At 36.6% G+C, this 144,179-nt stretch overlaps 5 protein-coding genes across 5 annotated transcripts in view; 2 read left to right on the top strand and 3 right to left on the bottom strand.

Annotated features, from left to right (window-relative positions):
* LOC140152043 (uncharacterized) overlaps positions 1 to 16,096 on the top strand; it is a 31,767-nt gene extending 15,671 nt beyond the window's left edge. Inside the window, exons 2-5 of the mRNA XM_072174347.1 lie at positions 2,665 to 2,762; positions 7,313 to 7,427; positions 9,662 to 9,771; positions 12,711 to 16,096. Of these exons, the coding sequence (XP_072030448.1) occupies positions 2,693 to 2,762; positions 7,313 to 7,427; positions 9,662 to 9,771; positions 12,711 to 12,859 (444 nt within the window). The 5' untranslated portion in view covers positions 2,665 to 2,692 and the 3' untranslated portion in view covers positions 12,860 to 16,096. The remainder of the gene's footprint in view (positions 1 to 2,664; positions 2,763 to 7,312; positions 7,428 to 9,661; positions 9,772 to 12,710) is intronic.
* A 14,226-nt stretch (positions 16,097 to 30,322) lies between these two features.
* On the bottom strand, positions 30,323 to 34,714 carry LOC140166801 (uncharacterized). Its single transcript, XM_072190294.1, has 6 exons — positions 34,625 to 34,714; positions 34,021 to 34,086; positions 33,472 to 33,552; positions 32,268 to 32,430; positions 31,739 to 31,852; positions 30,323 to 31,258 (listed from the first exon to the last, which is right to left on the bottom strand). The coding sequence occupies exons 4-6, from the start codon at positions 32,374 to 32,376 to the stop codon at positions 30,687 to 30,689; spliced, it is 795 nt and encodes a 264-aa protein (XP_072046395.1). The 5' UTR covers positions 32,377 to 32,430; positions 33,472 to 33,552; positions 34,021 to 34,086; positions 34,625 to 34,714; the 3' UTR covers positions 30,323 to 30,686.
* LOC140162637 (uncharacterized) lies at positions 33,448 to 96,217 on the bottom strand. Its single transcript, XM_072185915.1, has 25 exons — positions 95,768 to 96,217; positions 86,905 to 86,952; positions 77,912 to 78,095; positions 69,113 to 69,439; positions 68,598 to 68,678; positions 62,457 to 62,626; positions 52,867 to 52,957; positions 50,623 to 50,672; positions 47,977 to 48,085; positions 47,451 to 47,547; positions 47,118 to 47,218; positions 45,513 to 45,605; positions 44,811 to 44,884; positions 43,572 to 43,671; positions 43,065 to 43,153; positions 42,406 to 42,511; positions 41,792 to 41,968; positions 39,347 to 41,389; positions 38,517 to 38,615; positions 37,659 to 37,799; positions 37,256 to 37,328; positions 35,818 to 35,936; positions 35,352 to 35,537; positions 34,021 to 34,086; positions 33,448 to 33,552 (listed from the first exon to the last, which is right to left on the bottom strand). Exons 1-25 carry the CDS (start codon positions 95,896 to 95,898, stop codon positions 33,448 to 33,450), a joined length of 4,860 nt encoding a protein of 1,619 aa, XP_072042016.1. The 5' UTR covers positions 95,899 to 96,217.
* Positions 96,218 to 103,828: 7,611 nt separating this feature from the next.
* On the bottom strand, positions 103,829 to 130,564 carry LOC140152036 (uncharacterized). Its single transcript, XM_072174338.1, has 11 exons — positions 130,324 to 130,564; positions 116,217 to 116,348; positions 112,531 to 112,781; positions 111,827 to 112,016; positions 110,236 to 110,449; positions 108,556 to 109,216; positions 108,210 to 108,314; positions 107,807 to 107,948; positions 105,520 to 105,618; positions 104,683 to 104,826; positions 103,829 to 104,223 (listed from the first exon to the last, which is right to left on the bottom strand). Exons 2-11 carry the CDS (start codon positions 116,325 to 116,327, stop codon positions 104,104 to 104,106), a joined length of 2,037 nt encoding a protein of 678 aa, XP_072030439.1. The 5' UTR covers positions 116,328 to 116,348; positions 130,324 to 130,564; the 3' UTR covers positions 103,829 to 104,103.
* Positions 130,565 to 134,749: 4,185 nt separating this feature from the next.
* Positions 134,750 to 144,179, top strand: part of LOC140152026 (ornithine aminotransferase, mitochondrial-like) — a 57,407-nt gene continuing 47,977 nt past the window's right edge. Inside the window, exons 1-3 of the mRNA XM_072174330.1 lie at positions 134,750 to 134,846; positions 139,577 to 139,793; positions 141,568 to 141,792. Coding sequence (XP_072030431.1) covers positions 139,607 to 139,793; positions 141,568 to 141,792 — 412 coding nt within the window. The 5' untranslated portion in view covers positions 134,750 to 134,846; positions 139,577 to 139,606. The remainder of the gene's footprint in view (positions 134,847 to 139,576; positions 139,794 to 141,567; positions 141,793 to 144,179) is intronic.

Below are 144,179 nucleotides of genomic sequence, written 5' to 3'. Positions count from 1 at the left end.
TAATTAGCTATAATTAACAGTTGCCAATTACAAAGAGTTTAACTATTCAACATTCACATCAATATCCTGATCTTCAAAGTCAACATTATTTAGATATGCTATATGTTTTGTTGAAGTATTCTATTTGTAATCAGTCATGTATATTTCTATCCTTAGTCCCAGGGCTAAGGCTTGCATATAATTGGCCAGTGTTTAGTGCCTCTAAGACTAATAATTGACCACAATCACTTGACGGCTCATTGCATCATGTCTGGACCATGAGGTCCCAACAAAATGTTTGAAATAATGGTCATGATGGTGAGGCCTACTCAAGCCAACCACAACGCCACATGTAACCAACTGACTATTGATTATTTAACCACCAAGCTTACATTTTGATGATAAGTGAGAAAAATTACTTCGAAATGAAAAAAAAGATAGATATAAAATCATGACACCATTTTAGATATTTTGAAATGCCTTCAAGCAAGTACAAACATGCACATTATACACTAGGATCCACAACATGCTCATATATCAAGGCAAAGTTCTCCAACCCCAATACATTTGTACATTCATTGAATAACCTTTGCAATTTTGGGTACAAAACTCATACTCTGCAACTTGAGGTCAATTTTACACTATGATTGTTTAATTGCGGTTATTGAACTATGCCATTGGTATGAGGCCATTGTGGTCCATAGTGGTTCTTGAGATGGAGGGTGATACTAGGATGTAACTTTACTTCAAGAGACTAAGAGAGGGCAATAAAAACATGCAGTGAGTACACACTCGGCAGTCCACGCTTTATAATGCGTGCCGGTTCGAAATTCTGAAAATTGGTGAAAGCGTGGGGGCTTAAACTTTTTGGGTAAAAAGCGTGGACTGATATAAAGCGTGGGATTAAAATAAAAAGCGTGGGGCTTCTTCCAACTTACAGTATATTTTTATTGAATGATAAAATAATCATAGTTCCAAGAAAAATCACCAAAACTTGCACACTATGTCGCAAGATAAAATTCCATTTGATGCAGGCTCGCGCTTGTTTACGTGAATCCAGTGCAATGTACACAATATCCTCCCCCCGGAAGCGCTGCCAAAACACCTACGTCATATGCAAATGTCCGATTTTCCATGACGTGTTATTTTTCTTTACATTGATCGTATATGAGTGACGCATTAACATGCATAATTGATTGAGCGAAGCAACACGGAAGAAGTAGGATATAGTCGCTGAACACAGCGTACATCAAGTTTCATGACAAGAACAACATTTGAACACCATAAAAGTACAGTTATTCATTAAAATGCTTATTTTACAGTGCAGTAGTAGTTTTTCACATATAATTTGCATTGTTCACGTAATGTATCAATTAACTTATTGGAGAGAAAAACATCGGACTCGCACATGTGAAATAGGTGCAGAATTCGGCGTACTTGATACTTCGAACCAAATTGCGTGCAACTTTGTCAGTTTACAAATAGCGGAAAAAGCAAAAAGTGGTGGGGGTCAAGAATTTTCAGTATAAAGGGTGCCTCAGTAAAAAGCGTGGGGGTCAGGAATTTTCAGTATAAAGGGTGCCTCAATAAAAAGGGTGGGGGTAAAATAAAAAGGGTGGGAGTCAAACCCCTCTGCCGAGTATGGAGTAAATGAAAAGCAGACTTTGTTAAATTAATGTACTTCAAATATAATATTATCAAGCAATGTCAGAAATAACCTAAACTTTGTAAATATTAAATAACTACTGAGCATGTTGAGTTACTTAGATGGAAAAATGCAAGGTGTTTAAATGTCAAAACACACTTTGCATTATAGAGCGTTCACTCAACACAGTTGAGTAATTTTGAGATCTTGATCAAATTTCAAATCTCTACTGATTGACGAGAAGTTGATAACACGTCGTAAAATTGCGCCACTCATCTTTCTCTCTGCTGTTTTAATTTTTTAAAGAAGAAATATTTCATATAAAGAAGGTGCAAGTAGTCCTGCATATTACAATAAATTGCAAGCAATAAATGATTTTGAAATAAAGTTGTATAATTTGCCAATACATTGTAAAAATGACTAACAACCCAGAAGCTTGATGACATCTTAGAAATGCAAATGGTTTTGTTAGGGGGCTCACCTCTCCCTCCTTGTAACATAAGTGTGAAATATTGAAAATTACAACCTCAAAAGAATAACTTCGACCAAAATTTGAATTAGTTTTTTGCAATCGTAAACTGACTCCTTTATAAGACAATTGAACTTTTAGTTTGTTCCCTAATAAACTACAACATGCATCAAACTCTCCAAACATTTACTCATCTTTGAACAAAAAATATGTACCGATAAAATAAAGAAGTGTCTGGATTCACTTTTAATAAGTACTCCGTTAGACATACTCTTGAGAGATGGTCCAGATCCATCATGTCCCATCAAGATGTTTTTGGCCCAAATTTCCCACAATTATAGCAACATGTCCCATTATTTTGTGTATATTTCTTTTTAATATTGGAAAGGAAAATGTCCCTACAAATACCCCACTTTAATGGGTACGCCTAAGTTACCCAATGTGTCCAGCCGTGTCTGCAAGTAAGCATTATCACTGAAAGTGCAATAATATTGATAGTTGCCATTATAAACAGTCTTACAATGATACTAATTATTTCTTCATGTTTTTGTCTGTTCCTTTGCTACCACAGATTTGTATCAGAGCCCAGCATATAATACATGAATATGGCAGCTCAGGGAGTTCATAAATATCCTGATGGAGAAGAATACAAAGGAGAATGGATGGAAGGTAGCATCTCAGGAGGGGTCCCTCCTTGTTTTTCTTCATTCTTTTTTTTTTTTTTCCTTTTTTTTTTTTTGGCCAGTTTGGTTTCATTTTGATGTCCTACCTAGACATCAGTTACAGAAATTACAGTGTACTACCCAACAATACTCAAACCTGCGAAAAAATTGACATTTCAGATGTTTGATGTTTTTGTTGACTAGAATCTCTGACATTTTGTTGTTCCTACCAACAGTAGACAGCATTGTATCAGATCTTTATATGATTGCTATCTACAGTAGACAGCATTATGTGAAATTTTCATATGGTTGGTATCTACTGTAGACAGCATTATGTCAAATCTTCATATGATTACTATCTACTGTAGACAGCATAATAGCAAAGCTGCATGTATGCTATCTACAGTAGACAGCATTATGTCAAATCTTCATATGGTTGCTATCTACAGTATAGTAGACAGCATTATATCAAAACTGCATGAATGCTATCTACAGTAAACTTGTCTATATCAAAACTTCCTATGGTTGCTATCTACAGTAGATAGCATTAGATCAAAGGTTCATGTAGGCCTATGCTATCTACATAGACAGCATTATATCATATCTTCACATGAATGCTATCTTCAGTAGACAGCATTATATCAAAGCTTCATATTGTTGATACCTAAAGTAGACAGCATTATAGCATATAATCCTATATGCATAAAATGTCTTATCTAAATTTGGTAATATATGAACAACCTGTTTATGGTATGATTATTAAAAAAATAATAACCACAAAATCTGCATGTCTGCAAGTCAAATTAAAAACTGAATTAAAATCCAACGAGTGTATAATTGTGTCACAATGTGTATCAATAAAGCGATAATCCCATCTCATTCTCTCACATCACTTTTCCCATCCAATCATTCACTGTTATAAACCTCATGCTGTAAAATGAACACCATTAGTAACAATTAAGGTGGGATTGCTTGCGTGTGAGCAGGCTCAGCCACCATTTTTATGCCTGAAGGCATCCTTTTTGTGTAAACCATAATATGCCTCTGAGCTAAATGCAATTTTCTCTGACTGTTATTGTTGATGAGTGCTGGCACATTGACCATGGAGGCTTTTTGTAATGGGATGTTCAGGTGGAGGGAAAACTTGCATTATTCAAATTCCAAGTCATTGTGAAAAAAATAACATAATTTTAATATTTGGTTGCGACTTGGCAACTAACTAGTCAGATAGGCTCACTAAACGGCTAATTATTTTACAACTAAATGACTATTTGTGTATCAAAACCTTTTGATACACAAGTAGTCATTTAGTTGTGACTAAATAACTTATGGTTTATCACATGATTTTGAGTGAACAATTTGTTAATTGTTTGTGACTAAACATCTATAGCCAAATAGATCTGAACCAGCTAATAACAAGTTGGATCACTCTCAAAGAAGATATCTTACACTTCCCACAATGCATTTCTTTCCTGTACTGATTTGCCATTCAGTGTAACATGGGGCGATAGTGACAAGAAATACCTCAATAATTTGCAAGATCTGGATGAGCTCTGTTAATTGAGGTACTTTTTCATCACTATTGACCCATGTTGTGCTGAATAGCAAATCAGTACAGGGAAGAAATGCATTGTGGGGGAAGTTTATGGTATTTTCTCTGGATCACTCTAGCTTTAGCGAAAAAAAATCATATTATTATAACCAATGCCCAACCCTGCCCCCCCCCCATCCCAAAGAAAATCTTAGGTTTTAGAAGAAAAAAAATCCTTTTATTCACAGCCAACACCATGCCTAAAAACTCCCAAGGGTTTCAAAATCCAGAAATCCAGAAGTTGAGGTATTCATATGAACATAACTGTGGTTGGTTTTGTTTGTGATCAATCAACTGTAAACTATTCCCTATTGAAATGCGCATTTGTAACTCTTAATTTAGACTGACAAATGGGGTTGCTCTTTAAATTTGGGGAGATAAAATAAAATAACAGCTGCATGTTTCTGCCACCATGTACAAAAGTCAGGGTTGTTGTATATATGCAAATACTAATTCTAGGAATAAAAGTGACTACAGCTAGGGAAAATGGCAAGCAAAAATCACACTGCTTCGTGTACATACTACGTACTTTTAGCCAAATAGGGCTATTCTATTTAAAATCCACACTAACCCTGTGGAAGATTGTGGAAATATCTTCCACAGGGGGAACATGAATTTCAAATGGAATGACCCATTAGGCAGCTCCATTTGAATTTCATACACCCTTTACGAAAGATTCAACCTGAATCTTCCACTGAGAGAGGGTGAGTTACAAATGGAGCTGCTAATGTATTAATTGAAATTCATGTTCCCCCTGTGGAAGATATTTCCATAATCTTCCACTGAAGTAGTGTGGATATAAAATGGAATAGCCCATTGGTAATAAAAATGATTTAATGTTTGTTGTGAGACATTTTGCTGCTGTAAATAAACTTGTTATCGTTCTGCTCCATTTGAATCCGAAGAAATCAAATATTTATTGTCAACATCTATCTATACAACATAGTGTGATTGAAATGCATTTTGCAAAATGCCCAGGGACCTACTTATGTGTATAATGCATGGGTGAGTGGGGATATGTTTTCACAACCAAGCTGTAAATGGGGGAAGAGCAGCCAGTGTGCAGACGGAATGGGAGATTCAATTGTTAAATCACTGTCATGCATCTGTGGTGTCCTCCAGTGGACATGCCAAGGAAGCATTCCCCACCCCATCTCAAATCAATCTTTAACCTACCTTGCAAAAAAGAACCCCACTTTTGTGTGTTGGGGTGTGTGTGGGGGAGGGGGGAGGTGGGTTTGGTACTTTAAAAAATGAGCAGGGCACCCTAGACGGAAGCTTTTTCCAAGACTTGACCATACTAGACTAAATGTGCCCAGGGATGAGGACCCAGTTTTGTTTAATTTTTGAGTGAGATGAGTGGGTTAGCATTTTTTTAAGGATCAACTGGGTTACCGCAAACAAGCAACTATTTTTGACACGGACGGGTGGTGACATGAAGCTAGAATTTATAAGCTCCACGATAGTGGGATTTTAATACTTTGGTTGTAAGTGGTTTCTTTATTTGATAATAATTCAAGAGGGTAAAAAGCAATTAAGTTGCAATACTAGACTTGAGATGAGTCGCCATCATATTGTAATTAGATATATTGATGAATCTGTCAAAGATGATGAGCTGTATCTTTTGAGGTATGCTTTTAATTAGTGTGGCATAAAGTGTGTGAAATTTTAGTAGAAATGTAGCACATAGTGACTGCATAAAAACCCATATTTAAAGAGAACGTTGCTTTGAAATTTGGAGCATTTTGCTTTGGGATGCAAGTTACGAGGGGGTATCAAAAAGTTTTAGAAATCGCCCAGAAGTGAAAGAGCTATATCAATGAAATTTTGTCAGTGCAATCACTGGTCCTTATGTACACTATGATGCAAAAATGGTCTCATAAGAATGTTTACTTTTTTTACAGGCGCTAGATGTCAGTACCTGCCTATGTAACCGCATAACCAGCAAAATGGAGAAAATTGAGGCATGTAGCATGATTACGTTTCCATTTTAAGGGTTACAGTGCCCAAAAAATCTGTGATGAAATAAAATTCATTTTCCAAAAGCAACAGTGACAATATCACAATCACCACCAAGATAACTTTCATTTCATCATCGATTTTCTAGGCACTGCAACCCTTCAAATGCAGGATCTTAATAACGCTGCTTGCCTCAATTTTCTCAATCTTGCAGTTTATGCGCAGTAGTAACTGGGGCAGCAGGTTATTAGCATCTAGCGTTGCCAGTAAAAAAAGTAAACATACATATGAGACCATTTTTGCACCATAGTGTACATAAGGACCAGTGATTGCACTGACAAAATTTCATTGATATAGCTCTTTCACTTCTGGGCGATTTCTAAAACTTTTTGATATATGTGACACGATCAGGTCCATGGAGACCAAAAGGTATCAAATTTGAAATTGAGATAAAGGCAAAAATATGGAGTAAACAAAAAAAAATACATGAGAAAATAGACATCACAAAACTTTAGAACTTAAGAACCAAGTATGCTTAGCCTTTCAACAAGGCTTTGCCTAGAGCACCGTAGTGAGAGCACCACTATCTTATTCTACACCTGCGGCGTTTGCTGTCGCGGCTTCGTCACTCTGTTGTGCCTTCGGCGCTCCGCTCGCCTCTCCTAGGATCGCGAGGTCAAAATAAATTAAGCAAATATGAAGGAAAATATCCTTTCTCCTGGGACTAAATTCCAGGTCTAGCTTTAAACTCTTTTGTGCATACGGACCTTGGTGTTTTCAGTATTATATGATAGCCTAATGTTTGTATAAGTTGATAAATATAGTAACTCAATGTTCAAAAATGCCTCTTTTTTTCCCCCCATGCAGCAGATCGCATCACATATTATGCACTGGTTCTGAGTTATTCTTAAATTTTAAAAACAAAATGTGTTTATTTCTGTTGTCCCCTCCTCTATATTCAAATAAAATATCAATGTTTGATTCCAAATGTGTTCTTTATTAAACAGGAAAGAGACAAGGCAAGGGTCAACTGTCCCTAGCAGATGGATCTCGCTACACAGGACATTTCGAGCAGGGTTTATGTCAAGGCCCAGGTGTAATTGAGTTTGCTGATGGATCTAAGTAAGTATTAACTGATTGGAAGGATTTGTCAGACTTTTTTCTTTGGTGGAGCAATAGAACCTGATGCTTACACCTAGCGTAGAATTTGGATGCAAAGGGGGAAGGGATGATAAGGAGCTGAGACTCCTGACAGGGGTTTGAAGGAATGGATAGTGAAACTTGGAAGCATTTGTTGATCAAATATAGGGTCTTTGCACTTGGCACTTTTGCACAGATGAGAAATTTTAAAATGTTCCTTTATGTTCAATAGGGTCATAAGAACTAATAAAAATAGATATATTAAAGATAGCGGTACTAATAGATTAATAAGATAAAGATAACCCATACACAAATTAGCAAAGTCCTGTCTCATGAGAGCAACTCATTCCATAAAATATGACAGACAAAGTTGTGATCTTTGTAACAACATAACTTTAGCACAATCGCAATATCTTTCCCTTAAATACAGGGACATGGGATAGAATAATCAGCACTCCTGAATATATTAAAAAAGAAACTGCAAGTACAAGTGATGTAGTGTCATAGGGGCATTGGGGAGCACATGCCTCCCCCTATCATTTTGAAACTTTAGAAAATCCCATAGGAAAATTGCCAAAAAATGGCTTGTGCCCCCCCATCAGCGCTCATCAGGCCCGTGACCCCGATAGGGTGACTTACACTAAGCCACTGGCAAGTACAGTGGTTATGAAAGTGAAATGTCTACTTTATTGATATATGCAGGTACAATTTCCACATCAAGCAAAATGTTTGTTGAACCTGGTTCTGATTTTATTTTGATCTATTCATTTTGATCTATTCCTTGAAAAACTAGTTTGACAGATCATGTTATTATAAGAATGGTCGTCCGTCCGTCCATACCCATGGGCTCCATTTTGAGCCTGGTATAAACCAGAAGCAATCAATGTCATTCCATAATAACTCCCAGGATACAAACTCCTCTTTTGTAATAATGCAGCAGTCCAAAGGCAGTACTCGGACAGCAAACCACACTTTAGATTCCCAAGTGGTTTTCCAAGGGTAGTTAGCAAGATATGATTATTTAGAAGAATAATTATGTTTGAAGATGAATCTTTTGTTTGATATCTGTTTGATTGTTTTTCTACTTGAAATAACATGGCATGCTTAGTTGCCATGTGTTACAAGTGTGTGAAATAATAATTGAAAAGCGAATTTAAATTGTATTAAAAAGGTTGTGTGACTCTCTCTATATCTTGGTTGAATTTTTAAAAACTTGTTTGAGATTGAAAAGAGGGATGATAAGGCTAAACAAACATGCAGACATTCAAAAACAAAAAAGTTTGTTCCTATTATTTAGGGTGTGTGATATTCTTTTTGGAGGGATGTCGCATATCATTGTTTTATTTACGAAATCCAGAAGAAAAAAAAGATTTTCATGCATAAAATGCATGAGCAAATATGTATCCAAACAGCTTGCTCCTGGATATTATTTACAAACAAGATAAAATCAATGACGCATATCACCAGCCTGCTACGATAATTGTTTAAGTCATTTTTTTGTAATTTTGAGAACAAAGTACAAAACATGCTTCAAGCATGCATTTAAACATATTTATTCACCAATCTTACCACATGAATAAATGATAATGAGATCAATTAAAGGGAATAATCAGAAATAATTAGGGTGATTATGTAACTGTTGCATGCTTGAACAATATTATATACTTTGTTCTCAAAATTACAAAAAAATGATGTAGACAATTATCGTAGCATGCTGATGATATTGAGAATCGCTTGAATTGCTTCAGGTCTATATTTGCACCTCTAACTTACTTAACAATTTGAATAATTGGTATTTGCAGCATGTCTTACTACACAGAAAAACAAAGTTACATGCACCTTGTATATTGGTTTTGGACCACCTACAGGAAACATGTACACAAGGCAATAAGAATAAATGCTTATGATGTAGTAGTTGCCAGGTACATGTTTATCATTGGATGAACTGTAGTAATTGGAAAATGAAAAATACTGAACCACCTTTTTGCTTGCATTTCCCCCCTAAGCTTAAGAACTGACTTTATGAGACCTGACCTTTACAAAAGTTAGTTGAAAGCTTTAACATGGCACATTTTGTACCTTTTATATTTGAAATCAGTTTTCTGTAGATCTTGTCAGGTGATGTTGATCTGAAAATTGTTCAACACATAATCAAATAAAGTTGTATATAAGCCCTCCCAACCTTTTGAATTTACATGTGTGTTTATTTCCAACAGATATGCAGGTGAATTTGCACAGGGTAAATTTAATGGCTATGGAATCTTTACTAGATCAGATGGTATGATGTATGAAGGCGAGTTTAGAGATGGCAAAGTCAGTGGCTTAGGTGAGTAGTAGTTATAGGGGTGGAATCTGTACTAGATCTGATGGTATGATGTATGAAGGTGAGTTTAGAGATGGCAAAGTCAGTGGCTTAGGTGAGTAGTAGTTATAGGGTGGAATCTTTACTAGATCTGATGGTATGATGTATGAAGGTGAGTTTAGAGATGGCAAAGTCAGTGGCTTAGGTGAGTAGTAGTTATAGGGGTGGAATCTGTACTAGATCTGATGGTATGATGTATGAAGGCGAGTTTAGAGATGGCAAAGTCAGTGGCTTGGGTGAGTAGTAGTTATAGGGGTGGAATCTGTACTAGATCTGATGGTATGATGTATGAAGGCGAGTTTAGAGATGGCAAAGTCAGTGGCTTAGGTGAGTAGTAGTTATAGGGGTGGAATCTGTACTAGATCTGATGGTATGATGTATGAAGCTGAGTTTGGTGATGGCAAAGTCAGTGGCTTAGGTGAGTTGTAGTTATAGGGGTGGAATCTTTACTAGATCTGACGGTATGATGTATGAAGGCGAGTTTAGAGATGGCAAAGTCAGTGGCTTAGGCGAGTTGTAGTTATAGGGGTGGAATCTTTACTAGATCTGATGGTATGATGTATGAAGGTGAGTTTAGAGATGGCAAAGTCAGTGGCTTAGGTGAGTAGTAGTTATAGGGTGGAATCTTTACTAGATCTGATGGTATGATGTATGAAGGTGAGTTTGGAGATGGCAAAGTCAGTGGCTTAGGTGAGTTGTAGTTATAGGGTGGAATCTTTACTAGATCTGATGGTATGATGTATGAAGGTGAGTTTAGAGATGGCAAAGTCAGTGGCTTAGGTGAGTAGTAGTTATAGGGTGGAATCTTTACTAGATCTGACGGTATGATGTGTGAAGGTTAGTTTCGAGATGGCAAAGTCAGTGGCTTAGGTGAGTAGTAGTTATAGGGTGGAATCTTTACTAGATCTGATGGTATGATGTATGAAGGCGAGTTTAGAGATGGCAAAGTCAGTGGCTTAGGTGAGTAGTAGTTATAGGGTGTAATCTTTACTAGATCTGATGGTATGATGTATGAAGGTGAGTTTAGAGATGGCAAAGTCAGTGGCTTAGGTGAGTAGTAGTTATAGGGGTGAAATCTTTACTAGATCTGATGGTATGATGTATGAAGGCGAGTTTAGAGATGGCAAAGTCAGTGGCTTAGGTGAGTAGTAGTTATAGGGGTGGAATCTTTACTAGATCTGATGGTATGATGTATGAAGGCGAGTTTAGAGATGGCAAAGTCAGTGGCTTGGGTGAGTAGTAGTTATAGGGGTGAAATCTTTACTAGATCTGACGGTATGATGTATGAAGGGGAGTTTAGAGATGGCAAAGTCAGTGGCTTAGGTAAGTAGTAGTTATAGGGGTGGAATCTTTACTAGATCTGATGGTATGATGTATGAAGGTGAGTTTAGAGATGGCAAAGTCAGTGGCTTAGGTGAGTAGTAGTTATAGGGGTGAAATCTTTACTAGATCTGACGGTATGATGTATGAATGTGAGTTTAGAGATGGCAAAGTCAGTGGCTTGAGTGAGTAGTAGTTATAGGGGTGGAATCTATACTAGATCTGATGGTATGATGTATGAAGGTGAGTTTAGAGATGGCAAAGTCAGTGGCTTGAGTGAGTAGTAGTTATAGGGGTGGAATCTGTACTAGATCTGATGGTATGATGTATGAAGGCGAGTTTAGAGATGGCAAAGTCAGTGGCTTAGGTGAGTAGTAGTTATAGGGGTGGAATCTTTACTAGATCTGATGGTATGATGTATGAAGGCGAGTTTAGAGATGGCAAAGTCAGTGGCTTAGGTGAGTAGTAGTTATAGGGGTGGAATCTGTACTAGATCTGATGGTATGATGTATGAAGGTGAGTTTAGAGATGGCAAAGTCAGTGGCTTAGGTGAGTTGTAGTTATAGAGGTGAAATCTTTACTAGATCTGACGGTATGATGTATGAAGACGAGTTTAGAGATGGCAAAGTCAGTGGCTTGAGTGAGTAGTAGTTATAGGGGTGGAATCTATAATAGATCTGATGGTATGATGTATGAAGGCGAGTTTAGAGATGGCAAAGTCAGTGGCTTGGGTGAGTAGTAGTTATAGGGGTGGAATCTTTACTAGATCAGATGGTATGATGTATGAAGGCGAGTTTAGAGATGGCAAAGTCAGTGGCTTAGGTGAGTAGTAGTTATAGGGGTGGAATCTGTACTAGATCTGATGGTATGATGTATGAAGGCGAGTTTAGAGATGGCAAAGTCAGTGGCTTAGGTGAGTTGTAGTTATAGGGGTGAAATCTTTACTAGATCTGACGGTATGATGTATGAATGTGAGTTTAGAGATGGCAAAGTCAGTGGCTTGAGTGAGTAGTAGTTATAGGGGTGGAATCTATACTAGATCTGATGGTATGATGTATGAATGTGAGTTTAGAGATGGCAAAGTCAGTGGCTTAGGTGAGTAGTAGTTATAGGGGTGGAATCTGTACTAGATCTGATGGTATGATGTATGAAGCTGAGTTTAGAGATGGCAAAGTCAGTGGCTTAGGTGAGTAGTAGTAATAGGGGTGGAATCTTTACAAGATCTGATGGCTTAATGTATGAAGGAAACCGGAGATCCCGGAGAAAACCTGCGAGAGCGAGCATGGATCGGGATACACCAAGTGCACATACAGTCCTTGGGCATGGTCGGGCTTGAACCCGGGACCTCAGTGGTGCAAGGTGTCAACCCGCTCTCCCCAACTACTCCCCAGAAATGACTACTAAAATGTATTTCTATAACCTTTACAGACAGGCTAGTCTTTTGAAACAACCATCAGAATCCAAAAAATTTAAACAAACCAAAAGAATATACCTATTTATATATATAAATGTCTCTTTTTAATGCATCAGTACGAAGCTATAAACCTTTTACCTATTTCTGACTTTTTTTCTCCTTCACACAGGTTTGTTAACATTTACAGATGGCACCAGTGGCCTGCCACGGAATGAAGGTAGATTTGAAGGCTCTAGACTATTAGAAAGAAAGAGAGCAACAGAGGCTGTAAGACAAGCTAAACAAGCAGCACAACAAGCAAGATCTGTCCACCTTTGAATCTATATGTATTATTTTATACTGTGAATGATGAATTAGCTTTGTATTGTGTTTTTTCTAATACATAAGCCATGGTAATGTTATTGTAACCTCAATATCATTCAATGTGGTTGACATGTAGTAGATATAGTTTTATCAAAGGATATAGGCAAGACTATTGGTACCATTTAGTCAAATGAAATAAATGATCTGGCTGAACTATTATAAAAATATTGGGGTGCATTCAGTGCAGCATTAACACAACATGTGCTGGATATATAGTGTGCATATTTCTACTTTAACCTTTTGTGGATAGAAAGTCAGATAAAGTATTAACAAAGTGCTTTATTTTAAGGTTGCTTATAAACTTTGATGAAATTGTAGCTATGTATTTGTGTACCTGCACACCCTATACCCTCACACACACCCCAACCCATGTGTAAACACCGGCAAATGAGGATGTCCACCCACCCTATTTTTACTATCCAATTGGGGACAAACATTTGGGATTTTCTTTTGGCCTAACTGTGGATTTGGTTAAGTTTTCACTGTCCAAGTGCAGACTGACACTGCACCTGCAAATTAACCATGGCCAATGCTATAACATATTCTTATGCTGTATTAGATCTAAACACACAATCCAAGAATCGCAGTTACACAGAGGTTTTTCATGTGTGTGTCCTTATTTGCCGATATTTATAAATGCATGCATACCCCCATACACCCCCCACATCACTATAGGTATAATGTATGAATCACAGACACACAGTTCAAACAATACATGATCACATATTTTAATCATCAAGCCATGGATCCAGTTCCATGTTCCAAAAGTGGACACATCCTATACATACATGTATCTATGGAGAACTAACTTTTAAATGCATTCGGAGTCACCTTAGGCAGTTACAAGACTGTGGACATCTATAGTTTAGTTTGTTAAATGGAGGAGGAATGGCCACCCTGTGATTGCAAGTAGTGTATCGGAAGGCAATGTTTGATGCATCTTACCTGCAATATAACGTCATAAAATATTTTTGCAATGCACAAGTCGAAACATATTACAAGGTCATCAATGTTCCAAGGGAATCTTGAATCCCAGTGCAGACTTAGTTTTAGACTCATCTCATTTTGGGTTTAGGCACTTTGCCACAGGGTTTATAGGTTACAGGTGAATTTGACTAGGATACTAATGCCAATATGGTGGTACATTATGGGAATTAATTTAACAGTAATGTACATAGATATAGAAGTAGCTTAATATTGATATTTTGTTAATTAATATTGTACATAAAATGTCAGCTGACAAGGTATTCATCATTGGTATCATATTTCTGAAAAATACAAAATTATGTCAAAATTATTTTCTATCATCACTGTTTCGCTGTGATTTTTGAATTTTTCTGTTGTTTGGCTGGACCAAATATATTTGATTTCTGTAACACACAACATACAATGAAACAAAAGATATTCACATAAAATGACCAATATTAATTTCATTGTCTAAACCCTGCAAGCAAACAAATATATGAATTATAGATATGATGTGTATATTATTTAAGATTAATAATGTATGCAAATATAGAAACTAAGTGCTGAATATATTCTTTCTGAAAAATGCAATGTATGCCTTTAAGATGTAACAAGACGAGAACTCATCAAACTATAGTAAACAGAATTACACATGTAAAGTTGGGTAAGAATTCTTTTTCAAAGTCTCTATTACAAAAGTAATGCAACTTGTATTTGTGTTACATTTTAAGATAATCTGCATTATGTGCACAAGGCAATTGGTGGTAGAGGTTGTACAGCAAGTCATGTACTTGGTTATACATTACACCCCATCTTACTTGTCCAGTCAATTAAAAGGGCATTTTATGATCCACAGCATCATCCTCCCACTTTTCTCAAAAAAAGTTGAGATTTTATTTCCACTGGAAACCACTGGCTACATAATGTTCATGTACAACAAATTTCTTGCAGATTAATTAGTTTAGCAAAAATATCGTCAAATTTGAATTACGTTCTGGTATAAAATTACAACACATTGTGTATGGAGCAGCGCAATACACATAATCATGCATAACTCGCAAACACAAAATCGGAATCAACCAAAAATTTGGGAAAAAGCTGTTTTCGTGGATATCTACTGAAAAAAGTCATAAAAAGAGGATGATAGGATCACGAAATACTCCTTTAACTGACTATTCCAGTTGAAATCCATACACCCTATGGAAGACATGACAGGGGTGTAGATTGCAAATGGAGTCATCTATTCTGGTAACCCCATTTGAAATTCACACTCCCTGTGTTGAAGATTAAGGTCATGTTTTCCATAATCGATGTATGGATTTTAATTGGAATAGCTCAAATCCTGAACAGACAGATATACCGTATTTGGCCTTATTTGATCCCATTTGTAATTAACCACACAATTTCTGCAGTTCTGAACCATTTTGTGGTTTGGTTTATATGAGGTTTCAAATGCAACATTTTCAACCATATGGGTCACAAATATTTTTGCAAATTTAACTGCATAAAGAGCAAAAAATAAAAACCTTATTGAAATTTCTTGCTTTACAGAAAAATGGTAGAGACTGTTGAATTTGTGCATTCACATCTGTAAAAGTGGACTTGGATATTGAAAGTTATTTGGATATGTTAGACAAGAAGGACTAGCATCCATTGTGCAGTTAAGCCATATGTTGATAGTGTATATTTGATTTGACTCATGATAAAAGATAAAATATGAATTATAGAATCTTGTCTGAATAAAAGCAGATTATTATTCGCACATTTATGCTAGGTTTAATCATCATACTAACCATCTTTTATGTAGCTATACATTTTATGTTGCTCATTTGCATGCATCATTGACATTATTGAATATGTTGTTAAAGTGCTTACAAATGAGTAATTTTGATGCTTCAGTGGTATAAAACATTGAGGTAGACCTTGACTCTTGAAAAATAATTTTATGTTAGTATCGGAATACAGTTAAGTGCACATAGGAGATAACTCGATAAGTATCAACAAAATTGCACAATATTATACAAAAAAACAGGAAAAATTGTGCTTATTTTCAGATCTTGTCTTTCTTTTGTTTTCAATTGATCATTAATCATGTTCTATTTAGTAGCTATATCAGTTGGTGTAAATATTGTCATTGAAATGATTTACATTTCATTTCCAGTTATATTTTTGTTACCTAGTGTAGAAGTGAACAATTTGTCAAATAAGTTTATTTTGTTTAAAAGTATATCTAAATTGCATGAATGATTTCAAATGATGTTACAATATGTACCACAAAGGCTCATCAGAAAATGGCTTAAGTGACTATAATGACTGTCTTTTGATTCAATGTGATAATTCTGTTCAACTGAACTCGCTGTTTAGATGCCTACAGTATCACGTCATCAGGCCTACTGATCTTGAATTGGCCTGATGATGCATCTTGGATATGACATGATACTGTAGCCATCTAAAACAGTAAGTCCAGTTGAACAGAATTATAAATTTAGTCCAACTATTTATCTACCTGGATGATTCATAATATTCATAAATATGCAGTATCTTATGAAAAGAAAGGTTTTATAAATCAAAAATCAAGCCATGAATAGGTTTTTCTGTCATCTTTTTTGCCATCATCATTGTTACCAATTATTTGAAATTCAGGAAAATGATTCGGGTTCCAATTTTTTTCCACATGGGTAATCATGCAGTGAACAAACACTTCATAACAAATACATCTATATGAAGATTTTATATATATCAGCAGATTTTTTTTTTCAGGACATATCATTAATAATATGTATTTGATATGAATTTTGTTGTAACTCAAGCATATGTTGTACCTTTTGTTGTGATTCACTACTTGCATATTACTCATGTTTAAAATTGGGGAAACTGTTGCGTTCTTTGAAACCTGTATAAGGTATACCAACATCATCCAGGTATGGGGTAATAATTCATTAATTATTAGTAAGCCCATAAAATAAGTGTACCAGCAAATATTACTATCAGATATATACAATCTGGTGGAATCACCTACTCATCATATCTTTTAGGAAATAAAATTATAAAAATTGTGGGAAATGGGCTAATCATCATATTATGCATGAAGCTATAGCTGTAAAATTGAAGGGAAAAATAAGTACTACTAAGGCTAATGAAATGAAATTATTAGTTTCCCGTCACCCGCCCTCATAACTTTTTCAATTTGACCAAAACTTTCATTATCTTCATAATTATCTGAAATTGAGATGGAAATAATCAAAATTGAAACTCTCAAAAACAACATCAGTGTTGATAAAGGAATCTGACAGATTCCGAAACGTCCACAGTAAGTGCTGTTTTATTGGACTAGAACTATGAAATTCGTCTTTATTTTCAATAACAGTCCTGAAGAACATGTTCAGTAATCTCAAAATGTCTGACATCCCCTGCTGATCATAATCAGCAGTTTTTCTTAGTTGTAGGGGTAGAGGATGTGGTAAATAATGAAAAATTAAGGATTACCTCATCATGTTTCTACTGGTGATTACAAAAATTGCAAAAAAAAATTAAATTTTAAAACAAATTCAAATCATTTCTCAATCTGTTGCAAAATGTCTGTAATGATGATCTAAGCATTAATACCTGTTTTGAGATGGTCTTTTATCAACAATATAGGTAATAGCCATATAAATGAAACTTTTGACAATAATGAAATTGTCCAAAATAATGAATAATGAAATCATGACCTCATATTTCACTTTAAAAAATGTGACGAGAAACTAATCATTTCATTTCATTAGCCAAATGCCTGAAGGAGGATGGTCCAATGTTGTTTTAAAATAAATAAAACAAAAGCTATTAAGCAGGGATCTATTGCATCTCCCATCATTCAGAAAGTGGTGAGTGTAGCCAACTTCACCCTGCTGTGGAATATCATGATTTAGATTTGTAGGCCTTTTTTGACAATTTTCATCTAAATTTCCCCCTGAAAGTCCCATTGACCCCCTTGCCAAAATTCTGGCTACCCACACTGGATTTAGATCATGCATAGATATTTTGAACCCCATGACCATGATTTAAAATAGTGCCTTTGCATTGTCAATGACCGGATTGTCACATTTTCGTAGCACCGATTATCCGGCCATAGTCTGGGGTAGCTGCTAATCAAGCTGCCCCATTATGTTAGCATTGTTATAATAAATGTTGGAAATAAAAAAACTAGTTTGTGTCTGATGATTCTGTCAATCCAACTCCAGCACAGCCTGTGATTGGTTAGTGATGAATAATTAGAGCGGTGCCTTTGTTAGCTACGCAATACTAGGGCAGTGCCTGCATTAGTTACGCGATACTAACCAATCATAGGCAGTGGGGAATTTGATAGACAGGATTATCAGACATGAATTAGTTTTTTTATTGCTGGCCTTATAGTTTGAAAATGGCTTTCTTTCCAAATTCAAAACTGAAATCTGGGTTTAAGATCACAAAATGGGTTTCAATGTGACCCGCATTCCGGGCCTGCATTTGAGTGTCATCTTGAGATAATCTTGATATGAATGATTTTACTGATCTCAACAGGATACAGGAGCAGGAATGAAGAGTTTTTCTTTAATATTGACTTGTAATAAGAAAAACTTATCAGCTCCATCTGAAAACAATCGACCTGACATTTGTATTTGTCGAGCTTTTGTAAAATTGTTCCTCAATAGATACTTGAGAATTTGACCCAACTGTCAGTGCAGTTACATACAATACAACTGGTACAACTTTCGGTACCAGATTCATTACTCATTATTAAGTGTACTTCTTTAAAAAAGTATTTTAATGTTGTATGCATGCACAATAATATATAAGTGCACTTTTTAGTTTATGTACGTTTTAATACAGGTTAACTTGTGTATCAATTAATGTTATTGCACCTTGAATAATAGAATTATGTATCAAATTTATATAATATCAATAAAATGTGTCTTTCATATTACTTGTTTTGTGCAGTATGATTGGAAACATACATGTAGCATATAACCAGTACTGTAGACTTTGATATAATCATGAATAAAATATTGTTGTATACAGTTTACATGACCCAAATTTGTGATTTATCTGGGTTTGTTAGTGACATTTGATTCTGTGATTATTGATTTAATTAGCTTGTTTTTCAGGCTGAGTGCTTGTCCACCAAATCTTTATTCAAAAATGTCCAAGGCTAAGTGCTTTTCAATTTTGTTATTTTAATTGAAAAACAACTTTAAAATGTCTCCGATGCTCTTCTAGATGCAAATACGATCTAAAGACTGCACAAAAAGTAACGCTGTCGTTATAAATACACCTATATAGCTTCATAGCCCAGTTTCATAACTAATAATCGTTTTCGCAATATTTTAACATAGAAAGAAAGACGATTTATTTACGTGCATTTTGATAATATAATTTTGTTCATTCTTATGTTAATCCAAGTGTGTGAAAATATTGGATCCAACACATAATAATGATAAATTTGGATGCTTTACACCCAATATTAATTGGTCTCACTACGAGTTTTAAAATATTGAATTAGACTACGTCTCGTCCAATATTTTAAAACTCATAGCTTGACCAATAAATATGGGCTCAAGTAATCCAATTTTATATCAATATTAACTACACAGCAGTGTTTTGAAAGAAACATACCTGAATTTAAAAATTGCAGCTATTAGTATTGATTTGAAGTCAGCGCAAGTGGAAAAACTTTACATGCTACAATACTTCAATAAAAGCCACTGATCCATGTAAACTGCAACTTTTTAATTTGGGTATTTTCCTTAAAGCACTAACTGGTAATTGGTACCCATCAGTTTTGTTGTCTAATGAAACGCCCACGTCTTCCACATTCAACATTAGATCCTCTTGAAATGGCTACAATTTTATAGTTTTATGACATTTTATTACATAAATCTAAAAATAAGGTGGATATTTGACTGCATTTTGATGTGGCAGTCTTGGCCATACTCACTGGATATTAATCAGTACCAATCATTTTGATACACCCTGTAGCCTACAAGGATTCCTGACCAAGAAAATCTGCTGCAGTTTGTCCACTGATGTACGAAGTAAAGTAAGCAGTAAATACCGCAGTTTCTGCGCGCTGTAATGTCAAAAGGAATTAACACACTGCTAGGTGCACACAAATGCATGAGTGACGCACAATATGCTTACGCAAGATGTGCGTACCTTTACTTCGTACTTCAAGGTGGACAAACTGTAGGGCCAGTGATATAAAAAGTGCAGTCATTGAATTAGCTATGCCCTCAATATGAACTATGACCGGTCATGGAAACGAATATTGACCTGTCACATGCGTCCCGATCAGATTGCGCAATCGCAACATCCACGTACATCCATTTGGTATATAAAACAAATATTGACTGGTTTATATTCGGGACATGGTTAAAATTATAGGCCCGCAGTGATCTCAAAACCATGCAATGATGATCTGATTGTATAATAGCATATACTACGGCATAATACCCGGTAACTACTACATGAAAGATATAAAGCACTGGAAAGTAGAAATTAAATGGAAACACAAATCAAACAAAATCTCACCATAAATATAGTTTTGAGTGATCAATTTATTTATCACTTAAATTCAATATTATATGTGCTATTACAAAATATATAAAAATATATTTAATTCAATTGTACTTTGAATGATATCAGCAATAATTATTTGAACATGTATAGCAATTGAATGTACAGATTTGTTCACTATAAATTTGCAGCCATAGAGATACAAAATATTACTTGTTGATAGTCACCATACTCAACTTGATAAACATTATAGTCTGAAATGTGCTTTTAAAACTTCAGGAAAGCCTAAAACTTCAAAATAGTCTATCCTAAATCTACCAGCAGCTGTTTGCCTATGCAAACTATTTAATTCTCGACCATGAGAGCCAACTTGGGTACGCACAAGTATTGGCGTCGAGCATACTACGCAAGACCAGTGCTCACGGCGCAAAACACAGCTTTTGAGAATTGACCAATCACACGGTCATTGCTAGGCAAGGTCAAGGTTCGATCATGTAGGTCGCGCAATTGTGTTATTCTATGAAAAATATGCCGATACAGAAGGTACATCCTCTCATGATCGAGAATTGGTTATTTTGCCTATAACACTTATATGGGCTATACACTTTAACCAATTCAGAATCAGGGCAAAATTCAATTTTTTCATCCAAATAGCTTACTGTAAGGGACCGCTCATTATTTACAGGGGAGGGGGGGCCGGGAAAAATGTAGGGGGGCTATGTGATTTTCACTTTAACAAACAGGGGGGGTTATGTGATTTTATATTTCCTGACAGGGGGGGTCAGGTGAAATTTAATATTAAATTATTTACTATGATTATGATTCACTACAATTTTTACCTCATATTTGGCCATTTTAGCCACAAAAATGTCTACACCATATTTTGAGTTTAGCTTCAATTCGGCAACATTTTTGTGCGCTTCGCACGCATTTGTGTCATAAACTTATTCTCTCACCAAAAGGTGCTGGATTCACATAATACTTCAAGAAATCTTTCCAACCACCTCATGTCAAAAAGAAATCTACGCCACTGTTCATCAGCACATTAGCCATATGGCAGAGTGGCAAGTCAGTTCCCTCCCCTGCTCAGACGACAGATGTATTGTGACAAAACTTATGATTGCATCTTCCTTTTGGTCTAATTTAGACGCTAAATTAACCCCATTTTTTTAGTATCAAAATGCCAAATTGCCGCGTGCTTTGCGCGCATTTATCTCAGAAAAACCATTCTGTGAGTAGATCTGCGAGACACGAATCTCAAAAATGAGAGTTATAATTCCATCCATTCTTTAATGTAAATCATAAATATGAGTGCTAGGGCAGCTCCTCTGATGCTTGGAAAGTGCATAAAACTTGTATACTGTGAAAGCCCTATATGCATCATCCTTTGGAATGATTTCAGGGCACATTTTGTCCTCAATTTTGTTCATTTTAGCATTTTTGTTTTCGCGTGCTTTGGGCATATTTGTCCAGGTAATGTTCTTTTAGTATCAGATCAGTGGGACGATTAGGAAATTCATTGCCCCGGAAATTTTGGCTCGGTGACTCCGATACATCTCTCTTTGAATTTTAGCATTGAAATAGCATATTTTCTGGGGACAGCTTGGAAAAAACTTGGATTACAATTGTGGGGAGAGGGGTGTCTCTATACGAAGAGCCAGAGGTGGCAATCATGTTGCCATGCCCAGGGGCCATCAAAAGGTGAACCGGCCATGGTATACCAGTACCAGCAAAATGTATTTCTTGATGTGTGGGGGGGGGGGGGGGTTACGTTTTATTTTTGGTGGCAATAGGGGGGGTTATGTAATTTTAGATGCTGCTAATAGGGGGGGTTGTGTAACTTTATGAACTCAATTTTGAAATCCTCCCGGCCCCCCCTCCCCTATAAATAATGAACGGTCCCTAATGCACATATCATACTACTATAGAAAACTATTTAATTTGTGTTCATCGTAGAACTTTCCCACTGTGTACATGTGGCGTATACAGCGTAGGGCGCAGACACGAACAAACGCGATTGGTCAGTACTGAGAATGTTGCAGCTGCGCCATATGCTCTCCTGTTGCTACCAGCGAAGTTGCTGGCGTACCCAGAGTTCCATGATGAACACAAAATTAGTGAATTCCTATAGCAGTCTCAGTTGTAATCAAGTGTTGCACATTTACTTCTAGTATTCAGTCATGGCTACGGATGTAGCGAAAAAGCTGCCTAAAATTCATCGAAGAATGCAATGACAGTGGTTCATTCTTTGATCTGAATAATAACATAATCATGGTACTGTCCCCTTCACCAATTTACCCCATTATGCCATTTTTAATAATTACAGTCTCATCACGCTTGCACAAGACAGTTTTTGCCTATTCAGATGACATGCATCAGCCTTTACAAACATACATCAGCTGCTTTAATAGTCAATAAGAATATGCCTAGATCTATATGCAGCAAGTTGAATATACATTTTCAGATTCTGCAAGTTGGACATACTGTTTCAATATTCGATTGTCAATACATATTAATTACACTGACCGTTGTACCCATTCTTTCCATACAAGGGACAAATGTCAAAATTTGAAGGCAAACAATTGAATACCTGAGTGGAAGAAGGGCCCGACTCCAATTTATTACAAAAGTGAGTTAGACCCAGCATATTATTGCCAGCAGACTGTTCTTCCTTGTGTGTGAAAGATGAGCCAAAATCCACTCTCTAAATAGTCTTCCACATACACTTTTAAAATCATGGTTTTCATGGAAGAAAGGCTAACTCCATGGAGTTGGGCCCTTCTTCCAAAAATATTGGGTTCAAGAGGAATTTTGTTCATCCATGAAATCTGCTTTTCATTACAATAAACTTTCTTGCTAACATATTACATGTTTCTACTTGTGCAATTAATGGATAATTATCAAATTTCTGTAGCTATTTATAACACATCTGCTTACGGAACTGGCACTTGCAGTATATTAGTAGAAGAAGGGCCCAACTCAAGCTTGTATTAAGACCTGTACCATTGCCATGGAGAAATCATATATAATTTCGAATGTACGTAATATTGTATGTTAATGTATTAAAGGTCCCCCGAAGACGAAAACATTCTGTCTATAAAACTTTTCCAAATATTAAGTTTTTTCTTAATATCTCAAAAACAGTTTTGATGGAGTTGGGCCCTTCTTCCTCTCAGGTATTCAATTCATTTTCTAAATCAATTTTCTATGCACAAAGAGGATTTTATTTTGAAAGTTACATATAATTTTCTCTCTTTCTAATAAATCTATATCTAATCATTTATTGTTTCCTCACCCCAGCCCCTCAGAATAAGTTACTCTATCAATATTAATATATACTGGACAAATAAATTAACTAGCCCTGATCAAACTCACCACCTTGTTTTTATTGCATCCTCTTTGAAAATCAAAACTGCAAGGGCTTACATATCTCATTTGCACCAAGATATTTCTATGCAACTTGTACCTTTTAAATCTGCAAATTGACAATGGTTCATCAATGATGTGAAAAAACCACATGCACTAGTCCTCAAGTGACTCTGCAGTTTTTTGACCAGGAATATATATATATATATATTTAATAAATACCCTTTCTCTTGATTGTTAGTACACTTTAATACAGACAGTATTATTCCACATGTTATATTCAATTTGAATTCATAAAATCAAGGTCAGTAAATTTAATTTCATCATTTTTTCTAAACTAATATCAAAATATATGTGTTAAGGCAAAAAAAAAACCATGTTTGTTTCCAGTAGCAAGTGCAATGCGCAATACTATTTTTTTTATATTTTCATTTGTTTAAAAACAAAAACTGCAACAAACAATGCTGTATTTATTTTATTTAAAAAATACAAAAAGAAAAACACACAAACAACACACCCTTTTAACATTAATTAAAAATTAAAACAGAAAAAATTCAAAAGTTTGATTTACAAATTGTAACAGAATCATTCCTGTTTAAACTTTTAATTGTAAATTTAAAAAAAAAGAAGTAATAATTAGTTCTAGCTTCTTTTTTTCCTTTTTTCTGATTTTAATGATTTATGAACACAAATTTTATAACAAAAAAAAGCAACATGCAAAAAACAGTCACCAGAAAGCAATGCACGATACAGGAAACAAACTTGTTTCTTTTTTTGGCCTAATGTTAATACAATTTCAATCAGATGTTGTCACCATAAAACTTCAAACTCAACATCATTACCTTTAAGATGGCACAGCTTGAGTTAGTGCTGAAGAATGTTGAACAAAGGTAGATAATCAAATCAAACAATAACGTGACACATGGTAGCCAGATTACTCTACTAAATCTTACTTTGTGAAGTACTGTCAGCCTTTTAACATTATTTTATTGTAATGTCAGCCCTTTTCATATCGTCCATCGTAAATTAAAAACTTTGCTTACCTATTAGTAGGGTGGTCACATGAAAATTTCAAACCCACCCCTGGAATTACAAAATTGGCCATTTTTACCCCATTTTTAGGAAAATCCTGATTTAGTCATAAATTTGCATATTCATGAAGCGATAATTGTGGGAATGAAGGCATGAGATGTATTGTTTTTGTTTATTTAATGTTCATTTATGCAAATATTAAAAATCCAGGGTCATAATTGCTATATTTGCTTCTTTACAACATTTTTAAAATGGCTGAAATCACCCAAATAACTCTTTTGCCAGGACTTTTAAGGTAAATATGTGTGATTTTCACCATTGAGGGCGCTATTATGTGCCAATTATGACCTTCAAAGGCCTGTATTTCCTAAACTACACAACCAAATTGTCTGATTTTTGCACAGGATTTTGCTCTGAGGGTCTAGATTGTAAAACTGAATATAGCATAATTGTACATCTTTGGGAAAATAGTTTTATTTGATGACAAAAATTTATTTTGTGCGTAACTTTTTATGCGTGACCGCATACAAAATGCTATATTCACCTTCATTACGAGCAGAAAATTTTCTTTCTAATTTAGTAGTCGGGTTTGCACAGAAGTTACTAGGAGACAAATTATATGGAATTCAAAATGCCCAAAAGTTTTCCAACTGCTGCAGAATCTGTTACAATTTCCACCATACATTTGTGTATGTGGGCAGGGGTACACACAATAGCTAGCATTGTGGCCACCCTACTATTAGTACTATTATGGAAGTAAATGCATACAATTGCATTCTATTCTATTTGCATTCTTTTTAATCATATATGCATAGGCAAGTATACAACTTATATCTTTACAGCATATTAACAAATACATAACTGTTTCAGCACACGCAAGAAGCGTAAAGAAGCTATGGTGACCCCACTTGCAGCCAATGGAGGATAATAAAGATGATGATGATAATAATAACAATGATGGTAACAATGACTAGTGTTCATCCTGAGAATGGGGTTTCAGCACAGTGAAAATGACATTTGGCACATGAATTGCCATTCTCAATGAAAAATTGTTTCCCAAATTTGATCGTTGACAAATACTTCATTTCATGCAGCAAAATTCTCAAAAGACAGTGAACACAAATACTGATAGTGTCCGCTTTTAAGTCACTAACATTTTTATTCAAAATCCTTCAGCCAATTTCAACTCATGCTAAATAGATATAAATGGATATAAGGCAGCTGCTCATTGGCTGATTTCAATAGGGTCACCATCAAATAATTAGCAGCAAATAAATGACATGTATCATCTAAGGTTTGCTTTTTGTACCTACTTTACCTGCGTGTCTCTGCCCAACATCTGTATTTAAGACAAACCTACATTTCTCTGAACCAGTATGACAAAATATATAATTTTCACACACATGTAAATCTGCCATACTGGATTCAAAATTATATGCATTAATATGGAATAGTAATGATAATATAAAGATTAATTATTCAGCAAATATTGCACATCTTAAAATCATATACACAGGAAGTATGTTTATAAAAATGTAATGCATCATACTGTTGATTGATTACAGCCAAATCCAATAAAAGCAATATAGAAATCAAATTCATCCCAGGTTACTGCCACAACCATATCCTTTAAGCCTCTGTAGTAAAATTAGACCTATTGATTAACTAATATTACCAAAACTTCAAAATGATGTCTTCAGCCTTGGCTGATCGAGTCCCAATACAATAAGTTCATATAGGGATACTTCTATATGTCACACATTAGGGATTACCTATATGTATTTTACAAAGGTTTCAGATAAGACATAACAAGGCTTCTTAATAACATATAGGCTATGAAAATTATTTGTTTGGTTATCAAAAAAAACTTCACCCAATGGAATTTGGGGAGTTGCACAAATAATAGGTTGATGTTACAATCTAAGTGCGGATAGGTTTGCGCCGGGTTCGGCTGCGGCCTAGTTGATGCAATCAGATTATGATGATTCACCATGGCAGTGAAATTACAGCGCTTTGAATCCTCTGGAATGATGTTATATAAATCAAAATGTATATTATTTATCAGTTCAGCATGTGTAGGTCCAAGCTAAAGGTGGTCAAGGCTTATTGTTGACAACAAAGATGATTGGGATGATTATGCAGTATCAATATAAACTCAAAACATTAGGCCATATAACTTTTTATTGACATTTTCATATCACAATTTTCTATGAATCATAGTAAGAAATCACTCACTGCACTAAAATGTGAATGTTGCTAAAATAATGGAATGATGAAATAAAAGTAACAAAATTACCAGATATATCTCTACAATAATATAATATTAATATAAATAATCTTTACAACTTCAATAAGATATTACTAATAGTTAAAATACATATTATAGTGCAATACAAATTAGCACATTTTTATTTGACATAAAATGGTCATCAATATAACATTTAATAGAAATATCTGCTTCAAAAACAAGTAAAAGCAGCCAACTGGAAAATCTACACCATAATAATAATAATACAGTAAATAATATAAATGGCAAAATTCATGTAAACATAAACAAATAAAAACACTAAAAATACCAACATGATAGCAGGTTTCAGCTATTATACGCTGGCAAAGTGATGTAATAATCGGATTCACTACCATAACAATTGGTGAAAACAATTTTTGATTATATCGCCCTGCACTAGTACGTTCATGCGGTACCTCTGCATTGAACCATATCATGCTAATCATTCGCACCTGTCAGATTAGTATCTTTGAAAAGACCAGTATTGTATTCAATCTATGATTGCAGACATACACAGGTGATGAGTACAACCTGCTTGTAGTGAAGCACGATATAATCACAAATTGTTTTCACCTATTGCTATGGTAGTTAATCCGATTATTACATCATTTCGCCAGCGAATAGCATGAGAGTGTGTTAACCCCAACAAGTTTGGCCGATTGATACAGGTCATCATCAGTATTACATTGTGTACTCTGACTGTTTTTATACACTAATGCCAGACACCTTGACTTCAGTGGTCTGTCCTGATTTTGATGCAACACACTTCATGCATGATGTAGAGAAATTGAGCTCACAATTAAATGTGTTAGTGATGAGACAAAAAAATCTCACTATTTTACATAGTGTAGCTCAATAATGTTCACCTAAAAGTAATAACTACTTGCCAATGTAGAATAATCAGAAGGGATAACATTGTGTTTTTTCTACTACTTCTGATATTGTGGAAAGAGCTCATATAACCCATATTCAACAATAACATGTAACTAAGATGCATGGTTGAAGAGGAATACAGCATGGAACACTGCGATAAGATATATTTTTCATATTATGCCTATTTTGTTCAGCCCAAGATGTTAATAAAAATAACAGAAGGTATAAAAGTATCAACTATAGAAATTATAAGAAGGGTACAAAACAGTATAAAGTAAAATCAAATGCACATTTTTCCCTGCCAAATGGCAAACTTACAAGGAAGAGAATCACATGTTCTCAACACTTGATATCAGAGAAAATGAAAGTTCAACATAATGACATGTTGAAAATGTCACGGGGGTTTTTGATTTGATTTGTTCAGGTTTTGACAACCCTGATAACCCAAGAAAGCCTCTATTGAAGCTTATTTCCATTGGGGTCCATTTGAACACCGGGACGGGTTGGGAACAGTCAGGGGTTAACACCCTACTCTTTTCGAAACTGGCTGCGAGATACATGTACAGGTATGGCTCTCTGTACACGGGACCGACGGCTTAACGTCCCCTCCTAAGGACGGAGTACTTTTATGATTCATTTACCCAATTCTAAATGAACCATGGGGAGAGCGGAAGTCTGAATTTAATCTACTGAAGTTGCTAATTAATTTCAGACTTTTTTTTTCCAAGTCAATATCCCAGCAAATCACCACCGCCGGGAATCGAACCCGGGACCTCATGCACTAAAGGCAAGTACCCTAAGTTACCATTGCGCCACGCTCTCCCTTGTATTAGGAACAATTAGTACATTGTGCTTAGGCCAAACAAAAAAAAAGGTTAGTCTCAAAGCTCACGAGTGGTATTTTGAGAAAAAAAGTCTGATTTTCGCCGAATTTGTCCGGCAAAAACTATTTAAAATTTTTTTTTTTTTTTTTAAATAAAAAAAATGTCTGCATTTCTTTTTTTTTTCAAATCTCGCGATTTTACAAATGCACGCACAAGCTTTGAGACGAACCTTTTTTTTTGTTTGGCCGTATTCCTGGAACAATTAGTACATTGTGCTTAATCCTGCAGGACTTTAACAATCTGTGCAGGACTTTGGCAATCTGTGGTTTGAAGATTTCACCAAACTTCAAGATTCCCAAGACAAAACACACAAGTACTGAAATTCACATTATTATATTAAACGGGTGATTCCTCATGTATCATTACAGGCTGAGAGACAAAACCAAAATGCTGGCAATGCCTTCTCCACAACACTGGCAGGTAGACCGTGCACATATTATACCAAATGAGTGAATCATGTATCATTACAGGCTGAGAGACAAAACCAAAATGATGGCAATGACTTCTCCACAACACTGGCAGGTAGACCGTGCACATATTATACCAAATGAGTGAATCATGTATCATTACAGGCTGAGAGACAAAACCAAAATGCTGGCAATGCCTTCTCCACACCTGACACAACACTGGCAGGTAGACCGTGCACATATTATACCAAATGAGTGAATCATGTATCATTACAGGCCGCAGGGCTATGAAATCACCGGTATCGTGGTACCGGCGTTCCCAGAAAAAAATTCAGAGTCGCAGAAAAAAATCAAGACGGGAAAAATAATCTTTAATATCATTTTCTGAAGCTCTGAAAATATTCCTGTGAACACGATCACTCGTGAAATATTTTCTGCGAACTTTCTGCGACGATAACTGATAAATAAAACTAAACGCCAGTGACAGGAATGAATATAGCATAAGTAGGATTCGTTCCCCAGAAAAGCAGGTTTTTCATTAATTTGCCAAGGGAAATTATTTTTTTTGTTGCATATTGTTTTGGAAAAACTTCAACTGTTCACATCTTTGGAACTAAATTAATGTTCAACAACTAGGATTTTGGGTCCTAAAAAGGGGGGATCAAAAAAAATTCAGTCCTTAATAGAGGGGATCAAAAAATTCGAGGGTAAAATTCGGAGTAAAATGTACAAGAAGGCATGTACATTCCAAAATTTTGCACGCTCATGCACTTACGAATGTTAAGTATTCAATTTTGTAATCTCAAGCTACAAATCAACAAAATGTGCGCACTTTACAATTTGGGTGTAACACTATGACTCCAATGAGTAATAACTCCAAACAGTCATTTTCAGCTAATGACATAGGGGTAGATCCGGGGTGGGAGGGGGCATAAATCCCCCCAATATATTGTTAGGGGATGGTCCATACAATCATCCCCACAAAATTGACGCCTGTATATGGGTTTCTAACCAAAATTAACCCCATATTTGGTCATTTTAAAACAAAAAGTGCCAGTTTTTGTGCGCTTCGCGCAAATNAATTCTAAGACGGCGCTGGGGCTTTGCCCCTGGACCCCACCTGTTTAATAATTGTGTTCATACTCGCGCTCCGGCTCCACGCTCGCAGAAAATATTTCAAACAACAGTTCACGTTCCCAGAAAGGAAATTATTTTTCGCTGCCCTGACAGGCCGAGAGACAAAACCAAAATGCTGGCAATGCCTTCTCCACACCTGACACAACACTGGCAGGTAGACCGTGCACATATTATACCAAATGAGTGAATCATGTATCATTACAGGCTGAGAGACAAAACCAAAATGATGGCAATGACTTCTCCACACCTGACACAACACTGGCAGGTAGACCGTGCACATATTATACCAAATGAGTGAATCATGTATCATTACAGGCTGAGAGACAAAACCAAAATGATGGCAATGACTTCTCCACACCTGACACAACACTGGCAGGTAGACCGTGCACATATTTTGCAGCCTCTTGGTTCTTCTTTCTTCTTGCATAGATGATTCCCAAAACAAACTCTGGTGCTACTGACATCATTTTCAGATGCTTGTCATCATAGAAACTACGCAAATGCGAACTTTCTGTATCCACAGATGTAGATGGAGTTGGTGATATGACTCGTGTATCAATCCCATAAAATACCTCATCATCAATGTCAGTGAAACAATAAAAGTGTCTGCTGTCCGGACGGAAGATGCACACACTGGATACCGAGCTACTTCTTGAAATGGTTTCCACAGGTGAGGAATATGGAGTGGCTCTATTCACATGAGATGCTGCATGATGGGAACTGGTCCTGTATGCTTCTGTGTCAGAGGTGTCGGAACCAAGCCAGTAGCCACTGTTGGTAACACTATGCAGTGTTACAGGTGGGAATTCCACATCTGTGCCACCCTCAGACTGACTGTTTGAGTGGGATCGACTGCTGGGGTAATAGTCACCTACAGAAAAATAAAATGCATACAAAATGGTAAAATATCATTGTAACATAAGTTTCTAAGATAATTAAAAATTTTGCAAAAATGCAAAAAAAAAATTCTCTTACTAAATTTCCTGTCATTTAACATGCTTTACAACTTGCCTCATCCTACAGTCCACACCACAGAGCTCATCCGATCTATTATCAAAAGAACTGGGTTATACCAAATGCCATAATTTCCACCTCTGATCCTAAGACAAGTCTGTACATAACAGTTTGACATGAGCCAGTCTGATCGGTAATTTTAAATTGACATTTTCCACTACAAAACTATTGGCCCAACTTTCACATTACTCCAACCAATCAAAACTGTTAATCACCCATGGGTGGGCACATTTGATACTTTACAAGCGTGAAAATAAACTTACCCATGACTGTACCTGTTTTTGATTTCCACCCTGATTTGACTACTGAATATCATTACTCCATATGTGTTCTTTACCTGGCTTAATAAGTGGTGTGTCTCCTGTTCTTGTAACAGGGCTTATCACTCCAATATCAAGAAGTTTCTCTGCAATGTCTGCTGCCTGCTCATGACTGTTCACAACAACTTCATCTGTAGTATCAAAATAATATTAGGATTGTTAACAAAATTAAAGGAGAATTTCACTAACACTTCCGACACATCATAAACACATCATAACTTATGATGGGTTGGATTCACAAGGAAACTTAAATTGATAACAAGAACTCATAGAAAAGTAATGTTAGGTTCAGACTGCTAGTAGCTTTATGATGAGTTACTTATGATGATTATGATGGATTATCCACCTAACACTAATCATTGCATGGACATAGCTTAAATTCTGGCATAAATGGCATTATCATATGTTGCAAATATTTTTGGTCTCATCAGATCACTGTGTGTGCATGGAAGACACTTTGAAACTCAATTTCTCATGGTCAAGATGCAAGAAGAAAAACAAGCATACCATATAAAATATTGTGCGACTAAATGAGTGTAATCTGACCTTGATCAATGCAGTTGTCCTGAATCCATTCTATTAGACACAAGCCAGTGAAACACTTGCGTTTCTTGTGCAATTCATGGAACATCTTATACAGCTTTTCCCTTGACATCACTTTAGTAAGACCACCTGCCAATGGGTCTGTTTTACTTTCAACATCAGCTCTCTGTTAATGGGGAAAAAAGAAAGACAAATTGCATTAAGATTGATTCAAGTCATGACAATACCCACTGGCAACAAAAATACTACTATTGACAAGTTCGCACACATTTAATGGAGTGTAAGTAACAGTGAATTGATCAATTAGGTTTGTTCTTCAAATCAAATAACAATTTATGCTTGACAAAACCAGTTGGAGTGTTTTGTAAACAGAGAAACCACTTTGAGCGACTTAAATATTTTGTTTTCCTCCATACAAATTCCACTGAGGTCCTCTGTAAGCTAGAAGGCGACAAAGACCATAAAAAGAGAAGAAGGCACTTATTTCCCAAGTCACATATATGACCCATTTTTGAAATCTGGAAAAGAGACTACAAACAACCGGAAGTCAGTTTCCTGGGAAAGTGGATCAGATGTTCAGATCTGATGGGAGTCCTCCAATCAAATGGATGAAATATTAGTAAATTAAACTGGTTTAGTCAAATAACACATTACACAAATATTAAATAGCTAAAATTAATTGTTTATTTCTTCTGTGGTCCAGCTACGCTGGGGATCGGCGTTTGAGTAGAAGTGGCAAGGTCTGTTCCCTTGTTGTCAAGCGCCTTGTTGTCAAGACCGTTGATCAGCCAATCAGAGTGATTGCTTATTGCCTGTGTGTTTAACTTGCTATCAAACCATCCGCAGATATATTTGTAAACAGAGAATGTTATAGTCCATTTTGACTTCCTTGAAGCTGTGATGTCAGTACTTTGTCATAGTTACTTTTGTATACAGATGCAACACCTTTACACACCTACATGTAAACTCTGCAGTTCTATGAGTCAACACACAAGATCTAATACTGCACCCACTGGAACACACACTGATGTCATGCCTTAAGGAATCCAATTGGACTATAGATAGTCTTTCATACAAAGTACATGATATTACTTTATGAAAAGAAATATTTTGAATAAACCCAGATACCTGATATCTGCTTATTATCTTGGACCCACTTTGACATATTAAACAATGCATTACATCAGTAGTGTAATAAATGACATACCTCTTTAAAAAGCTTTTTGTGGAGTTGTATCAATCTCTTTGTTTGCAGTGTAAACAGTTGCAACAATTGCAGTACTGCTTCCTGTAAATTATTAACAATAATAATAATATTAAGGTGACACAATGCTTTGAGCTATGTTAACATAATGAAGTTATTGGTTGTGAGCAAATAAATTCCCAATCCATTCAGAAAATTGATAAAACATGTAATTGCTGTTGTTCTTTTGTTTCTCTTTTATAAAAAATAATTTTGCTGACAGTGGTCAGAAAGAATAGCAGTATTTACTTCCTTGGTGCAATAGGCCTAACCAGGGATATGAAATAATGGTGCAAAAAATAATAAATAATATAAATAATGGTTGGAATCAAATTAAAATCATCAAATATTGGATAGTTTTTGTCATTGCCAGCATGCCTACCTATTTAATTAGTTTAAATGGTCATTCTGTAATAAAACACATGGCTAGGATTCATTACTACCTTTGTTGCACTTCAATCAAGCTTTTGTATGCATGTATTTATGTGTTTGGTCTTCATATTTCATACTTACCGCAGGCTCTACCAAGTCATCTATACCAAGTCCTTGGCCAGCATTGTGAAGATACTCTATCAAGTGCTGAAAAATAACGATACAAACAAATGTAAGAAATATTTACCAGATTGATTCCAAATTGGGTGCTCATTATAAGATACAAAATGTTTAAATTTACAATACTATTTATCAGCATTCTTTTGTACTCCATGACGTATTTGCATGTGTACATCGTAAACACAGAAATACAGTTCTGATAGGCTAATTGAATAATGTCATGAAATATTGGTACCTCATTGGCTGAATAAGAGCGTTGAGTGACCCAGGAATGACCTAGTCCCTCAGGATGAGCACGTCAGCAAGTCCTGATCAGTTCATATTATTTAGAGCCTATAGGTAATCCAAAGTCTAAAAGTACAACATACACCAAAGTATTTTGCTAATATCAATGTTGCACTTATCACATATCTTCTTTATACTTGAAAAAATGATTAATTTTTAGTTTTTGCTGAGAAATTTGGTGCAACTGCTCTAAGAATGCTATAACTGAATGAACATTATACATTACAACAGCCAATGCGCATGCTCAGTTATTTATTATGACTGATTAATGTATACATACTGTGAGTCCTTGCAGAAGTAATAGTGCTTGTTGGTCAGCTGCCTCATTGTACCTACCTCACCAGACGCTGCACTTGACTTTCAAAGTTCTATTCAGAAAGAAATATATGGAATGTGTCAATCAAGGTGTAAGTCTTTTATACATCTCTTTACTTATAAAAATCAATCTAGAATAAACAGGCATTCCTGACATTGAGATGTTTTGATATAATTATATTCACTTCAATATGGTACACTTTGGCTCAAGTAACTTCAATCGACCTGAATAATGATCATCACCTCATAACTTAACTCTTTCAGATGTGTTACACCATTTTCCATCTTTAAGCGCATGCATGTGTACGCCAGTGCTTTGAGCAAACACCTGTAATTTGAAGCTTCCCCCAATGAAATGCGCACTGATATCACTGCCACATCAGTATGAAATATGGTATAGTCAGATTTTGTTCAAACGTTAAAGCACATGATGTGATCAAACAAAACTTAGTCAGTTAAATTGATATTCAAGATAAAGTCCATTTTTTGCATTTTATTGCCTTGCAACAATAAAATTATCTCATAGACTGTAAGTAAAAGTTTAATGGAATTTTGAAAGAACTTAACATGTACAAAGGGAAATATGTGACACACTCTGATGCACCCAGACCAAAGGAGGCAAATTTGAAAATTGAACTTTATCATCATCAACTGCTAATTCTGAAATCCTTCTAGATTCCAGCAAAACCTACCTGGATCATGAAATGCCACAAAGAATTAGTGAAGAGCTGGTAACATGTTGGGTAGAGCCACTTTTTGAGTGCACCAAGATGATTTGTAAGACATTCTGTAATAGGCTTGAGTCTTACAGCCATACAGCATCCTGGCATCTCATTACTCATGAGTACCTCCAGACCTTGTGCAAGGAATAGGTTTAACTGAAAGAAATTATGACGAAAAACTGTCATGTATGCAATGTGACTGCTGCAATAACATCGTACGTACATCATTATCAATATTGACCAATATACTTAGCTGTGCTTTGGTCACAATTATTGTGCCAATAGCTCCTGGGGAGTGTTTTGGTGCACATACCATTTATATTATACATAAAGTATTAAAGTGAACTCTAATGAGGGTACAATGACAAAGTAAAATTGGTTTACAGACTTGTAATCATAGTGACATAGTGTCAACATATAACATTTATTTTCTCACCTTGTGAGCAAGTAGCTTGATTTGAGTTTCCATGACAGTAGCAATGTACTCAGGATCACTGTGTGGGGTCAGGTCAAAGGGTAAATCACCAAGTATTTCTGAACCCTCTTCAAGTAGATCTATCAAACAAAAATAAAATAAACATTGTTTTAAAAATGTGAATGGCACTTGAGTACACAAAATCTTACATAACATGACACAATGTTTAAGTGTAATTTTTTTAATTTTGTATAAAATTCAATTAAAGGGTAACCTGATTGACAATCTCATTCCCCACTTTACCTCATCAAAATGCTGATTTTGGTATCAGATGAAAGCTCATATTTTTCTCATAAACATATTGAAATTTGGCTTTCCAAATCGGTATATTTCTGAAGAAATCATCAAAAAACTGTCGAATTAGTCTCAAATATAGTATACCACATTTGAGACTAATTAGGCAGTTTTTTGATGATATCTTCGGAAATACACTGAGTTGGAACTTCTAATTTCAATATGTTTATGAGAAAAATATAGCCTTTCACTTGAAATCAATATATTACATGATCATGATGATTATCATTAATTAAAACACTGTAGACCAATATCACGCTGTATAAATGTCGGTAATTCCATTTACAAAAAACATTTACATGTTCTTTTTGCATGAGTGCTTGAAAGGGATGACATTTTATGTTATACATAAGTTTTAAAGAATTTGATTTTCCAAATATATCAGGTCACCTTCCTTTAAGCACATAACAATGCATTTTTGTCTGGCTATATCCTCCTTCAGGCTGGTCAAATTGTTCCCAATTCTTAAATGCATTCCTCATATAACCATTGTTTGTATTATACATAACTTATATGACCCGCTCTGACAAAACCAGGAACAAGTTGCATTTTTGACATTTCTTGGTTTGAATAAAAATGTAAGCACTAGACAATACCAAAATTATATAAATAGCATCAATACTTTCAAGATATGGATAATTTTGTAAATTATACCATGATATTTTTACAAATTGCTATTCGAGTAATGGGCCAATAAGTTCTCTGCCTTACACAGGATTAAATAGAGATTATCATAGTTCCACTGTTATTTATTGATTAAATAACCCTCTTTTTAATAAGTACTTTCAAGGATTTGAAAGTCTACTTAGTCCCACAGTCAAATACCAGGAAAGTTATTGGTAGAAAAAATGTTTAAATTCTTTGTTTCTTATTTTCAAGTTATTGGTAGAAAAGTGCTCAAATTCTTTTGTTTCTTATTGTTTACAGACTAGTAACTGATATGAAAAAAACAAACCTGAAATCGAATACTGTTGACATTCAACTCATTTCTATTCTCAATATAGATGACATTATTGAAAGTCATATATCCATACCCTGTATGTTAGGTCAGAGTTGGTATATAACCACTAACTGATTGAAACAAGTCATTACTATTACTGCTTACCTTTGGGGAGGAGCCCTTGAAAATGAGGCACCAGGCAAGAAAGACACCATGTATTGTTGATTCTCACACACATCTGTAGACAAGCATTATATATATATGGTCATATTAAATGAAAATGGAGGAAGGAAGAGAGAGGAAAGAGAACAAGGTAAAGAGATGAGGAAGGGAGAGAATGCGATCTTTTTTAAAAGATCTCATTATATCGATATAAAGGAGACTTTAAAAAGTCTCCTTTATATAAAACATAGCTTGTTTATTTAAAGGTGACAACTTTTTTTTGTCAATTGATACATACATCATAATTATGTTATATATAAACCATGGTAAGAGATATTTTTCATAACAATTAAAAACTGTGTATTTCTAGCCTCTTAGATGGTCAAATTGACTGCATAAATCATACCTCTTGGGTGATTGGCTCAAAGCGATCACAAAGAAAAACAGCATCTTTAAATAAATACAAATTGCAGTTTGTGCCTGCTCTGTCATGACGACACCTTCCAAGCTGAGTTAGACGTTTTCTTTCTTCCAAATCTTCATTAATCTAAATGAAATATAAGATTTCGTGTTACATCATAGGTCAGACAGTAAAACTAGAGTCATTCAAAAGCTAGTACCTTCAAAACGCTTCAGTCTAGCAACCATCCTCTAATTGGCTAATCCAGTATGGATCAAACAACTTAAGTAAACTAAAACTTTAACACTTTTTCAGGAATGGGCTCTTGCTGTTGTCACACCAAGGCGCTATATTAGCCATCTGAACCTAAGTCACTCTATGATTCGAGTTCTATAGATGAACATAAAACATATGATATGTGACATAATCTGATCCAATCAGACCAAAGATAACAAAAATGGAATTAAGATATATGCAAATGCATGGAGCCAAAAAAAAATTTAAAAACTCAAGAAAATGAATAAAACATGTTCATAACTTTGTAACTAGCCATGCCAGGGATGTGCAGATTTCAACATCAATATGTACTGAGCAAGGCAGAACTGGTAATAACTCAATTTTTACGAAATTTACAACTTGGGCCTCAGTAGATCAAATCATGATACATATCATTTGGGTGCTCAATGGGTTCTATAGCATGCCATACACAAGTGATGCATGATTTGCACATAAGGCCCTGACAAACTGACAATTTCCCACATTTCTCCAGACGTCTACTCGCACTCAAAACAAAATTTCTTATGTGTAAAAGATTAATGTTTTGATACCACTAGTTGACTCAAGCAATCATGTCCTTTATCTCACCTGTCTTGACAGAAGTCTAGTAGCATCTTCATGTGGAGTGGCACATGCATCTATTGCCAGGATATTCTGTACATATAATCCCATTGTATTTGCCATAGTCTGAAATACAAACATCAACAGATGATAAATACACTTGTAAAATGACTAAAACTACATACACTGTCAACACTTCCAATGGTTATATGAGGGTTTGGTTATAGGAGGGTTCATGTCATATAACACTGAGGTAGGACATTTATTTAACTGTGGTAAGGATAAACTTCCAGAGTTTTCATAAAGGTAAATTGGAACAAACAGTACAAAAGCATTTGTCCACTAGAATGTCATGTGTTATTTTCACAAGAGCAAATTGATTAGACTAGTACTCAAGCACACATTGCTCTATATTTTGATTTGCCTCAAGTTTGGTAGTGAAGTATGCAGTATCATTGCAAATAAAGTTAATCACGCAGAGCGTATATGGGCTGTTTGTCAGTGCAACTGCTAAAAAACATTGATGTCACTACCGAACTTAAAGCGAACCAATGTAGACAACAAAGCAAAAGAGTGGAGCACTGTACTGACAACCCTGATTCAATTGAATACCTAAGTGGAAGAAGGGTCCAACTCTCCCATTTTACAAAAATGAGTTAGACCCAGCATTTTATTGCTAGCAGACAGTCCTTCCTTGTGTGTGAAAGAAGAGCTCAAATCCACTCTCTAAATAGTCTTCCAAGAACACTTAATCATGGTTTCCATGAAAAAAAGGCTGAACTCCATGGAGTTGAACCTTGAGTTGGACCCTTCTTCCTCTTAGGTATTTTTAAATTACTTTAATACTACCACCTTACCTGTGTGATACTGTTCAGCAATTCTCCTCTCATTCTCCTAGCTCTATCTCGACACACCACCACACTATATGCCTCTCCCAGTGGTCCTGGCACATCCATATCCTGTGTATCCTGTGACATCCCTGGTAGTGGGCAAAGAATAAGACAAAGCTCCGAGACGAATGACACCATCTGCTGTACCATGACAAGGACATCAACTATACTACAGGACACTGCAAGATACGGATGCTCTTCCTCTTCAGACTGGTCTGACATCACCAGACTGGCTGTGATACTGTCTTCAAGACTTTGAGTTGTTGAGTGAAAGCGTTGGTGTTGAATAGGTGTGGAATGTGAGGACGGGGTGATGCACAGTGAGGTAGTAGGCTGCTGAGGTTGGGCAGTGCCATCAATTCTAGGCATGTGATGTTGAGGGCCTGGTATTGAATGTCTTTGTGGGTAATATTTAGGTCTGACAGCGGGACTCTGCAAAACTTGGTCACTTAAAAATGCCCCAGTACTTGGAATGTGCGATGATAAATCTGAAGCTGCATGGCGAAGTGAATTTGAAAATGCTGGAGGGGATGTGCTTTTAAGTTCAGTTCTTGTTTCAGTCTCTTGATCACTTGGCATTGTACTCCCTTCTTCTACAATTGTTTTCAATGGTGAATCAGCTGCATTTACTGTTGATGAATGGACATGAGGCGTAACTTCTTTTACACCCAATAGTTTACAAGTATCAGTAGATACTTCATCAGTTTGACACTCTACAGAGTTGCTGGTATTAGCTGCATCAGGACATGACAGATATTCTCCTGTAATTTGGCTTGCAGATTTATCATCTAAGACTTTATCTTGACATATCTCAGGTACCACCGATTCCGTCTTGGATTCATGAACTGGGGTAATATCCTCTTCTATTTTACTAATAGCAATGTCATCGTCATTAATAGGAGATATTCCAGTGCGTAACAGTTCTCTGTCTAACCAACTCACAGGTTCTTCACTTGCTGGAATGGATTTGAAATGGTCAGTAGTACTTTGTTTTTTGTCAATTTCAGAATTGATTTGTAAGCCCTCGGTTTGCGTGACATCAATGTTCTGTTTTGTTTTTCCATAATCCATAGTATGTTTTGTTTCATTAGACTCCTGTTGATCACAAATTTCATTTTCCACAACAGGTGCTACAGTTGATACAATTTCTGGATGACTGTTTGAAATGTCCATCTGTTTGTTTTCCTTTAAATCTGAAAGAACATCAGGTGACACATCATGTGTCAAATCACATGATATACTTTGGTTTTTGCCACTGGATGAATCTAGTCCTATACATTGCTCATCATCTATGGTTGTGTTCTCAAGAGATGCATCTTTACTCTCAAGAGATGTATCTTTACTGTTATTATTCATCTCATATTTGGCCCCGATTTCATCTTCATTATCTACTTGCTCACAAATGCCTACATTATCAGCAATATCACAATGCTCCTTTTGTTCAGTGTCTCTTAATGTTCTCCTGCCATGCAAGCTTCTTTGTGCTAAAGTTTTATCTCCTGATTCTGTCAGCATAGTATCTTGATCAAAATCTTCCTGTGAGCTGTATCTGTCCCTTCCAAAACCTGAATCTCCACTGCTGGTGAATGTATGTACATTGGGTCTACTCGGACGAGCAATTACTTGTAAGCTCTCATCTGCAGATGTTGTTACTTGTAAGCTTTCATCTGTGGATGTTGTTTGTGCACTATCTGACCGAGTCAACTTTGTATTTGATGAAGCCTGGCAACTTTTATCTATACTGCTTTCTTGTCCAATCCATGTCAGATCTGGAGCAGATGAAGTCCGATTTAATTTGGTTTTCCTTCCATGGAGAAGTTCTTCCTTCAGCATAGCTTTCTGTTGTTCTTCATCTTGTGCCAGTAATTCACTTGGATTGGTTTCCAAAACTGGTGCTTGACTTTGCATGTTAGTACTAGGTGAAGGCAGTGGCTGTCTGTGAATCTCTGCTTCAATTTCCACTTCTTGTTGTCTGTGTGGAGCATCGCCAGCTTCATCAGGGGATGCCATCTGTGACAAGTTAATAAAAGTATCATATTATAATAGGGTATTCATTTGGGCATGTCTACTTTCTAAATAGAGATCAATATTTTTCTCGATAAACATGTTGACTGCCTGAACCCTTCTAAGGATACTACTGTCTCTCTCTAGGCCCTTCCACTCTCCTGTGGAATGTACTGCAAACACAAAATCAGGATTTATTCTCACCCTTTCATTTAAAATCCCAATCTGTTTTGTTACAGATAATATTAATATTCTCAACTTCATTTGGAATGTTGATTTCATTTCAGAGCCTGTTTTACAAGGACTTACGATCGATCAGATGCTTGATTTAATAGGGGATTACTTGTGGTAAATCAATTGTAAGATCGATTGTAAGGCTTTGTGAAAGTAAACAAACCTGCTACTTACTTGCTGTGGTGAATTGGATGTCACTGGCACATCAGCTTGCTGCTGAGGCTCTTTGGTTTGGAAACTACTGAATGCAGACCATGGAGATTGGCAGATTCTCTGAGATGAATGTGGGGCCATGGATGATGGGTTGGACAGCAAACGAGCCGATTCCATGGGTAAAGCTATCGTTGTGAACTGCAGATGACAAATAAAAAAACTATTTTTACAAGAGAGATCACATTTTTCAATGCATGTTACATTTCATCCCAAATAGGTGTGATAAGTATGCACTTTTCTACTAATATAAGCTCTTGTAGGTTCACTATTGAGATGATTGAGTTTTGTTACAGGTTGCTTGACACAATATGCACCTTGCTCAAGTCTTTTATGGGCCAAAGCCCTTTCATGAAATGAAATACATTTGATTAAAAAGTGTTTCTTATACTACACTGACTAACTTCTTATGAAGTTAAATCCTTCAATTTTGTTCACAAACTATTCTTCACTTCCAAACATCAAGCCTTGCAACTAATTTTCAAAGTTGTTCTCAACAGTCACTTAATATACTTTTGTGATACAACTATCTATATCATTTACTCTTATTTATGACTGACACAATATAGTTGTATTACCTTATCACTGTTAGTACTGTTTAGAACCATGGTTGTTAAATCTCTTGTTAGATGGTGTAACCATAACCTTGTCTGTTCCATCAGGGGCTGACGCCACTGTTGAGCACTGGAATAAACAAAACATCAACACATATCAGATACTATGATAAGAAGTGCGGGCAGGGAATAATCAAAATTAAAAGGTATAGGATACATCAGGGATGTGATTCAAAGCATGAGAAATATCCTGAAAAAAAGTAGAAAATCCTGAAAAACAGTGTGAAATTGGGCTAAAATATCTCAAAACAGGCTGAAAATAATTACAAATGCATAAATTTGGCCACAAAAAATCCTGAAAGGGTTACTTGTGTCAGATTTCTTTGAAGTACGTAATATTTGTCAAAGCACCATTCAACTAACAGCATAGCAGTAATAAGAGCCGATTCATGGCACTAGCTGATGTTTGGCAATTACTTGATGGGAATTGTCTATTTTTAGCATCAATTTCAAGAACTGATCTACCTATTATAAGCCAGAATCATTATCATATTTATTTCTAAGAGCTACTTCATTACTGTTTGCAAACCCTGCAGTGATCTTTCAGGGGAAAATCAGGAAATCAAAGAGGCTGAAAATTGAATATTTCAAGTAATCAAACTACTGTATTCTTTCATACTTACTGTGGTAGAATGTATGAATTCCATTCTTGATCAAGTTGGCTAAGTCTATATGCTAGAGCTAGTAAGTCTTGGTCTATATGACCCAAATCCTGAAAGAAATCCAACAAATGAGATCTTATCGAGAAAGTACAAATTTAACAAAGTTCTCACGACTTACATTGTGGAGGTTGGTGGATTGGGAGATTGAACAGAAAAAAATGACGAGAACGTAAGTTATGGAAGGAAATTGGGAGACTGGAATAATTATTTGGCATAACTCCATACTAGCATCCATAACCTTGTGTTTTAGAGTTAGGATTAAGGTTTGAGATATGCTCTCAATATAAAGGTGGATTTGTAATGTAGGTACAGTTTATATTAGGATTCAAGGTTATGATTGGGTTAGTGTTAAGATGTGCAAGGTGTTCTGGCGTTATTTTGATTCTGAATATAGAGAAGGGGAAGAAGTTTAGGCAGGCAGACAGACAGACAGACAGACAGACACCCAACAGACAAACCTATACCTACCTGTTCTTGTTCGGCAGCAAGTTGGCACACCATAAGGACATCTACCATCAAGAGATCATACAATGTAACTATAGCTAGTTCACCTACATCTAAATTAAACCTAGAACAACAAAAATAAGGAATATACAAATTAATTCTGTGTTTGTACCACTGATAATGAACTTCAGCACTATGTAACATTGTTGTACTGCATTAATCTTCATTTGGCTACACACAACATCAAGATTTCTTTTGTACAATAATACAAGCAAGCATTTGGATTTAGTACAAGCAATATTCCACTTCAATGGTATTTTAACTAAAAATCAATATCAGAACAGAAAATATAGTCTAAAAAGCTATGTATGCACTTAGCTATGTGAAATAAAATTTGCCACTTAGCACTACATGTAAGTGCTCTGTCAATTTTGGACCTTTTGCAGTTGTTAAAAAATTGAGCAAAAAATGATATGCCAGTTTTTTTTCCAACTCAATATTGATTCTAAAACAACTTCTTTTTTCCTTCCTAATTATCTAATACATAAGAAAACGGACTTGAGTAGAGCAAACATAACAGTAGTTTTATTTTCACAAGAGCTAACAGGCTATATCAAAATGATTGTTCTCCATCCGCTGTTTTTTTTTTGTTGTTAAATGCCTGCCTTTTGAATTGGATGCACTTGAAATGACTTATACTTTATATTTAAACATCTTGTCATTTCAAGTGGATCCAATGGTGCATTTGGAAGAGGCAGGTTTTTTCATGAACACCAACAATGATTCAACAACTCTTCCTATTCCTTTATACAGGAGCCAAGCATTGTTTATCCGTCATTAATCCACACTTTTCCAGTAGCCTATACGCGAACACAGGGTTACGCATACGTGTTACCCGTAAGGGCGTAAAATTCGTCATGACTGGAACTTATGCGTAAACACTTTCTTAATGTTATTAAAGTAGCAGCTAAACCGCTTCATTGTTTTGTTTTATTGCAGATAGGCTATCAACATAGGAATCACCGATGTTAAAGTCGAGTGGCAATAACAAACGGATATTCCAAATGAAGGCATCATGAGAATTAGACGATATTTAGCTTGGTTTCGTTGTTTGCGTCCGCGTCGTCTGCGTGGTTTACTGAAGTAAACCATGCAGACACGCCGAACGCGAGTTGTTAATCGGTGATGAACAACGGTGAAACGTGATTGAATCCCTAAATGAATAACAATAATTTTGATATAGCATACAATACTCTTACTAACCTGCTAAAAACTTCATTGTAGCACTGTGTACATCTTGTTACTTCATCTCGGATACTAATGATCAGTTTATTTACCTGCACAAGAAACAAAATACATTATTGGTCTAGTTGCCTCACTACTAACCTAGTTGGGTTCTGATATAACCTTCATGCAAGTGATCTGATTCGCATATCCCATGTATACAACAGAACTACTTTTCTTAAGCACTATAGATATTTTCAAATCAAAGTTTTCCAAAGACAGCTGCCATTTGTTTATGATGACCCAGTATATAATAACATTCCAGATCATCACACAGATAATGGGCACAGCTCTTACGCTACAGGTAAATTAAGTAATTCTTGGCCAATCTCGAACATTATGAACGCTAGTAGCTCTGCAATAAACACACGTGCAGATATCGCGGTACAGAAGAAAGCATACATGCACCTTAAGTACATTACGTACACGCTTAGTACGCTACATGGACGCAACATGCTTGTTCCCGCTTGGACAAGAATGTCTTAATTTACCTGTAGTTGCGCTTTTGCGCATTGCATAATGTGTGTCACTGGCTATTACTTTGATGTGAATTTACACCTTATGATCGCATATGCTTTATTACGCTGTGTATGCACCTGGTGCACATAACCTGATTTTCCAAATGTTTCCAATGTTGATTTGAAAAGGTACTGTACAGATAATAATAAAAGATGATCTTACCATCTCTGCAGATACTGGAGAAGTGTAAGCATTCAAATTCAGCTCAGTGGTCAATCTCAACTTCTGGCTATGATAGGCATGCTTTAAACTCTCCTATAAAAAGGGAAAACAATAAAGGCTTCTAATAAGTCATAAATACAAGACGTGGTGAGAACTATCAAAATACCACCTCATTATTCCATGATCATAATTTTGAATAAATGTGACGTGTCATGTCAAAAGCAGACACTTTTGGGCAGGATCGTAAATGGAGAAATAGCCAAAAATCTGTCCGGGGTGATTTTTTCACAATTTGGGTTTGTTGCGAATTGGTGATGTTATTGTTTAAAATATTGTCTGATAGTTTCAGACTGGAATATAACTGGCATCTGGTATTTTTTGAGACATTTTTCAAGATAATTCCTACTCTCATGCTCTTAACATTGTCAATAATATTTTTAAAGGCCGATATCTCAATTTCCAATTTTATAATACCATAACTTACGAATTCAATATCTTCGCTTAGGAATGGCCTATTTCATTGGGGAAAACGGCGTTGTGGAGCAAAATATCTCTATATTTAAGATATGTAAAAACCTCAAAATTGATAACCTGCCCAAAAGTGTCTGCTTTTGACATGACACGTCACAAATATACAGTTAATTCTAAATGTTAACATACAATACAACATAAGCCAAAATGAAAATCTACTTTTCAACTGAATCCTGTTATGAAAGATACTCTCACACTAATCTTCATAATTTAAATTTTCAAACTAACTTAAATTTGCAACATGAAAAATGAAAAACTGCAAGTGGATCATGTATAAATTAGCCAAGTAAGTATTGTAATGTTTTTTTCCGAAATCTATTCTTCATTATCATAAAATTAAAAATTCATAAAAATGTTTATTCATTCTGCAAAATCATGCATCAAAACTTGGAATAAGCAATATAAAAAAACAGTAAATATTTTTAATTACTGCAGTGTGAAAACAGATTTTGTGAAAATCATACAACTTTTACGGTAAATTCACAAACGATAATATAGTACATGTGTACTTTTGACCTTGGACCTAAGCAAGTTTGTCTAGACACACTGAGTACACACATGCTACACAATACTGTTACATCAGATTGTTTGATCAGAGTTTCTTAAAATATTGGTAAAAACCTATTTGTATTTGTACAACACTAAACTAAAGTAATTGTACATATTTTCAAATTGAGGAACATGTATGCCCAAATGATAAGTTCCTCACATGTGAGCACATGAGTAGGGGAGTGTAGACTTTGATTGATACATGCATGCTTCATATATCATGGTCAGGGAATGGTTTCAAACACTATTAGAATTAGTGAATAACACAATTTCAACCTAGAAAGTGGGCAAATCAGGGGCTCCTTCTTGGGAAATTAGGCATTTGAAAACAAATTTTACTTTTCTAAATGAGGATATACATAAGAGAAATTGTGGGAAATTTGTGCTATCTTAAGTGAGAAATTTGGCTTATCGTCTCATAATTGGCGCATTTTAGACAGAGCTTGGCGCATTTTAGACAGAGTTGTAAATTCTAACGAATAGCTAATTCACTCACATCATAGGGTACATAAAATAACATTTTACCTGAATGTATTGCTGCATGTAATCTTCTACTGGTGTTTCCTTTTTGCCAGTCAAGTTGACCCTTAATTCTAATACGTTGCATAACAGTTTGGCCAAAGATCCTGAATAAAATATCAAAGACAAAGTGTCAAAATATAAATCACTGAAGTGCTGCTGAAACATGTAACAAACTAAATAACATTTAGTGTTTTTTTTTATATTTTTAAAAAAAAGTATCAAATAAAAAGTATCAAATTTCTCAAAGCAGTCGACAGTAGTAGATGGAAGTAAAGTTTAAAAATCTACACTTGGATATCTTGTTTTCTCTTTCAACATGAGTATGTATGCTCTTACCAACTCGGTCTGGGCTGTGTGTATCTTGAAGTAGTCTCTGCAACCAGTCTCCACAGAGAGTGTGTAGCTTGGTCAAAGTCTCACACAGAATGTCAAACTATAACAAAAATAATACAGTACAATATTGCATAAATAAAACAATAACAATCAAGTTAAACAACTGGGGAATGGGGAAGCTGAGAGCTACAATGCATACACTGGATACACAGGATATTATGACTCAGCATTTTTTAGTGTGGACTAATGCTTTGGAGGCAGAGATGGGCATCATCCCCCTGAGTTTTGTTATTATTATATTATATCATTGTTACATAAATGCTGGACAGTTCAGCAGTTGATTGATATTAAATGTTTTTATTACTATTAGCCATGCTGTTGAAAAAAATAAATACTATACAGTGTTTGATATTTTTATCATCCCAATGATGCTTACACAATCAATATGTTTTGATCCATCACAGAAAAAAGTATACACAAAAACAAGATGACGAGATCAGTGAATGAGTTAGATAGCATGATATCCTACCTCCATTCTGACCATGGTGAATCTTGCATGTTGAGTCATCAGCAGGTCCCTTAGTCCAGCCAACTGTTTGCAGACATGCTCCACATATAATCCCTCACTTTCAAAATTGCTGTAAAGAAATCAATTGATATGTAAAAGTATAAGATAATTTAGTGTTTTTAACATGACCATACAAAAAAACTATCTGGCCCAAACTCTGAGAAAGAGAGATAAATACCTCAGGTAATAAGTCTTGAAATGACAATATCATAATACATGGATTATGTGACAAACTTATCCTTGCACGGAGATCTCCATAAATATAATGAAGCATATGTGGTGTGAAGTTGCCAACTTCACACATAAATTTTTTTATATTAAGCGTGCTATTGTGCATCTCATCTTAAGATGAGAGTAACACCATGTTGGATTTCACTGTGGCAGACTCAAATCAATGTGTTTAAGTGGTTGCATCGCCAACCTATGGACAAAGTGCCCTTCTACATGTGTGTATACCCCGGGTGTATTCGCCTCGCATGACTAGCTTAGCACATGTGATTTGAATCTGCCCCTGCAAAATCCAACATGGCGTTACTCTCAACGGAGATGAGACAGACTATGGATGGAAACAATATGCTGAGGTTTTTTCATCAATTGGCATTGTTTTTCATACATGTTAATCTAGAGAAGATAACATCTGAATCTGGCCAGATACACTATATTTTTTGGGGGAGGGGAGGGTGGGGTTCAACATTTATGTGTGCTGGCTGCTCTGGGTAAAGATGAAAATTTGTTCAAGATAACAACTGCTCCTTTTCTTTCATTTTTTTATCATATTTTTTCTTGTAAATTTGAAGACTGAATCCACAAGCATGTTGTCCTCACAATCACATTTATTTCCATGTTTCACAAAACACACTACACAAGATAACATTACACAATCTTAAGTCCTAATCTCATTATAAGATCAATCACTAGACACACTAAACTTTGAATGATTTCCCATCAACCATGGCATAATCATTCGGCCATATGCTACATGTTGTAGACTCACACACAAGCCAAGGCCACAGATGATTTGAACAATACTCATCAACCATAGAGAAATCAGTCAGCCATATGTTAGTCTCACACACAGGCCATGGTCAATGTTAAGATTTTTAATGGTTGAAATATGAGTTTGATTCACTTTTTATGCTATTTAGCTATTTCAGCTTTTGAGTAATAATAAACCACCGGGTAATATAAAACAATAATTCATACACAGGACATAATTAATTGATTTACACATTTTGCAATGTAAGTAAAAACTACCTGGTTATTTCCCATACAATATTATAAGTTGTTAAAGTCGTGCTTGAATCAATTTTGCAGAGGATTATGGGTAGCTATTTTGTCCAGCCTTTATCTTGCCTCTACGTGTATACACACATAAAAGACAAATCAAGTCACAAGTAAACAGACTAACCTAGATAGTAGATATGTTTAAGATATAAACATTGTCCTTTTAATGTTTACAAAAAAGTACATTGCTTCAAAGTGTAAAGCAATTTAATTGTATGTGGCATTTCTCTGAGTATATAGCATGATTCTTTTATTCTTTTATAATTTCTTTTTTCAAATTTAAATTATCCTCCATCTTTTACATGTCTACTTATTTGGCTGAAATTCCAAGCTCAGAAATAATGCTGTAAATATTTCAAAAGTTGTAAGAAATTAACATAAAAATACAAGCACAGACTTTTGCCTACATAAAACCATTTTGAATCCCAGCAATTCTAGAATGTTTTTAAAACATTTAAAATGGGATACATTTTGGGTTTTGGTAAAAATGTTTTAATAACGAAAATGTTGTGTTTGTTGGGATACATCTCTTATTTCAGATCCATAAGGTATGATGAACTTTATCATACAAATTAATGCAACATTTAGTTGTTTCATCTCATTGCATAATAAATGGGTAATCATACATGGCTATGTCTATTGGTATAGTCCATAGCCAAACACCAGATTTCCAGGTTGCATTTATCAATAAGACAAACACTCATGTGCGGACCTTATGCATCTATCTATCCACTCATTATCCCAAGCAAGTACTCTGAAGGTCTCAGCTTCCATTTATCAATAGGACAAACACACGTGTGCGGACCTTATGCGTCTATCCACTCATTCTCCCAAGCAAGTACTCTGAAGGTCTCAGCTTCCATTTATCACTAGGACAAACACATGTGTGCGGACCTTATTAAGGTCTTTTTCTACTGATTTGACATACTACTTTAGAACTCTGAACCCAATAATAGGTGTATTCCAGTTTTCATCTCCTTGGTGATTTTTGGTGACAGTAAAATCCTTATATTGCATTCATTATTAAAGGAAAACCTATTAGTATACTATGATCAGCTTGTAATAAGGAGAATTATTTGTTTTTGTTACTGCATTATAAAGTCCCAACTTACGCCCACATAGGTGTTGGCCTGAGCTGTGTGTACGTCATTCTATATCAATCCACAATGTTATGAGTCCCGTCTATTAGTTTTCTGAGCTGATCATAGAATAAGTGAATCTGATCTCATCACATTTGATCTGTCACCTTGAACATGTAAATTCACATGAGGAAGTGTCATCAAATCAGCCTGCATTTAATCATTATTAACCTCATACACTTACTCTTTTTCAGCAAGGTAGACCAAGTACGCAATTCTTCGATATAACTCGCCCTGTATTGAAAGATGGACAAAAAGTCTATTGTACTATACAGACGGTGTGCCTTCCTTGAGACAGTAATTTAGATATTGATTTTTATTGTATATCTAAACATAACGATAATAGTATAATAATATATAAAAGTATATGGTCATTTTCACGGTAAAGGGTGTAACTTTGGATTTTTAACATTTTGATCCGTAGTGTTCTAATAAAGCCACAGAATTCCATGATTTTTGGCCACATAAGTCATCTAGTTAGCAGCTATCTTGGGTAGCATAATCATCTTTGGGAGTTACTGCATTCAGTTTTAGCAGGCTTAAATGTACTTAATATTGCCATTTTGAAAAACTATAAAAAACAGTAACATTTTTGTAAAACCCTGTGTTTTCTTCAGCTAGTTCATGGATAATTGTTTTTATCCTGAAAGTATGGTCATATGTTCAGTAAACACAGCCACATTAGATTTAATTGTGAACAGCCCTGTATTTTTGAGAACCGGACTTCGATATTTGTCGTTTCGGAGGCTTCATTTTCCGTTAACAATTGTTAACAAACTTTGTGGGTATAGCTTTGGTTCATAATTCTTGGTTATTTCTTCACTTCTTCTTGATTCATAACAGTTGATATCTTAACTTGAAATGGGTAACAAAACTTAGTCGATTTGCAAGCTTTTAAAATTTTTATAAAATCTTGACTTCAAAGAGCCGATTTTCCGTTAACTTTTTTGAAGCCTCCGAAACAAACTGTTCAGCAAGCTTGGGCAAATATAAATAAAAGAGCTCATCCAATCTATTTTTCAAAATGTAGCAAAGTAGATCCTCAAGTCACTTGTTTTTAAATCGTGGAGATATATATCACCGTTTGAAAATGGGACCCAATACAAACTTTCCGTTAACAATTGAAGCCTCCGAAACAAATGAAGCCTCCGAAACAACAATAAGATTAATTATCATCTATGCATATCTAAATTGGTGTTTCATACTGATATCTGCATTGTAATTGTTACTTGATATGTGCAGAATGTCATAAATTTAAAAAAATGTTGATGTTATGGTTAATGTTTGAAAAATATACTGATACCCAAAAAGCCTGTTTCGGAGGCTTCACATGCAAAAAACACCATACTAAACAAATGGGTGAAAAAGTTAACATGCTATAAATCTACAATATCTGCCACATAGAATCATTGATTCAATACACACAAGAAAATAACAGCTTAGATGATCCCAACAGTGTTGTTTTCAAAAAAACTACTTCTGCAGTGTTTAGCCATTGTTAACATGAAGCCTCCGAAACAAAAAAATGACTTGCTGTGATAATTTAATTTTTGTCACAACTAAAATTCAATACTTAGAAGCAAAGCATGAAAATTGGTAATTGTGATATTTTTTACCTATTTTTTCATGTCATCTTGCAGTAGTTAGCCAAATATTTTACTTTTATGATCACCTGTGTTGTTAACTGAAGCCTCCGAAACACAAATCGCTTTAATTGCCAATTCTAAAATATAACTCCAATTTCTGTGAAACTTGGCTGGGAGGTTCCTTTTATCAAGTAGTATTTGTACATGAAGTTAGACATTCAAATTATTTTAGGAACCCAATTAAAACTTAAAAAATATGTTTAAGGTTGGGAAATTTTCATTGTAAATGACACTTTATGTTAAAATTTTCAAAACTGCAATTACAAACATAGCAAAACATGGTATAAAATGTAACTTATATCTGTTGACTTACTTTGGAATGGGATTTCACATGTATTCCAGCTTTCATGTCATAATTTTCTGAGCTTATGTAAAATACATTTTTTCTTAGATTTTAACCAAAATGTTATGGAAATGTCAAATTTTTTATTAGAAATCAAAAGGTTTAAGCCTTGAAACATTATTTTACTGGAATTTAAGTTGCTCCTATGCATGATTTCAGTAAACAGAAACATATTTAAGTGGTTTGAAATTTTGACCCTAAAAATCAAAAGTTACACCCTTTACTGTGAAAATGACCATATATTTTCAGAAAGGCAATGACACAATGAATCCAAAGAAAGGCACTTTAGGTACTGGATATCTGATGAATTGTGTCTGGAGAAACAGTAAGTTTGTCAGTAGATTTCCCTTATGAACTCAATCTTTCCACTAACAATGAAATCCTGATGAAAAAGTTTAATATTTCAACATAAACCCTGAACACATATGGAATCACTTACCACTCCAAAACGAAGCCCAAATTCCTTGAGAAGTCTGCGGGATGCTGAAGACAACAAGGAACCTGTACTCATGGCTTGGCTCTTGTCGTATCTGTATTGAATTCACAATCACAAGTAATGATCAATACTACATTGGTCTTTTCATTTTCAATAACCTTATTATAAAACTCCAGACCAACAGATGTAAAAATAATGTGCCTATTGCAGAACCAACTCTGCTGTAGTTATCCAATTTGGGGGAAACCATTTCTTTCAATTTATAACAAATGTTACTTTTACATTTTGGTTTTAAACTACTTGACACAATAACATTCAGAACAGAGAAAGCAAGCAATTGACGCGATTCCAAATACAGCGCGCCACCAACGACAGCAGTGAAAATTGGCATTTCCCGTGTCTGGGGTCGACATCCTTTTTCATCAACCATATGCATAGCTGACCATGTTTGTGATTATTACTCTAAAAACACAATGTTTTATAGTACTTTTTGAAAAATATTTCTGTGTTGAAGTGAAATATTGCAGTTTGATATTCACAGATGTCCTTTTCTAAAACCCGCAAACTTGATGTTGATACTAGGTGTTTCCTTTTTGTTATACATTTTCTAAAACCGCCTTTTTTTTGTTTTTAAACTTTACAATGCTTTTCAGCCCGATACGCGCGAGCCTAGTCAATGCGAAGTAGGCCTAGGCCTGTCCTTTTTTAATGGAAAACGCATAGGTTTTATTTTGGTTATTATTAGAATAAATTGTTTTAATTCTTTCTGAATTTATTGTTTGTTTAATACGATAATAATATAACACCAGCATACTTAAGAACATCCATAGGTGTTGCGTTTTTGTAATCGGCCTACATTTTCTAGAAATGGGGTTTTTTTGCACGAAGGGAAAGTAAATTTGAAAAAGATTCTTAATGTCTCATTACTTATAAACATGTGTAAAAGAATAAGGTTCCGAAAAATGAGGAGGCGTGGGCCGGGATTTTTAAGTCCCTCTGGATATTAATAAAAATAAATAAACAGTGCAAATATTCGCACTCTATAAATTGGCTAGTTTTAGCGTGGTTTTACACCAAAACATTTTCGTGCACATAGACAAATAAACAAAGATAAATCCAAAATGTAAACAGGGTCATATCTGAAGTAAAATTTTGGATCACTTCAAAGCTGCAAAACTATTTTGAACAGACATTAAGATAAACAAACAAAACAAACCTTTTCTTTCCACAAACAAGACAAAAGTATATATCACAAGTTCATATCACAAATAAAAGCAATTTATAGTCCGATTTTTCAGTCAAAAGTCAGTATAAAAATGAATTCTGTATATTTTATAGTTCAGCATGTTATTAACTGGTCTCTGGCATATATTTATAGTGGCGAAGATGGAAATCGTGAAACAAATGTCCTCCAGACCGGAATAGAGTTTTTAGATTCTGATGATACACGTTGTGGTTCAGGTTCACGATGATAGTCATTTGCCTTAGAAGAAATATAATTGCACGGAGTACGAGAGGAGATGGGCATCCCAGATGGCGGAGTTGATATGTCCAAATTCAGTTGTTGTGATGAATCCATGGGCCTACCTGTACACTTGTCTACAGCTGGGGTGGGTGAAGTGCTTACATGTAGAACTTCAACTGGTGAACTTGATATTGAGAGTTGTATATTTTTGCACACTGATGATCCATTTGGAGGAATTGTTTTGGCATGTTTAGTGGGTAATTTACTACCAGTGACACAATTGCCATCACGTCCAGTTATATTTACTGCTTCTGAAGTCCTTCCTGAAACACTGATAATGTCAAAGACAATAATTTCACCTTGTCCAACACTGGCACGCTTGTGTCTAGGGTTCGGTTTAGCAATTCCTGATTTATGAATAAAAATGTCTTCTGCATTGTCTGTTCTGGTAACAAATCCGTACCCTTTAGTCACGTTAAACCATTTCACAGTTCCCTCAACATTTGTTGCAATTATTGGTACAGGTGTATTATCAGGTGAGGCAGAAACACTTGAAGTCGAAGAAACATTCACTGTCTTTGGATTCTTGCATTTGCAAGGCTGCTGATGCACAAGTTTATTTTCCAGTTCTTTAACTTTGCTTTCCAGTTGCTGTAATCTCTTTAATAAACTCTCCATTGTAAAAACTGATGTTGATATAAAACGATACTACTTGGTGATAAAATGAAGAATAATACAGATGACACAGAGCTATTTGTTGACAACAATATATTTATTTTACAAAGTGGTGGAGGTGGTCTAGCAAGGAGCTGGCATGTTGGAGACCAGAGCTAGACTGACAAACATACCAGGTCAAAAACAAAGGGAGCATTATGCTAATTATAATGATCTCTACTACGAATTTAATTATCACCAAAACGTATAATAACCATAGGCACTGAGCGGCATTGACCTTGTTAAAGAGATGGGTGACCTATGCAAATAAGAGCAAACATGAAACTGGAAAGTGGAAAGGTCAACTTACATTACATAATCAGTTTCCAGGCAGAGAACATTATTATGGGATAGCACATGTCTTAAAGCATGACTGGGGTATTGATGTAAACAAACCTTGACTGAACTTGGAACAACTCATGCATTTTTGAGGAAAGAAACACAAATAATTTGCAATACAAGTAAACTTCCAAAATGAAAACAACATTTGTCACTTCCAACACATTTATGAGGAAGTAAAAAACACAAAATAATAGATAAACTAAGATCAGGTGATGACCTTAATAAAATGTTTCTAAATTTAGCAATGTTGTCACTTTGTAGAACATTTTTAAGTCCTACCATAATCATGTCCTTATAAATGACATATCCAAACAACAAAACTTATCCAAACAACAAAACTACTAAACTTTCAAAATATCAAAACAAAACAATGCATAATCAAATTCTACTGATTGCTATTAATTAAATAAATTGGTTGTATACACAATTAGATCAATATTTTAATGATCCTCAACCAAAAACAATCATAAAACTTTCAGCCAAACAAAATAATATTAATTAGTGACCAAAGTTGATGACCTTACGAATTTACACTAAGGGCGCACACTACCAAAAACTTTTCAGGGCACATAACACTATAATAACATAAAAATAATACACATCAAGAAACAGCTGATCGTTAACAATGCAGGGTTTTACATGATTGCAGAAATGATGGATTTGACACCATACGAAAAGATAAATAAACAAGAAAATTTGGAAAGCTCAAGACATGTCCTTTAGCAGCCCTATATTTTTGCGGGATGAGATCATTAAGGTTTTTCAGGCAAACCACACAGAAAATGACCAAGTTTAATGATTGGCGGAGCATACGTCTCCCTAAACACAGGCTAGTCCTCTTTAAAAATCATACTGCAGTCACACTCATACAGTTCCTTTAATTTGTTATCTAAATTAACCGTCAAAATTCCGTGCGAAAAATACCCTAATTTTGTCTTAATTACTCGCCCAAATTTTGTTACAGAGCCCCCACAAAGGCGATGCCGCCCGGCATAAAAAACGCTGACACCAACCAAAAAGGGACAAAATTTGGGCTGCTACACATCATGTAACTTTAAAAAAAATGGGTTAAACAAAACAAGAGTTAACGATCAGTGTTATGACATAATATAAATGATAACAGCACCAACCAGTACACAATAATAAATGAGCATATAAATTTCTACATATTTCCAAAGGTATAAAAACGATGAAAACAATGTCACTTTACACATTTTGCCAACCCATCCCACACAACAAAACAATACTATCCAAAAAAAAACTTCATCCCACTTCTGACACCATTTTGTAAAAGAATAAGGTTCCGAAAAATGAGGAGGCGTGGGCCGGGATTTTTAAGTCCCTCTGGATATTAATAAAAATAAATAAACAGTGCAAATATTCGCACTCTATAAATTGGCTAGTTTTAGCGTGGTTTTACACCAAAACATTTTCGTGCACATAGACAAATAAACAAAGATAAATCCAAAATGTAAACAGGGTCATATCTGAAGTAAAATTTTGGATCACTTCAAAGCTGCAAAACTATTTTGAACAGACATTAAGATAAACAAACAAAACAAACCTTTTCTTTCCACAAACAAGACAAAAGTATATATCACAAGTTCATATCACAAATAAAAGCAATTTATAGTCCGATTTTTCAGTCAAAAGTCAGTATAAAAATGAATTCTGTATATTTTATAGTTCAGCATGTTATTAACTGGTCTCTGGCATATATTTATAGTGGCGAAGATGGAAATCGTGAAACAAATGTCCTCCAGACCGAATAGAGTTTTAGATTCTGATGATACACGTTGTGGTTCAGGTTCACGATGATAGTCATTTGCCTTAGAAGAAATATAATTGCACGGAGTACGAGAGGAGATGGGCATCCCAGATGGCGGAGTTGATATGTCCAAATTCAGTTGTTGTGATGAATCCATGGGCCTACCTGTACACTTGTCTACAGCTGGGGTGGGTGAAGTGCTTACATGTAGAACTTCAACTGGTGAACTTGATATTGAGAGTTGTATATTTTTGCACACTGATGATCCATTTGGAGGAATTGTTTTGGCATGTTTAGTGGGTAATTTACTACCAGTGACACAATTGCCATCACGTCCAGTTATATTTACTGCTTCTGAAGTCCTTCCTGAAACACTGATAATGTCAAAGACAATAATTTCACCTTGTCCAACACTGGCACGCTTGTGTCTAGGGTTCGGTTTAGCAATTCCTGATTTATGAATAAAAATGTCTTCTGCATTGTCTGTTCTGGTAACAAATCTATACCCTTTAGTCACGTTAAACCATTTCACAGTTCCCTCAACATTTGTTGCAATTATTGGTACAGGTGTATTATCAGGTGAGGCAGAAACACTTGAAGTCGAAGAAACATTCACTGTCTTTGGATTCTTGCATTTGCAAGGCTGCTGATGCACAAGTTTATTTTCCAGTTCTTTAACTTTGCTTTCCAGTTGCTGTAATCTCTTTAATAAACTCTCCATTGTAAAAACTGATGTTGATATAAAACGATACTACTTGGTGATAAAATGAAGAATAATACAGATGACACAGAGCTATTTGTTGACAACAATATATTTATTTTACAAAGTGGTGGAGGTGGTCTAGCAAGGAGCTGGCATGTTGGAGACCAGAGCTAGACTGACAAACATACCAGGTCAAAAACAAAGGGAGCATTATGCTAATTATAATGATCTCTACTACGAATTTAATTATCACCAAAACGTATAATAACCATAGGCACTGAGCGGCATTGACCTTGTTAAAGAGATGGGTGACCTATGCAAATAAGAGCAAACATGAAACTGGAAAGTGGAAAGGTCAACTTACATTACATAATCAGTTTCCAGGCAGAGAACATTATTATGGGATAGCACATGTCTTAAAGCATGACTGGGGTATTGATGTAAACAAACCTTGACTGAACTTGGAACAACTCATGCATTTTTGAGGAAAGAAACACAAATAATTTGCAATACAAGTAAACTTCCAAAATGAAAACAACATTTGTCACTTCCAACACATTTATGAGGAAGTAAAAACACAAAATAATAGATAAACTAAGATCAGGTGATGACCTTAATAAAATGTTTCTAAATTTAGCAATGTTGTCACTTTGTAGAACATTTTTAAGTCCTACCATAATCATGTCCTTATAAATGACATATCCAAACAACAAAACTTATCCAAACAACAAAACTACTAAACTTTCAAAATATCAAAACAAAACAATGCATAATCAAATTCTACTGATTGCTATTAATTAAATAAATTGGTTGTATACACAATTAGATCAATATTTTTAATGATCCTCAACCAAAAACAATCATAAAACTTTCAGCCAAACAAAATAATATTAATTAGTGACCAAAGTTGATGACCTTACGAATTTACACTAAGGGCGCATACTACCAAAAACTTTTCAGGGCACATAACACTATAATAACATAAAAATAATACACATCAAGAAACAGCTGATCGTTAACAATGCAGGGTTTTACATGATTGCAGAAATGATGGATTTGACACCATACTGAAAAGATAAATAAACAAGAAAATTTGGAAAGCTCAAGACATGTCCTTTAGCAGCCCTATATTTTTGCGGGATGAGATCATTAAGGTTTTTCAGGCAAACCACACAGAAAATGACCAAGTTTAATGATTGGCGGAGCATACGTCTCCCTAAACACAGGCTAGTCCTCTTTAAAATCATACTGCAGTCACACTCATACAGTTCCTTTAATTTGTTATCTAAATTAACCGTCAAAATTCCGTGCGAAAAATACCCTAATTTTGTCTTAATTACTCGGCCCAAATTTTGTTACACATGCATCACATTGGTTTGCCGTTTTTGTTATTATTGTAATTGCTTGATTTGTCCTTATTTTATTTTAGCCTAAATTTGTATTTTTAATTATATAAGGCTACAATCAAACAATAAAAAATTACGATCACAATAAAAAACACTTTGTAGGCATAGCCTACCGCATAAAAATAACATTTATTTTTTGTTAATATTTCAATTTGAGACTTTAATGCCTAAGTTCAACAATACCTCATAGAGTTCTAGCATTATAATAAAGATGAAGAAAGTTTCAAACTGCAAAAGAGTAGGCCTACATTAATTTTAAAAGATCATTATTTTAAGGCATATCAAGAAAATATGCATGAAACAACTTCTTAACTTTAGAACCAAGTATGCTAGATAGACCTTTGGTGCTTTCGGTTTAAAATAATAGCCTATATTATACGTGTAATGTATAATAATTACAGTAACACAATTTTCAAAAATGCCTCCTTTGGCCCCCATGAACCAGATCGTGTCACAATTAAGGTTTAAATTTGACAATTGTCATGCCCGATTTTAATATTAATTCATGTTTCTTTTTCATATTTTATTTTTACTTCCGCTTTCTTGCATGTCATACCATCTTTATTTCATCTTTCCCCTTTAATAATTCATTTGAGACTGAAGGGGCGAACCGGGACCCCCCCCCCCCCACACACCCCCACACACCGATTTACGGTGAAGAATATACTGTACAATAAGGGACAATTTGCAGTTGATGTTTTTTGACAAAAACAAGATAACTTAACATGCTTAACAATGTAGTTTGGAGGCCATTATATAGGCCTAAATGAAAATGTGCCTATTCATACAGAAAGGTAGGCTTATTGAGGGGGCTGAGCCCCCAGCCCCCGGTTCTTAAGCCTATGTAATTTTGTTGACAGAATTGCACCACGAGAGTTTATTTTAAAAATTAACAGGTTTATTAATTTTGTAATAGTGCAAGTATATATTTTCTCCCGACATTATACATTGGGGCCAAAGTGTTTTGTTTATAGGGCAATACGGTATAGAAGGAAATGGCTTCTAAATTTACGACCTTTCGTGATCATACAGTAGGCCTACATCATGCTACAAAGAGCGTTTCAAAATGTCACACGAAAATGCTTTAAAACAATTAATTCATATCTATTAAAGTTTGTAAAAAGGTTATAAATGTAAAACATCTATAGGCCTAGGAAAAAAATAATAAAAATAAAAATAAGACCAGCGTTCAAAACATTTATGGAAACCAAAAGCTTTTATTTTGATCATATATCACGCATGGTAATAATTATGGGAAAGGTTATCCAAACAAGAAATAAAAAAAAAGGCACGAATTTGTGTTTTAGATTAAATTTCCTATTTGAAATTGTCTTGCATCAAAAGCATTGCTATTATAGGCCTACCCAAACTCGAAAATTGACATTTTGACATCGGGTTTATAGGCTTAGATGGTCGATCAGAGAACAGAGACATCAACATTTTTGACATCGAGTTTTAACCGTAGATGGTTGAATAGGAATAGAGTACATTTGAAATTCAAAACGTTTTAATCGTATTTAAAAAAAAAATGCTTTACGCTGTTCATGATGTTAAAATATGTATTGAATATTTCGTTATTCTAAATATTGAGAATTAGGCCTACTTTACTTAAAACAAACAAGGTTTAAAAATTGGTTTTTTTAAGGATATGCATGAGGGTCTAAGTAGGCCTATCCCCAATCATATTTTTCAGTGTTTTCTTTTCTTGTAAACGAGAGCCTAAAGTATTTTCCCAAGCGCCTCGGATCGGGTTCGGAAAAGTTTGAAAATAAGGGTTTAATTGATGCCCATTATTTTGTGTGGGAATATGCCTAACACTCTGAACATTCACAGAGGTAGGCCTAAACCATGACTGTCGAAATTAACTTTAAAAAGGAGGCAGAAAAAATAACACATTAAAAAAAATGCCTTACGCTGTCCATGCTGTTAAAATATGTATTGAATTTTCGTTATTCTAAATATTGAGATTTAGGTCTACCGTTTACTTAAAACAAACAAGGCTTAAAAATTTGTTTTTTAAAAGGATATATGCATGAGGGTCTAAGTAGGCCTATCCCCAATCATATTTTTTTTAAATCAAGTCTATTATAGGCCTACTTTACAACAAAGCTTAAAGACCTGAAAGTGTTTTCTTTTCTTGTAAACGAGAGCCTAAAGTATTTTCCCAAGCGCCTCGGAAAAGTTTGAAAATAAGGGTTTAATTGATGCCCATTATTTTGTGTGGGAATAGGCCTAACACTCTGAACATTCACAGAGGTAGGCCTAAACCATGACTGTCGAAATTAACTTTAAAAAGGAGGCAGAAATGGAAAAAAAATCGTCGAATCAACAGCTGATCATCATCAACGTAAATAAACAAAAGTGGTTGGAGTAATCGATAGCAACACTCGTTTCCGTTTCCTTGGTCGATCATCGTCGACGCGTCATGGATGTCGACTTTTACCCATGATGCTCTGCGTGAAGTAGATCAGCCAGGCGTGATCGTAGGTGGCGCGCTGTATTTGGAATCGCGAGAATTACCTTGTTTGTGCAATCACAATTGCAAACAAAGTAATTAATTGTTTTAATTCTGTTCAGTAGTCTTTAAACTATTGACAGAGTAGGTTAACACAGTACGTGGAACTGAAACAAAGCAATTAATTACCTTGTTAATGGATTGTTTCCATCCCATACTGCTTCTGTTTCAAGTTTTATGCAAAACCTATGTATCTACAATACATTCATCAATACAATATCTATTTTAAATTAATTGATTCTATTTCACATCAGATAATTCTACAATAAAAGCCAAAATTAAAGAAACTTAGTTCCCATATGACAATCCCATCAATCATATTCCCCAGAAAGAAACTAGTCATCTTCTAATGATCCTGTCAATCAAATTCCTCACAGCCTATGATTGGTTAATATAGCTTTTAAACTAATGAAGGCCCCACCATAGATACGCAAGGGGAGATACGCAATACTAACTAATCACAGACTCTGCTGGAGTTTGATTGACAGAATCGTCAGATGCGAACTAGTTTGTTTTTTCCAATTTTTATTATAGTAGACACCAAAATATCAATTTTAATTAATTAACTTGATTCTATATCACCCAGATTATTTCTAGCAGACACTCTTTGTTCAAAAATCAAGTGAATACAATCTACTAAAGAAAACCAAGGCAACAATGATACGATCTGATCTACATACCTGATAAGTTTGTGCATCAAATCAGTGTATTCTTCATGCATACTCTCCCAATATGAAGGCTTACATAGACTGCTAGCAGGCGATGGCAGAGCAAAGTACCAGAATTTATTGATCAGCTCACTGATCCGAATCCTGTCTTGTTGTTGCCAAAAATCATATGCATTCCTTGTCTGAAAAAAAAGCACAATGCTAAGTAAGGGTAATCATGCGAAGAGAGAAATTTGAAAATTGATGTTGTGTTTATAATGAAATCAGGGCCAAGAGCCCTTGCAAGGTCATGGCAAATCATTCCATCAACCATTCCAGGGATGGGAAGTTCGAGATCAGCGCAAGCCCTAATCGACATACATAAACCAGCGCAGCCAGGATCAACATCTCAAGTTTTGTATGGCTGGACTGGGACAATTACCAGTAAGGTATTTTTCCATGAGAACAGAGATTGACACTACAGGGATTCGAACCATCACACACCATAGTAAAGCACCTTACAGTTTGAGCTATTAAACTGGACTACAAAGTTTGCACCCATAAACAAAATGTTCTTGACAGGATACAATTTGTGTTGCATTCATGCAGGATCCCGGTTGGCGGGAATATATCTTTTAAAGTAGTAAAGACAAATATATTACAGTATTACTATTATCAGTATACTGTATTTTCAAAATTTGAAGAAAGAAAATACTTATTTTTGAAAAAGGTCCAAAATCACTTACACAGATATAAATGTCAAAAATCTAGTTACTACTAATTTTGAAATTTTGCTTATTTTTCAAAATATGGATGGAAATAGGTCAAAATTTGCATATTTTCCATTTTTTACCAATTTTGGGATATTTCTTATTTTTGGCCATAAAACAAATTTAAGGAAATAATTAAAAAAATCGAGAGAGCTTCTAGATTAATAATATGTAATTTTTATTATTAGGAAATGTGAATGTACATTGTATGGTGGACCAAACATTTTGGGTGTAAAAATTGCTTTTACCATCCTTTTACAATTCCTTTTTAACAATGAAAATAATGTTCACAAATTCACTACCAAACATAAATTATGATCCTTTGCGCATCTTTAAAATGCATAAGAAAAATATTGTCATAAAGTAAAATATTTTTCTGAAATCAATAACACATGTTGAAAGCCAATTAATGTAAATACAATTGACCTACTTTGCAACTTGAAGTTCATTTTACTATCAATTCCTGACACATTTAAAAAAAATAATAATAAATGCATCTTAAATCTTTGTTTTTAGAGCACTCAAAGAAAACAAACATCTTATTTTTTAAATTATTTTTTAGCCTAAAGGTGCTCCACAATTAATGGTTGATAATAAACTTCGAAATTTTATAATCTGGAAATAATCATGAAAACATAGATTTTATGACAAATGCAGTGCTCTTTCAAAACACATTTGGGCATGTTAATAATATGTATTTTCAAATACTTTCAGGCTTTTGAATTAAACCCCAGATATTACAATTTGAGTAAAAAGTACCTACAATTGTAGTAAATTGCAGTGTTTTTATACCTCCATCCAGTACTAAGGTCTTATTCATGCCATGAATGCATTCTCACTGACTAACACTAGCTGGGAAATACCCTTAAACAGGAAGTAAAGTGTAATGGTAAGAATAAACCTAATAATTGATCAGACCTATTGTCCTCTTTACACTCTAGTGAACTGTACAACCAAAATGAGAAGTTATACATACCCATGTGATTTGTAGCGGAAAACCCTGAGAATATCCTTTCCCTTTTTGGTTTATTTTGGAAAAATACTGACCGTTTGGTCATCTAAATGATAACATTTCATGTAATCTTCCTGTCAATAATTATGACCAATACAATATAATGTGTCAGGGACAGGAATTCCTGTTTTGTTTGTTTTTTTGTTGTCCAAATTATGACCTTTAAATGTCTTTATTTAGTCTCAGCCAGTTTGGAACATATTTTGCCAGATTTTAGCCTTTTTTTAGGTCCAAAATTTAGGGCTTATGTAAACAATTACTAATATGGTAATACATGCCAGTATGTTTTACAGCATGCTGAGTATAAGACATACCCAGTATGCATATGCTAAGAATTGGTTGAATGATTTTATTGTGTGTGTCAAGTAGTAGGCCTATATAGCTGGGATTTCCCATACATGATTAAATTGCACAATTCTGAAATCTATACAAAAATAGTTCAAAAATGGAACACAAAGGAGGAAACTTCTGCAAACAAATCTATGGTTTAAAGGCATGTAAAACTTATTGATTATATTAATCATGTTAATATTTCTATTGGAAGTAAAACAACTTCTTCAGATTTTCAATCATATTTTAATACAATTTGTTTCTATTTAGTTTAACTTACATGTATCGTTAAATTTCAGTTTCTATACTATAGCTATGGTGACACAAAATAATTATGTGCAATTATGAATTGGTTTCACTTTCCACATTATAGATCAAGATGAGGACAAATGCTCAGATTAATATTTTTAACCAAGTCTATGATGGATGCTGTTGTACATCGTTTGACACTGCCCCAGACAGAGCTATATCATATCAGTAGACTACCCTTTGTAATTACTGCAGACAGCTGTAATTTCTACAGACTCAAATTTAAATTGCGACTATAGGATTTAGCATAAATTATTTCATACACAGGGTGACAGACAAAATGAGATACTTTTTATAGGCCTTGAAAATGTAACACCTGTTTTAAAACCAGATTGAAATACTTTCTAACTTTAAACTTGAACTAAAACCGTAACAATAAGTTGCAGCTTTTTACTGCAGGTGCAATAGGTATTGGCTACCAGCGTGGCCCTACCATTGTATATCTTGAACCGGGATCTTAGAGTTAAGGTAGTTATGATGGTGTCACACAGATTTGCTTGAAAATGATACAAGATGTGTAGATGGGTATGAAAAACATGCCTACTAAGTTTTAATTTTTTCCAATTCCAAAAGAGCATTGTTGACTTACATCATTTTAACTCCATAGACTTTTTTTTTTGCATGTTGCCAAGTTAAAATCAAATCAGCAAAATTTATGAAACCAGATACATGTAAGTGAATTTCTCTCCTTTATGCACACTGCAGAAATCTGGTTTTTAATTAATTTTATTGCAAATATGTTACTTAAGGTTTTTTCCAAGATATTGGTCTTTTAAACAAAGGAGATATTTAATGGTAATGTTAGTACTTTTTTTCATTTCTTTTGACTTTTTCTAGAAACACTAAATTACCTAAATTCTGGAATTTTGTAGCTACATGTAGCTATAGGTCCAATTTCGTCAAACAAGGTATCGTAATGGTAATCAAATTTAGAAACTTCTCTGGCCAGCTTCTTTTAATATTCAAGTGTTTCTATTTCAAGTTATATATGTTTCTAAATTTCCTTAAAATAAAAAATAAAAGAGTAGTTTCCCTGTGATACCTGAACTACCTTAATTTCTAAACTAGTTCATGTAACCTTTTATTATTCACCTTTGCCCTAGGTAGAAATATTTTTGTATCTGTCAAATGAACCAATGAATTTTACCATGGGACAAAGGTTTGATTTGGTGGTTTATCTATAGTACCGTATTATGTTTGTTTTGTAGGATTTGTCACGCATATGAACTTCCAGAGCCGGGTCCCAAATTTGACACACGCATGAAAATAATAGAGCCATTTCATCATTCATACATAACTTGTATTATAGGTCACAATATTTATAAACTATGTATATGTTAAACAGGAGGTTAGAAGTTTTTCAACTTTACATGTCAAAGGAGCATGCCCATATTTCTTTTTGAGTGTTACCAATTGACATGTACTGCACATAACATATTTAGTTCAATACTAATTATTACTGATTCTTATTTATTACTAGTAAGCTGCATTATTATTACTAAGTATTAATGATATTGTTGTTGTTACTGTTGCTACTGTTGTTTTCATTGTTGATGTTATTACTGTTGATATGATCATAATTACTGTTATTTGATGCATCCCAAACAATGCTTTTTACACCTTTTGGAAATCAAAATTAGGTTACCCTTACTTTACAGTGACACTGTACTGATCAGAGTTTTGTCAAGCTGTCCCAATTTTCCCCTCATTCTTATTATATAGTTGCCCAACTTCAGACCATGGGTGCTGGAGTGACTAAATACTAAAAAAATGTACATTAATTTATAGTGCGCTACACACAGGCATAAACCATAGATACATGCGTTTCAATATCTGTAAACCCATGAGCCATGGAATCCGCTGACATAGAATAATAGAATACACAATAGAACACATACACATAGAACACATCCATAGAATTTAAAAAAAATTTTGTTGGAAGATATCATAAGATTGTGTGTTTTTAAAGGAAAAATGTCTAGGTCCGTATGTGTAGATATAAACGCTAATATCAAATGAGTGTAAAATGGTTCAATGTTGAACCCAATATCAGAAACCTTTTCTGAACACGAGACTCATGTTAATGCCAATGACCTGGTGCGTTACCCATCATACGAGCCTCGTGCTACGGGTCTTGTTAATACTAATAATAGACATTATTTTCAAGCATTGTCTTTTGTTCTATAACGTTTTATTTGCATATACAATCAATGATCAAAATAAACACAGGTTTGTCCATTATCTGTACCTCATGACTTAACTGGGAATTGACCGATCAAAGACCACCCATCCTAAGGCTAAATCTACACTGGGTCAGAGTGTATAACATTAGTCTTGCTATGAAAACTTCACCATACATTGACAGCTCATGTAATCATGTAAGTCTGCAGATGAGTCTAAGCTCAATACAAAATTATAAGCCAATCAAGCTTAGAAGTGATGCCAACACCCACGCTATGCCCATTTACGTAAGGTTTTACGAACACAACAGAATACACTATACCATAAAACACAATGCCTGAACCCAAACCTGTTCTTCCCAAATATTCATATGTTTTCAGTTAAAACACATTGCAAGAACCTAAACACTTTCACATCACCAAACAGAAATCTGGTCAAGTGCAATGGCTATTATTGCCAGTTTTTCTTTTGAGAAAAAGCTTACAAACCTACATTAAAGATTAAACTACACAGAAATATGCATAATATTGGATATAATTTTGATTTGTCATGACTAGCAGTGTTTATCATGCACATCTACCACAGATGTGATAATTTTAATGCATCCCTTGTCTTCTGTTTTGTGTCTACAAACTCTAGCATGATTTTTCAGAGAGAATGCATATCCCAGGCATCATTGACTTTAAGGTCCAGTTACTAACAATAATGATGGTCAACCTATTGTATCCAAGTCAGCGAGATAAGACAAAGCGGCTGATTTCATCTATCATAGCTGCCGCTAAGAACAAAAAATCGCTCCTGTGAAAAATATATGATGTTTTCCTAAGGCAAGATCTGTACACATCTCTATAGGACTTACATTGGTATCGTACAACCAAACCTGTTCCTGCAATGTGTTCTGAAGGCTTGTAGTAAACTTGCTTTCATAGAGTAAAGACACAGCTTATTTTGCTCGTGAGCTTGTTGTCGTGTTTGCTACTAAGTTCTATTTGAACTTGCCTTCAGATTTTGACTTGAATTTGTTTTTAAACTACAGCATGTAGTTTTTGCTGTTGGATTTTATATTTTGTTGTCTATTCCTGAAGAAGTGCAGTTTATCTGATCGAAACATCTCTGTTTGGTCTGCTTATATGTGCACAGTGATTTTCATAACTTGTACACTTTTGTACTGTTTTCCTGACACTTCTGTGGGCTAATTGGCAATTTTTGGCCATCAAACTTTGCCTGTACCTACATTGGTTGTTTGGTTCTCTATGTCTGCTTATGTGCATAGTGATTTTCATCATTTGTTCCAGTGCACTTTTGTATTCCTATTGATCCCTGTTGTTTTTGCAGGTTTAACACTTCTGTGGGCCTTGGAATTGGTAATTTCTGGCTATCAAACATTACCTACTTCCATGCCTACTTTGTTGTTTTTTGTCCCCCTCTGCATACCGTCTAGTCTGTATTTTGTTTCCCCACATCAAGTTGGTATACCTTGCTCTCTTTCTTTTCAAAAGGCAAGAATCCAAACCTGTTCTTGCAATGTGTTTCTTTTGTTTATTTGGGACCAAATATGACACTATAACTTACATCAAATGCTTGAGGCTGGTAGAAAGGATGTCTATTTCTCTCCAGAAGTGCTAACCTGCTGACAAGCTCTTCAACAAGGACCTAATTAGAATACACACAAGAAATAATACATAATATTAAGATGTAAACTTTTCAAAACTTGAAGCAAAATTTCAAATAAATCTGCTATGATTATTCAAGTTACATACATTCATATTTATATCCTCTGCCATGTTGTCTGCTGCATTATACAAATGTAACAGATTATCTCTTCTATTAGATAGATTAAACTGGAGATTAAAGTCTAATAAATCATAATCTGCATGGAAAAAGGGCAGCCAGCATTAAACATGTTAAATATAGTACTTGAACCATTTAAGATGTTAGAGATACATACAACCGGCACAGGTAAGAACATTTGCTAGGAACACTACTTTAAGGCATTACTACAAAATTATATCTGAGTATCAGTACATTATCATTTCCATGTCAATATATCAAATCAATCAAGCAAACAAAACTAAAGTATACAGTACCTTGGCAGGTGCTCTCCATCCCAATCCTTCCATGATATTCTTATCATAATACAGGTGTCTCTCTTCTGTTAATTGGAATGCACCCCTCACTACAGCACTCAATGTCTCTGTCTGGATGGGATAATCAGTATCATCCTCATCCTCATCTTCACTGTCCAGATGCAAGGAATATGGTGACGAGGTATGAGGAGAAAAGAGGAACTTGGAGGAAGAGCTGCGTGGGTGGTGGGATGATGATGGAGTGGATGCTTGAGAGTTTGGATTGCTGGTGCGACCAAGGACTGGGTACTGTGCACAGAGGAGGGCGTGTTTATACACAGAGAATTCCTGAAACGAATATAAAACATTATATGTGATGTGATAAAGCAAAATCAGTAGAAAGTCGGAAATATTGATTTTGAGATATGTGACACGATCAAGGGAAATGAGTCGGATGTCGCTAATATTGATTTTGAGATACTGGCAAAGAAGGTGTTACAATTCTTTTGTTTTATATTGTTTTCAGCGATTGATAAATTGACGTAACTTTGCAAAGAAAATTCCTATCAATATGGGGTTTTCAGTTTCTGAAAGCTCTAATTGTCCTCTTTTGAAACATATGTAAACCTTATTTTCGACCAGGGTCGACATGCGACTCATTCCCCTTGATCATGTCACATATAGTCAAATAAAGTAAATAATTTCTTCTAGCTTTCCTTTTGTTTTGGAAACCCTTCAACTGCTCATATCTTTGGAACAATTTGTCCAATTTCAATGGGGTTTTCTGCAAATTGTAGCTTGATTTCTGCTATTAGTTCAATCTACATGTACATAGACCCGTCTATGATTAATTAAATGGTTTCCTGTTAAAATGTTGCACTGATTGCATATAAATGTCTACAGTACAGTATGAATATAATTATTTTTAAAATGAATCTAGGTGTAGTTCTTTTCATAATTGAATCACCATACAAATATATGTGCCACGATCTGGTCGATGGAGGCCAAAGGTGGCAGATTTGAAATTGAGATAAAGGTAACAATATGGAGTAAACAACAATGAAATACATGAGAAAATAGACATCACAAAACTTCATAACTTCAGAATCAAGTATGCTAGATCTTTGGTATTTTCAGTACATGATAGGTAATGTTTATAAAAGGTAATAATTATTACTCAATTTGCAAGAATGTCTCCTTTCGCCTCCATGGACCAGATCGTGTCACATATACAAACACTGCAAAAAGTGTATACATTGAAAAGCAAATGGTAATTCAGGAAAGGAAAACAGACTAGAAAGTCCACACACAAGGTGTTTCCTTTCCTCAACAAACACTTGGCAAACACAAGTGAACATGAAATTTATTCCGGAATACATAGCAGTATAGACCAGCTCACAACGAACAAGGCAAAAGGGAACTTAATTAAAATAAATCCTTTTGCATGATGAAATTACCACCAAGAACTATTAACCCCAGACAAAATAATGAAATTGGAAGCCATGATTTGCGTCTTTGTCAGACGTTCAACAGACATATATGATTTATTTGCAATAAGTATGTAACACAAATATATAGCATGCATATAAGGAATCAGCACCTTAAACCTGGACTTATTAGCAAAACGATATTTAGATTTACAAAGGACCCTGATGAACTATCAAAAGTCACCACCCCAGTGACCTACACAGTAAGGGCTTATAAATATCTTAAAATAAACAAGAATATTTTAGAGGACCTAGATGAAACCTATCTTAAGTCACCACCCTCGTGACCCCTACAGAGGGAGCTGAATAATATCTTGTTAATATAAAATATAAATATAAAATAAGGAATATTTAATATAGCACCCCAGATGACCTATCTGAAATCACATCCCCAGTGAACTACAAAAAAGGGAGATTATAAATATCCAAACAAAGAGCACAGCCAGTAATATAAAATGATATGGGCTGAAACCTTTAACAATATTTGTGCATGCAAAATATATAATATATATATTCCTGTAAGATGGTTTCCAGGAATCACACATTCATATAGGGGAAATCCCTGACAGGTTAAATTGGATACTTGATCCATACTAAAATGTCTACATACTTTAATTTGTGTGCATTTCTTATCCATACTTAAATAGATATATGTTTCAAATTAGAAAATCTCTGCCAGCGGATTTTAAATTTATTTAAATTGATGCTAATGCTTTAGCATTGCTCACTTCAAATGACATGGTTAGACATGTGTATATTTTTAATCAACTACAGCTATCTCATCCTTTTCTTTTAATTTTTTGTTTGAAAAGCTGTAACATATGAGATAACATTTAACTATATGCTTATTAGCCCAAGGAGAGATATTCCGCCGAGATGTACATTTTACACGATGAAGTTCAACTATCAGCAGGAAGTTCTTGATTGATATAGCAAAGGAAGGCACCTATCAAGAGTTTCATGATTTGAGCAATTTACTGCTCTCAAAAGGAATTAGACGACTGCACCAAACCAATCATCAAATCACGAATCGTGACCCAATCTTTGCTCTATCAATTACGTTAGAATTGCTTCTTTAACTTTAACATAGAAACTTAAAATTTTCTTTATAAATTTTTCCGCACCACCACTACCATACTCTCAATATGAAAAATTGCAAAGGGTGTGGTGGGTGGGAAAGAAAATTTTTTAAACACAACCTAGTCTTGTTGAATCTGACAAAATAATGACGAAACAAGAAATGATCGGAATGCAAAACATCGCCTGTGTACCACGTGACTTGGCAACAGTACACAAATTCACACAATAGGCCTTACCAACGGGGACCACAGCATTTATTCTGCAGGGGTTAAATTGGTTTTCAATTGATGGGATTGAAAACGTTATTAACCCCAGACAAAATAATGAAATTGGAAGCCATGATTTGCGTCTTTGTCAGATGTTCAACAGACATATATGATTTATTTGCAATAAGTATGTAACACAAATATATAGCATGCATATAAGGAATCAGCACCTTAAACCTGGACTTATTAGCAAAACGATATTTAGATTTACAAAGGACCCTGATGAACTATCAAAAGTCACCACCCCAGTGACCTACACAGTAAGGGCTTATAAATATCTTAAAATAAACAAGAATATTTTAGAGGACCTAGATGAAACCTATCTTAAGTCACCACCCTCGTGACCCCTACAGAGGGAGCTGAATAATATCTTGTTAATATAAAATATAAATATAAAATAAGGAATATTTAATATAGCACCCCAGATGACCTATCTGAAATCACATCCCCAGTGAACTACAAAAAGGGAGATTATAAATATCCAAACAAAGAGCACAGCCAGTAATATAAAATGATATGGGCTGAAACCTTTAACAATATTTGTGCATGCAAAATATATAATATATATATTCCTGTAAGATGGTTTCCAGGAATCGCACATTCATATAGGGGAAATCCCTGACAGGTTAAATTGGATACTTGATCCATACTAAAATGTCTACATACTTTAATTTGTGTGCATTTCTTATCCATACTTAAATAGATATATGTTTCAAATTAGAAAATCTCTGCCAAAGAAGTTAATGGATCATGCAAGAACTGAATGAGGAATAAACTTCCCAATCCCCCGATTTTTAAACATATTCTATTTATTCTTTAATTGTCATCAGTTAAGCCTGGGGGATATGGGAAGCTCTCTGGATGTTCTTTTGCCTGATATAAAGGAGACCAAACGGTGACTGCGAGTGCAATCCCTACCCATAGTGGTTTTGTCAATATTACGCATATCTGGATGAACTATATCTGTGGGTAATGACACGTTAACTCTGCTCTACCAATTTTGTGTGCCATTTGTGATATTTCTGGTACATCTAAGCCCCGCACCATGTTTTTTATCATCAAACGAGAAGTGTGCCATGCTATAAAAGTGTACAGAGAACTAGGATAATATGCCCATTCTATAATACAATAGGTCAACATACTTCTTGAATCAACGTGATAACTAGGCGGCTGCGCAACCTCACGAAAAAACTTGACCACAATTTTTTGATTTTGAATTTTGTTGAACAAGAAAAATTTGAGGGCATAGTACTTGGCCCCTGCCTAGGCTATCCCATGCCAACCTGGAGTTGATTCCTTCCTTAGTATTAATAAACTTAATCGATCAAATCCCACATGCTAGACCGCTTTCAATAAATATTCATTAAGTAAAATACAATAGGGCAATTCATGGTTCTGAACAAGATGATCGCTTAAAACAATACAAAACAAAAACAAAAACAAAACAAACATTCATGCTTCTGAAGCAGCAACTTACAACGATCCTTGCTTATTAACTTATACCAATCTGACAATTGAATTCTTAAGTGTTCTTGTATTTAGCCTTAAATTTACATCTCCTTAATCCACTATATCATGTGCACATATTCAGTGTGCATTCCAAATGTTATGCATACTTTCATTAAACATTTTTGAGTACCTAACAACTGAAAGTATAATAATAGATGATGCTGTACAAGTGTACATACCTGTCAAATGTTTAGAATGTCAGAAGATTGATTGCAGCAACTGCAGGACTTTGGGAACAGAGGTCTATTGGTCAGATGACATTCAAAAACCAAATAGACTGTCCCTTGTGAATGCTCAACATGCAACATCTTAGATTGGACAGGCAGAGTTGAAACAACACTCTTAAATCACAATACCAGGTCAGTCATATTACTTATGACCCACAAGACAACGACGACGTACAATTGTACGTGATTTGTGATTCTTACCAGATTGTACACCATTTTATGGTTTTTTTAAAAGCACTTGACATGATTCTTCCATTGTACGTAGTTTGTAGATAAAGCAACGTGCAACATTCAATGTTAATTCAAAATGTGCAAATATAAGTCATTGATTGCTGCAATGTAGCTGTTACGTGGCTCCATGTCTATTGTCTAACTGAAGTAAACCCATTATAGGTAAATGCTTGATGATGAGATCACCGTCAAATATTATTGTGGTCATAAACAAATCTCCAGTCTCACGACAAGCAACGCGTCTTCCCTCCTGTTACCTGACAAAATCTGCAATGAAGAAGACAGAAAAAGGGAAGCAAATTGTGCAAGCAAAGGCTTTTGCATATATACAAGCCTGATTTTTAATAAAACTACCTTACTATACACTAAGGAGTTGAAAATTGAATTGATCTTGAACATGATTATTTTTCCATTTATTTTGTTTATTTATTTACCTCTTTATTTACTTTTCAACTTTTTTAATATGCCAGAAGGTCCAAGTGGAAAGGCAGTGTGCTCTGTTCCCACTATCTAGGCGAACTTCACAAAGATGCTGCCAAGTAGAGTAAAACCAAATCTAGTAAAAACTATGCCGAGTTAATTTGGGCAAGTAAAAGGAATCGTACCAAGATCCACCAAACTTGTTTTACATCAGATGACTCTACAATTTTGCTTTCCTGATGATACATCTTCTATGAATTCCTTAAATGCCAACACCTATGCATATGTCATAAAACCCATAAAACGATCTTCCAATTGTTAAATTATAGGGCTACTACTCACTGTTAATATTTTCTGTAATTTACATATACGAAGGACTCTAACTTTGACCTTCACCGATTGCCTTGAATGACCAAAATCCAACAACCTTTGCATATGTCAGAAAAACGACCTCCAAAATTGTTAAATTATAATGCTGCCCTTCGATGTTAGTATTTTATACCAGAAAGGAAAGCTGTTCACATATCCTAACCCTTACCGATTGCTTTAAACAATTTCCCAGGAATTTTCATGAAAATCCAACCAAAATTTGACTTCCAGTAATTTCAAGCTTTTCCAAGAGCCACTAACATTCTTTAATCAGACTAAATGATTCACGAATATCCCACTTGTAATATCAGGATATCATATACCGCGCATCACTAATGCACCGCAAGCAATGTTACTATATTGCATATCGCCCAACACTTGTTTACGATCTCTTCTAATAAATAACTTATGTAATTTCTCGTAAATGGGTTGATCAATATTGTTGATAGCACGCCATAGAAATGGGCTATTTGCAAAATCCCCAGGACTGATTGATGGTAAACAATTTACGCAATCATCGAGACCGCTTATTTAGTATTGCCAAATCCATGATTTGGTCGCCCAATTGGGCTAATTTCGATTTTTATTTATTTATTTTTTTTTTTTGCGACTTTTGACAATTTCCTGGCCTAAAAAAAACCAATGATTAAGGAACATTTTTTCGACTTTTTAATTTAAACCAAATTAAAACATTTTTGGAGACTTTTTGATTATTTGGCCAGCAATTCAAGCAGAAATGTTTTGGCAACCTGGTTTTATGTTCTGCTTGTGTGAATATCACAGTTTGAAAAACTTAAAACCGTGTCAAGTGAAATTATAAAATAAATCGCTTTTCGACCCAATGTTTATTTATACTTCCAATGCCCATTTTTACAAATGTGTTCTACCTTTAGGCTTTAGGCCTAGGCCTGCTACTAAAACCGGGATTGATTATAAAAGCAAATTTCTCACCGAATCAACTCATCATCTTGACTGCTCTCAACACCGCTGCGGATAACGCCTGACGCAGGGGTGACCCGTTCACGTAAAATTGTCACATTCCGCATTTAAAATACCAGCCACTTCGCCTCTCTATCACTCGGGTTAGTTTTGTCCAACTATTTGTATTATTTTATTAAGAGAATCCCAGACAATGTCACAATTTCCACTTGCCGCAGTTCCATCACTATGATAATCTTGACGACTTTACTTGATTGCTGCAGCTAGTTGTTTCGAAGCGTAAATTCAACAACGATTTTCCGTTCATGTAAAAAAAAGACTTTGGAATCGTAAGGGAACCAAACTGGAACTATATCATTAGCCTATGATCGCACTTGTACTTTCATAACTGATGAATTATCAGCCATGCACCTGGCGAGATGCTCTCGGTGATAGCGCAAATAGACATAAAATTCGATCCAGCTGGTGGTATAGGCTCCTTTTCTCCCAATGTTCCACTCAAAGTTCATGAAATTCCAAACAGCCGCACATATTTTGTTGTATTTTTCCGACGAAAACCATCAATGAAAACATGGTCCACGCCACGAAATATTGTTGTAAATACACTTCCAAATTAATATATATAGCTACTGGGATTACTACTTATGAACGATAGTTAAATTGTAAAATATGCAAAAAACTTCTGAAAGAAAATTTTTTAAACACAACCTAGTCTTGTTGAATCTGACAAAATAATGACGAAACAAGAAATGATCGGAATGCAAAACATCGCCTGTGTACCACGTGACTTGGCAACAGTACACAAATTCACACAATAGGCCTTACCAACGGGGACCACAGCATTTATTCTGCAGGGGTTAAATTGGTTTTCAATTGATGGGATTGAAAACGTTATTATGGAAATGTGTGTGACCTGAAATGTATAACAATGCATAAGGTGACCAAATTGGGAGGGGGGAGGGGTACAATAAAGTTCACATATCAAGCAAGGACCACTTAATATCAAACCACTGGCATACACTATAATTATTTTACATTTGCATTGCCATACATTTTTAAATGAAATGCACAGTACCATAATTACGAATTCACTTAGATAACAAGTATATTATTTACTGTAAGGCAACATTTTACGATTAACCTTGATACATTTTCTTTCCCATTTTCAAGAAAATTATGATGCAATTACTAATTAGACAGCGCATGTCTTCTAACAACATTTGTATAACGCGAAAGACGGGTGACTGCTAGTTTGTATAAATTATTTATAAAAGTTAATATTTTGCAATATTAACCAGTGACCACTTCTGACCTTGGGCTACATGTAGTACATTGTTCATAGAATCAAATTGCTTAGTCATTGTTTGCCCACTACCTGGAAAAACTTTTTTTTGCAAGTCTCTGATGTTCCAGACATCATAGGCCTACTTCCTTGTTTTTCGAATGTCAAAATTTGATCAATTTGCAGAAAAACTGTTTTTGGGAATCTGAGCGCCTTGTAAAAGTTAAATTCCTCACAAAATTAACTGTTCAGTAAGTTAAATAGCCATATAACATGTTGATTGGATAGATCACATTGGGTCACATATACTTCCATGGCCACTTCAATGAATAAGGCAAATAAGCTCATGAAGTCATAGCCCCAGCTGCTTAGTTAAACTTACATAAACTTTAAAAGTTGCAACACATGGCTAAGCGCTTACAGAAATACTCAGCAGTTTACATAATTTTTCAAAAGCTAAGCTTCCAGCCCATCTCCTGGAAGTTAAATGGTGCATCCCTAATACCACTGTTTTCATCACCATATAGCAATATCGCAGGCACAGGCATGAATTTTGATTCCTGTTTCTCTGCATCAGGGATCACCCATACTGGCAGACAGGTATGGGATTCCCAAATCTTGGCTTAACCCTTGGATGCTCCCTATACATTTGGACTGAATAAAGCATACCTTGTGTGTAAGAACAGTCCTCATAAAGTGGTAATGTTCCACTACACTAGTTTTAAGCTCTGTGAATGAAGTTGCAACATGCTAAGCGCTTACAGAAATACTCAGCAGTTTACATAATTTTTCAAAAGCTAAGCTTCCAGCCCATCTCCTGGAGGTTAAATGGTGCATCCCTAATACCACTGTTTTCATCACCATATAGCAATATCGCAGGCACAGGCATGAATTTTGATTCCTGTTTCTCTGCATCAGGGATCACCCATACTGGCAGACAGGCATGGAATTCCCAAATCTTGGCTTAACCCTTGGATGCTCCCTATACATTTGGACTGAATAAAGCATACCTTGTGTGTAAGAACAGTCCTCATAAAGTGATGATGTTCCACTACACTAGACACACTACTCTGTCGACCATCTTCAATCCCAGAATCTCTCCCATGTCCTTTCTCTGGTACGAGCACCAAGCGTTTATCTGTTGGTGGTGAGTGGGTGTCATCTACCACGGAGGTTACTCGGTAGTTCCTGGTTCTAACAAATACATAATGGAAGACACCGTTTACCTCATCTTGTCATCTTAATATAGTTAGTTACAAAACTCATTTCTTAGCTAAATTGAGTGAGTTTTTAAAAGTTAGTTTGTTTTTTGCTGCATGCGCCTCTACCTCTATCTCAAAGATGAAATAATAGTCCCAAACAGAAATGTTTGGTAGACTCATAACCGGTGCGATCTTACCTTTCCGATGTTGATTAGGATACTTCTTGCATCGATCCCGAGATGCGGAAAAACCAATAGTCATTTTGTCCCACATAAATGAATAAATAACAAACAAAAAAAACGATCCCCCGGTGGACTCACCCAAAAGGTGACGTCACACCATATGATCGTCCCTTATCCGACTTGGGATCCCCTACTCGGACCAAACTTGTAGGGGGTGGCCGGGGTCCGGATAATCAACATCGGAAATGTAAGATCGCACCGGTTATGAGTCTACCAAACATTTCTGTTTGGGACTAGACTCAGTACACCGGTCGATCTTACCGTTTCCGATGTTGATTAAGATACTTCTTGCATCAACATCTGAAAGATCGATCTAGCAAGTAACCGACGGATGGAGGTACAAGATTGGTCAGCATCTGATCAGGGATCGGGAGCGGTAACGATGGTTTTCGCGAGGTCAGAAAATATTTTCCCCAACGGTCGGGAAAACAAAAAGACCACGCGATCACAGACATAAACCTCCTTACTTAATAAGTTTGGTGGTTAAGAATAGCGACACTGGTTCTTACCATGCTGAGTATTCTGTATAGTCTGAAAACCTGGTACCCGTACACCACCGTATTATGATCACTCGAACAATGTCCCGGTAAACCTCCGCCCGTCTCTGATTACTAACGTAAGCGGAAGTATCGTAGAGAAGGGCGAAGGTGGCTTCCGGGACACCGCCTGCTAGATCTCCTCAAGGGACAACCGAACGGTATACCCAAGATGACGAGATAGCTCGTGTCGAGTGGGTCGTGGGATGCGAAACCTTCGCGATCCCCCGGACTCCACCAACACCTGGACCAGCCATTGCGACAGCGGCTGGACCGAAAGGCTCGGGAAGGGTGATGAATGCGGTCGTGAGTCCCTTGTGTTCGGAAGAAATAGTGCTGCAGCGCCTTATCGGACACCCCAGCCTATCTTTGGCTTCAGCGAACCTTGCCCAACCCTGGGGATTGGAGAGGGGCGAATGTCGGTATGCACCGCGCCCGTTCAGTAATGCAGAACAGAGCGCCCGAAACAGTGTCGCTCCAGTGTTTGTGAACACGGAAGCTAACCTCGAGACCGTGTGTAACTCAGCACCGCCGTCCCGAAGCCAACGCCAAACCAGAAAGCCATCTTGAGAGTTACGTATTTAAGCGTCGCTTTTGACGGAAGGTCAAAAGGGTGACCCTTAAAGTAATCTAAGACTGTGTTGGGATCCCTTAGGAGGATCACTTTCCTTTTTGGTGGACACTCGTTGAACATACCGTCGAGGCGTAGACTAATAAGGTAACCATCGGCTATGATAGTCGACCCGTCTCGAAACATCGGTGAATGGAGAGGACAGCTGACTTATAGCTGGCCCCAGTGGCCCGCTGAAGTCTTGCTTGGAACTTTTCTGTCAGAAACTCCGAACTAGCAGCACAGAGGCTCTAGCGGAGAGAGCTATTTGTCTCATTGCACCAAGCGTAGTATGGAGCCAGACTCTGGCTATACGTACGGAGGGTAGACTTCCGTCTAGCCCGGCGATGAGAAAAACAGCTTCTGATGAAAAGTATCCCTCGCTCTGCGTTCCTGGTAAGGGCCATGCAGCTAACTGCAGGTGCTCTAGTGATAGACTGGTACCTCCGCTCCGGGCATCCGGAGTAGATCTGGTACCTCGGGAGTGCCAGCGGCCTTGCCGCTAGCAGAATGACAATGCAGTCTTCCCACCCGATCTTGGCCACCACCCTCATGAGTAGTGAGATCGGAGGGACTGCATAAGCTGTCATCCCTCCCCAGTCTATGGACAGAGCGTCCACGGTGAATGCTTGGGGGTCCGCGACCCTTGAGCAGTACACCGCAGTGGATGATTGCGATGAGATGCGAACAGATCTTTCGAGGGGTGGTACATCCCTTGAAGATCGTCTGAGCGACCTGCGAGCAAGGGACCATTCTCCTGGTCCCGACACCCTTCCTCGTGACAGATTGTGCGCGAGGATGCTGGTGACGCCCGCGATGTGTATCGCTCTCATCGTAATCTGCCTGAACTTGCACCACCCTATCAGGTGTCGTGCATGCAGGCTCAATCGTGGTGGCCCGGAGTCCCCTTGTCTGTTGGGGTAGGCTACCACGGTTGTGTTATCCGTCAGGACAACGGTATGTGATTCCACGATCACCTCCTCGTGGCGAGGGAGGTTGATGTGAAACTCTGTCTCTATGGCCCCATAGGCCCGAGACGGAGTCTCCGTGGATGTGGACCCCCAGCCCCGTTTTGGCGCTATGGTCGCCACTCGTGACATACCGGGGTGCAGGAAACCTGGCACCCTGGGTCAAATTGGGCTGATGGGTCCACCACCAGAGTTCCTCTCGCGCGATCTCCGACAACGGAACCACGAGGGATATTGGGTGACGACTGGGCCTGCAAGCAGGCTAGAAGGTGTAGTTGGGTAAGCCTAACGTAGAAACGGCAGTACAGTACGAGGTCTACCATACTGGCCATTAGGCCTACCACCTTCATCCATGCCACAGCGGGTTTTGCCCGAGACTCGGCCAAGAGTCGGGCACACCGCACCATGTTCGTCACCCGCTCGGGTGAGAGCACTGCGAAGCCCTCCGTGAGGGTGATCTGAGCCCCTACAAATAGTGGTATCTGCGTCGGGACCACGCTGGACTTTTTGAGCTGATCAAAAATCCAGGGTCCCGCACCCTGGACTATCAACCCCATGAGACCCGTAGTCTTCAGTGGAGTGCGTCCGTATATGAGCCAAACGTCCAGGTAGCAACTGATGTTGACACCCCTGTGCTTCAGGTACGCTGCCACCGCTCTGACCAAGAGTGTAAACACCCTGGGAGAGATGGACAGGCGGATGGCGGTATCAAAACTGGTAATTTTGATCCTGTACCTAGAAGCGCAGATGCCTCCGATCTTGAGAGGCGATTGGCATATGCAGATAGGCGTCCGAGAGATCTAGCGATGCTGTTCCCATACCCCTGATGGGGCAGGCTAGCACCGAGGCGAGAGTCCCCCATTCTGAACCTCTTGGGCCTGAAGAACTTGTTCAACAGCCTGCGGGTCCGGATGGGGCTCCCGTCGCCGGGTCTTCCTTGGAACCAATGGCTCCAAGATCACCCGTAGAACGGGGGATAGACCGGGACAATCGCCCGCTTCGTGAGAAGCTGTGTGATCCCTGTCAGTAGTGCCCGACGCTGGGGGCCGTCTGACGGCACTACTGTGGACCTCTGAAATGTGCAGACGAATGTGGGGAGACTGGGTTGCCAGTCTGTAACCCCCACTCACCACTGACCATACCCAGGCGCTCAAAGAGATGGTTTCCCACCTCTGGGCGAAAGCCATAGCGGTCGTCCACTGGGAGATCCCCAGTGGAAAAACGCTGAGCCCCCAGGAATGCTCTGCCTAGCTTCCCTTGGAAGAGCGCTTGCTCTTCTTCGGGCTTGCCAGCTGTTCCTGTGCTACCCTTGGCCCTCCCAGAAATGGGTGCTGCAGAGGTAGTGGGCTCGGGTACTGTTGGTGGTGCACGGCCTGCTGAAGTCGGAGCTCCTACCCATGGTAAGGGCAGTTTCCGACTTCTTCAGAGTGCTCCGTTGGTAGCTTCTTTGCACGGTCCTCCACCGTGCGCAGAAGCATCCAAAGAGAAAAGGACCCTGCCTTTCCATCGCGTTGAGCGATTGGAGTGGCAGGACCCACCCCCCGGCGGCTGAGTGGACACCCTATGGGCTAGGCCCATGGAGCTCTCGTTGAGGCTAGCTGTTAGCACCGCTAATAGGCTCACCTCATGAAGAGCTCAGATGTTGTCTGAGCGTGATACGCTTGACGACATCTGGGTCCCTCTCGGATCCCCTCAGGTAGGTCCCGTGGTCCTCCCGCGTTACACGCAGAGGAAGCGCGCAAGCACGCGGCGTCATAGCTCTACTGAGCTCGACAGCCCTACGATATCTACCCGTGAGGTTTGCCGGGAATGAGAGTGCAGGCGTCCCCTGTGAGGAAGCAGCAGCTGAGCATCCTACTGAAAGGATCCCTGGTCCTCCTCCATGGACTCCCCTTAGGGGGTGTCCGGAGGAAGATCAGTGCTGTTGCTCCCCTCGCGGGGCAGCGGGGAAGGAGATTGTAGTGATGTCACTACGGACTCAGCTTCCGACTCCTTTCCCTCGCCCACAGTATCCGTGATCATGCTCCGATGATGACGGTAACTGAGGACGGGCATCTGAAAGCGGTAAGAAGGCATAACCACTGTGTGGCTCGCCGACTACCTGCCAGCAGAAGAGGGAGTACTCCGCAAGACCCTGAGGTATCCGCCATGGCACCACTGGGTCCGCATGCTCTCGCAGCCGTCGTCCTAGCGCTAGCCGCACGGGGCCTACCCTGATCAAGATCTGGGTTAGCCCCATGCCGGCTGGCCTGGTCAACAGCTGATGTTGGTACTGCGTGGCCATCGCTAGGCGACACTTGCCACGGTGCTAGGCCGTGGAAGAAACACCCTGCGGCGGGTACCACGGGCATACCCAGCCGGCAGCTGACCCTGAAAGGATCCGCCACCAGGGTAACCCCATGGTACTGCAGTACCAGCACCGCCCCCTTGTTGCCACAGAGACTGTGGCGACTAAAGCGGTGCTGCGGTACCGGTCGCGGTATCAGCGTGGGTACCCGTGAGGGTTCCCAACTGTGGACCGCTGTACCCTCGCCACACTGCGTTCCCTGTTGGGGATCAAGCTGTGTGCTGGCGTGGTACCGGCGCGGTACTAGCATGGGTACCCGTGAGGGTTCCCGGCTGTGTACCGCTGTATGCGTGGTTCCAGCGTAGGTGCCCGTGAGGGCTCCGGCTGTGTACCACTGTACCCATGCCTCACTGCGTTCCCCGCAAGGGGATCAAGCCGCGTGTATGGGTACCCCGCTATACCGGCTGTCCCTTGGCTAGAGGGAGCTTGCCTAGTACCACGGGTAGCTGAGCGTGCATACCCCCGATCAATCACCTCGCCACCTGAATAGGCAGCGTCAATCAATGGAGCTATGCTCTGTTGATTTGACAGTGATCGATCAAGAGAGGGTAATTGACCCATTGACGATAATGGATCACCCACGCCTCCGCTGGCTCTCGAGGACATAAGTGGGTTGTTGATCAGCTAGGCTGTTCAAGCTACTTACTCTACCCTCTAGAGCTTCGCCCAAGGTCGCTGTGTGTGGCGGACCACTCACGGCAGCTATGGGCGGGTGCATAGCGGCTACCACTCTCGCAGCCGTCGTCCTAGCGCTAGCAGCACGGGGCCTACCCTGATCAAGATCTGGGTTAGCCCCATGCCGGCTGGCCTGGTCGACAGCTGATGTTGGTACTGCGTGGCCATCGCTGGCGACACTTGCCACGGTGCTAGGCCGTGGAAGAAACACCCTGCGGCGGGTACCACGGGCATACCCAGCCGGCAGCTGACCCTGAAAGGATCCGCCACCAGGGTAACCCCATGGTACTGCAGTACCAGCACCGCCCCCTTGTTGCCACAGAGACTGTGGCGACTAAAGGCGGTGCTGCGGTACCGGTGCGGTATCAGCGTGGGTACCCGTGAGGGTTCCCAACTGTGGACCGCTGTACCCTCGCCACACTGCGTTCCCTGTTTGGGGGATCAAGCTGTGTGCTGGCGGGGTACCGGCGCGGTACTAGCATGGGTAACCGTGAGGGTTCCCGGCTGTGTACCGCTGTATGCGTGGTTCCAGCGTAGGTGCCCGTGAGGGCTCCCGGCTGCGTACCACTGTACCCATGCCTCACTGCGTTCCCCGCAAGGGATCAAGCCGTGTGTATGGGTACCCGCTTACCGCTGTCCCTTGGCTGAGGGAGCTTGCCTAGTACCACGGGTAGCTGAGCGTGCATACCCCCGATCAATCACCTCGCCACCTGAATAGGCAGCGTCAATCAATGGAGCTATGCTCTGTTGATTTGACAGTGATCGATCAAGAGAGGGTAATTGACCCATTGACGATAATGGATCACCCACGCCCGCTGGCTCTCGAGGACATAAGTGGGTTGTTGATCAGCTAGGCTGTTCAAGCTACTTACTCTACCCTCTATAGAGCTTCGCCCAAGGTCGCTGTGTGTGGCGGACCACTCACGGCAGCTATGGGCGGGTGCATAGCGGCTACCACTGAAGTCAAGCCGTGCTCGTCTTTGTAGCTGCCACGAATGCACCTGGGTCGCTGTCCCGTGAGAGACTGCGAGCCCAACCCCTGAATAATCGCCAGCCAGTCCCTGTGGACAGCCAGCAGCTATTCTAGGGCCCAGGGTATCACTCGGCGGTCCCGCCATGGAACGCTGCCGTGTGACAACCCCAGTTGGTTCTGCTAAGACTACACCCACAGCGTTAGCAGCATGTATCGTCTCTGCTGAACCCATGCATGCTAGGGTTCAACCCAGGCAAGCCCGGGGTACCCTTGCATGCTGCCCGTCGCTGGCTACTACTGTGGCTGTTTGAGCCCGTAGATATGTCTGCAACAGACGGGTGTCCTCCTGCTAAAAACCTGTGAGGATTTGTGGCTAGAGGACTGGTCTCCTCCTGCTACAAAACCCGCTAGGGTTTTCGCTGGTGGTTACCGCTCTGCTGCCTGCTACTTTGCTCCGACGTATAGTCAGTGCTTTCGCTGGCTGCTGAGCCTTTGGACGCGCTTAGCAGTCCCGAAGGAACCGCCTGCTTGTCCGGGACCGGAGCCCCTTAAGCAGACCTGCCATGACCCATAGGGGCTGTCACAGCAGAATCTACCGTGTCGACTGGTATCCTCCTGCTGCAAAACCCGCTAGGGTTTTCGCTGGTGGTTACCGCTCTGCTGCCTGCTACTTTGCTCCGACGATAGTCAGTGCTTTACGCTGGCTGCTGAGCCTTTGGGCGCGCCAGCAGTCCCGAAGGAACCGCCTGCTTGTCCGGGGACCGAGCCCCTTAAGCAGACCTGCCATGACCCATAGGGGCTGTCACAGCAGAATCTACCGTGTCGACTGGTATCCTCCTGCTGCAAAACCCGCTAGGGTTTTCGCTGGTGGTTACCGCTCTGCTGCCTGCTACTTTGCTCCGACGTATAGTCAGTGCTTTCGCTGGCTGCTGAGCCTTTGGACGCGCCAGCAGGCCCCGAAGGAACCGCCCGCTTGTCCGGGGACCGCAGCCCCCCTTAAGTAGACCTGCCATGACCCATAGGGGCTGTCACAGCAGAATCCACCGTGTCGACCTTACCAGTGCCCTTGGTAGATTTCTTCTTCGTCTTATGGCGATGACGGAGCCTATCCCAATCGTCAAGCTGGAACTCGGAGAGTCCTAAGCAAAAGAAAGACATCTAGAAGATCGTGAGCACTCCCTGTGGGTGAAACAGAGCGGGTGTGGGTCCCACTCCGTCACCAGGAAGGGCAAGCCCGACAGGGCCGAGGCGAAGCGAGGAGAAAAGGGAGGGGCACTACCCCCCAACACGCGACTCAAGCCCAGTAAGCAAACCTGAGCACGGAGGCTGGTCGCTAACGTTAGTGGTAAAGTAAGGACTGGCTAACTGTATTACTAAAATGTCAGACAGGTCCCTACCAATCCCCACCGTATGAATATCTGATTAACTCGTCTTATCGGACGGTAATGAAGACATAACGATAGAGTAATCACCCTAACATAGCAACAATAACCTACCGTACATGAAATACAATGTGTATGTACAAACATCTATTGTAACTTACAGGCTGCAATGGTTGTTTTACGTGGGAAACAAAATGAATGGCGCCAACGAGCGGCCATTTTGAATTGCTCGTGTGTCCCGTATACAAACGGGGGCACGATATGTAGCTAAGTTTTGGATTGTTTTTTGTCACTTTTTCGCTAGAAAATGCCGTCAAAACTATCCTCAGCCGAACAATACCGGTTTGGTTTTACATAAGGTGTGAAACTACAACCGTATATCTCGCCTTGGTCGAGAAATTGATACACAGTGCTATGAACAATCGATAGGCACGTCTGTGTCAGTCGGAGACCAAGGAGGATAAGGGACGATCATTTGGTGTGACGTCACCTTTTGGGTGAGTCCACAGGGGGATCGGGTTTTTTTTGTTATTTATTCATTTATGTGGGACAAAATGACTATTGGTTTTCCGCATCTCGGGATCGATGCAAGAAGTATCTTAATCAACATCGAGAAGCGGTAAGATCGACCGGTGTACTGAGTCTTTCAATGTTTTAGTATCCTTTGCACATACTTAAATCTTTATAATATTTTTCATTATTATGATTATTAATATTTTTGCTTTTACAGTATCTTCATGTTGGTTTAGTAGTCAGCAACAATGTTAGAGCTCTAATTACATTTTCCTCACTTCTCATAAAATATGAAATACATGTACACCCACCCTGGTTCCTATTTGTTTGTTACTTTCTTCTTCTTCTCTCTTTTTTCATTTTTGTCCGTTTTTTAGCTTGTTTTGGGCATTACAAGGCTTAACTTTTAAAATTTGACAAATTTGAAGTACACAGTCACTGCTCAATTTCCTTATTCTGAAGCTGTATCATAACTCATTCTAATTATGAACTGTGACTTCTTTTGACACATTTGCTCAGAAATTCAGCTAGATATATTTAAGTTTTAATACTTACTCTAATCTTTGGAAGTACTTCTGAATCTGTGGTGCAATACCTCCATGGCTGAGAAAATATAATGAAAATAAATGAATAAATAAAAACAGACAACTTCTAATTTCAGAAGGTTAGATATTACATTTTTTTATAAATGAATAGATCAATCTTAAATATGGGAATCTTATTGTGATATTAATGCCATGACCTTGTGCATTCTAAATGTTTCTTGCAAATGTATCATGATATACATGTGATTGTAAGATAAGATGGCAAAGCAATTACATAGAACTTAATTATGTAAGTGATTTTCTACCATGCTACATTGTAAAGCCAAAGCCATTGGTTGGTTGTTTGAACTCCCATTTCACCATGATCACATGGATATTTCCAAAGGTGCCCATACAGCTAATATTCTACAATCAAAGCATGTTTCTATTGAGCCAATGCCAGGGCAAATGGATGCGGGTGAATTCAAGTTAATGCAGGGAAATACGCGGTGACACATGTTTAGGTGAAGGTGAATTTGTGGTGATGGGAGTGAACCTCACCCCCGGGACCTCACCATCGATCAACTTTTGAGATGGTTAATTAGTGGTGAATATGCGGAAACGTTCTCATCAGTAGAAACATTTCGGGTGAAAATTTGGTGGGTGACACAAAAAATATTTTTTCTTGAATTCCACCTTCCCCACTAAATACACGATTACCGTAGTGAATCATTATACAATTCATTGCCCTGCACTTGCAGTGCAGTTGAAACTTCCCAATGGAGATGAGAGGATTTAAAAAGGGGGTGAAGGTGAAAGCGCGGTAATGCAAGGTGCTCAGTATAAACATGCTGTTAGTGAGTCCATGACGCCAGTGCTCATTTCTTTGGGCACCGCTTCAAATTGTGAGCATTTGCTAAGGAGCCTAAGGTATTTGACGCATTGATGTCACTGTAAAGTAAGCACCAGAAGAAAATGCGATCACGGTATTCGCGGCCGCAATTGCAGGGTTTTTGGTCCAATTGCGTTTTTTCGAAAAAATTTCTTGAAAAATTTGATGAGTCCATTTTCAAATTCTCAGCGGCACGCCCCTATCAAAACCAAACTTGAGTATCCCCCCCCACCGTTATTAACATCTCTCCACCAATGAACTCTGATCTACATAACAAGATGTATAAGTGGAATACTAAATTGGAACACATTATTTTTCTAAATTGAATGATAATTGAAAAAGTAAATTTTTTTTTTTTCTGACCAAGGAATAAACCATGGACCATGATATAAACAACATTCCCCTTCCCCATACCCCCAATCACACCTGAATCGGAATGTGAGTGGAAAATAAAATAGAATAAATTCAATTATGTTGAAAGTAAACTTATATGCCTAAATTGGTACTCAGTTGAGCAAATTTGTAGAATGAGTTTTCATGCTTTATGCTTTTTACATACAGGTATGTTCAGCACCCGGGGTTCAGCACCAGGTTTCAACACTTCAACTACTTTTACTACAATATAGGTGAAAGCAACTGACCCCTGACATTGCTTTGTTGATGTATGCAACCATAGATATGCAACGCAGATCTATACTTTGAAAATGTCACAAAAAGTTCAATATGTCTGTGCTTATACAACTTGAACACAGGTCCACCATGAACATGAATTAATGCCATTCTGTGGTTTAGCCATGCTACATTACTTTGGGTAAACACAACACCTAATGTAAGACCAAATTCAAAATTTACTGTATAGTTCTGCGTGGGCCTCCTAGCTACACCCTGGTTACACCCTGTATAATTCATAATAACATTTGTGACGTGTCATGTCAAAAGCAAACACTTTTGGGCACGATCGCAAATGGAGAAAAAACCAAAAATCTGCCCGGGGAGATTCACAATTTGGGTTTGTTGCGAATTTGTGATGTTATTAAGGGGGTACTACACCCCTGCCCAATTTTGTGCCTATTTTTGCATTTTTCTCAAAAATTATAGCGTATTGAGGACAAGTAACATATGTATATTATAGGGGCAAGGCCTACAATTACTGCACTTGAAATTTTATTTCAGCACAGACAACAGTTGTGGAGTTACAGTCAAAAATGAGGGAAAACCAATATTTGATCAATAAATCAATAACTACATGCTTTGAGTTGCTGAATTTTCAGTACAGTAGTTGTAGTCCTTGCCCCTATAATATACATATCTTACCTGTCACCAATGTGCTGTAATTTTTGAGAAAAATGCAAAAATAGGCTCAAAATTGACCAGGGGTGTAGTACCCCCTTAATGTTTAGAATATTGTCTGATAGTTTCAAACCAGAATATAACTGGTATCTTGTATTTTTAAGACATTTTTCTTGGTAATTCCTACTCTCATTATTGTCAATAATATTTTTAAAGGCCGATATCTCAATTTCCATGCAGGGAAATACGCGGTGACACATGTTTAGGTGAAGGTGAATTTGTGGTGATGGGAGTGAACCTCACCCCCGGGACCTCATCATCGATCAACTTTTGAGATGGTTAATTAGTGGTGAATATGCGGAAAATTTTATAATACCATAACTTATGAACTCAGTATCTTCGCTTAGGAATGTCTGATTTCATTGGGTAAAACAACATTGTGGAGCAAATTATCTCTATATTTAAGGGAACTGGAATGAGCGTTTTGAGCGTTTCGACAGCATTTTTTGTGGGACATGAGCGCACATCAGACCTATCGAATTGCATTCTGAATACGAAGAATGTCTTTCTGATATCAAATAATTTTCATTTTATGAAATTCACGATATAATACAAATTTTATGACAAATTATTAAAATTTGATATTTTTCACATTTTGGAGATATAACAGTCCTCGAAGTAAATTTTATAAATTTAATGATATAGTCTTAAAGTGTAGGCCTATGTAGCTGGGAGGAAAAGCCGACGATCAATTGAACATTTTGGCCTTTCATATTGAAGATATGGATTATTTTCCCAAAAAGACCTATTTTTTTTTGGTGTTTTGGGAAAAAATCCATATCTTCAATACTGAAAGGTCAAAATTTTCAATTGATCATCGGCTTTTCATCCCACCAACATACACTTTAGGTAGAAATCATCAGATTTATAAAGTTTACTTCGAGTACTGTTAAATATGGCCATGCATTTTGAACTCAACACCCAAAAAGGGTGGTGGCATCACACTTTTCACTGTGATCATTTTGTTTTTTGAGTGTATCTTTGGAAGAAATATAGGTATGATAGTAAATTCGGTATCAAATGAAGGCTAAGATATTGATTAGTAACTATGGACAGTTTCATTAAGATATCTTGAACATTGGCAGAATGGCACCCAATCCAATGGTACCCAATCCCTTTCATATTGAAGATATGGATTTTTTCCCAAAAGACCTAATTTTTTTTTTTTTGGTGTTTTGGGAAAAAAAATCCATATCTTCAATACGAAAGGTCAAAATTTTCAATTGATCGTCGGCTTTTCATCCCACCTACATACACTTTAGGTAGAAATCATCAGATTTATAAAGTTTACTTCGAGTACTTTTAAATATGGCCATGCGTTTTGAACTCAACACCCAAAAAGGGTGGTGGCGTCACACTTTTCACTGTGATCATTTAGTTTTTTGAGTGTATCTTTGGAAGAAATATAGGTATGATAGTAAATTCGGTATCAAATGAAGGCTAAGATATTGATTAGTAACTATGGACAGTTTCATTAAGATATCTTGAACATTGGCAGAATGGCACCCAATCCAATTGACCAAGTCAGGGGTGGTGGTGGCAGCGGTGCATGTGGCAGCGGTGCACTCATGTACAAACTCTATGGGTAGTTTGTATTTTAAGTGCACACAATTGTAAAATTGTTACTTCAAATGTGCCCTTATTACTATAAATTTGGTATCAAAAGATAGCTTAGTTGTCCATGTAAACATTTAAATACCTTAACTTTCTTAAAAGAAAATGAGAGGACTGGTAGTCACAGGTAAGTCACATGACATACAAATTTGTCCCTATTCTCTACACAGTAAACCCAAATTTTAAAGCGCAATAGTATTAATAGTATTAAATGGATAGTATTAATTTTAATAAGACTGTTTCATTAATTGCCGTTTTAATATACCATGATCGTGGAAAGCTGGCATTTTGAAAACTTGAATTTTGACCTCTGTATGACCCCCTTAATGACCTTAAAAGGGCATTTGGTGATCCACAGCCTCATCCCCCCACTTTTCTCAAAAAAAGTTGAGATTTTTATATCACTGGAAACCTCTGGCTACATAATGTTCATGTACAAAATATTTCTTGCAGATTAATTAGCTCAGCAAAGATATCGTGAAATTTGAATTTCGTTCTGGTGCACCAGAACGAAATTACAACGTATTGTCTATGGAGCAGTGTAATACACATAATCATGCATAACTCGCAAACGCAAATATCGGAATCAACTGAAATTTTGGGAATATGCTTTTTTCGTGGATATGTACTGAAAAATGTCATAAAAAGAGGATGCTAGGATCACGAAATACTCCTTTAAATACTCCTTTAATACTCCCTTCAGACCAAAAGGTTGCTGAGTAAGGAAGTAAGGAAGTAAGTAAGGAAGTAACATAGACTACTATAGGCTGAGACCATTTCATGGTTCAGCAAAAAATACAAATGTACCAGTGCTTGTGCTTCAAGATTAAGCATTTGCCAAACACCTTCCTGTCTTTTTTTAAATTCATGGCACATGGTTTTATCTACATTATATGAATATTATTAGGGCATAAGTGCACTGTTTGCGATTTTATCAGGGACTGTCTTTTGGAATTGGCAGGAGAGCATTAAATAACTCTTCTGGAGCCTTTCAGGAGAGCTGTTTAAGAGCATTTACAATAGAATGTAAGGAGAGAATTGTCAACTAAGGAGAGCTAAAAATTGCTCTCCTATATCAGATTTAAGGGATCTAAAATGAGCGTTTATTGCGTTTCGACAGTATTTTTTGTGGGACATGAGGACACCTCAGACCTATCGAATTGCATTCTGAATCTGAAGCATGTCTTTCTGATATCAAATAATTTTCATTTTTGAAAATCACAATATAATACAAATTTTATGACAAATTATAAAAATTTGATATTTTTCAAATTTTGATATATCAGTCCTCGAAGTAAATTATATAAATCTAATGACATATTCTTAAAGTGTATGTAGCAGGAATGAAAAGCCGACGGTCAATTGAAAATTTTGACCTTTGATATTGAAGATATGGATTTTTTTCCAAAAAAGACCTAATTTTTTTTGGTGTTTTGGGAAAAAAGTCCATATCTTCAATACGAAAGGTCAAAATTTTCAATTGATCGTCGGCTTTTCATCCCACCTACATACACTTTTAGTATAAATCATCAGATTTATAAAGTTTACTTCAAGTACTGTTAAATATCAAAAATATCAATTTTAATGATTTGCCATAAAATGTGTATTAAATTGCGAATTTCAAAAATCAAAATTATTTGATATCAGAATGACATTCTTCGTATTCAGAATGCAATTCGATATGTCTGATGTGCTCTAATGTCCCACAATAAATACTGTCCAAACGCTCATACCCCAGCCCTTAAGGAGAGCAGTAGAGAGCAATTGCTCTCGCTCTCCTCAAAAAGCAGTCCCTGTTTTAATATTAATATTATTAATCCTACAAAATCAAAAATAAATTAGTACAATGTAAGTAGTGCTGATTTTGACCCCCCACCCCGAATACAAAATCTTTTAATTGGCATTAGGCATTTCAGACACAGCCAGTGAATGCACATTCACCAAGTGGGTCACAACTGAATCATTAATTGGACCACTTTTCAAACTCCCTAATTTTGGTCAAGCCATTCGCAAACAAAATGGAATTTGAATTTTTTTCTTGTGACCTCAAAAAGGTAAATCCAGCCCTGAATCCGGGGTCCCGAGATCTTGGTGGCGATAAGACCCAAGAAGAAAGCTTAATAACTACAATATCTACTCAACTGTGTTTGGTATAAATGCATCCAGTGTTCGAATTAAGCACTTATCCTCTTGTCCTCTTGTCCAAAAATCACTGGGGACAACCATATTGAGCTATGTACTTATCCCCTGGACAACCACAATATTTTGCCTCCAAAAGTATGACACATTTTGGGGACAACCAAAATGTAGTGAGGACAAGCAGAATTTATGCTTTTGTTATCCTCGGGATAACCTCCATATTTTCCTTATTTCGGACACTGAATGCATCAATTACAAATATTGAGAAATAATATTTCATGATTGATTAAAAAATTTCACATATTTTCCATGTCGTTCTGATGATTTTCTATGGTACGGTATGTACAGTACACCGAGTTTGAATTTCGCCATTTAGGAAGTCACCACCTACACCTTGTCTTCACTTTCGCATTATACATGTATGTGCTGGGAATGTTTTTCTTGTAATTTTTGCGTGTGACCTAAAATGTGCAAAATAGTATTTGGATTGCAGTTTAGAATACATTTAAGATTTTACCATTCATTTATTTGAAAGATAAAGTCATAGTAAACATTGATTAAAAATTGCAGTAGTGTGGACTCCAAAAACCCTGCATTTTAATGTGATATCTTCTCAGACCTATATCGACATCCCAATATATCAAGAGAATATCAGTCTGAGCAACCTCGGACTAACTATGTACTGTATGTGACTTTGTTATTCTGAGTAAGACCCAACATGCACACTTGTGCTGACAGCCAATTTGGTCACTTCTCACTCACTATTCAAGTGGGGGGGGGGGGTAGGAGCAACAAATTATTCATGACGATGCATGAGATTTTACTCATTTTCCAGCTTTTTGCGTGAGATTTACTACCTAGGCGTGAGATTATACTACCTTGGCGTGAGACCGTGAGAAAGTGACCCAATGTGTGAGACTCACGGCCAATGCGTGAGAGTTGACAGCCCTGGTTCTGCATGTTATACTGTTCATTTTCTTTACATTTTCTTTCTTTAAATTTATACTAACCACTGTTTTACTAGCACATTCAACGCAAATTTAAAAAAAAGAAAAAAAAGACACGGTCGGGACCAGAGTACACGGCCGGTCGAACGTGGACAAACAAACAATTTTTGGGGGGGCCTAACCCCGCTTCTGGATATCGTTTGAAGTCAAATGATATACTATTTTAAAGCTTATGATATTTTCTAAACACAAAATAAAACAAAATTGACTGGGCCAAGTTTACGGCTGATTCGTAGTGTCCAGTCACAAATGGTTGACATACATTTTCAATAACTGATTTAGTAGGATTTCAATTTTTTTTTTTAAATGAAATTACATGTTTTTTTTTTGAGGAATGACAAAGTTGTTGTTGGAATCTTAGATGTTTATTTTGAACTCTTGTCTTGATGTAGGATCGCAAGGTGATTGAATTCGTGAAGAGGTTTCCTTGTTTGAGCGATAGTAGGATATGGGGATGTCCGGACGTAGGCTAAAATAGTACTTTGACCTGCTCTGACGTCTCATATCACTTGGTCTCGTTTCGTATAGATCTGCTTTCCAGACAGCAAATAGCAAAGGGAGGAGTTACGTCATGCCGGTGAAAATAATCAAATCCCAGTGAAAACAATGTATGCGCAAATCAATTATAAAGGCCACTGCACATTGCGCCTACTGCGCATCGCGTGCGTGACGCCTAAGTTGAGTGCGTGCATGGAATTTTTTTTTCATTTTGACTCACTTGTTGCTAGGCACCCGGATGTCCGCGCTCACCTATAGTACAAAGTCATGATACTATAGTACTGCGTATTTGCTGTGTACTGCGTATTTGCTGTGTGGAACCAGGAAAGTTGAGAAAGAATCTTTCTCAACTTTCCTGGTGGAACCAGACATGACTTTGTCTTCTTCACTCCGATTTTCACGGACGCCTTGTTGGTATACAAAAAAGTTCATGTGAGGATAGGAATAAGAAAGCCAAGGTTCTAGGCTAGTGTGAAATATTAAAAAGCCTAAAAAACCTGAGGACTCAAGTCAAGTCAAACAAAATGCAGACTGCCGAGTGCCGACATTACCCTGTGTAAAGATAGTCACTTGTGCTGAGCATGAAATTGGTCACTTATCGCTCACTGTTCAAAATGTGACATCTACACCAATTACAGTCCCCGAAACTGTCTACTTTTTAGCCGACCTCAATTCAAACATTTAGTGATAGTTAAAATGCGATCCCCAACCCTTTGGTTACCTTTGGACGAATTTTTCAAATCTCCATGAGTCTCCGTGTCTGAAATTCCCGGTACAAACATCGAAAATGTCGCAATTCTCAGTTCTCGGTGATGATACTATATCCGCATCGCTGTTTTCATACATGAATATGCATATCTCTGACCCCTGTAAGGTCAAAAACATGGCGTTGATTTCAACCACTCCGATCCACCGTTTAATAAGCAGCTTGATACTGACGTCATATCTGAGGTGACCAGGAGGCAGGAGCTACCATTTTGGTAAACTGAACTCGACTCGTCATGCTTCTTTTGGTTCACATAAATCGAACAAAATTTTCAATAACGGGTAATAGTATGATTTCAATTTTTTATTAATGAAGTTACTTGTAGTTTTGAGGAATGACAAAGTTGTTTTTGGAAACTTAGATGTTTGTTTCAACTGATGATGTAGGATCGCAAGGTGAGTGAATTCGTGAAGAGATTTGCTTGTTTGAGTGATAGTAGGATACGGGATGTAGGCTAGTCCTCTGTGTTTGACCGGCTCCGTCGTCTCAATTCACAACGTCTCAATTCGTACCTGCTTACCAGACAGCAATACTGCGTATTGCTGTATGGAACCAGATATATGCCGACATGTCTTTGTCCAAAAACAAAAGGCTTATTAAAATAATTATTTTCTGAACAATTTCTTACCTTAATAACATCTTTTTTACTGCAACTCGTTGACTGGTATTTTGGTCATAAGTCTGCCTATCATCCAACAATAATGTAGCCAGTATGGCAGTGGCTGGCTCGAAGTTTGCACAATTTCCATCCGTCGACATGTTTATGGGAAGTTGGTATAAACACAATGCATGAATGTGAATGGCTCAACACACAAAGTTTACAGCTGGTCTTGCTGGCTGCCTCACCTGCTTCGACTATCAATTACTTTCTTCATTTTTGCAATAAATCACCTAGAATGCCGGCCGGAACCTGAAACATACCCTGTCGACTGTAATACACTATTCCAGGGTGCTTTTGGTCTATGTTTGTTCACGTTTCTGCGTTGGCTGTGTCCCGTGCCTTATCTTATCTTGTTGACACTTTTCGTCGATACTCGATAATCGACTGATTGATTGATTTTGCGAGTACATTCTGGGCTCATTGCACCACGATAAAGTTTGTAATGGGGGCGCAATAACACAAATCCATCCAGTCTTCAGACAGTCTTCAAGTATTACAACAGCTACATGTAGTCATACCTAGAATTTTTTCTCAATTTGAATTTTATCCTTTCTAAATGATAACACCTAAAAAAATTCACATAGATCCCTGTACTAATTTAATATGGGGGGGCAAATTTTGGGGTGCACCGAATGCTAAACGCTGAAGGGGGTGCGGGAGGGGTTATGCGGAAGCTTTTGAAATACATACATTTTTACATGAATTCTACCTTACATTTTGAATTATACCTAAAATTAGGAATATTACCTTCAAATTATGAATTTTACCCTGAAATTATTAATTTTACCTCAGATTATTGGAGGGGCCTAGGGTACTTGTCCCCTGACCCAAATTATTGAGGGGCCGGGCCGCCCAGGCCCCCCAATTCCGGAGCCACTGTAAAAGACTATTTTGACCTATTTTTTACAGTGGAAATTTCCCTAGGCCTACTTGCATGAGAAACCAGGTATCAACTAAATTGATCAAAAGGACAAGCTAGGACATTGTTCTTATATGCAAATGAGACAGTTTATATGCTCTGTATCTTTAACACAGAGATCAAGTTCGGCTTGCTCTTTGTTAGATACCAGAAGCTTTTATGTGCTCAATGAGGCAGTTTCTATTTTCGACACAGGTGAATAAGCATGAAAAGTTTTTAGAGTCTATTGCACATCCCGGTTGTAGGCCTACATGATATTTGGTGCAGACTAAATATCACATTATGGTACTTTAATAGACTGGTTCTATTTTGGAAAAATCGCGTTCCTAGTGGCAAGTTTGCGTAAAAGTTGACAATCAGCTTATTTTTGTCAATTTAGGTATGCTGAACTCGAATCTGTTATCTGCCAAGCAATATTTTGAGACCGTGACCTTCAACAAGACCCCCAAATGACCCGGAGGATCGCATGGGAGCAAAAATTATTCTTATTTCAATAACACTTTCAAACATGTCAAATTATTCATCTGGCCCTACGGATCCCAGAAATGTAATGTTTGTGCGTGTACGACCAATAAATAAAGTTATGGGGTATAAAAGGTCACAGGTCGATTTGCTTGTTATGGATCAAAAGTCAAAGTTGCTCAAATTTTTGTAAAAGTTGAGGCAAATTGTTCGGCTAGCTAAGAGGTTTCAGAAAAAGAATAGTTTGCACTATCTGTGATGTCTAGTTACCATGTTACACAGTAAAGAGTCAAAAGATATGTAGGATTCCATAGGATTCAATGTAATTTGTATTTATTTATCACCTATCTTCTGAACTTGACATCGCAGAGAACTATTCTTTTTTTACTGAATCCCTTGGAACTTGAGGAACAGTTTGCACCCACTTTTACGAAAATCAGAGCAATTTTAATTTTCACCCCCTTATTGACCTTGGACCTTTTGATCCTGTAACTATATGTCCTATGCGCAAACATGATACATATTTTGTGATCCTTAGACGCAGACGAATAATTTGACATTTTTTTAATGAATTTTGAGCATTTTTAATTTGTGCCCCCTATTATGAGCACGTTGAGGGTTTGGGGTCTTTTTTAAGGTCACAGGGTTCCAATATAGCTTGGCCTGAGACAAAATTTTTGAATTCAGCATACCCAAATTAACCAATATCATTTGGTTGCCAGCTTTTATGTGACCTTACTGGGGACCTTACCGCTTGATGCGCACATATTTCCAAAATAGAACCACAATCCAGGAAAAAAGGGACTTTGCCTGTCTTTTGGTATATCTCTTCCCCCCCTCTCCCCAATTCAATGTTGGACCAAGCCATGTTGTCAACAGGTCCGTGAGACCCTCCAACATTGAAAGATGGGGAGTGGGGAAGTGTGAGATATAGGGGGAGTCTGTACTTCACATAATTATATTGCATGCATGTATCACTCGCCTCTCCAATTTTGAGAGGGCACACATTTCCATTGTTTAGTGCAAATATGCCAACTATTTTTTCCTGGATTGTAGTCTACTTAGGGAATGTAGTGAGGTCTTATGAGCTTCTGGGGAATCATGACTGACTCAATCAATCATCAATCAATCAACCAATCAATCAATCAATCAATTTTATTGACATTCACCAGACAGACAAGTATGAGGAAGTAACATAATAAAACATGGTGAGTGGGCAGACATAACCATGGGGACGAACCAGTGGGGAAATTTCCCCCTGCAGAATTTTTTTCAGGGATAAAATATGGACGGCAAAGAGTAAAGTGTCATTGGAATGACTAAAAATGGGTCATTAAATTGACAAATAGGGATGTAAATTTGGTTTTGCTTCCCCACACTAAAATCGATCCTGGCTTCACTGAAGGGCACTGAACAGATTCTTTTAGCCTACTGTTACTTCCTGTAGTAAATGGTTACAATGAGATAACACACCTGACTTTTGATATCATAGTCACCTTATGGTTTCCTCTTAATATGTTTCAAATACATAACACCTTTAAGGGATGGGTATGAACGTTTGGACAGTATTTATTGTGGGACATTAGTAGGCCTATACACATCAGACATATCGAATTGCATTCTGAATACGAAGAATGTCCTTCTGATATCAAATAATTTTGATTTTTGAAATTGCAATGTAATACACATTTTATGGCAAATGATTAAAAATTGATATTTTGATATTTAACAGTACTCAAGTAAACTTTATAAATCTGATGATTTCAATATACTTAAAGTGTATGTAGGTGGGATGAAAAGCCGATGATCAATTGAAAATTTTGACCTTTTCAGATTGAAGATATGGATTTTTTTCCCAAAACACCAAAAAATGAGGTCTTTTTGGAAAAAAAATCCATATCTTCAATATAAAAGGTCAAAATTTTCAATTGATCGTCAGCTTATCCTCCCAGCTACATACACTTTTAGAATATATCATTCGGACTTATCAAATTTACTTTGAGGACTGGTATATATCAAAATGTGAAAAATATCAAATTTTAATAATTTGTCATAAAATTTGTATTATATCGTGAATTTCAAAAATGAAAATTATTTGATATCAGAAAGACATTCTTCGTATTCAGAATGCAATTCGATATGTCTGATGTGCTCTCATGTCCCACAAAAAATACTGTCGAAACGCTCAAAACGCTCATTCCAGATCCCTGAAAACATTGTGTTAATAACTTCAGGCAACAGGCCAAAAAATTTAAGACAAAAACATTTAAAATGTTTTCCTTCTTGAAATCAACATATAAATAGGCAAATACAATTTATTGAAATCAGGATGGCTGAAATTGCACTATTTTGTACTCTTATGTCAACCAAGTGACCAGCCTACGTCCGGGTCTAAGTCATGATGTCCTATATCCTATTGCACTTTTATTTTTCTTCCTGTGAAATGTTATTGTTAACAGATCTTGGAAATGAAATGATGCAACTTAAGTATTTTAAAGGCCCATACAGTGATTCCAGCGAGAGTGTAAAAAAATTAAAATTGTGTATAAATTTCCTAAAAGTGAAGGATAAGTCATGAAAAGGTAGTTTAGAAATGACACATTTGATAAGTGAGTAATAGTTGAACCCCCATTCAAGTACGGTACAGTTCTGTAAATGCTAGGGACTACCAGGGACTTTTCTCCTAGGAGCCCAAGTTTTAAGGACCCTGGACCCACGCCGTTAAACTCAACCTTTGCGCTTCAATTCTTGTGCTGCATGCTTTGACTTTTCTCTGCTTCACTACACACTTTCTACAACAAACATACACCCCTAGGGAACAAGCAACAGGCTATAAAAAACATGCGCCAGCCAAAGTGAAGCATGCTGGCCCACAGTGATGCTGGCCCTGGTCTAAGTAGGCTTACTGTAAAAATACAGGCAATATTCTGTATTATTAAAGTGTACAATTTTACTGAAGATGGGAAAAAATTCTTAATCCAATCTCAACTGCTGAAGTGTTCTAGTCACACTGAATTTCAGTTCAATATACACTTTTTAAAGCAATTATAGTAAAATACTGTGGAATAAGGGGAGGGTGTTTTTTTGGGGGGGGTGGCATGGGGATAATGTGTAAACATGATTCTTCCAGCCTCTGTTAAAGCCATATTATAACATTTGCTGAAAAGAACGCCCTCAAAAAAATTTTTAATTCAGGTTTTTACACGATTGTAATGTACTTTAGTAAACAAAGATTCTCTGCAAAAATCAAGACTTTAGGTGCTGTAGTTTTGTCAAAATCCGAGATTTTCAATAAAGCGCCGGAACCGGCGTTTTATTATTACGATAGAAATGATAGTCGAACACGTATGCGATGTCAACACCCCCCCTACGTACACGGCGTGCAGGACACACACAGACACGCCACGGGATCGTACCATATTACAACCGCCGGAGTAACATGCATTGGCGCTAGTAGTAAATTCCAATTTTCTTTGCTTTACCTCACTTGTTTGGCTCCCGGGTTTGGCTCAAAATTAAAAGGGGACATATCTGACCGTAAATGCTAACATTTTATTGAAAATGAATACTAATCTATTTTTAAAGAAATGTTATAATATGGCTTTAACTGAATGAAATCTTGATCCATTGTTTAAGACTAGATATTGTCAACATTATTGTCAACATTAAAATTGTACTGAAATATAATCTACCAACATTGTCTGTAATTGTTTAGTGCTGTATTGTATTTTTTTTTTCAAAATAAAGTACAATAATATAAAGTACAATTTTACAGAATCGCATTGAATTTTGCTGTAAAATTGACAAGCATTTGTTGGTAAATAAGATGCATGACCAATTACTGTAAAGTGAACAACATTTTAGTGTAATTCTCTTTTACAAGCAATGCTACAAATTATTTCAACAGAAGGGTCTACAACTCATTTTTTGTTCAAATTTTTTCTTTTTTATTTCCAACTAAGACAGCTTTTATACATTTGGTTTCAGATGCTAATGCCACTTATTCACTTAATAATATAAATTACATTTTTCTTACATAATATAAATAGTACTGAGTATTCACAAATTTGATAAGCTTTTACAAAAATTCACAATTAGTTACAATTTATACATATATGCATAGGCTATACATAATATAATGGTCCGTATGCACAAAAGATTTAGACTGGGTCTAAAGTTAGACTTGATCTATTGGAATTTAGTTCCATCAGGAATGGTCCTTTACTATTATTTTCTTCCAATAGTAAATTAATGCAAAGTTTAAAAATAATACAAAATAACTTAAGCAAATGTAAATTAGGAAAATGTCCTTTCTCCTGAGACTAAATTACACTTAGACCAGGTCTAACTTTTGTGCATACGGACCTATAAATTCATTTTGCAAAATAAACATTATTCAATTAAATCCTTTTCATTAGATATTTAAAAATATATTCCAATTTATAAGTTTTATTATAAAACAAAACATAACAGATGGTAAAGTTCTCAATGTGCTACCAAGTTACCAATAATATATTTTCATGCATGGTTATCTCAGTTAGCTTTCCCCCAAAATGTATTCCTGTCTCATGCAAGTCCACACATAACTATACTGTGCACAAAAAGTATCTGGACAGTTGCAAAAAAGACCACAAATTAAATAATAATTAACCCGTTCTTTTGTTAAATAGATACAAAGTTACAAGCATTTGAACATGCAAAGGTCTGATTGACTATATAGCTTATATAAAGAGGAAAGAGGAAATATTCCAACAAGCGAAACAAAAAAGACAACACATTTTCGTCAGTCAATCTTTATTTTGAAGAAACAGTGTTTGTGGTTTTTTTAATGTTTTTTTCTTTTTTTTTCTCTAAACTTTTCACAACATTCTTCTTTTGAGTTCATCTGTTTCAGTTTCTCTAGTTCTTTTGTTCTTATCTTTTCGTAAGTATTTTGTGTGACATGTTCACTTTTGTTCATTACTGCATAATTATAATTGCATGCTCCTGACTTGTCGTCTGATCTGTCCTTGTTCCACTTCATGAGAAATATGGGCGCCATCATACGGAAGGTGCTATTGAACTTTATCATTTTATCACATTTGTTTTACCTTTAGGATAGCTTAGGATGTCCCATATAAGTTTTCCAACATCAAAACCTCCAATGACAACAGCATACAAAATACTTAAGGAATCAAAAGAACTGAAACAAGAGAGCTATACAAAAAAGTGAAGCAAGGAACCTGGGAAAAAGAAGTACAGAAAAGAAAAATGTAAACTAAAATATACTGCTTCCTTCAAAAACAATGGACTGAAGAAAATGTCACATCGTTAAGTTGTTCCACTTGTTGGAATCTTTGGTCTTTGTACATTATATATGCCTGTTTGTCAGTTTTAAAATCATACCATTGCCCATTCAAATGCATGTAACTTTACTTGTAGATGTTGCAGATTCAAAGAGGTATCAAAATAACTATTCAAAATGATATTGCATCTATTCAAAATTAATATTTGGCTATTTGTCGTACATAATAAGCACAAAAAACAATATATATATAATTGCCATTAAGCAGTTAATATGAAACAACACAGACTTACCAAAAATGATAAATAAACAAATACTAAATTGCAGATTCATACAGAGTGGTATGAAGGTAATTAAACTAAACTTCAACATTACTAGCTGGTAAGCAAAATAATCAATCAAGTAGTGTTGAAGTTTAATTTAATTACTTTCAAACAATATTAAGAGACAACTCTCAAACCCCTTAATATGCTAATTAGCATCACCACTGGTCCACAAATCCTTTCATTAGGTGGAGGCGCCATATTTAGCGTTAGGTTTGGATATTTTATTTTTTTATTTTTCACACCAAAAATATACCCTTATTAAAAAAATTGAAGGTATAGCATTTGTTTCTGGTGTTTGTTTCTAACAAAGAGGTTAAAGAAGGGAATGTGTGCGGAATCTGCGCCGCCTTGTTTGTGTGTCACACACAGTAATGCAAGGCAAAATTTGATACTGACCTCTAGATTATTGCACCATGGATCCTGCAAATTGTAAATTAAAGTGCATGCTTGTATGTGTAATGTGTGCAATGCTTTGTTGCAAAAGTGCACACTTAAGTGCACACTGATGTACTACCTGCATAACTGCTTAAAGCTTAGTATTGACCTTATAGTTATTACAAGTCTTAAAATATTATATTATCAACAATAAATAAATACATTTGCCTAATTCATATTGCTTCTTTCACACATGAGCAACAAAATGCAAACAATACAAATATCCAATAATAAATACACCCTGTACAGTGTATAGTATACACATATCATAATCCAATTTACAAGCAGTTAAATTCAACAAATTGAATATAATGAATCTATTGACCAAAATGAAATAAAATCAAATTGTAAAAAGTGAATAAATTATGAATTTGTTTTCAAAACCGACTGTGACTAGGTTAGTTTCCTTGAAATCTCAAATTGTAATTTCTAATCACATCAACACACAATACAAATTAGTTATAAGCAATGAAAATTTAGATATCTTAGCCAAGTTAAAGAGATAAAGAACTGCTTTGTTTTTGCTATAAAATAACACCTTACTAATGATGTCGGATATAAAATGAAAATAGTACAAATTAAATTTTTTTGATAAATATATTTAAATGTGGGTTTTCGACACCAATATAATGGAGCTTGATACTGTTCAGATAATCATAAATAAAAGTCCAAGGTGTTCAATATAAGATCAAAAATGGTTTTTAATTGTTTTTAAAAGCTATCTGCGATGTGTTACATGACAAAACATTGTTTTTAATTTAGCCTAAATCAGAGGGATGATTTCAGTTGTTTGATTGATCTCTTGAATGCAGGGTTTGTCTTATGATTGGTAGTTTGATGATCATGAAGTCAGTGTAATAAATCCACTGGCAATAATTCATATGTAATCAATAGAGAATTTGACATCCTGAAGTTCTGATTTGAGTTTTGAGATAAAATCTTCCGGTTGTAATACTATTGACATCTCCAAATCACTGTTATCTAATCTGTTCTTTACCTGTATACAAGGAAATACAAAGAAAACAATATACCATAAACATTTATTGGAAAGTTATTACACACAATTTCACATCAGTAAAACAATATTGAATTGCTGTAAGAAATGGTTAATTAGGACTGGTGAATTATCAAAATTGTCTGCCAAAATCACTTGGGCACTACTTTCAAAGTGCCAAAATATATTTGGCTTCCCTTTTGACCTGCCAGCAAATCTTTGCCCCCCCCTTACAGATTCCAGATATTGGGAAACCCAAATTTAAAACCTTAGATTGTCATGAGTATTCAAGTTTGTCATCAAATTAACATAAGGTTCCTTGATTAATTCTTGTAAAAGGTTTGACCATGCTTTGACCAGCAATATTTTACAGAATCTCTTTTCACAGCAAGTCCCTTCAGCCTTCAATATCCCTACCCCTCTCCCGTGATATAAGTCTGATGTGGAAAGTAAGTGGCATACCTCATCTCTGGAACATGACAATGATACTGGAGTCTGGTTGATGTGTGTAACAATCCATGAACACAATCTTTTACTGAGAGCGCCCTCAGGACGTGCACTGATTCCTGCATCAGCTGCGGGTCCTGTCTTTGGAACATCTAACACCTAAAACAAAAGAGAGGAACAGACAACAATTAATGGTGTTGCCTAAAACAGGAGTACCAATGTTTTCACAAATTAACCTGTGAAATCACCATAATGTTGCAATTGTGCGATCAAGAGAAAGTTATTTCACATGTGTGTGAGGGTGGGTGGGGGGTGTTGTGACTCACGGCAGTATGCCGTTGGTGCCGTGGGTTAATTTGAGGGCTGGTTGTGAGGTGTGTGTGTAACTGTGTATACAACTATATATTGGTAAACACCTGCAATCACAGAATACACTTAACATAACAGTACTGTTAGCAACCATGGATGTCCCTCCCAACATACTGCAAATGTAAAAAAGCATAAAGGCCATGTCTTATTTGATGTATAGGTTCAGGTGTTGTTGGATTGAAAACATTCAAGTGGATCCATGGTATGGATGCAGAGTTTGAGATGAATAAAGCTCTTTATATTAAGATAGGTCCAAGCTGGGGGTCCAAGCCCTGGCTGAAAATCTTTACAAGTATGTATGTGGGTTAGGTTAGTGTCCAAGGTATGTATGTGTGTGTTAGAAAACTTATCAATTTTGTAATATGTTACCAAGCCCAGATTCGAATGTTTTAACAATAGAAACACTTTTATTTTTTCACACTTGACACTGTCTCTCTTCTGAGCTTTCATCAGAGTTCCATTGAACATCCTGACTTAACTTACCTTATTTCCTTCTACTTTCAATCCCCATGCAACATCTGTGGACGTTCTCTGCACTTTGAATATCTTGGCGTATGGGAGACGTTTCACCATTAATATTACCTGAAAGAACAGTATGGAAAAACCAATAAGTTCCTATACCCCAGTCAATTTACACCTGTATACAGCACTGCAAACAAGGTCTAGCTGGTATTTGATTTGGTTCGGCATGAAAGGAATTCATGAGCATACAAATTCACTGAAATACCTGCTCTGAGAACTTGTGGCCCAGTTTTGCAAAGAAAATTTTGCAGCATACTCTCTTAAATTGCCCGATTGAATATTCAATCAAAAAGATTGAATTTTCAATCTCGCCGTTCCGAATTATGGACAAATCATTTTGACTGTATATTCAGTTGGGTGATTTGAATTTTTCAAACTTTTTTTCAATCAAAAGGAGTGATTCTCAATCTTTTACAATCTTTTAGCGATTAAAGTTAGGGGCAAATCTTTTTCGATTGAATTTTCAGTAGAAAGGATTTTTATTGTTTTTCAATCTTTTGCTGTACCAAGTTAGGGACAAGTCCTTTCCAGTTGCAAAAAAAGATTGAAAATGTTCGCTCTATAACAGTTTGAAATCTCATTCCAATCCAGGGGCGGCGCCACAGGGGGGGCAGGGGGGCAATTGCCCCCCCTATGATTTCCAAAAAAGAGGTAAAAGGAAGGAAAAAGAGAAAGAAAAGAAGGAGAGAGAAAAGGGAGGGAGAGAAAGGGAGGAGGAGAAGAAGAAAAGGAGCCATTCCTTTCCTGGCCATAAACTCCCCTTCGGACACCTTGCCCTTGGAATGCTGACCTCACGCGGTTTTAAAGTTGTTGGTTTTTATATTTTGGGCCCATTTTCGCAAATGTTCCCCATAAAAGTTACATGGTCTCTCTTGCCTTTTCTCCCAAATATTTTGGAAAAATCCTGGCTACATCACTGTCCTGACGCGACACACGGAAGTCGTGTGTCATCAGTGCCAGCAATTAGGCCTAATCATTATAAATAAGTTTACTTTCAGTCCGATATCACACATTTTTACGGGCTTTCATCACATTGTGTATCCAAAACCTATACTAGAACGCCTCTCTGAGATAGTGTAAAAATTATGCACCAAAGCAATTGGCTTCTTAATACGCCCAGGGGAGTAGCCAGGATTCATTAGGGCTGATTTTGAAAAGGTGGACCTGTTTTGGACTTTTCCCTAAAATTTTGACCAAGAAAGCATAAAGAACCCACATTTTTTTCAATCGCTTCGCTCATGAGTGGGCATATTTTGGCCTTTTCTGACTGAAAAAGCATAAAAACTTGCTTTTTTTTTCGCTCATAACGCTTCGCATAAAGTGGACCTTTTAAGCGACTTTATTTAACTTTTCCGTGCACCATATTTCACCAGTATAATCTTCAATATCGCAAATTTTCACGCGCCTTGTACATTTGTACCATGAACTTATTCTGTTGCCAAAAGGTGTTGGATTTACTACGTAATTGAGTACCATGTCTAAAACCAGCGGGCCAAAAGTCGGGCCAGTGAATGAAATCGATAAAAATATGCGGTTGGAAAATAAATAAATAACCCCCAAAAGGGTGAAAATGTTGCATCAAATGGCTTAATTTGTGCTTTCATTTTGAAAATTTTCCAAATTCTCAGGGGGCACATCCCCCTCAGACACCCCCTCGTCGCATAAGCGCGTGACGAGCAGCGCTTGTCGCGCCAAGCATAACAAGTTTCACAAAATGTTTGCCCCCCCTATCAAAATACCCTGGCGCCGCCCCTGTTCCAATCATATGCAACACATGTCATTTGACCAACAGTACATTAAGAGTAATACTTGATTAAATAGCGAAATCAGTCTACAATGAGATTTAGAGTGAAAACAAGAAAATATTTCAATCTATTTTTCAATCTATTTAGATTGATTCCTATCATCAATCGTTAAAAGATTGACATATTTCAATCGGCCAATTCAAGAGAGTAAGTTTTAAATAAAAAATGCAAATTCAAATGATCCCTTCTTGCAAGCAAATGGGCTAGCTCTTCTTAGATCCACATTGATTCTGAATTACCTTGGTTGGTACTACCCATTTTGTATCGCAAAGGAAAATCTCCAATTTATCTTGGATGTGTTTTTAGAATATGATCATATTCTCATTTATACCACCGCGCAAGGATGCACATTAAGTGAACATATAAGAACCTAGCAAAATAATAATTAGAGACTCTCCTGAGCTTCATCCTCGCCCCTTATCTAACTCAAGTTTAGTGGTTACCTCTTGTTTTGCCGTTGTCTTGAATAATGCATGTGCTATGGTGACATCAACCACAATCTGGTCATTGATCTGTCTAAGTTGATCCCCTACATTGAATCTACTCGATATGGTCTCCGAGCAACCACGTTTCTTACCAGCAATCCTAAAAACGAAAAGATACACAGCATGAAGAGGATCATTTTAACAGTCTTTCACAAAAACATATGATCATTCTTACAATAATGATTTACAGTTGTAACATCCGTTATAAGTCTGTGTGGAGTGTGCTACATGTTAACATTAATATTTTTACAACAGAGCTTTGTGGTCCTATATAATTTCATAGCCGAACTTGTTGCCATGGTTACCAAGCAATAAAAAGGTACATTTTCCCCTCTAATCATGGTAATAGTTGAGAACTTACCAAACATAGTCAGCAATTTTGACCAATGCTAATGTGTCCTCCAAGTCTTCCTTGGGCACAGTGATAGGAATGCCATCATATAAACTTTGTTCCCAATGTAAATTCCTGAAAATCAAATCAAGAAGAAACAAGGTGAATTGATTGAAGAGCTTCTCAATCCCAGATTACCACTTAAACTAACAAAGCGCAACCTTTACAAGATAACATCATTATACATATTATGAATACTGTATTCTCTTTCTCAGTTCTAATTGGTTGGAATACTTAAAAACACAGAAATGTTTTTCCAAACAATGAACTAAAATAATACAATTCAGGTTTTGTATTTATTTTTTATCATACTTACGCCACAAATGAAGATGGTCTGTCTAAATCATTGGGAATAGGTAGTGGTCTGCTGCTTAAATCAACCATAGATGTATTCTTTGGTCTTCTTGGACTCTGTCTTGGTGTATGTGGGCTGCATGGGTGTGTTCTAGCTTCTGCAGTATTGACATAATAAGGTGCATTTGGTTCTGACAATTTGTGTCGCCTGGGTGTTGGTGGTGAGCATGGATGACCTTCTGTCATCTGTTTAATTAAAGGAGACTGGACTGGAGATGATTTTGGATGTTGGTAATGTGATTCATGTCCTGGAAGTGGTGGTGGAGCAACATGAAATTCCAAATCAGGTGGTCGGTAGTCTTTACCAATGCGGCGCTTTGGTGTTGGTTTACGGTTTGGCAATTCTGGGGCTTTAAGGTCTTCATCTGAACTGCTTGAATCCGGAGGAGCCAACAAACGGTGCTGCATATCTCTGACGTCTTTTGGAACATCTGAGGTTGATCGCGATCTCCGCCTTTCAGCACTGACACGATGATGCTTGATGTAATCCAATGGGGGTGGGGGACCAACATATTCAGAGTAAAAGTCTTTAACATTTACAAGTCTTTCACGGCGAATAGCAACATCCTTTTCCCATCTATCAACATCTTTAATTGGATGGAGATTTATGTATGAAACAGCATCTGTGTGAGTGAAAATACATATAGAACATTAAATACTGAGCAATTTACTAAAAATATTATGATACTGATGAATGGAATCCAATTTTCACAAAGGAGCTCATGGTTTATAAGAAGTTAATGGAGATGGCCCTATGACTATTATAGTCCACTAGCTTCTCTTTTCAAATACACAAAGGATACACACCATATACGGGTGTTCGCCTCCAAATGTGGACACAGTTTAGGACCCCAGGGATGCAGAAAGTGGGGAGCTCCGCTGCTTTATTTTGTTCACCTTATAATTGGTGGAAAAAATAAGACTCATAACATTGTATATTAATATAGAATGGAATGGCATGCCGCAGTTGGGAACAGAACCTATTGCTAATTGCAATAGGTCGTGCTTATGCAAATTTGTGGGGACTTTATTGATGTGCGTAGTAACAAAAAGAGAATCTGTCAATTATAATCTGAACAAAGTATAGGAATGACTATTCTCCCTTCGCATGGATCCGCCATCTTGCTACCAAAACCAGGTTCTCCTTACAACCACACACGCAAAATGTGCATTTTTTTTGTTTCTCGCACTTTTCTAGTAATGCTCCAGGAGGCTTTTGCAACGCATACGCAATAATTTAAGCATGCTTTTTCACACATAGCACACACTTTGCAGGTAGAACCTATGATTATGTGGGTGATAAAAGAAATAGAGAAATCACTTTCTATATCCCTACATTCACTCCTCACCCAGGGGCGGATTTAGGGGGGGGCGCGGCCGGCGCGCGCCCCCTCTATTTTTTGCCTAGCAAAGGGCGCCGGTTAAAAGAAATTTTAAAAGATGAACAAATTCGGCCATGAACAGCAAACAATGGGCCAAAACCGTTGACTTTTCGAGGGGGTAACCCCCTTAACACCATTTTTTCTTCGTTTTTCAAAAGTCGCACCCTCTATCAAAAATTCCTGGATCTGCCCCTGTCACCCCCCAACATACACAAGGGCACTACATTTTGTTGTACCTCTACATGTATGTCTGTACTAACCTGTTCCTAGTACATGATGTCTTTGACAGCAGAAGGATGAATCATGTGAATGGGTCTCGTCCTGATTGTGTTCAATAGGTATTGATCTAATACTTCTGCAGCTGTGTCTATTAATGACACTTGGTGATCTGGGTGGTGTTGCAGGAAGATCATGGGAGATGTTTGATATCCTCTTGCTCACATCTGCTGATTTTCGAGATGGTGAACGTAGAGGCTAAAATAGAAGCAACACATTTAAATACAATGGTCAACTAACTGGAAAATATAAAACACAAGTATATAATTTCAATAGCAGGCTTGTAACCAGAATTTTTTGTGTGGGTGCGGATTTTCCAAATGCAGACCTTTTCAAGAGAAATTTTCTTTCTAGCAAAAGTAGACATTTATCCCCTCTGTAATTGATTTTTGGATCATATTTTTAACACATTTAACCGAAAGTTCATGATTGGTGGTATATTTATCAAAATTTTTGATAATTTTGGCCCAAATTGGCTATTTTGTTACAGACAAAGAACATTTGCAGATTTTTGGGGGTGCATCACCCCCACCGCACCCCTCTGGCTACGGGCCTGGCTATTGGCATATACCCATTCTTATTTAACATGTTTTAAGTTGTAATTCATGGCATATGTATAAAGAAGCTACAAGCAAAAAAATATGCAAACAAACAAGTAAGCAAACAACAAACAAAATACAACGAAAAACACTAATCTTTGCAATACTTAGATTATAATTTTAACATATAACATGTATGTTTTGTGTATGTATCAGTAGTAGAAGAACTGCATTTTTGTTGATTATGATGAATGAATGAATGAATGAATGAATGAATGAATGAATGAACGAACAAATGAACTAATGCCTTTTCATATACAAATGTGATAAAACAGTAAAGTCTATAGTCCATTTGGCTTCCTTGAGAGTGAGGTCAACATTTTGTTGCAGTTAATTCGCAAGTAGTGTACAAATGTACTGCCTTTGATGATCACACATGTAAACATGCCAGTTCTTTGAGTCAATGCGCACAACAAACTGGAGCACGTACTGTTGTCGCAAGCCCACTGGATTATAGGTGTATTAATTGTGGAAATGATGATCAAAATGGTATTAGTAGTTATTGTAATACCAGAATGTAAGTTTAAAATTAGACCTATATTATTATGTATAATTATGAGGCGAACTTCAACTAAATTCAAAATAGAAATATTTTATTATCAACATAAATTCAAGCAAAATTTGAGGAAGAAACATGAGATCTGTGACTGCAGTGACCATTAGCTAAGATTAGGGAGAGTTTCCTGCCGAAAAAGTCCATTTAGGACCCCAGTCATGCCTATTTTCAGGTCACAGCATATCAACCTGCCAGGAGAATAGGGTGACATGTTGGTATCTCCTTTGATTCAAAATACTGCACCAAAATACACCTTGATAACAATTTTGCCTTCCTTTGAAATTTTCCCCTAGTATGACAATGCCAAATGGGTGAGTGGGTTCTCCATCTTTTGCCATTTTTGACTTAATGTTACCCTATCAATCTAACATCCCTACCAAAGGAGTAAGTTTTCTCATGGTTTGGACATATTATGTTTACCTCCTCTTCAAAAGCATTCTCAATAGCAGATGGAGTTGAATAGCGATCACCATTCACCTGGTCTGTTGATGATCTCTCTAAGGTCTGTGGATAACTAAATGGTCGGTGGTCATCTGATGAGCTGGGTTCTTTCCATCCAAGTTGCACGAGGATAGAGTTGAAAGCAGAATACCAAGACTCCAAGTCAGATCTGAAAGAAATAAGAATGATTGATTTATATCCATTTATTTGTTTATGTTAAGAGCATTTTAGATAGGTAATATTTTTATTAATTTTTTTCTCGTTTATCAAATTCATGGAATTGCCACAATGTGTGGTTAATTGCCATTCTTGGTCAAATATGGACTTGTTCCCAAAAATTGTGGACACACTAAAAAACTGTGGTCTTCCACTGTCTCATTGGCCTAAAATGTATCTACAACAGGCCCGTATACAGAAATCTTCTTCTTTTTGATACCCGGGGGGTGCGCACCCGCTTAAAAAGGGCTGTAATGTACATGCAAGACTGTTATAACTGATCATTGGTAGACATTGATATTATATTGCCTGTGAGGTGTGACCCAAGAGAGATTTTGATTATTAAAAATCAGTCCCAGAAATCAGTATATACATGTTTTGCTGTTGACTCATCATAGGCCTATCCCGGAGGCCTATACCTCTTTGTAGATGGGGGGAGGGGTAATGTATGTGGAGAGAACACTTACCTACTCGATGTTTCCAAATATAGGGGGCGCTTATCCTGCACAATACACAGTATGTCAGCAGTTTTGTGTTTCCTCACTTCCATTTGTAACTTATGAACTTTGATCCTTGAATTGTAACTTTCCATGAATCTGTTCTCATTTGCAACTTTGTGTTTTTTCCCCAAGTTTCTAAAGTCTTTTTCATCTTTATAAGCAGTCATTGTGAGGAGTTTATACCCAAGACATCTCAAAACATAATACCTCTTCCTATCCTGAAAAGAAACAACAAGAAAATCTTAATGTTATATAAAATAAAATAAAAGAATGAATTCTGTCAACAAAAGTGGACCATTTTAACAATTCAATTGTGAGTGCACACCAGTAAATACAAGTCTCCTACACCCTGGGAGAAAAAAATCAGTGTTTAAAACGAGGATTCGTGCAATACGACTAAATTAAATCCATCAGAAAAGGCTTAAAACCCAACTATTAGGCCCTGATTCATATTTAATCCTCATTTAGGCCTGGGAAATAGATTGTCTGTGAAAAATGAGCAGGATCTGACTTTTTATTACAATTTGGCTAAACTTTCAAAATGTGTTACATTTCAGAAACACCAAGCTATTTGTAAGGTGGCGTGCACGCTGTATGGGCTATAGGGTGATCTAGTCGGCTTTTTTCTGGAAAAAATGCTGGACTCCGTATATAATTTCTACAATAGATGACTTCATCTGACCTTTGACTTGCAGAAAAGGTAAGTTTTGAAGAACTGAGTCGCTCTGGAGTCAAGAAAATGACGTTTTCCTGGGCCCTGTTTGTACAGAAAGTCAATGGGAGCTATTTACTGGTGTGCACTCTGTACAATTTTGACCTTTTGACCTCGGTCACATTGTTTTCCTTCGAGTTTTAAATTGTTATCGATAAAATCCTTCAAAGCGAAGCCACAAATGACTGTATAGCATATCAATTAAGTGGTTTCTAGCTTGTTTAGCAAACTACCTGCAGATTTTTGACTATTGAAGGAGTATAAAGGTAAGATTTGCGTACAAATAAGGCCTAAATCAGTGGAAATGCATACTCGGATCAGTCAGATCACTAACATAGCATTGTAAGACGATGCATGATCATGCATCACTGTGCATCGCGAGACTTCCAAATTTGGCACTGCTGTCATTCTCTATCATATAGAACTGCAAAAGCTTAAGAAAAGCATTCCCACCATGGTTCGAGCATGCATTTAGAAGGCTGTGATTGGCTGAATGGAACCTGCATTGGACAGAATGTTGGTAAGCTTAAAAATTACACTGACCATTTTAACATGTTTTAGGCAAGCTAATTTTCATCGTACCCAGGCTCTACTCCCAGGGCTTATGTTATATAGTTCCTAGCCATGTACAGTGGTGTAGCATGAGATATCCTGGGGGTGGGGGGGGTGGCACAGACCACTATGGGGGGATGGAGGGAGGGAAGGGAGCATCACCAGGCCCTAGGGGCATCCAAGCACCTTTTCTGCAATTTTCCTCAGGGATTTTCAAAATTTTAAATCGATTGACAGGGGACATTATGCCCTTTCACCCCCCCCCCACACACCCCTGCAAACCCCCCCCCACCCCACCCCTATGATGCTACACCACTGTCCATGTATTTTCTCCTCATTTGCTTTTGCAATTTGCTTATCTTCATGTTTGCTTGCTCTTATTTAGAGAGATTAAAATGGGAAATTATGAAATTAGAATTTTTGTCATTGCTATCAGCAGTAGATAGCAAAATATTCTAAAAATAGTACCATGTCAATTAGCTGATTTGCCTAGTAAAAACCCCTTCAAACTGAAAGAAACCAGTCTAATTAAGTTTACCAATGTCCAAATTTATGATTTACTAAATAAACATAAAAACATAAAAATTCTTTAGAGTGCACACCAGTAAATACAAGTCTCCTACACCCAGAGAAAAAAAAATCAGTGTTTAAAACGAGGATTCGTGCAATACGACTAAATTAAATCCATCAGAAAAGGCTTAAAACCCAACTATTAGGCCCTGATTCATATTTAATCCTCATTTAGGCCTGGGAAATAGAAAAAAAAAAAAAAATGAGCAGGATCTGACTTTTTATTACAATTTGGCTAAACTTTCAAAATGTGTTACATTTCAGAAACACCAAGCTATTTGTAAGGTGGCGTACGCTGTATGGGCTATAGGGTGATCTAGTCGGCTTTTTTCTGGAAAAAAATGCTGGACTCCGTATATAATTTCTACAATAGATGACTTCATCTGACCTTTGACTTGCAGAAAAGGTAAGTTTTGAAGAACTGAGTCGCTCTGGAGTCAAGAAAATGACGTTTTCCTGGGCCCTGTTTGTACAGAAAGTCAATGGGAGCTATTTACTGGTGTGCACTCTTGTGCAACCAATTGTTTGCTTCTTGGCGAGGTACCTTGCAAATCGGGACCCATGTTTTGGGATTTCTTGCAAAAAAGCGGCCCATCCCTGTTTATCTTTATACCGACGGAGCAGTGAGCCAAGGAGTGTGACTACAGCACCCCGATCTAACCTTTTTGTGAACATGTCATGTCAAAGTGTGCCGAAAATGTCCTAATTTTGAAGAAAATTTCACATTGAGGCTCCATTTTTGTGAGTGAAATTCATTTTTAAAAGGACCCAAGTGAGGTCCATTTTTGGTGATTTAAGTCCAAATTTTAGATTCAAGCAGATTTTGTTCCAAAAAAGCTGCACATTTTGGAAGTCATTCACGTCACCCGACCTGAAAAATTCTGACTACGAGCCTGTGTACATGTATCATGCACAGGCCCGTAGCCAGGGGTGCGATGCACCCCCAAAAAAAAAAAAAAAAAATGCCAAAGGCCCAAAAAGTCCCCTTTTTTGACCCAAAAGTCCCATAAAAATAGAGCTTTTTTATGCCTTTTTGTCCAAAAATGTCCAAATCCACCCCAGTCCAAAAAGGTCCAAATTTTGGGAAAAAAAGCCTGATCATGCATCAATTGAGTAGGCTTCCCAGCAAACACAAAAACGTTTTAAAAACATTTTAAATAAGTTATATTTTGGCTTTTGATTTAGGTAAAAACGTTTTAAAAACATTAAAATGTCGGGTTATATAAAGGTCATGATAACGTTTTATAACGTTTTGTATGAAAACACACTACAACAATATTTTTAAATGTTTTCAAAAAATGTTATTGTAAACTGTTTTTGCAAACATTTTTGCCAAATGTTGTGTCAATACTTAAATAACATTATGTTAAAATATTTGAACCCAGCAAACACAGAAATGTTCTTAAAATGTTTTTTCAAAACCTTTTAATAACATTTAAATGTCGGGTTATATAAAGGTCATGAAAACGTTTTTAAAACGTTATTGAAAATATTTTGGGCAAACATTTTTCGCAAAATATTTTTTCCACCCCAAAATAACATTCTGTTTTGAATGTTTTGTATCAAGTTTTCAAGAATGTTTTTGGAATGTTATTAAAACGTTTTTATACCCTTTATATAACCCGACATTTAAACGTTTTCTGTAAAACATATTTGTTTGCTGAGCAGTAGATTATCAAAAAATGTTTTTTAAGGTTATGAAAACGTTTTATACTCTTAATATACCCTTTATATAACCCGACATTTAAACGTTTTCTGGTAACCTTTTGCGAATGATGTCGAAAACGTTTTGTGTGTGCTGGGTTTGCAAGAACCTTACCTTGAAAGCAACTTGTGTTCCTTGTTTGCGTTCCTCTCCTCTCACAAGGTAGCCGCTGTAAACTGTTTCTTCGCTGTTCTTCTGCATCAACGCTGACGCTGATTCACTCATCTTGATTTACTTGAGTTCTTCCTGTAAGAAAGATTACAGTGCAAAGGGTTCATTTTGGGTTGACTAGTTTTCACAAGGAACTTGAGATATCAAGAGAAGCCATTTTTGCACAAGATGCAATTTCCATAAAATGTCCATTATAATTGCTTTTAAAGGATCCAATTTGAATCCTGATGAACTATGATAATAAATGAGCCAGTGGCAAGCCAAAATATTTACTTTTCTTGATAGGAAATTCTTTAAAATGTCAAATATTGATTATTGAAGAAAACCAAACTACCTTATCTATTACTACTAGTTAAAATATCATTTTATCACTGAAAGTAACATATTTTAATAGCATTTATCTTGATAAAATGTATTATACACATTATGATAACCCCATAATACATTTAAACTGTATGTAAAATATCATTCACTCTAGGTACGCAACGTAGGATACACTTGCAGACCTTTAATATTTAGGAGCTCAATCACTCCGGAGCTCCTCGACTTGCTCCTAACCCTATTTGAAGAGAGTTATTTATTGAGCTCCTTGTTCTTTCTCGTTCCTGTGATTTTGATGCTGATAATGTCCTTTTTGAGCTCCTACATGTAGACAAGTCCAGGAGTGTAAAAATGAAAGCTCCATCAAATTCTTGATAGGAAGGCCTCGTACAGGTTATGTCTTTCTGGCCATAAAAAATATTTATTTTAACTACATGGAAAAAACCTTTCACTCTGGGTCCCCCAAGATATAGGTTATCACAAGGCTGGTTACACATAAAAACAAGGAAGAAGTGGTCAACTGAATCTGATACCAAGAAACGCATACAAAATGATGTCAATGCTTAAACAGGCTAATGACCTTGAGCTGACCAGGTACAAAGGGAAATTCCCTTCTGTCTACCTTGGTGGCTTATTGTTTTTAAATTATGGTCCCTGGAAAATAAGGGCCATTATATACTCTAAGTTTTCAACAAATATTCATTATACAATCTATTTCAATTCATTTTTATCTTCTAACGAATGCTTGTTGACGGAAAGTCAATTATATTTGATGTCTGGTGGAAATATTATTAACGATTTTACGTCCTCAATCATTTGTTGGAGAGGTTAAACATGACTGGAAATAGAATGGGAATAGATTAAATAACGAAGACATATCATGTTGCAGCAAATATTGTATGTTGAATCAAATAATTATGAATACAGCAGGGTTTAATGCCTTATTTATTTGCAGTGCACTTTTGGTATTGGTGAACCATTGCATGAGAAAAATTGAAGCGATTCCTTCACAGGATGGCTGTACTTCCGTTGTTATAAATACACATACACGTTAAACCAGTTCCCAGGAACCAGTTACAACTTGTTGAATGTTTAACAGAATGTTCAACATTATTCAAAGTTATGTTAACAATTATTGACTCTTCATACCTCAATTTTAGCATGCTCTACTACTAACAGCTGTGACCCACTTTTTTTTTTGTTCTTTTCATTGAGAGTCCTCTTTTATGAGTGAAATTTGTTTTTAAAAGGACCCAACTAAGGTAAACCTTCGGTGATTTGAGGACAAGGGGACATAACTTTTCAGCCACTTTTTGACAATTCAGACCGACTGCCCCCAGGGATCAAAATACACAGGCTAAAGGTGATTCGCCCCCAATTTTCCCAAAATAGCCCCCTTGGAAAATACATACATGAGGGCTATTTTTCATGGAATCATATGTCACAAATAGCCCTTGTAATCAAAAAGTATTTTGAAGCATGCCCCCCCCCCCCCACACACATTTCAAGCTGGATTGGTGCTAATGGCTGTGACAGTATAAATCTGTCTAGGCCTACTGTATTATCAAAATCTCAAAAAGCAAATTTTGCCATGTTCTTGTAGGGCCCTACCCTACATACATGTGTATGAGTAGCTCACAATTGCACAAAAACAAAATATATAAAAAATGATAATAATATATGAGAAGCTATATTCATAAAGTTACAGAGTGATGCCATTTGTCTCAATCCAATATTTGTTTCTGACAGTTGAATACATGTCTGTGAGATTTGCTGAATCATGTGGTATGTATGTCTGCACATTAGGCCTACTTCACCCACTCACACCCAAAACTTTCCCATATTTAATGTTTTGTCTGTAAAGACCCATTTTTTCTGCTTATTTATACATTCAAATAAATACTAAATTAAAGCCCACATAATGTTGAACTAAAAAAGCCCTCAAAAACTTGGTTTGTCTTCAAATATGTCAATGGTGTTCTGATATTTGTCAAATTTTTACATGATCTTGTTCCATTCTTGCAGATATGCTCATGCATGGATAAGCATTTGCTCACAATGTGAGTGCATGGGTATGCTTAAGGGGTGGGGTATGAACGTTTGCACAGTATTTTTTGTGGGACATGAGAGCACATCAGAAATATCGAATTGTATTCTGATTACGAAAAATGTCCTTCTGATATCAAATAATTTTTTTGAAATTCACGATATAATACACATTTTATGGCAAATGATTAAAAATTGATATTTTTGATATTTACCAGTCCTCAAAGTTAACTTAATAAATCTACTGATATGTACGGTGTATATAGCTTGGATGAAAAGCCGATGATCAATTCGTATTGAAGATTTTTCCCAAAAACACAAAAAAATAGGTCTTTGGGGGAAAAATGTATATCTTCAATATGAAAGGTCCGATTTTCAATTGATCGCCGGCTTTTCATCCCAGCTACATACACTTTGAGTATGTATCATTAGATTTAGAAAGTTTACTTCGAGAACTGTTAAATATCAAAAATTTAAAAAATATCAAAGGACTCATACCAAGCACAAGGGGGACTCATACCAAGCACAAGGGGGCGAAGCCAGTACTTTTTCAGTGCCAAGATGACAGGCCCTCTCTGGCACTCTAAATGTCCCCCCAGCTCACGGAGGGCTCGGGGCATGAATATTCAACAACATTCCATCACTAAAAAAGATTATATTAGAAGTGTTATTGGGGAGACCTATAAACAGTTAGCAGCCTGGACAACCGATTCTTTAGAAATGCTTAGTCGCGCTGAAAGTCGATCGATACATGTTAAAATCAGCACAATTCAGAGATACACCTTTTTGCTATGAAATTAATTTTCTCGGTCAAATATAAAGCAATTTTTTTTTCTTCAGTAATGTCAGTTAAAAACTTGGTGCTTGGATATACATTTTTTTACAAATCCTGGTGTTAAAATTAAGCATCAAATTGTGTCTTTTAGTGTAATATTTTTGATTTTATAGGCCTTCAGTTACGCCCTTGAGCTTTTTACGAATTCATTTTTAGCGTCTCAAACTAATATAGTTTGCTAAAGAAAGATATTTCCCACCTCTGTAAAGCACATCGTGTGGGTCTATATATTATAGTTTTGTTAGAATTTCCGTTTTTATTATACCCTTTTTCACTTCATACTCCGAAAATGTCTAACTCAGTACTTTTATCTCGAGAGCAACCAGTAGAAATAGTCGATATTTCCTTTGTTGTTTATCCAGGTCAATTTTCCATTGAAAGCAAATTGCCCGACCAGCGTTTTGGTAGCCCAAATCCCCATTTGAGTGTTCTGGTTAAACATGATCAGTAGGAGCGCTATAGGCCTGGGAATTTCTTTGCTATATTGAAGTTCTAGCAACACTGTAGCCATGCCGGTATTCCTATTAAACCCAGGAATATCGAACACAATGCTAGTATTAGCCTTAGATTTCACTCGTTGATTTTGAAAAATGGTCAGCCGGCAGTTAAAATGGTGAAATGAAAACGCAAATTCTGACAAAACTAGTGCGTTAGAAAGTTGGGAAAAATCCTTCATTAGCGAACTATCTTACTTTGAAAAGCTAAAAGGGTAATCAAAAAAAGGCTCGTGGACAGAGTTTAAGCCTATCAAAATCGAAAATCTTACACTAAATGACTAAATTTCACGCCTAAGTTTAACACTAGAATTTGAAAAAAAATACGGTATCAAGCACTACAATTTTTCCTGACATTTACTGAAAAAATGAAAATGATTGCTTTTCATTTGGCCGAGAAAATTAATTTTACATCGAAAAGGTGTAACTAAAAATTTAGCTCATTTCAACACCAAATTCGATCGTTTGTATTGCCTCATTAAATGACTGAGTGAGCCTTGCCAAACAAAAGAATCGGTTGTCCAGGCTGCTAACTGTAAAGGGGAGGTTAGCTGAGGTAAAAGGGCCTGGTAGCACACAGGGGCCTAAATTAATGCTTTTCAAACAAATTTACTTTTGAGGGATTATTTCAGTATCTACATGTCATTTTTGCCTATCAGTAGATGGACTGGCAGTCTACATTTAAGCTTTTTCTCATGCATTTTACAAATCATCTTGTTTGTCTCAAGTTTTCTGCACATCTCATTGTTGATTCATGTGTTTGAAACCCACATAAATACCACATTTTAGCTCAGCATCTACATTTCCATTTTGTTAAGTTATAGTTTGTGATTCATAATGACCATAAGCTATTAATGTATTATAGAATACCCCTACCAAACCACTACTATCTACCACATTGACAAGTTCAAAACCTCCCTCGTGATCATTTGAATGTCCTGCTTTGAATGTGTTTGTCTGAAGGTCTATATTATTATGTTTCCTTTGTGATCCACCTCAGCTTCCTTCCTTATTTGATAACACATGACACAGATAATGGTGTATAATAGTGTGAGCTATACATGTACAAACCTGGGGATCAATGGAACTAAGGTAAAGGTAAAGTTAGGCAAATGCAACGCCGATAAAAAGAATGTATGATTTGCCCTTTGTTATATAATTTGTCTGTGGGACATTTCATCTTAAGGAATCGGATAGCAATGTTTGCACAGTATTTTTTGTGGAACCTGAGAGCACATCATATAGGCCCTACACCAAATTGTATTCTGAATACCAGGAATATCCTGATGATATCAAATAATTTTGATTTTCAAGATATAATACAAATTTTATGCCAAATTATGATATTTTTTATATTTAACAGTCCTCAAAGTAAACTTGATCAATCTAATGATATGTACTTAACGTGTATGTAGCTGGGATTGGGAAGAAAAGCTGTCCATCATTTGAAAATTTTGACTATCTGTATTGAAGATATACTTTTTCCATCCAAAAGACTGTAAAATTTTAGGCCAGTCTTGTTTTGGGAAAAATATATATAATACAATACAAAAGGTCAAAATTTTTGGATGGATGGCTTTTCCTCCCAGCTACATACACTTTAAAGCCTTAATGTAGGCCTACGATCTTTTTAAACTTTTAGATTTTTCTTTTTTTCTTCCAAAATGATAATATGCAATCATTATGAAAGTTCCCAATACATTTGGATGCTAAAAACATTGAAAAATTGCAAAGAAACAACATCATAAACTTCACCTCTATCACCCGAAATATCTCGCACTTTTTGGATGAGGACGGCGAATGCAGCCTCAGAGTTAGTCTCCTATGCAGCCAGTTTGGTTACGCTCCATCCACATGTGGAGGAGCGTAACAAATTGGATTCGTGAGGAGACTACGATTCGATCTTCAGACATATTATCATAATCTGAAATATTATGATAATATGTTGGACCAATAGAAAATCATCCCGTTTTACTACAAATAGGGCGAATTTGACAGTTTGCTCATAGATTTAAGTTGGAACATGTGTAAGTATTACAAATATGCCAAAAAATAAAGGTATATTCTGAAAAAAGATCGTACATTAAGGCTTTATAAGTACATATCATTAGATTGATAAAGTTTACTTCGAGGACGGTAAAAAAGTCAAAAATATAAATTCTTAACAATTTGCCATAAAATTTGTAATATCTTGAATTCAAAATTCAAAATTATTTGATATCATCAGGACATTGCTAATATTCAGAATGTAATTTGATGTGTCTGATGTCCTCTCAGGTCCCACATAAATACTGTGCAAACATTGCTATCCGATCCCTTAAAACATTAACCTTTAAAGTCCTGGTAGGAATAATACTCAACTTTGTCAATATTATTTTGCCCTAGAAACAATAGATTGCATTGCTTTCCATCATATTTCTCAGGCATTTTACAATGTGTATTTTCTGGATCAAAGTCAATGCAAAAATCTTTTAAACTGAATGTTGGTTTTCCATTTTCAAACTTAGTACCGAAATCCATCATCCTTCCTTTACTCTTGTGGTCACACTACTATATGGAAACTATATAGCCTACATGTAGGCTGACACACACCAACATCGACATCGCCTGGCTAATAATTAATTTGTTAGCAGAGATACTAAAATAAATAACCGGGATCGATACACGTGAATTTGCTATGCACAAGTTTGATATGAGAAGAAAATCTTTGGATACCAGGGTAGAAAATGATGAATATCTCCCGTAAATGATTTTGTATAAAGAAACCAGATGTGGTTCCTTGCACTTGAATATATATTTTGAACAGATATGATAGTCGTTAGCTTGCGTCTTGAGAGAGTAGCTTGCGTCTTGAGTCAAAAACTGACAATAATTCTGATTTATATGTGCCGAATTATATAGCGCAGTGTATAGGCCAATCATGGAGGTAATCTAAATCTGACACACAGCGAGGTCAGTCACCGAGCTAATCAGGGCTATTGTCAGTAGCCTTAGTCAGATGTCCTTGCCCATTATGCGACTCAAAACTATTAAACAGGTCGATACAAAATGGCCATGCGTGGCGGTGGATTCAACCTATACCATGGCGATTTCTGCCATGAAGATATCGGGGCGATGACACTGTGTGACATTCACTGATTACTTTAGTATATAATTACCTCTAAATAAAATTGCTGAAGTTAGGCAGATTATTAAAATGTTTTGTGTAGTGTATTAAATATTAACATATAGATTTCATCATTGCCTACAGGCATTTATGATTTTATATTCACTATTAACATGCTGTTATACCAGTCATGCTAAATACAAATGTATCTGATCTGTGGAGGAAAACATATCTTTTGTTTCTATATAGTTTTAGGCAAATTAATCATCATTTGGACTATTATGTTGAGGTCATGATAATTGTGTATACTATGGCTCCCGGACCCGGCTCCCGGAGATAAACATTACAAATGATATAAATACATCAGATCTTAACCATAATTTCACTTAGCATGCTTAGTAATACTATAAAATAGTATACATCAAATAATTGTAATGGACGCAAAGGATATGCTGCAGCAACAGAAAGTCCCAAAATCAAGTGTAACTTTAAATCATGTCAGGCAAACAAAAAGTTAACCCAGGCATAATATCCATTGTATTGGAACAAAGACTCTAGCTTTCTATGGTCTGTGGTTGGAAATATTTGACTTGAGTAAATTTAAAGTTGAAAATACTTTTAGTTAAATACTTGAATTAACTGCAGAGAAATTGTGAGAACTTGAGGTTTAATATAATTTTACAAAAACACACACAAAAAAAGCAACAACAAAAATGATTTACAAAAATAATTCCAGAAGTAAAGCAAAAAAAAAATCCACATGAGTGTTATGGTCTGGTAGGATATTGTGTTGAAATATGAATGCATTATGTTGAAATGGAAAACAATGGTTCACAATCTTTTAAATGACCCGGTTATTTACACATTAAGACTAAGACATTCCAGAGAAAGTAAAGTCAATATTATTCACAATCACCTGCCAGAAATTGATAAGTATATCTCTGAAACATTTCTACGTCATTTGTGACACGATCAAGCAAAATGAGCAACTTATGAAGTCCCATTATAGTTTCATTCAAATATAATAATTGTGTCTATTGCGCAGCTACAATATGCTTCAAGCTCCATTACAATCCATCCCATGTTCAAAATCATTGCCATGTAACTTAAAACACAGTCTATGCTTAAAACAAGAAAATATAAAGCTAGATGTTGCTGCTAAACCAAGACTCTGGAAACAGGTAACTTTTTAAGCAAATGTATTCAAGTTCAAGTTGCAAATGTATTTATTAAACTTTGTTTGCTGGTGTCTACTCTCTATATATCAACAGTGGCGACAAATGTCTCATTTTCTCCAAGTACATTTTTTCACAAAATCATAAAGTAAAGATGAAAAGTAAGTAGAAGTGAAACTAATTATTGCCACACATAGATAATCATATCTTTCTTGGATGTCTGACTAACTCTACACGTAGCTAATGCTAATCAAATAATCAACTTCAAAAGTTTTTGGAAATTGAAACGGAAAACGGGCTATCTTTTCCAGTAATTTTCGCCTTCAGTGAAATACAAAAATTAATGTAAACATTATTCTTATATTTTGGTCATTTGGTAATATGTTTAAACCAGAAAGGTGTCTGGGCCCAAATTCTTAGACTAATTAGAAAATGAATAGAATTTATTTCCCTTTATTTACTTGATTATAGTTGTCATGCCAATTTCATGTATAACTGTGTTTTGTTGACTCCAAAAAGTTTAAATATTTGATTATTGCCAGGTTGAAATGTGTGGTATTAAATCAACAACATGAAGCAGCATCAGCATTCTGAGGGAGCAAAACCCTGAACTGAGAGATTGATTACAGGAACAGACCAAATCCACCCCTAACTGTGGTCAAGCTCCTGCAACCCCACCCCTTCTCCATCAAAATGGAGATTTTGATATCAGTAAAGAGTCCATATTTTTCTCATTGCCCTATAAAATATCATGGTTGAAAGATGTTTTGTGAGGATTTTTGCAAATGTGTTTAAAGCGTGTTAACCATGCACCCAGTCTTCTATTGGGCCGGCCGTCCAATGCTCACATTTGGCTCTGGTATCAAGAGTGATTTGAATACAGGTGGGGAGTCAATGTCATTCAATCAAAGTGGAGATAGCTTGTGATGAAATCAAACCATCCTACTTTATAACATCATTAAGGGATCTAAAATGAGCGTTTATTGCTTTTCGACAGTATTTTTTGTGGGACATGAGAGCACCTCAGACCTGTCGAATTGCATTCTGAATACTGAAGCATGTCTTTCTGATATCAAATAATTTTCATTTTTGAAAATCATAATATAATACAAATTTTATGACAAATTATAAAATATTGATATTTTTCAAATTTTTGATATATAACAGTCCTCAAGTAAATTATATAAATCTAATGATATATTCTTAAAGTGTATGTAGCAGGGAGGAAAAGCCGACGGTCAATTGAAAATTTGTACCTTTCATATTGAAGATATGGATTTTTTTCCCAAAAAGACCTATTTTTTTTGGGTATAAAAAAAAAAAAAATCCATATCTTCTATACTGAAAGGTCAAAATTTTCAATTGATCGTCAATCCCACCTACATACACTTTAAGTATAAATCATCAGATTTATAAAGTTTACTTCAAGTACTGATAAATATCAAAAATATCAATTTTAATGATTTGCCATAAAATGTGTATTAAATTGCAATTTCAAAAATCAAAATTATTTGATATCAGAATGACATTCTTCAGATTCAGAATGCAATCGATATGTCTGATGTGCTCTAATGTCCCAAAATAAATACTGTCCAAACGCTCATACCCCAGCCCTTAAGCAACTTCTTATTAATTCTTTTGATTTATGATCTCTAGGCACACTAGCCCTATTAGGCCAACAAAAAAAAAAGGTTTGTCTCAAAGCAAGCGCGCGCATTTGTAAAATCGTGAGATTTGGAAAAAAAAAGAAATGCGAATTTTTTTTATTTCAAAAAAAAAAAAATTTTTAGTTTTTCCAGAAAAATTCGGCAAAATCAGATTTTTTTCTCCAAATACCATGAAAAAAAGTCGGGAATAAAAAAAATCAAAAAAAAATCGCATTTCGCATTTGTTTTCAAACCACTCATGAGCTTTGAGACAAACCATTATTTTTTTATACAGGCATGTATATAATCATTTAATTAAAATACATAAAAATGACTTCTATAGGAATGTGAGATGAAATAACAATTCCAAAAGGTTAAATATAAAGATCTTATTTCTCATTTCAATACATCATTTTGACTGTGCATTTTTTATTATTTTTCAATACTGTTTTGATAGAAAAATTATGTTTTGTGATAAAATCTTCCCCGCAAATTAAGCCTGTTCTGGCACCTTGTTAGCTCTTGTTGTGTATGGTGGGTGTGGTTGGTTGGTAGAGGTTCCTGGGTGGGTTAACATTCAAAGAATTAGTCAAGCATAATATGATTCCACATCCTGAAGTTCAAGTTACCTAGTACCTTATAATAGGCCTACTCATTACACTCACTCCTGGTACAGTTCTATGAAGCAAAGCAAGAAATTGTCTCAAATCAATCGGGGTTGCATCCAGATAGTGAATTACAGTAACACAAAACAGGAAGTATTATCAAATCATCAAGGAACTAATTGTGGATAACAAACTACAATGAGAAATTAGTCATCAAGTAACTCTGAATATCCCCATCTAGGTAGTAAGGTTGACAAACTTATACTAAAACTTTATTAGAATCCTTTTGGTTGAAATTTAAATGATCAATTTTATCACCATAGATTGGAAGTAACTTCTATCACTGTGATGTCAAAGGTGGACATCCATATCTTCCCAACTTACTATGTTGCTTACTACAAATACTACTCCCAATTCCAGAAAAATACAGAACTGTTTCAGAATAAAAATCTAAATCATTAATTTTTTGTTAGAACTAACTGGCAATAAAATTCAAATCTTAAGATTTGACCATTTTCTTACAATTATTGTAGTCACAAATTTGTACAGACTTAGAACAAGTTCAAGCATTCAACAGCTTGAGTATAGGCTAAAGCTAAAAAAGAATTCTAATATTTTATGTTAATTTTTAATAATTGGTTATAAGAATCCATAACCTGATTCTTTCAGCTTGATTGTCAAAGCATGAAAAAAACTCCCTAAAAATGGCCTTTATTTCCAAGCATTAAAAGTTGACTTATTGCCAGTTAGCAATATTAGCATGTAAGGATAGGATTGAGCTATGTTTTGTTTGACAAAACAGGTTAATTATTTTATTATTATTTTTAATCTCCAACAATTAGTACTGTATTTGCTATTTTTGTATGTTAGCGATGTAGCCAGGATTAAAAAGTATTTGTGACGATTTGGAAGTTTATGGGTTTATCAAATATTAAGAAATAACAATTTCAATATGTTCAGTTGATTATTGTAGACTATTGTTTTCATAAAATAATTGTATATAATTGTCCTCAAGTATTACCAAACTGTATAACATCATGCTCATATACCAGATCAAGATGGCTCTTCCTGGTACAAAGTACATATCAGCATAGTTTACAATCTTAAATTACTGATAATTACATATGGGCCCTGATAATGCATTTGTACCAGAGACTTGGTATTTTCCCATGTTTTGTTTTGCATTCCCCTTTGATATTATCAATTAGCTGAAGGTAAATAAATACTTCTGGAATATTTTGAACTTGACTCATTTTTAATAGTTTTATTTCTGTTACTGCTATTTTGATTACCGGTAATCCATATTGATTTGATTAATCTCAAATCAAATAATGTTATTTTGGAATTTCAGCCAAAGTCATTGAGTTTCCTATCACATTTTCTTCTGAGTGACAAGCTTTTTTAATTATTTGCTATCAGATGCTACTGCATTGTGGTGTTTCTATCAGGGATTTGCTCAATCAGAAAATCATCCAAATTCTGATTTTTGTAAGAAGTTTAGAACAAGTGCATGATAAGCCCCAAAGCAACCTAATGAGGATAATTTTAATTATCCTCAATTAAAAGATTTGAAACTGAGTCAATATGGAGACTTCTGTCTATATGGAAACAATTGGCAATGTAAATTACTTAAGGGTGGGGTATGAACGTTTGGACAGTATTGTTTGTGGGACATGAGAGCAGATCAGACATATCGAATTGCATTCTGAATACGAAGAATGTCCTTCTCAAATCAAATCATTTTGATTTTTTTGAAATTCGCGATATAATACACATTTTATGGCAAATGATTAAAAATGGATATTTTTGATATTTAACAGTCCTCGAAATAAACTTTATAAATCTAATGATATGTACTTAAAGTGTATGTAGCTGGGATGAAAAGCCGACGATCAATTGAAAATTTTGACCTTTCATATTAAAGATATGGATTTTTTCCCCCAAAACATCCAAAAAAATTAGGTCTTTTGGGGAAAAAATGTATATCTCCAATATGAAAAGTTAAAATTTTCAATTGATCGTCGGCTTTTCATCCCAGCTACATACACTTTAAGTACATATCACTAGATTCATAAAGTTTACTTCGAGGACTGTTAAATATCAAAAATGTAATGATATCAAATTTGAATAATTTGTCATAAAATTTGTATTACATCGCAAATCACAAAAAATCAAAATTATTTGATATCAAAAGGACACTCTTCGTATTCAGAATGCAATTCGATAGTTCTGGTGTACTCTCAGCTCCCACAAAAAATACGTGAAAACGTCGCTAAACGTTAATATCAGATCCCTTAAACAGAGCTTGGTATCATCACTGCTGTTCTCCCTGTTTGTCAATGGTCTTTTAACACTTTCCTATAAACGAATAGTTAAAGAGCGTCTTTATCCAAAGAGCCTAAAAATAAATTTTAGGATCTTTGCCTTTGCCTTAAGTTGTTAAAAATCTACTTTATTATTTTATTATTCATGCAACATACACTCAACCAGCTTATACAAAAAACAAAGGCTCTCAGTCTCAGGAGACCATTGGCTTTTGAAACTATATTAGCACATTTGTTTTATGTATTAAAAGGTTTTGGTTTTTTAGTCATCAAAAAAAGAAGAAAATTGACTGCAAAATAAACAGAAGTGGCCTAAAAATGCAATAAACAAAAGAACTTTTGCAAACTAGAAAGTAAATAGAAGTAAATAGAAACTAGAAAGTAAATATCACATATACATGTATAAACAGTATATACCACTTTGCCTATTTTGCATTTGCCTTTTGTTTTTGCCAAACTGACAAGAAGTGTTTACATTCAGATTCACAAGAAACAAAAATAAATTAACGAAAATTTCATTTAAAACAAGAACGAACTGTCTTTAAAAAAGACAATGCCATATAATTATTATGAAGATCATAATTTTGCAATGATATTATGCAAGTGCCTGTAATGCTGGTGATTTGTTTTATGTGTGGAATAATTAACAGGGTGGGAAATATCACCAAGGACATAATAAATACTGTGTCATCAAAACCCATCAAAATGATTGGTTCCTACACTCTCAGAAAAAAAAGATTCCAATAAAAGGGTTCTAATGTGAGGTCCTCCTGGGAAAACCCTCAAAAGGTTCATGAAAATTAATGAACTCTTTAGAGAACCATTAGGCCTATATGTTTGGCATCCTTTTCATAGAACCAAAAGGTTCCTAGAGTGACCCGAGGATCCTTTAACTTGAAGATTTCGGAACTCATTTTAGAAGCTCTTTTTCTACTGAGTGCACATTTTTTGTAGATCCTATCAGATTAATTAATGAGTCTCCCTGATAAATTTTTTGATCCGCCACTGCAGCACATCAGGCATTAAAGGTGTCCTAAAAGTTTTCCCAGCCCAGGTTAGTGAATTACGTCAAAACTAGGGTCAAAACTTATTTGGAGTTTATTTGTTTTGTAATTCAGACCCGGATATTTACAACATGCAACAGGTAGACACTATCCCCGATAATATCGTGTGTAACACGTTCCGGGCTAATACGTATTTTGACGTTGGTATAATGGTTCTGATGAGAATTGTATTTAAACAGCTTTGGCAAACTCGCCAAGTCAAAAATCACGCGGGTCAATACTATTTTTCTCTGACAAAACACTTGGACCCATGCAGGGAGCGGGAGATCCGTAGGTAGGCCTACTTCTGACTTCAGTCTGCTCCCAGGAGTCTGCTGGTACCTAAAGTTTGTTTCATATTCTATTATCATAATTATTAACAATTATACAAGACAAACTAATAAGCTCTAATATTGACACTGAAGTATAACATGCATCCAAAATGAGTAACTTACCTCAATTACGAACCGTTTCTAATAAAATCGGATTGTATGTATGGTAGCTTTCCACATCTAACTTTGTATCAATAATAACTTGTCTGTGTGTAGTTTTAATAAAACAGGTAGGCATAAGTCAAAAGTGCACTTCCTTTCTGGTTCACTAGGTTTTGACGACTGAATGTATTTCTGTCTCAACACACATAAATAGCGAACTTTTTCTAACATGTAAAGCCTGGTTGCAACAATCAATAATATGTGATCACCTGCAAAATGGGAAGTTGTATTGGTCCTGGTAGTTCCTGAATACGTCATAGTGTTTGCTGGTTTCAAATAATTTCTCCTATGGCTGAACGTGCCTGATGAGCCATTTCGCACTGCACGGGACAAGAATGTAAACACGGAAGTGGCGAAATTGTGGAAACTTTTAGAATCCGTCTTGGACTTTTCCATTCAAAATAGGGATGTTCAAGGTCCCCGCCGAAGATGTGGTATTTTTGGTTTGTTATTAATGGAAGCATCAGGAGCACCCTTTTTTGCCTGTTCAACAGAAAGATCATGAGTAGGTCCTATACATGTAGAGGAAACAGATGAGTACTGTATGGCCCTATTATTATTTTGTTTTATTAACTCCCATACCCTATCCCTAGTGTCAATATAACTATAATAGGGGCTACTTTCAAAAAGCTAAAAATACATTGATGATTTGGGGATTCCCCGTAATCGACCTACCCATGCAAAAACTACAATGTAGGCCAAATAAATTCCATGACCCGGCTACCCGAATCTTCCTGTCGCGAAATTGAACACGAAAACGTATACGTCGTCACGGAAAATTACAAAAAATCTACTTTTTGTGACAAAATGTATTGATCCCATTCACTTTCCCCCATTCACTTTCCCCCATTCACTTTCCCCCCTCCCCCCCCCCCCCAATGGCGAGACAGGGATTTTTTTCTTGGGAGGAGGGGGATTGGGGGAAGCGGGATCTGGGGATTAGGCTAAAACATAGGAAATTCACATTTTACGGTATTTGCCCAAAATATGGATTTTTGTGTGAAAAGTATGGATCCCTGTCAATACTCCTAATGCAATCCCACTTACAATCCCCACCTCATCCGTGTGGGTCTACTTCGCGCGCGCAGTGGCCCATATCACTAGCAAAACACACTCATTTGAGGTTAAAATAGTCTAAAATTGGCGCGCAAAAAAGTCCCAGTAAAATCGGACCCCTAAATTTTAATGCTCAAGTTCCGCCGCCACTTTTCAAAGGATCAGTGCATGGGTCAATTGCTCACTGCATACCACACAAAGTGATAACGAACCTCATGACCAGGGGAACATTTTGCAGGAGTCTCGTGTGAAAGGACAGTCATAGCTCCAAAACACCAAACAGCTACCAACGCGCCCGGCTTTAGATTTGTGGTCTATATGACCACATCTTGCATCTATGGGTATATAATAGGCCTATTGCTAGAAAACTAAGAACGTTGCATGTTGTCCATCCAGGGAAGTGAGCAAGGAAGCGAGACTGTGAGAGTCTCCGGAGAAAATTTGACGTCATACAGCAGCCACACTTTGAAATTCATAACCTCACGCGGAACTTATGGGTTATATTACTGAGTTCTGACTTCATTGGACTCACGACTGAGGTTAGATTTTCTCACAACTGAATATATGATGACGTCATCAACGTCACGTCAAGAGTTGTTTTGCTGGGAATTAAGTTTTGACTGCCAAAACAACCACAAGGTACCCATTATTATATAGGCCAATTATTGGCCTATCCGTGACTGTCGACTGTTCAGATTCATATGGAAAGGTTTGGCTACAAAACGATTCTCTATTAAAATCATCTATGCACAGTTTCCACCTCCTTACACCTGAGCACACAATTTCGTCCAATGAGCTTCCAAGCAAGCAGTGAATTGTCTCTATAGTTGCAGATGCAACATGCACTCTTTGAGGAGGGAAAAATTACAGAATAAACAGGGGAGGGTGTCAAAACGTTTACATGTCAGTCCAAAAGTTCAGATCCAAATCTGATCATAGACCGTATAGGCCTAGATGAGGGGTTACACCCCCCCCACACACACACAAATCAGGTCCATTATGGGGTGTGGGGGTAAAAAGTTTTGGGTTCATGAAGAGGGGGATAGGAGGGGTAATTATTTTATAAAAAATATTCCACCCAAGTATACTAGTAGGGAGTAAGGGAGTCCCACATGTTGTGGTTTAATAAGTTCTCTTTTTTATGGGACACCCTGTATGTTGTTGTTAGTTGCATACCGCATAACCAAAATATATTTGCACCTCCCCCTTAATTGCACATGCCAAATTTTTGCGATCCCAATTTGCAAACCATAGACCTAAATGGTGTAGATATGCGAGCACATCGAACAGGAAAATTTGCATATTAAAAGGCCGGGTTTCCGTACTGTTTTCCTAAGCCGTTTTATAGTGTTTTATATAAAAGGCGCACCAAGCCAAATTCGCTTGCCCATTCCCCTCCCTCGGCTGGCCAAAAATTGCTTGTCCACCGGGCTCATAATTATTGCACAGCCCCATCGCAAAGAAACGGCTAATCTATTTTATATAAAAATGTTATAATATGGTTTTAAGTTTTTAGGGACCATTCACTAACACTTGTTGCAAAAAAATTTCATCACGAAAATTGTTCGCCTCCCCCTTTTGAGATCTCAAAAATTTCAGACCCCTCCTTTTTGACATGAAAATTATGGGTCAACTCCATAGAAAAGCATATAAACTCAATTTTCCCAGGAAAATTTGTGGTCATTTTTTTCAGGACCCCCTTAGGAGGGTCAAAATTTTAAGGGCCCCCATTTTTGCATCAGGTCCCCCCTAACAAGTGTTTGTGAATGGTCCATTAGTTCCGGCAAAAAATAATTTGTCTTGAGTCTGTGTAGGCAGGGGGGGGGGCGCCGGTTCGCTATCCCTAAGGATCACTATCTCTAAGGTTCGCTATCTCTAAGGTTCGATATCACTAATTACAAAAAAGGTCCACTATACCTAAGGTTCGATATCACTAATTCGGAATAAGGTTCGCTATTTCTAAGGCTCGATATCACTAATTTTAAATAAGGTTCGCTATCACTAATTTTAAATAAGGTTCGCTATCACTAATTTTAAATAAGGCCCGCTATCTCTAATTTAAACAAGGTTCGCCATCTCTAAGGTTCGCTATAGGTAGGTCTATATCACTAATTTAAAATAAGTCCCGCTATCTCTAATTTTAACAAGGCCCGGTATCGCTAAGGTTCGCTATTTCTAATTTCAAATAAGACCCGGTATCTCTAAGGTTCGCTATCTCTAAGGTTCCTTTTCTCTAAGGTTCGCTATCACTAATTTTAAATAAAACCCGCTATCTCTAATTTTAAATAAGGTTCGCTATCTCTAATTTTCAAAAAGGCCCGCTAATTCTAATTTTAAATAAGGCTCGCTATAGCGGGCTTTAATTAAAATTAGAGATAGCGAACCTGATTTGAAATTAGAGATAGTGGGCCTTATTTAAAATTAGAAATAGAAATTAGACATTTTAAAATTAGTGATAGCGAGCCTTAGGGATAGCGAATGTTAATCAAAATTAGTGATAGCGAACCTTAGAGATATCGAACCTTAATTAATTAGTGATGGCAAACCTTAATTAAAATTAGTGATAGCGAACCTTAGGTATAGCGAACCTTAATTGCAATTAGTGATAGCAACGAACCTTCAAGAAATGAGTGATAACGGGCCTTTTTTTAAATTAGTGATAGCGGGCCTTATCTAAAATTAGTGATAGCGAACCTTATTTGATAGGCCTATTAGTGATATTGAACCTTAGAAGTAGCGGACCTTATTCCGAATTAGTGATATCGAACCTTAGAAGTAGCGGACCTTTTTTTTAGGTATAGCGAACCCTTTTGTCTATTAGATAGCGGAATTTTAATCTCCATTGAAATTACACGTTAGTGATAACAAACCTTAGAGATAACCTTAGATATAGTGGTCCTTAGAGATAGAGGGATGTTCAAGGGGGGGGCACGGGGGCATAAAAGTTTCGACTGATGAGTCTAGAGGCCAAATTTAATAGCCCTTCGTGATCGGGGGTCATACTGACATAATTATTCATGACCCCCTTAAAATAAAATGACATCCCCTAACTTGAATAGTCTGAATTGAAATTTTTCAAAAACAAAATTTAAAGGCCCAGACAGCCCGGTCCCAACGGAAGTTTCTGAGCACTCCCTCATGCCCTATAAACACGAATAAGATGGGTTACACACTGATTTTTAGATTTTTGAAATCTGATGCCTACCGTATTTTTTGACTTATGACCAAATTCATTCCCCGGTATACCCGGTAATTTTTTATGGTACACTCTGAGCTACTCTGTACTTTCCTTGCTGACAATAAATAGTGGACGCTCCCTAAATTATTAAATATCATGTCACATGACGTCATGCAGTGCCAGTAACACATGTTTACAAAGGAGCAAGCAAAGCAGACCAAGGTCGTGTACTTGTTGCCGAGGAAAATTGGTAAATAATAAATCGGGGATTATTTGGAATGATTTTCCGTATTGCTTAAGTTAGTTACTCTCATGTCATCCACATCAACAACAAGCATGCATTGCATGATTCGTAGAATTCAGCATGATAATGATAAGACCAAATGCATGAATGACGCTTTCACCGATTCGGTGCAAAATTCGGCAGCCTCCCTATGCATAGCATGCTACAATTTTTATACATTGTTGTAGCATGCTACAATGTATTAAATGTCATTGGCAGAAGACTATAATTAAAGACAGAAATAAAAAGAATTTATCGCGTCTGACGTCATCTGTCAATCAAACTCGAGCACAGTTTCATGACTTGCTGAACTCGGGGCGGGGAGTCATGCTAGCGCTAGCGCCCTAGTACAAGGAACTTATACGATGTCCTCATTCACAAACTGCTATCTGTCCATCGTATAAGACTGTTACCGTGCGGCAATGTGGTGAAGGAATATTACACAGTCAAGAATAGGCTCCATCATTTTTTTATTATGATCCTCCCAGTCTCCCGAAACATCAAAACATCAAAAGCGTTGCACTTATACTTACTAAAAAGTTACTTAAGACTGTCCTTTTTCACATAACACAGACAAAGTAGGGCCAACTTGCCTAGAAATGGTCAAATTTTGGCAAGAAATATCTCTGTGTAATCCTATGTAAGTCCCATATCACATCGTTAAATGAGACGTTATCGGCGATCGAGGTTTTTTTTTCCTGAAGTTTGGTTGCTACCCACCAGCGTCATGCATGTGACGTGACACAGCTAAAATAATCGACCGGGAATCGGGGATCGTTAAAACGTCAACAAATTTCAAAACACAGAAAGCAGTAAACTTAATGGCGAGCAGTCCGAATTTTGAGCCATACAAGTTTACGTGGTGAACTAGGGCGCCCCGGCGGTATAACCGGGCGCCTTATTAATATTATAATGTTCAAAATATATACCCCAGACATATATTCAAACAGCGTTTATGCCCGGTGTCCCGGATGTGCGATCGCCGGGTAGGAAAAATGAAGGAAAATCATGACTTTTAATAACCGTTTAGTCATGAAAATATATGTATATATGAATGAACCCCGTTCATACATACAAGAACATTTTGTAATTCTTATTTCATCAAAATAATAACAAAAAATTGCAAGTAACATTATTAAAAGTCATGATTTTCCTTCATTTTTCCTACCCGGCGATCGCACATCCGGGACACCGGGCATAAACGCTGTTTATGCCCGGCTCTCGACCAATCACGCGCGCCGTTACATAGCGTGTATGTATGAATGGTGGATTAAAGGCATTATGGGTGGACATAATATGCCATCAAAAGTTTGGCTCATGAGGCTACAAGAAAAAAACTACAAATACACAATCTAGAGTGCCAAAACTGTCCCTATTCACCCCATTCTACGGTAATTGGAGCCTACAAAACGTGGGCCATATATCATGACATCGGGCATTGATGCAAATTTTACGGTAAAAGCATTCATACGTATCTACAAAGGATAAAAGTCAAATTGAGAAAAAATTCTAGGTATGATTTGTTGTATTATTTTATAGCCAAGCATGCAACTTGCAAGCCAGTACGGAGATGGAAGAGGAGGAGAATCAGAAACCCAAGGATATACCCTGCAGGCTATTCTCTTGGTCGGGCTGACGTCACAAAGGGGAAATAACCTTGTAAAACCAGTGTGCGCATGTGCATTTCCCCTTCCTCGAGCTGGTTGCTATGCGCGTGCTTGTGCAAAGGGGACAATGTTCCCGGATGTCCGACCGAGTGAATGCATGCATGCACGGGGATGCACAATGTAATAATGCCTGAAAGACTTCTGCTCTCATGTACATTGTATTACAATTCACTGATTACTGTTTTGTCTGGGACCAGTGGGGAGGGGCACTCTGTATTGACAAAGGGGGTATCAGAGTGAACAAAAATTCATGTAAATAGGGTCTTTTTTACGATCAGGCACATTACGTTCGAAAAGTGAAAAGGATCTTAAAAACCATGAAAATCAGCAAAGAGGGTGAATGTACTTCAACCATGGGTGATTTTGTTTTTATGCCAGTATGAATTTGGTTGATAGTTTTCATTTTTTGGCCTTTTAAAAGTAAGTAACAGGGAACACAAATGGGAGGTTTTTCCTGTCTAACAAAGCAATTTTATTGATTATGATGACCTCAATAGCTTGATCTTGAATCCAGAATAAACTTGCATGTAGTTTAAAAATGAAATGATACCCCTGAATGCTATAAGGGGGTACTATACCCCTGGCCAATTTTGTGCATATTTTTGCATTTTTCTCAAAAATTATAGCACATTGGTGACAAGTAAGATGTATATTATAGGGGCAAGGACTACAACTACTGTACTGAAAATTCAGGAAAACAAGTAGTTATTGATTTATTGATCAAATATTGGTTTTCCCTAATTTTTGACTGTAACTCCACAACTGTTGTCTGTGTTGAAATAAAATTTCCAGTGCAGTAGTTGTAGTCCTTGCCCCTATAATATGCATATCTTACTTGTCACCAATGTGCTATCATTTTTGAGAAAAATGCAAAAATAGGCACAAAATTGGGCAGGGGTGTAGTACCCCTTAATATGCATACGTATATAGCATAATTTCCCTTTTTTTCTCCACGGGTCTTTTTTCTACCAAATGTCACATAAAAATGGTTTGTATCATTTAACCCAAACCGTACCAAACATCAAAAAACCTCAATTCACAAGCAGGTATCTCACATGATGCTATTGCGTCATCATGCGAACAGTCATATGGCTGACGGAAAGCTTGGCGGGCAAGCTACACCCCGCAGGCAAGGTAGGCCCGCAGCAGGCGTGGCACCAAGGGTCTGGGTTCAAAATCGCACCTGAGAAAAAGAGTTTTCTCTTCTTCTTCTTTCTTTTTTCCTCCTTCTTTCTAATTCCCCCTCCAAAAAGCAACTGGGGCGTTAGGGTTAACCAGGTCTGTCCAGTGAGCTGAAAATTCAATTAGTGTGCATTTGGGGATTTGTATACATCTAGCTGTCAGAGCAGTGATTACTGATACACACAAGTGAGCTTATTGTGTAATGTGTGTAGGGGATCACATCACTGTATTATCAAAATACATATAAAACCATTGAACAATAAAGGAATACAATAAGCCCAGGACAGATCGTATTTCATGCAGGGCGGACAAATACAGTATAAAAGTATTAAAAGACATAAAAAAATATAAGATTTCATTTTTCATCTCATTATATGCACTGAGCAAATTGCACTCTTCCCAAGACCTTTCGTCTTTGGCATGTAAATGACAAAAGAGGCAATGATGGACAATTTGGAAACCTTGTCGCGGAAATCCTTAAAACAAATCGGGGAGTGAACTAAAGAAATTAATGTTTTGAGCCTGTCAGCATTATCTTGTGAAACGAAAGTACGAAACCTCTCGAGCCAACTTCAACAGGAATGTAAGTAACATCGAAATCCTTTTCCTGAATATCAGAAATAAGGGGCGCATACTTATTGAGCTTCAACTGGTGGGCCCTGTCAATGCCATGCTCAAAGGGAACGGTCAGTTCAACATTCAAAAGTTTCCTGAGATTCTTCCAGATAATTACCAGATCACGTTTGAGGTTGGTTGGAGAACATTCAGTAGGAATGGTAGTGACACCGGCAAAGCCAGTTGCTATATCATCTGAAGATTGACTATAATTAGTTCCTACTAGCAGTCACCCGTCTTTCGTGGTCACTGTCTTCCGCAGTCACTGTCTTTTGCGGTCACTGTCTTTTGCTGTACTGATATTTTATATTTGTTTTAATGTACTGGTCAGGTGGAATGGTCAGCTGCAATTTCAGTATTTGAGTTTACTTTTTACACCCCATTTTGAAAGTTATGGTGTAATTTCACCTAGTGCAGCATAATTTGAAGTGCAGTCTCAGAATAATCAAAGTAAATTTACAATTTTGTAGAACACAAGTTTACTTTCAACATGGGCTGAAATATTTTGCACAGACACTGATTGCCTGTGAGTTACGGTACTCCTGTACGAAACAGGAAATTGTCAAAAGTCAGAGGGAAAATCTTCAAAAGTCACCCATTTGGGCTACTAAATCACAGTTTGGCAACCCTGATTAATTTGGGTGATTTTTGAGACTTCAAAATAGTGAAATTGGTTATTCTTTCAATAGTCCTTCAAAACAAAGCATCAAACACTTGACCTTATTAAATAAACAAACACTTTACTGTTGACAATAGGTTCTCCATAAAAAGTTGTGACCCTTTGAACACTGACATGATAATGTTGACAAATTAGTTGAATAAACAACACCTGTGTGTTAATTACTCAAGCTCCTCTGTGTAATGGTATGAGTGTCCCAATATCAGACCAGACAGAGGATTTGCAGGTGTTCATGTTAAACAGCATGACTGTAGTGTAGGGTATTGTGACTGTTCACTCAGTGTTTAGCTCGTAGGGAGCTTTCAGTGCTTTTGAAACAAATTAACTTAATATGACCCCCTTAACGTAAACAAAAACAAAATTCGACACTTTAATTATTGAAGTGTGCACGACCCTGTTCTTCGCATCACAAAAGTCACTTTTCCGGAATAATGTAACCCGTAAAAGTTTTTAGCCTCGCCAATTCGCCAGTTTCAGTAATTTAATATAGATGATTAGTAATTGATTACCATCAACCTAAACCTGAACAAAAATACTGTATTTCCTCTCAACAGCAAACCACAGCGTAGAACTCCAAAAGCATTATGTTATCCAAGCTGAGCCAACGTCTATTTCAAGGTAGCTCTCGTTACCTGGCAGGTGCAGCCTCTAGAGGGCAGCAAACAGCATCATCATCAGGGCACTTGTCATCTGAAGAAGTATTTTCTAGGGAAGATAAGTATGGAGCTCATAACTATCATCCACTGCCAGTAGCTCTCAAGAAAGGAGAAGGTGAGCTTTTGAAATAGGCTATTTTATTTGAAATCCCTACACCCCATATTGAAGACATTTAGACCAAAATGTCCCACACAGGGGGTGTAGATTTTATATGGAGTCACCCATTCAGGTAACCCCATTTAGAATTCACACTCCCTGTGTGGGAGATTAAGGTCATGTCCTCCATAAGGGGGAGTGTACAGATTTCAACTGGAATAACCTAATACAACCCCAATTCCCAAGACAACAAAAATGTAAAAAATACAAGTGATAAACATTCACATTATAATGTAAATTTTAACTTCAGAAGTGTCCTCCTTCATTTCTAAGGGTTTAATTTCATGGATACTTACTGTATAGGCCTTAAGGGACATTTTATGTTTGTATGGATAAAGATGGCACTTCTAGAATAGTTAAGAAGGGGCAGAGAGTGGAATAGGATCATGAATCTTAAATTGTCACTTTAAGATTAATTGGAAATAAATGATATCTAAATCATTGGATGTTGATCAGCCTATTGATGATCTTAATACCGTATTTCGTCAAATAGTCACCCCCTCAAATAAATGCCCCCACCACTTTTTTTCAACCAAGATGTTTCAAAAATGCCGATATTTCCATGCTATCTTGTGTAGTAAGCTTACCAAGTTGCCCACATGGTCGATAATAGCGTCACCTTTTGGCGAAAATCTGGATTCGAAACCTGGAAGTGAACCAGAAATCGGTGTTTCTAGTTCATAGTTGATCATTTTAGCGTGAGTTTTAAGTTTACCGATGATTTTAACGGGAATTATCGTTCTAAAATTGACCTTGAATAACCCCCCACCACTTGGGAAAATGTAACGTCCCCGGGGGCGTTATTTGACGAAATACGGTATTATGCTACCAGACCCACAGAACTGCTCTCTTTACAGACGTCAAAAGTTGAGAAATGGTTATCTATATTGACGACAATTGGCATCTACAGTACAAAATTGATACATCAATTTCAGTGTCTAAAGGATGTTGAAAGCAGGAAGCAATGGAATAAATAGTAAATACACTGAAAATCACACTGAAAATGACAGTGTCACACTGAAAATTTACATAATTAGTTATATTCGTCTCAGGTAGAAAGCACCACAGAAACAGTTCATTTATTATTCTGTATGCAAACCATTGTCCAACCACACTGAAAAATGAACTGAAATGCTTCTGAAGATCTTTGGCCATCCCACTAAAATTGATTTAATCCCACTGACATGGATTTAATCACACTGGAATTAGCTGGGTGGTTTTATTGTTATGGAAATTACTGCTCTTGATCATTGCTCATTAACCCTAACTGCACACAAGGTTTTTTTCTATCAGAAGGGAAAGAAGAAACAAAAAAGGAGAGAAGATGAACAAAGAAGTCACTTTGTAGCCCGGGATTCGAACCTCGGACCCCTCGCATGCACGCAGAAGATCAAGGACCTGTAGCCACACAGGTGACGTTGGCCTGGCCAACGATTCCCTGGATATTTATGACTTAGGCTGATTGCGTCATCGCATCATGTGCAATGCATACGCAAGCAGTGGTTTTAATAGTGAGATTTAGTGAGACCTGGTTCAGTTAGGGTTAAAGCAGACATTAGCCACTTGATATAACTCCTGAAAAATACACTGAAAAACAATTTTAGTGTTACATTTTCCTTGGTTGTGGTGATTTTCAGTGTTAAAATTTCATAGAGCCTGAAGTGAAGAGTTATTATATCATGACTTAAAATTGACAAAGTATTGATTATTTTTTCTGCTGATCAATTTGCAGGTGTATTTGTATGGGATGTTGAAGGCAAACGATACTTTGATTTCCTTAGTGCATACAGTGCGGTCAACCAGGGTCATTGCCATCCCAAAATTGTACGGGCTATGCAGGAGCAGGCTGAAATCCTACCATTGACATCGAGGGCATTCTATAACAACGTATTGGGAGAATATGAGGAGTACACCACAAAGCTTTTTGGGTATGACAAGCTGTTACCTATGAATACAGGTATGTGAACATTTGTTTGCCAATTATATGATTATGTAGAAGGGTTAAAAATTGTTTAAAAAGTCTTCCAAATTTTAAATTTCCCCCTGGGTAATGTGTTATACCCCTTCAGAGGAAAAATTCACAATTGATAGAGTACAAGAACAATTGAATATACCCCCTTTACCAAAATTGAAAATTCGTCCTGGGCAATGTGTTATACCCCTTCAGAGGAAAAATTCACAATTTAAAGACTACAAAAAATGAATAAACCCCTTCAGCAAAATGCTTAAGGGGTACTACACCCCTTGATAAATTTGTGTCTATTTTTGCATTTTTCTCAAAAACTAATAACACAGTGGTAACAAAAGTTATGTATATAATAGGGGCAAGGAATCCAATTACTACACTGGAATTTCAGTGACCCAAGACAAGTGGTTTGTTATTTATGATAAGAAATAAGGTACCGCTAGCATGTACCTCGTTTCCTATCATATATACTGAACCACTTGTCTTGAGTCACTGAAATTTCAGTGTAGTAATTGGATTCCTTGCCCCAATAATATACATAATTTTTATTACCAGTGTGTTATTATTTTTTGAGAAAAATGCAAAAATAGTCACAAATTTACCACAGGGGTGTAGTACCCCCTTAAAGAAACACCTGATTTGAGGTTAGATTTGATGGGTTTGGTGCATTTTTAGTTACTCATATTTAATGATGAATTTATTTACTGCTACCATTTGCATCTCATTAGAGAAAGGGAAATATGGAAATATAAATTCTAAGCAGTAGTAGTCTCATTTCCTTCTCCATTAAAAGGGCTTGACAGAAATTGAGTCAAAAATTTGCAGTTGTTAATATGGCCATGATCATCAGTGAGAGGCCTGCTGATCACACAGAACCCAAAGCTACCACTAGCTAGCTATTCCATGACCACCTATCCCCCTACCTTGGCTCTACATTACTACTATGGTCAGATGTTATTATTGACAAAGAAGACATTTCACTATGCTTTCAGTGCAATAGGAATGTACATGTGGTGTAATTGGTAATAGAGTTTCACTGCATCATGGCCAGTGAAGCAATAAGGTTGTATTTCTGAAGATATTTTCACACACTCAAGTTTCATATTCAACCAATTTAATGCGAACATTCATTACTGAAATCTGTGCTCTTTCAAGTTGCAAAGAACTGTATTATGTAAAAAGTGCACATTTTGTATCCCATCCCCAAATGAGGTGATGTAGCCACACCTTGTCCTTCAGTGGAGGATGTTTGAAACAAACAACACTGTAATCAATTTGATTATAATTATAATTTATTTTCCCTGTCTTCTTTTCTTGTTTGCTTTGTGAACCTTAGTTGTTTGTTTCTTTTGAAATAGATGACCTTCTGATGAGTTTGATATTTTTTTATTTATATGTTATCGAATAAAATAAAGTCCAAGTATGTCATCAATCAGGTACAAAAATCAAAGTAATGAACACATCTTTAATTATTTGTAAGGATTTAGTTATTGAAACGCACATTTTGCTTGTATGTATATTCCAGTATTATGGTGGGATTATGTTTTTATAGAAATCTGGTCCATCTAATGGTATATTTTTATTTAAAATTAGTCTTGGTAGGTGTTACCTCCAGGAACCCCAAATCTAGCATGGGCACCCAGAAAAAACCCCCCCCCCTCCCAATTCAAGGGCATCTGAGTAGCAAAATATGTACACAATTTTCAATTCAGAATTCAAAATGAAGATGAATTTTGATGTTTGATGAGCGAGCATGCAAAATTTTGCAATACTGCAATACGCTATTTTGGCTTAAAGTCCCTTTGTAGCCCTGGGACAAAAAAGGAAGATACACAGGGCAATTATTGCTTTATTTTTTTAGTTCTATTTGGATTTTTAGGGGGCATGGTAGTGCCTTAAAAAAAGCAACAGGGGGCTGTGTATCCCAGGTGCTTCTGCCACCTATGCCTGTTTTCAAGATGGTGTCTTTCTTTCCCGACCACCTCATGTTTGTTGAGAGTATATTTTTTAATGATGTATCATTACCCCTAATAAAGCTCACTAATGACATTCTATTGTATCTACAACTGGTTTATACCTGATTACTAGTATTGTACACCCAAGCCAATTACTGGTTATTGTCTGCCCATTTCAAGGAAAATGCCCAAGGAACATTACTAATTGAATACCTGAGTGGAAGAAGGGCCCAACTCCAACTGAGTTAGACCCAGCATTTTATTGCCAGCAGACTGATCTTTCTTGTGTGTGAAAAATGAGCCAAAATCCACTCTCTAAATAGTCTTTTCGCAGTACACTTAATCATGAGTTTTCATGGAAGAAAGGCCCAACTCCATGGAGTTGGGCCCTTCTTCCACAAATATAGGGTTAAAGAGGAATTT

The sequence above is a fragment of the Amphiura filiformis genome, chromosome 1 (assembly GCF_039555335.1).
Source record: "Amphiura filiformis chromosome 1, Afil_fr2py, whole genome shotgun sequence".
Lineage (NCBI taxonomy): Eukaryota > Metazoa > Echinodermata > Ophiuroidea > Amphilepidida > Amphiuridae > Amphiura > Amphiura filiformis.
The sequence above is the reverse complement of the archived record's forward strand: the minus strand, read 5'-3'. Positions and strand labels throughout refer to the sequence as shown.

Excerpts from the sequence above, each read along its gene's own strand:
- LOC140152036 (XM_072174338.1), bottom strand. The coding sequence starts at position 116,327 with ATGAGTGAATCAGCGTCAGCGTTGATGCAGAAGAACAGCGAAGAAACA. Across the intron at positions 110,450-111,826 it reads AGAATGCTTTTGAAGAGGAG|CCTCTACGTTCACCATCTCG; the intron begins GTAAACATAATA and ends CTTCTATTTTAG. Across the intron at positions 104,224-104,682 it reads TGTCATGTTCCAGAGATGAG|GTAAAGAACAGATTAGATAA; the intron begins GTATGCCACTTA and ends CCTTGTATACAG.
- LOC140166801 (XM_072190294.1), bottom strand. The coding sequence starts at position 32,376 with ATGTCAAGGGAAAAGCTGTATAAGATGTTCCATGAATTGCACAAGAAA. Across the intron at positions 31,853-32,267 it reads GGACAACTGCATTGATCAAG|ATGAAGTTGTTGTGAACAGT; the intron begins GTCAGATTACAC and ends TTGATACTACAG. Across the intron at positions 31,259-31,738 it reads CACACCACTTATTAAGCCAG|GTGACTATTACCCCAGCAGT; the intron begins GTAAAGAACACA and ends ATTTTTCTGTAG.
- LOC140162637 (XM_072185915.1), bottom strand. The coding sequence starts at position 95,898 with ATGTCGACGGATGGAAATTGTGCAAACTTCGAGCCAGCCACTGCCATA. Across the intron at positions 68,679-69,112 it reads GATGGAGAGCACCTGCCAAG|GTCCTTGTTGAAGAGCTTGT; the intron begins GTACTGTATACT and ends TATTCTAATTAG. Across the intron at positions 37,329-37,658 it reads TTGAGCCAATCACCCAAGAG|ATGTGTGTGAGAATCAACAA; the intron begins GTATGATTTATG and ends GCTTGTCTACAG.